The sequence below is a fragment of the Sorghum bicolor genome, chromosome 10, assembly GCF_000003195.3.
Source record: "Sorghum bicolor cultivar BTx623 chromosome 10, Sorghum_bicolor_NCBIv3, whole genome shotgun sequence".
In the NCBI taxonomy this organism is placed as follows: domain Eukaryota; kingdom Viridiplantae; phylum Streptophyta; class Magnoliopsida; order Poales; family Poaceae; genus Sorghum; species Sorghum bicolor.
In genome coordinates, this window is record NC_012879.2 from 54,417,776 (window position 1) to 54,559,191 (window position 141,416).

General features: G+C 42.6%; 11 protein-coding genes, 1 long non-coding RNA gene and 2 pseudogenes across 19 annotated transcripts in view; 4 read left to right on the forward strand and 10 right to left on the reverse strand.

Moving 5' to 3' along the window:
• LOC8083494 (PML-RARA-regulated adapter molecule 1) overlaps positions 1 to 212 on the reverse strand; it is a 1,990-nt gene extending 1,778 nt beyond the window's left edge. Inside the window, exon 1 of the mRNA XM_021449907.1 lies at positions 1 to 212. This exon is cut by the window's left edge and continues 28 nt beyond it. Coding sequence (XP_021305582.1) covers positions 1 to 212 — 212 coding nt within the window.
• Positions 24,639 to 26,102, reverse strand: LOC8083495 (transcription factor MYB44). Its single transcript, XM_002438673.2, has one exon. It carries the CDS (start codon positions 25,860 to 25,862, stop codon positions 24,921 to 24,923), a length of 942 nt encoding a protein of 313 aa, XP_002438718.1. The 5' UTR covers positions 25,863 to 26,102; the 3' UTR covers positions 24,639 to 24,920.
• LOC8083496 lies at positions 36,779 to 45,753 on the forward strand. 2 transcript variants are annotated; one of them, XM_021450105.1, is made up of 9 exons: positions 36,779 to 41,861; positions 42,426 to 42,627; positions 42,727 to 42,874; positions 43,269 to 43,365; positions 43,770 to 43,830; positions 43,923 to 44,193; positions 44,265 to 44,307; positions 44,394 to 44,497; positions 44,974 to 45,753. In XM_021450105.1, the coding sequence occupies exons 1-9, from the start codon at positions 37,109 to 37,111 to the stop codon at positions 45,385 to 45,387; spliced, it is 6,093 nt and encodes a 2,030-aa protein (XP_021305780.1). In that variant the 5' UTR covers positions 36,779 to 37,108; the 3' UTR covers positions 45,388 to 45,753. The 2 variants fall into 2 exon arrangements, with proteins under 2 accessions (XP_021305780.1, XP_021305779.1); XM_021450104.1 differs by having other exon boundaries at positions 36,984 to 41,861; positions 43,269 to 43,353.
• On the reverse strand, positions 45,855 to 48,747 carry LOC8083497 (protein TIC 21, chloroplastic). The gene is made up of 4 exons (XM_002438674.2): positions 48,326 to 48,747; positions 47,152 to 47,409; positions 46,587 to 46,790; positions 45,855 to 46,227 (listed from the first exon to the last, which is right to left on the reverse strand). The coding sequence occupies exons 1-4, from the start codon at positions 48,653 to 48,655 to the stop codon at positions 46,060 to 46,062; spliced, it is 960 nt and encodes a 319-aa protein (XP_002438719.1). The 5' UTR covers positions 48,656 to 48,747; the 3' UTR covers positions 45,855 to 46,059.
• On the forward strand, positions 50,807 to 54,716 carry LOC8067691 (UPF0047 protein YjbQ). Of its 2 annotated transcripts, XR_002448368.1 has the most exons (8): positions 50,807 to 51,175; positions 51,283 to 51,343; positions 52,192 to 52,286; positions 52,367 to 52,400; positions 52,711 to 52,765; positions 52,845 to 52,887; positions 53,378 to 53,687; positions 53,786 to 54,716. XR_002448368.1 is itself a non-coding variant. In XM_002437284.2 (7 exons), exons 1-7 carry the CDS (start codon positions 50,918 to 50,920, stop codon positions 53,447 to 53,449), a joined length of 618 nt encoding a protein of 205 aa, XP_002437329.1. In that variant the 5' UTR covers positions 50,807 to 50,917; the 3' UTR covers positions 53,450 to 53,764. The 2 variants fall into 2 exon arrangements, 1 of the variants encoding a protein (XP_002437329.1); XM_002437284.2 differs by lacking the exon at positions 53,786 to 54,716 and having other exon boundaries at positions 53,378 to 53,764.
• On the forward strand, positions 58,963 to 60,520 carry LOC8066534 (transcription termination factor MTERF15, mitochondrial). The gene has a single exon (XM_002437285.2). The coding sequence runs from the start codon at positions 59,008 to 59,010 to the stop codon at positions 60,193 to 60,195; it is 1,188 nt and encodes a 395-aa protein (XP_002437330.1). The 5' UTR covers positions 58,963 to 59,007; the 3' UTR covers positions 60,196 to 60,520.
• On the forward strand, positions 60,650 to 69,078 carry LOC8058389 (glycerophosphodiester phosphodiesterase GDPDL7). 3 transcript variants are annotated; one of them, XR_002448366.1, is made up of 10 exons: positions 60,650 to 63,339; positions 63,463 to 63,759; positions 63,981 to 64,090; positions 64,214 to 64,715; positions 64,946 to 64,990; positions 65,073 to 65,360; positions 65,462 to 65,601; positions 65,751 to 66,228; positions 66,312 to 66,711; positions 68,754 to 69,078. XR_002448366.1 is itself a non-coding variant. In XM_021449178.1 (9 exons), exons 1-9 carry the CDS (start codon positions 63,216 to 63,218, stop codon positions 66,611 to 66,613), a joined length of 2,286 nt encoding a protein of 761 aa, XP_021304853.1. In that variant the 5' UTR covers positions 60,650 to 63,215; the 3' UTR covers positions 66,614 to 66,852. The 3 variants fall into 3 exon arrangements, 1 of the variants encoding a protein (XP_021304853.1); XR_002448367.1 differs by lacking the exon at positions 68,754 to 69,078 and adding an exon at positions 68,103 to 68,740; XM_021449178.1 differs by lacking the exon at positions 68,754 to 69,078 and having other exon boundaries at positions 66,312 to 66,852.
• Positions 71,851 to 75,827, reverse strand: LOC8058390 (probable LRR receptor-like serine/threonine-protein kinase At4g37250). The gene is made up of 2 exons (XM_002438675.2): positions 73,424 to 75,827; positions 71,851 to 72,852 (listed from the first exon to the last, which is right to left on the reverse strand). Exons 1-2 carry the CDS (start codon positions 75,288 to 75,290, stop codon positions 72,116 to 72,118), a joined length of 2,604 nt encoding a protein of 867 aa, XP_002438720.1. The 5' UTR covers positions 75,291 to 75,827; the 3' UTR covers positions 71,851 to 72,115.
• On the reverse strand, positions 84,565 to 85,642 carry LOC110431405. 3 transcript variants are annotated; one of them, XR_002448903.1, is made up of 3 exons: positions 85,488 to 85,642; positions 85,210 to 85,330; positions 84,565 to 85,113 (listed from the first exon to the last, which is right to left on the reverse strand). It is a non-coding gene; the product is annotated as an uncharacterized LOC110431405 (long non-coding RNA). The 3 variants fall into 3 exon arrangements; XR_002448904.1 differs by having other exon boundaries at positions 85,210 to 85,362; XR_002448902.1 differs by having other exon boundaries at positions 85,210 to 85,642.
• On the reverse strand, positions 99,269 to 101,321 carry LOC8067692 (GDSL esterase/lipase At5g45910). Its single transcript, XM_002438676.2, has 5 exons — positions 100,923 to 101,321; positions 100,624 to 100,851; positions 100,249 to 100,397; positions 99,880 to 100,156; positions 99,269 to 99,725 (listed from the first exon to the last, which is right to left on the reverse strand). The coding sequence occupies exons 1-5, from the start codon at positions 101,197 to 101,199 to the stop codon at positions 99,454 to 99,456; spliced, it is 1,203 nt and encodes a 400-aa protein (XP_002438721.2). The 5' UTR covers positions 101,200 to 101,321; the 3' UTR covers positions 99,269 to 99,453.
• Positions 103,935 to 109,734, reverse strand: LOC8067693 (annotated as a pseudogene).
• Positions 111,638 to 115,209, reverse strand: LOC8067694 (leucine-rich repeat extensin-like protein 3). Of its 2 annotated transcripts, none has more exons than XM_021448538.1 (7): positions 115,005 to 115,209; positions 114,815 to 114,919; positions 113,013 to 113,139; positions 112,857 to 112,928; positions 112,741 to 112,789; positions 112,258 to 112,666; positions 111,638 to 112,158 (listed from the first exon to the last, which is right to left on the reverse strand). In XM_021448538.1, exons 1-7 carry the CDS (start codon positions 115,192 to 115,194, stop codon positions 112,121 to 112,123), a joined length of 990 nt encoding a protein of 329 aa, XP_021304213.1. In that variant the 5' UTR covers positions 115,195 to 115,209; the 3' UTR covers positions 111,638 to 112,120. The 2 variants fall into 2 exon arrangements, with proteins under 2 accessions (XP_021304213.1, XP_002438723.2); XM_002438678.2 differs by having other exon boundaries at positions 112,258 to 112,669.
• Positions 126,102 to 132,234, reverse strand: LOC8067695 (probable E3 ubiquitin ligase SUD1). The gene is made up of 9 exons (XM_002438679.2): positions 131,753 to 132,234; positions 130,418 to 131,095; positions 128,943 to 129,710; positions 128,632 to 128,843; positions 128,171 to 128,542; positions 127,687 to 127,844; positions 127,419 to 127,582; positions 127,128 to 127,274; positions 126,102 to 126,980 (listed from the first exon to the last, which is right to left on the reverse strand). The coding sequence occupies exons 1-9, from the start codon at positions 131,990 to 131,992 to the stop codon at positions 126,459 to 126,461; spliced, it is 3,261 nt and encodes a 1,086-aa protein (XP_002438724.2). The 5' UTR covers positions 131,993 to 132,234; the 3' UTR covers positions 126,102 to 126,458.
• LOC8067696 lies at positions 134,816 to 137,708 on the reverse strand (annotated as a pseudogene).

Sequence of the window (141,416 nt, forward strand, 5' to 3'; positions counted from 1 at the left end):
GGCCCAGTAAGCCAGCTGCCTGCTGCCAGCGCTGGGAGTGGCGGCGGCGCGCCGCGCGCACGACTGCCGCCGCCGCACCTCGCGGCACGGCGGCTCGCGGCGCGGCACGGCACGACACGGCGGTTCGCGGCACGGCGGCTCGCGGCGCTGCTCACCTCGCCGGCGGCGCGGAGCGCGGCGTCCTCGCTCCGGTGGCGGTCGGGCGGCGGCATCCTCGCTCCGGTCGCGGCAGGGCGCGACGGAGTGGGCACGGAGGCGGCGGTGGCGCGCGGCGGCGCGGCTCGCGGTGGAGGCGGCGTGGGCGCGGAGGCAGCGGCGGAATTCGGTGTTGATATTTGGGAACGCAATAAGGAATTAATCCGCAAGCGCACGGATATCGGTGAGCACTTCACCCGGGAAATTATCCAGAGTATCGTATTTATTTTTTTACCACTAGGAGAAAGAGTGCATCTGACTAACCGGTCTATTACTACTAACCCTTTAGGCACAAAGAATGTCTTTCGATGTGAGTGATAAATAGAGAAGACTGCAACCGTAGTCTCCTTCTAACCTTGGTAAGGATGATCTACTGTTCTATTGGGGAGGCTAACGGAATCTAGACACCACAAAGGATGTTCAACCCGCACCTATAAACCCTATCCTTCCTGCTAACGAGATATGGTCTGCAAAGGTAACTCGGAATTGTCACGTTCCTCACTACTACCACGGTCCAGCTAGTCAGGGAATATCTATGAGTACCCCAGCCTAAACACCACGTTTACGCCAGCAATGATTACTCTAAACTCTACGTGAAGAGATTAAAGTAAACTCATAAACCAGAAGAACAATAAAACAAGAACTTACTAGAATTTAGAAGTCGAAATACTGAAGAATCCTAGGAGCAAGCTTCGGGTTAGGAGAACTTGATCCCGCAGGTACAAGCTTGGAGTAGACACCAACAGGCCGGGCTTCCACCAATCTACACCTCCACTCTATCTCTCTCCATCTAGTAGAAACTAGAAGATCTATTTCTACTTTACATTGGTTGCTAAGCCTAAAAAGAAATATTAATTAGAGAAGAGGTTTTTCTTCGAGGGCACCCCTCAATCTCTATGATAATTTTTTCATGTCTTCTCCAGGGGCCAGGGGGTCTCCTTATATAGTCCTCCTCCTCTATGCGTTTTTGGGTCGGTAGGCGAGGTGGTACTATGTTTTCCTTGATCCAATAGGTCGGTGGAACATCCCATGCGAAGAGAGTCCTGAACTGGATCCAGCAGGGGGCGGGCGCCCAGGCCACCAGAGCGGGCGCCCTAGGCCTGGCCCCTTTCGGCCTCTGTTTTCTTCCCGTGGCTTCTGGAGTCTTCTAGATGGTAGAAAATCATGCGGTGCGTTGATATCTCTATGTAATCCCGACATGTGGGCCTTTCTTCCTTATTTCCTGATAACCCCCTGCAGAAACAGATAAACAACAAAACTCGCGGAATTCTGTCAGATCAAACCCTAATTCTAGGTGTTGTTTGCATATTGGTCCTTTCTCTTGTTTATTTGATAATTAAAATTGATACTTAAGAACCGTCAACAAATACCCCCATACTTAGGCTTTTACTCCTCCTCGAGAAAAGGATGGTTAAGAACAATATCTGGGGTAAAATATTTAAAAGCATTCTTTATATTTGCAGGGTGTTAAAAAAATCCATTGTGTACCATAGTCAGGAAAGTTTATGGTTAAGAGTAAAGATCATTTCTTCTCAATCCTGTCACTTGGAGTTTTTGTATATTTTTGAAAGAAAGTTAGCATACCTTTTTATCCTCATAGGTTCTTCTCAGATCACTCATTATCTTTTATATATCTCACTGAGGTTGTTTTATTTTGGAAAAATTCTCAAGCATACTTACTTTGCAATTATTGCCTGATCAAAACGGGATCCGAGGAGGGGAATGTCATACTCTTAGATCAAAGACTTTAGAAATTAAAATCTTTGTCAACTCTTGCTGGCATATTGCTTATTAGAGGGACCATGGGCTATCATTTTTCTTCTTCTCTTTTTTTAAGTGGGTACCGAGGTACCCCTAATTCTACTGCCGGACACTTGTCCATTTTTCTGCGATGTTGTCGAGCACTTGCTCCTTTTTATTTCCTCGAAATATCTTTATTTTTGCATAGCCCATGCCTCTAATGCAATAATACTTCGGAAGAGTGAATCTTTCTGAATAAATGTCTTGATCTTAGGAGCATGATAAATCTCTCAACAAGGGTCTAACTCATTTTGAACAAATTCAATATAGAGTAGATAGCTTTTATAATCATAATTAATATTTTCACTTTTATCAGGCATATAAAACACTGAGGATGGTAGCTAGAGTTTTGAATATTTTTGAAATAAATTCTCCAAGCAACAATGATATCAAGAATAAGAAACTCATACTCTACCATCATATATTCCATATTGACTTAAGTAACACAGGGTTTTAAAATGATTTTTAATAATTGCAAGTTTCAGGAAATATCATAGAGTAAGATTAATCATGATTAGAAATATTTTAATCTTTATCATGTCGGAAACAATATTCTGCATAATCCAAGATATGTGTATGTGTAAAGTAAAGTGTGCAGAGTGTGTACCTGAATCGTGGAGTGGTGTAGTCAGAGTGTGTTTGGCATGTTGAGGGATCTCCCCCATACTTGTTTTCTGCTTTCTTGCACAAAAATAAAGTAGAGACACACAAGACATAATAATAATAATACTCTTTATTAATCTTGAGGCATTTATTACAAAAGACTAGTAGCAAACTGATAATAATAGTAAACCTAAACCGAATTTAAAGATAAATGACTAAGATGCATTGCCTCAAGGTCTAATCTAGATAACTTAGTGGCGCTCTAATTCCCTAATCTTCTTGTTGGCACTGGAAAGATCCTGCCTAAGGCCTAGTATAATGGTGTTGTGGTTAGAGAGCTGCCTAGTGAAGGAATTAATCGAGGACTGGAGGTCTATGATAATTCTGTCTAGTCTGCGAACGTCCTCATCAATATCCATTATAGTCTTGCGACGCTTGGGAGGTGTCTCAAAAGCATTGAGAGCGTGCTTCGGGGCTGCCTTTGGAGGGATGAAATGGACTTTGGCTGCTCTAATCCCTTCAAAGTAAGGCCTTTCCTCCTCCGTAGTGTAGCGAATACTGCTGATCTCGCCGCTCCGGTTGGTCTTGACTCCAACGACCCTCTCATTGGGTCTAGGTGGAAGGATCCTTGTGCCGATTGGCACCTTGATGGTGGTCTTCGTCTTGGATGATGATCCCGTGAGGAGTAGGAGTTGTGGCGGTGCGGTGAGAACTGGTTGAGCATGGTAGGATTGGGCGGAGCTGTGCTGGCGTAATGGCATGGCTTCTAGCTGTCGCTCTGTGTTGGCCGGGACGAGAGCACGGGCATCGGGGTCTTCCACAGGCTCCATGTTGAGGTTGAAGGGGACGACTTCCCAATCATCGTGGTACTTCTCGACCATTGGAGCAGCAAGGAACTAATCAAGCTCTAATTGAAGAAGAAGAGAAGACTTGATGGTTTGGTGTTTGAAAACTGAGGTCAGGGGTCTGTTTATATAGGGGTCAAAAAGTGCCTCTATGGGTTGTTCGGGTTGCTCCCGTCGATGTGCGTGCGAAACTTTCCATCTGAGGGATTATTCGGATTACCATAAGTGCATTTTCCATAACAGAGAAAATCGGGACCGAGGGGGAACAGGAGCTGGGCGCCCGCCCTCTCTCTGGCCCCTCTGTGGGCCCACTTTCTCGAGCGCGTTATTGGATGCAAAACTATTTAGAAAAATATATATATGACCCGAAAACATCAGACTAAAAAGGTCGGGCTCTAATTCTCCATGGGAAGGTAAAAATAGACTACGTCTATTTCTTCTAATTCTTTATTAGGCTCTAAAAATAATTTAAGACGTTGTCCATTTACCTTGAATAACGTACCTTCGTCATTTTGAAGTGTGATAGCTCCGTGGGATGATGAATTAATTACCTTGAATGGTCCTTCCCATTTGCTCCGGAGTTTTCCATGCCCAAAAAGCTTCACCCTGGAATTAAAAAGTAATACCTTATCTCCGGGTGTGAACTCCTTCTTCTTGGTTCTCTTGTCATGCCACCTTTTGACTCTTTCTTTGTAGATCTTTGAATTGTGATATGCCTTCTCTCGCCATTCTTACAATTCTGATAGTTGCATTCTTCTATAATCTCCAGCAACATCTAGGTCCATGTTCCATCTCTTTATGGCCCAGTGTGCTTTGAACTCTAGTTCAATTGGTATGGAGACATTCCAATTGGGGTCTTGTATGCTGTCCGGTATGCCCAGAGTGCATCGGGTAACTTGTCTTTCCACGCCGTTCCCATTTCATTTACTGTCTTCTGAAGAATATTCTTGATTTGTTTGTTGGAAGTCTCTGCTTGGCCACTTGTCTGAGGATGATAAGGGGTAGCGACGTTGTGACGGATTCCATGTTTTGCTAGATATTGCTTGAAGCGTTTGTCGATGAAGTGTGCTCCTCCATCACTTATCACTACTCTGGGGACTCCAAATCTTGGAAATATAATTTCTTCAAACATTCTCTTTGAACTAATGTTGTCGGCATGCTTGCAAGGTAATGCCTCCACCCACTTGGAGACATAGTCAACTGCCACCAAGATGTATTCACACTTCTTTGATGGAGGAAATGGACCCATGTAGTCTATTCCCCAGACATCAAAGAGCTCAATCTGAAGGTTGTTGGTGAGTGGCATTGCATCCCTTGTATTTATGTTTCCGTGTCTTTGACATGGCCCACATCTTCTGATATATTGCTTCATGTCTTCATACATTGTAGGCCAGTAGAATCCACACTGCCAGATCTTTGAATGTGTACGGAATGCTCCATAGTGACCTCCATATGGTGATGAATGACATATGTCGATGATCTTCCATCCTTCCTCAGTGGTCACACATCTCCTGAGTAAGCCATCAGAGCATACTCGGAAGAGGTATGGCTCATCCATATATGTGAACGACTTTCTTGAATAAGCTTCTTCTTGTTTGCTCCTGGTGGTACATACCCTGAAACCATAAAATTAACAATATCTGCATACCAGGGGTCAGACCTGTTAATCCCGTAGAGCATGTCGTCCCGGAGTGAATCATTGATGGGGGTTTCCTGTGGACTCTTAAAATACATTCTAGACAAGTGATCAGCAACAGAATTTTCTACTCCCTTTTTATCTTTTATTTCTAAGTCAAATTCTTGGAGTAATAAGATCCATCTAATCAGGCGAGGTTTAGCATCTTTTTTAGTGAGCAAATATTTTAGTGCAGCATGATCAGTGTAAACAATTATTTTAGCTCCAACTAAATAAGATCTAAATTTATCAATGGCAAAGACAACAGCCAGAAGCTCTTTTTCAGTGGTTGCATAATTAAGTTGAGCTCCTATCAAAGTTTTACTGGCATAAGCAATTGCATGATGCTTCTTATTTTTAGTTTGTCCCAATACTGCCCCCACAGCATAATCACTAGCATCACACATAATTTCAAAAGGCAACGACCAATCAGGAGGTTGAATGATTGGTGCAGAGATGACTGCTTTCTTTAATAAATTGAAAGATGTTAGACATGCATCATCAAATTCGAAAGGAGCATCCTTGGCTAGCAAAAGAGTAAGTGGTCTAGTAATAAATGAAAAATCTTTTATGAATCTACGATAAAAACCAGCATGGCCAAGAAAGCTTCGAATTCCTTTTATATTCACAGGTGGAGGTAGTTGTTCAATTACTTCAATTTTAGCTTTATCTACCTCAATACCTCTTTCAGACACTAGGTGTCCCAGCACTATTCCTTCTCTAACCATAAAATGACATTTTTCCCAATTAAGGACTAAGTGCTTTTCTTCACATCTTTGCAAAACCTTGTCTAAGTTTTCAAGACAACTATCAAAAGTTTTTCCATAAACAGAGAAATCATCCATGAAAACTTCCATAATTTCTTCGATCATATCAGAAAATATAGACATCATGCATCTTTGAAAAGAAGCTGGTGCATTACATAACCCAAAAGACATTCTACGGTAAGCATAAGTTCCATATGGGCATGTAAAAGTGGTTTTGCTTTGATCATCGGGATGGATCGGGATTTGGTGATATCCTGAATATCCATCTAAGAAACAGAAGAACGAATGGTTCGCTAATCGCTCTAGCATCTCATCTATGAAAGGTAAAGGAAAGTGATCCTTTCTCGTGGCTTTGTTTAGTTTTCTATAGTCTATGCACATCCGTCATCCTGTGACGGTGCGTTGCGGAATTAGCTCGTTCTTTTCATTCATAATAACAGTCATGCCTCCCTTTTTAGGCACAACTTGTACTGGGCTTACCCACTCACTGTGCGGCACAGGATATATAATCCCTGCATGCAGCAACTTTATAACTTCTTTTTTAACTACCTCTCTCATAGTGTTATTAAGTCTACGTTGGGGTTCTCGAGAGGGTGAAATAGAAGGATCTGTTGGAATACGATGGGTACAAATCATAGGACTGATTTCTGTAAGATCTTGTAGTGAGTAGCCGAAAACTGAGTGATGTTTCTCAAGAATGGTCATTAATCGCAGAGTTTGATCCTGAGTGAGTTTATCGCTAATGATCACAGGGAACTCTGGATTATTGTTTAGGAAAGCATAGGTAAGACCGGGTGGTAAAGTTTTAAGCTCTATGGGGGGTCTAGGTGTTTCTGCAAACTCATCTAAGGGTTCAGGTTCAGAAGGTTCGGCTTCTTCTTCTGTGAAGAAAGGAATTTCGTCTTCTAAGTCTGGTTCATCTAAAAGCTCAAGAGATGCAGCCTTTACTTCCTCCATAGGATCAGGCAAAAGATATGATTCGGCCTTATTGTTTAAGGAGTGTGAAATTGTTATTGGGAATTTAAAGGTTTTTCCAAAAGAAATGTGTAGTTTTCCAGTATGACCTTCATAAAGGAGTCCTCTAAAAGGTTGTCCTATCAACAGGTCGAAGTCCCATGTATCAAAGATATAGAAGTTTAAATGAACCATGGAGCCTTCTACCGTAAGAGGTAGGACATTGATAATTCCAAGACTGGGGACTAATCGTCCCGAAGATTCTTTTATGACCTTTGTTATGGGGGTTAAGACAAGATTTTTAAATAGTTTAAGTGCAAAAGATTCAGACATGATGTTGATCCCCACAACAGGATTATAGAGAGCATTAAATCGATCAGAATTATAAGCACAGCGTATAGTTATAGAGGGTGTGTCCAAACGGATCACATCAGAGGTAAGCTCTGATTCCTCCAACCATTCGCTACTCATGACTGAGATAAGCTCTCTCAATTGATATTCACTTGGCAAATAAATGCTAAACTGGCCGTTTTGGGGTTTGTCAATAGAATGGTAGTTTGAAATGTTTCCAAAATCGGCAAAAAGATCAGATTCTATATCCAGCATGAAGTCCGGTGGTGGAATTTCTTCCTCTTGTGGCTCAAAACTTGGGATAGCTAAAGTAGATGAAGAATTTGGCAGAGTGTCTACTTCGGCTTCGTAGGTTTCTTCATGAAGGGTATTATCCATCTCAGCTTCTAGGATTCTATCTAGGATCACTCTAGCTTCATTAGTAGGGATGCGAAAGAAAGAACCTCTAGACATTGTGTGTAGCATTTGTTTGTGATTTTTCTGAAGACCTCGAAAAAAGTGAAATAAAAGAACAGGGTCTTCAAGATTAAGGTTTGGACCAGATTCTAAAAGATCAGAAAAACATTTCCAGGATTTTCCCAAAGTTTCATTATCTTTTTGTTTAAAAGATAGGACTTCGAGTCTAAGGTCGGCTATACGGTCAAGGGAATAGAAATCTAGACAAAAGTTGGCTCGTAAAACTCCCCATTCACCTTGTTGTAGACTTACCTTCTGACTGTACCATTGTCTAGCTTCTCCCCTTAAGGAAAAAGGAAAAAGCTTCCAACGTAAAGTTTTATCAGAAATGCCTTCAATACGAAGACAATCACATGTTTGCTCAAAATATCTAATATGAAGGTAAGGGTTTTTGTCTTCCTTTCTCAAAAAAGATAGGTTTTGAATCATGGCAATCAACCTAGAACTTAACTTATACTGGGATGTTTGGATAGGCTGTGATGATTCCCATGGTAAAAGGTCAGTTACTGAAGGGATTGCAGACTCATGGATCGATTTAGAATTTTGGTTTTCCATAAGGTAAGAGTAAAGAAAATAAATAAAGAATATAAAAGATAAGAAAAGATAAAAGTATAGATACAAGCTAGTAGTAAGACTCAGGTTATCTCAGCAACCGTCTTTCTCCCCGGCAACGGTGCCAGAAATGCTTGTTGATATTTGGGAACGCAATAAGGAATTAATCCGCAAGCGCACAGATATCAGGAAATTATACACAGTATCGTATTTATTTTTTTACCACTAGGAGAAAGAGTGCATCTGACTAACCGGTCTATTACTACTAACCCTTTAGGCACAAAGAATGTCTTTCGATGTGAGTGATAAATAGAGAAGACTGCAACCGTAGTCTCCTTCTAACCTTGGTAAGGATGATCTACTGTTCTATTGGGGAGGCTAACGGAATCTAGACACCACAAAGGATGTTCAACCCGCACCTATAAACCCTATCCTTCCTGCTAACGAGATATGGTCTGCAAAGGTAACTCGGAATTGTCACGTTCCTCACTACTACCACGGTCCAGCTAGTCAGGGAATATCTATGAGTACCCCAGCCTAAACACCACGTTTACGCCAGCAATGATTACTCTAAACTCTACGCGAAGAGATTAAAGTAAACTCATAAACCAGAAGAACAATAAAACAAGAACTTACTAGAATTTAGAAGTCGAAATACTGAAGAATCCTAGGAGCAAGCTTTGGGTTAGGAGAACTTGATCCCGCAGGTACAAGCTTGGAGTAGACACCGACAGGCCGGGCTTCCTCCAATCTACACCTCCACTCTATCTCTCTCAGTCTAGTAGAAACTAGAAGATCTATTTCTACTTTACATTGGTTGCTAAGCCTAAAAAGAAATATTAATTAGAGAAGAGGTTTTCCTTCGAGGGCACCCCTCAATCTCTATGATAATTTTTTCATGTCTTCTCCAGGGGCCAGGGGGTCTCCTTATATAGTCCTCCTCCTCTATGCGTTTTTGGGTCGGTAGGCGAGGTGGTACTATGTTTTCCTTGATCCAATAGGTCGGTGGAACATCCCATGCGAAGAGAGTCCTGAACTGGATCCAGCAGGGGGCGGGCGCCCAGGCCACCAGGGCGGGCGCCCTGGGCCTGGCCCCTTTCGGCCTCTGTTTTCTTCCCGTTGCTTTTGGAGTCTTCTAGATGGTAGAAAATCGCGCGGTGCGTTGATATCTCTATGTAATCCCGACATGTGGGCCTTTCTTCCTTATTTCCTGATAACCCCCTACAGAAACATATAAACAACAAAACTCGTGGAATTCTGTCAGATCAAACCCTAATTCTAGGTGTTGTTTGCATATCGCTCTTTTCTCTTGTTTATTTGATAATTAAAATTGATACTTAAGAACCGTCAACATTCGGCAGCCTGACGACGTCGTTTTCGTCAAATCGCGCCACCAGACTTAGAAATTTTCGCGTCCCGCGCTTAGGGTTTTTATAGTGGGCGATTAGTACAGGCGGCCCTCAATGACAGCCGCCTGTACTAAAGGTTTACACAGGCGGTTCTCAATGAGCGCCGCCTGTAAAAATGTATTAGTACAGGCGGCTCTCCCTCAGGTCCGTCTGTACTAATACATTTGTACAGGCAGCTTTAATTGAGGGCCGCCGGTACTAATATATCCTGTCTTTTGTTTTTTTAATTAATTATTAATTATTTGTACAATTGTTTACAAATTATTTGTTAATTATTTATTTATTTATTAATTGTTGATTAGTTAATTATTTGTTAGTTATTTATTTGTTATTTGTTAATTAGGGTTAGTTTGTTAGTTATTTATTTCTTAGTTAATTATTTGTTAGTTTGTTAATTATGTTGTTTCAAAAATTAAATAATCTGTAAACAATTGTACAAATATTATAAAATAGAAAAGGAGTGCTTTGTTAATTAATTTACTTAGTGATTAATGGTATGTTAATTATGTATGTTTCAAAAATTAAATAATCTGTAATAAATTTTACAAATATTATAAAATAGCATAAGGTATAAAACAAATGGAAAATGTAAACATGTTGCTTAATAAGAAATAGTAGCATAAGGTACAAATGATAAGTGATACATGAGTTACATGAGTAACGACAACTTATAGAATCTAGCGTGCTACAGTCCTTCCTTGTCCATCGTGGCGCACCCATGGCAATGAGGATTGTGGGATACTTTTCTCAACATTTTTTATGTTTTCTTGAAAGTTTGTAAAAAGAGACATCTGAAAGCCCTAGTTTGGTTTTGGATAATTGATGAAACCCTAGTACTAACCTCTATACTAAGTGTGTGTAGACTTAATGAGGTTAGTACATGCCAAGTGATGGAGCAAGTGATGATCATGGTGATGATGGTGATGACCACAAGATGATCAAGTGCTCAACTTGGAAAAGAAGAAAGGGAAAAACAAAACCGTATGGAGATCAAGGCAAAGGTATTGCTTAGGGTTTTGGTTTTGGTGATCAAGACACCATAGAGGGTGTGATCACATTTAGGATAGATAGCCGTACTATAAAGAGGGGAATTCTTTGGCTAAGCGGTTATCAAGTGCCACTAGGTGTCTTTGTTCATGTGTATGTATTTAGAACCTAGTGAGCTAACTTAACTCCTTCAAAGAAAATGTTTGTGAAAATGCTAACACACGTGCACTTGTTGGTATACACGTTGTAGTGTTGGCACACTTTGAGAAGGAGGTGGAGTTTGAAGGAAAGAGAGAGGATGGGTTCCTCTCTCCCTCCCGCCGAGTTTGCGAGGCGGAATTCGACGCTTTTTGAGAAAATGAAATGCATATTTTCTATTGCGCCGGTGGGAAATTTGGAGAAGTCGCGGGAGTGTTCCTCGTAGAGAAACACTCACCGGACGCTGGCCATTGAGGCACCGGACGCAGAGGCTGTGCGTCCGGTGTGGTGTGGTGCTAGGGTTAAGCACCGGACGGTGAACACCGGACGCTGGGGAGCTCCTGTTCATGCGTCCGGTGCTATCTGACTTCGGTCGAAGTGTTTAACTGGAAGCACCGGATGCTCAGGGAGCGTCCGGTGGTTAGCGTCCAGTGTACGGGCAGTTTTGCGACCTTCTCTGCGCATGAGTCCGGTGAGCACCGGACGCTACCGGTGCTTAGCGTCCGGTGACCCGCAGGTTTGCGGAACTCTCTACGCATGAGTCCGGTGTGCACCGGACGCGTCCGGTGCCAACTTGCTCAGCGTCTGGTGCACTGCAGGTGACCATTAGATTCTGACACGAGAGTTTCAAATTGCGACACGTGGCTGACATTGGAGCACCGGACGCTCAGGGGACAGGGTAATAGATCTAAGAAATTACTCCATCGAACGTACTCCCCCCTGGATCCGGGAATAGCAACATGAACTAAATGTCCTGTCCAAGCCAAAGAACTTACTCCGAAAAGTCCTGACAAATGATGATTCAGACGAGATTCGGCATTTTTGAACCACGAAAGGCTTGGCTTCCATTTGGGTTGTAGATGTAACCAACCCCCTATTAAGGATAGCGTAGAAAGAAATAATAGAAAAAGAGCTCCAGTATAAAGATCTTCATTGGTGCGCAATCCAATTGTATACCACCACTGATAAACCCCAGAATAAGCGATATTCACTGGACCGGCAGCACCTCCTCGAGTAAAGGCTTCCACGGCGGGTTGCCCAAAATGAGGATCCCAAATGGCATGAGCAATAGGTCTTACGTGTAAAGGATCCTGTATCCATGATTCAAAATTTCCTTGCCAAGCTACATGAAACAGATTTCCGGACGTCCATAGAAAGATTATCCCTCTTCGTGGAAAGTAGTTACTACTTGAGCCACGGAGGATGCTCTTTGACCAATAGCTACATAAACACATATTACATCTTGCCCTTTTTGATTGATAGATTCATGGAGATATAGAACAGCATATAAGTTATCATGCTTGCATTGTATTATTTGGTCTACGTACCGGAATTGATAACATTCGAGATTATGCAGGATTATACACGAAAGATCCTTTTTTGGCTCTCTCTTTAGCCCTATGTCTCTTATCCCTAGGAGGCCTTCCTCCACTAGCAGGTTTCTTCGGAAAACTCTATCTATTCTGGTGTGGATGGCAAGCAGGCCTATATTTCTTGGTTTCAATAGGACTCCTTACGAGCGTTCTTTCTATCTACTATTATCTAAAAATAATCAAGTTATTAATGACTGGACGAAACCAAGAAATAACCCCTTATGTGCGAAATTATAGAAGATCCCCTTTAAGATCAAACAATTCCATCGAATTGAGTATGACTGTATGTGTGATAGCATCTACTATACCAGGAATATCAATGAACCCCATTCTTGCAATTGCTCAGGATACCCTCTTTTAGCTGCTAGGTCTATTTCTTAGTTCAAGATCCCTCTTACTAACTGGAATAAAAGAATTAGTAGATCTGTTCCGCCCAAAATGGGAATGGGTGCTAGGGTTATGAACTTATAATCATGGAATCGACTCGATCATCAGATTATAAGTTCATTCCATACCGGACCAGATCGTGCACATTCTTATTACGAGAAGGGGTCATTCGAGCCTATGGAAATAGGATACTCTGTTTACATAGAAATCCCTACGTCCTTACATTCTATTTAGGATTAGGAATAGGTGTAATCAGACCTGCTTTTGACATATCTATCCTATCCTTATTTGTTGGGTACCATATGCACCTCTTTGGGCTTCTATTGAATCGAGAAATTGGATTGTACATCTTTTTGATTTTGATATCGATTTTGATACATATAAGGTGTCCTACGGATAATGCAAATCGAAGCTATTTGATGTCTGACTCAGGCCTATATGTATATGAGCGATCGATCGAAATACTCCAAGACTCCACCTTTGTCATATATTCCATATATCACATTCGATAGATATCATATTCATGGAATACGATTCACTTTCAAGATGCCATGATGGTGAAATGGTAGACACGCGAGACTCAAAATCTCGTGCTAAAGAGCGTGGAGGTTCGAGTCCTCTTCAAGAATATTTATTTCATTCCATTAAAAATAACAAGCCAATTCTGTTTGTAAGAAGAAAGAGAAGCAGATCTATTCTATACTCGATAAGTGCCAATATGCAATGGGTAGCTTGGGCTATTTGGTTGCTCAGCGTCTGGTGCACTGCAGGTGACCATTAGATTCTGACACGAGAGTTTCAAATTGCGACACGTGGCTGACATTGGAGCACCGGACACTGAGTCTGAGCGTCCGGTGCCCCTTTAAGAGCGTCCGGTGACCCCGCAGTTTGCCCAGTGAAAAGAGCCAACGGCTCTATTTGCTTGAGAGACTTATAAATACGTGTTTGGCCGGCTTGGGGCTCACTCTCTTAGCATTCTAACATACTTGACATCCTTGTGAGCCTAAGCATACACCTCCCACTCATCTCCTTCATAGATTAAACATCTTTGTGAGATTGGGAGTGATTCCAAGTGCATTTGCTTGAGTGATTGCATCTAGTGGCACTTGGGGATCGATTTGGCTGCGGTTTTCTTGTTACTCTTGGTGGTTTCCACCACCTAGACGGCTTGGAGCAGCGGAGGAGCTTTGGCACGAGTTGGTGATTGTTCGTGGCCATCTCCCGGTGATTGTGAGGGGTTTGTGCCTACCTCGGCGGAGAGCCAAAGGCAACATTAGTGGATTGCTCGTGTCATTGAGCTACCTCACTTGTGGGTAGGTTCTTGTGGTGTCCTATTGAGGACGAGGTTCGTGCTACACCTCTTAGCCACCGAACCACCAAGTGTTGGTCGACACAACAAGGACGTAGCGTGCCGGCAAGCACGTGAACCTCGGGAGAAAAAATGTTTGTCTCCATTGTGTTTGTTCATTGGATTTCTCCCGGTGATTGGACTTCATATTATTGATTGGTTCATCCCCTCTACGCGGTAGTATAAAGATCAAACCATCTCTCTTACATTCCCGCAAACTAGAGTAGCTTACATACTTGTATAGAAACTTTAGGTAGCTCTCTAGTGTAAGTAGAGACATAGCTCTTGTGTGCCTAGTATCTCATCAACTAGAATTATTGGATAGCTGGCTTGCAAACACCCCTTTTAGAGCTAGAGCAAAAAACTTTGCTTTGTTATTTACTAACCCCTTGCTCTAGTGATTTTGTAAAATTTTTAAATAGGCTATTCACCCCCCCTCTAGCCATATTAGGACCTTTCAACATCTCGCTAAATTGGTTAACATCCTCCGAATCCATTACACCATCAACTCCTATAATTTGTTGCTTTCCAGGAATAGTTATATGCTTTGGCTTGTGGCTATTTTTCTTTTTATCCTTAGAAAGGATTTGTTCTACATAGAAGACTTGTGCGGCACGGTTAGCAAGGATCCACGGATCATCTTTATAACCTACTTTACTTAGGTCAAGAACTCTCTGGCCATAGTTATCCACAGTGACATGTTTATCTTGAACCCATCGACATCGGAACACTGGAATCTGCAGGAGTGGACCATATTCTACCTCCCATATGTCATCAATGAACCCAAAGTATGTAGTTGTTTCACCAGTTGCATCATCTATAGCCTCGCATCGAACGCCACTATTCTGTGCCATGCTCTTGGTGTCCCTATAGCTGGTGGAAAATAAAAAACCACTAATGTCATAGCTCTGCCATGATGTGACCTGGCTTGATGGTCTAGATGCTAACATCTTAATGGTTTCTGATTCCTCTGTCATGTCCAAATCCTTTAACCATGTGGTGAACTGACACTTGTGTTCCTTGTGCACCCAATCATTTGTGTATCCTGGATTCTTCTCACGAAGCTCTTTCATGTGCTGCTCAATGAATGGGTCCATTATTATGAGTTGTTGTAGTATGCTATAATGTGCCTCTAGGACTATGTTGTAATCTGGTGGGATGAATGATTTCCGTCCCATTCTCCCGCGTCCATCAAGCCTTCCCTCATGTCGCAATGGAGGCAAACCAATTGATACCTGGTCTTTTAGGAGATTATTACATAATGGTCCTCCAGACTCAATGGCCTCTTCTGTAGTGTACGCCTCTATCATGGAACCCTCCGGATGAGCACGATTTGACATATAGCCATTCAATATTGACATGAAACGCTCATACGTCCACATTTCATGGAAATACATGGGACCTAATGCCTCTATTTGAGGTACCAAATGAACAACAAGGTGTACCATTATATCAAAGAACGATGGGGGAAAGCACATCTCCAACTGGCTCAATGTCTCTGCAGCAAATTTTTGTAGGGACTCTAACTCATCATGGACAATTACCTTCTCAGATATCTTGTTAAAGAAGTAGCACAACCGTGTGATTGCCATCTTTAAGAACACTGGATTTATAGCCCTGATGGCGATAGGAAGAAAAGTGGTCAGCATGACATGACAATCATGTGAGTTGTAGTTGGTGAATGTAAGGTCTTTCATTGACACAAGACTCCTTATGTTGGAGCAGAAACCAGATGGAACTTTTAAATTCTTCAACCACACACACATTGCATGTTTCTCCTCTCTGTTCAGGTTGTAGCTTGCTGTCGGTAGGTGGTACTTCCCATTCTCTAGGAGTACAGGGTGAAGTTCTTTTCTGATCTTTAAATGTTGCATGTCCAAACGTGAATTGAGACCTTCCTTTGTCTTGCTCTTTATGTCTAACAAGGTTCCAATTACACTTTCAAACACATTCTTCTGAACATGCATACCATCGATCGCATGTCGTACGTCCAAGTCTTTCTAGTACGATAAGTACTTGAAGAAAATGGACTTCTTCTTGAATGTGTCCCCTTCATTTGCCTTGACAACCTTTCTTGGTTTCCCATCTTTGGTTTTCTTTCCAAAAACAAACTTCACATTCTCAACTATCTTGTACACTCTATGCCCTTTACTACAACCTGATGGAGCAGTAGATTTTGATTCATCAATATTGTCGAAGTACTTATTCATCTTTTGTAAGCGGTACTTATGGCCTGCCGGTAGCCATCTTCTGTGCCTCATGTACACTATCTTGTTAGATGCAGGAAGAGACACGTGCCATGTTCCATCTATGCACTCTACACAACCAACCTTTCCCTTGAACTGGTCTGATAATGAGAAGAGAGCAGGGTAATCATTAATTGTGACAATAATAATTGCTCTTAGTGTGAATGTCTCTTTGCGGAACGCATCGATCATGTCCACACCTACTTCCCATAGTGTTTGCATGTCTTGCATTAAGGGCTCTAGAAATACATCCATATCAACTCCAGGTTGTGTAGGTCCAGAAATAAGAATGGTTAGCAAAAGATATTTTCTCTTTTGACACAACCATGAAGGAAGGTTGTATATTGTCAGGATCACCGGCCATGTGCTGTGTGTGCTGCTCCTTTCGCCAAATGGATTCATTCCATCAGTACTCAGTGCAAACCTTACATTCCGTGGATCGTCAGCAAAGTCTGGATATTTCTTATCGAAATCTTTCCATTGCTTTGCATCAGCTGGATGTTGTAACTTTCCATCATCTTTCCTTTCATCCGAAGCATGCCAGGTCATAAGTTCAGCGTCTTCAGGGTTTGCAAACAAACACCTCAAACGATCAACCACGGGGAGATACCATATCACTAAAGCAGGAATTCTTCTCAATGCATAATAGTCCACTTCTTCATTGCTACTAGGCTTTGAGCGTTTGTCTTGTTGAGTCTTTGTTTGGGTCTTCTTTCGCTTCCTCCCTGTAGAAACAGAGGCTAGATTCTCTTCCTCCCGATAATCTTTGTTTGTCTTGTATCTACTGACACCACAGTTTGGACAACTAACTAAGTCTTTAAATTGATCACCCCGATATAGAATACAATGATTTCTACATGCGTGGATCTTCTCAACACCTATCGTAAGTGGACTGACTAGCTTCTTTGCATAGTATGTGTTAGCAGACACTTTGTTCTCCTTAGGAAGAAGGTCTCCAAGTACACGCAAGAAATCATTGAAGCTAGCATCGGACCAACCATGTCTAGTCTTCATCGTCAAAAACTGAAGAACAGCACGTAATGTCGACCACTCTTTGGTACAACCATTCGACTCGTCGTACAAAGTGTCCTCTACTGCCTTCTTCAATGCTTCCATTTCCTTCATGAAGAATATTGATGGATCTGCACAACGGTTCATTATTGCCTCTAAGAAATCTGCATCTTCAACAGCATCTGTGTTAGCATGCTGAGTTTCATTGATATCAGACGTATGAGTTTCATTGACATCTGGCATAGCATGAAATTCATTGAGAGGTGGCATTTGACCCTCCACATTGATGTTAGTTGCAGTGTTGTCAGTTGTCCACATATAAGGTGCAGAACTACCCTCACCATGTTTTGTCCAAATCAAGTAGTCCTCCATAAATCCTCTGCAAACCAGATGGGAAGTAATTGCTTCTACATTGTCAAATACCACAATATTTTTGCATTCTGCGCATGGACAACATATGTGCTTCGCCTTTGTTCTGCGAGCATGTATCTTTGCGACATCAATAAATTTTTGGACCTCCACTACATATGATGGGTCCAATCTTGATAAGTTGTACATCCATAATGACATCTCCATATTTAGCTATAATTATTTAAGAACAATTAATGTAGGTCAACCTAAAAACAAAACTAATATAACTCCCGAAAATAGATTTAACTAAGATACTAACCTTCTTCTACTAAACAGAGATGAAAACCTACCCCTTACAGAGTTTACAATTTATGGAATTTAAATAATTGTTTAAACTCATTTTCATAATTATAAGAAACAATTGTATAAAATTTAGGAATAATTCAAGGATTGCTATGAAGTATTTATGCACAAAGATTTGAAAATATATTTATTTGCCATTTTATGATTTTCAACATTTAAATGTTTGAGTTTATAAGTCTAATTCATCTGAAAAAAGAAAAGCTAAAACTGAATCAAAATGATAAACTTCAAAATGTCCTCATCATTACTCTATTGTATAGATCTACTCACAAGAATTCTAAAAAGTATTTATTTTCTAATTTTTTTAATTTCTACAATTTACTTTGAATTTACATAAAAATTTAGCTAAAACTCTCTCTCTTGCCCTATGAACCCTAACCCTAAGCAAGAATGCTTCATGAACTCTAGATCTAGAACACCTCCAATACAAGAATTGAACCAAAGAATCACTAAAAAAATAGCATCAAGGGCTCCAACTAACCTTTTGGAAGTTTCTCACCAAAGAAATGAGGATCAAAACCTCCCCCCTTGGAAACTGGAATCGTCTGGTCCGCCTGGTCCGTGAGTTCACGGGAGTAACTGTTCTTGTCTGGAGGTGGACGAAAAGTATTTATAGCAGACTTAGCACAGGCGGCTCATAAAGAGGGCCGCCTGTGTAAATACATTAGCACAGGCGGTCCTCTATACAAACTGCCTGTGTAAAAAGATACATTTACACAAGCGGTTGTCGTAATTCGGCCGCCTGTGTTAATGGTATTTACACAGGCGGTTTGTATTGTAAGCCGCCTGTGTAAATGTGAAGTTTACACAGGCGTTGTAATTAAGAAGACCGCCTGTGTAAACGTGTTTACACAGGCGGTTTTCTTGTTGGGCCCTCTAAAATTTTTCTACTAGCGCCATGATATTGTGAACCGCCAGTAAAAAAACAACATGCCAACAAAAATGATTTTTGTACTAGTGGTTTTAAGGTGAAAGTAAACAAGGCCTTATCCACATTTGATATGAAAATTGTGTGATTCCGTCGCTGGCGCAGCCTCACGTGCTGGTCTTCGCGCCGCCGAACGGCTCCTGGACAGCGTGCCCGACGTCACGTACCTCCCGCTGTCTGGCGGCGGCGGTCCGTCGTGGCGCAGCGATGGAGCGCTTCGTCGTCATGTCTGAGCTGAGGCCACGCGTTCCTGTGAGGGTGGATAGGGTAGTGACTAATCTGCAGGGCAAGACCACTTCCCCAATCTGGGGCTACCTTTTGCCGGCGACGGCCATTGCTGCTCTGTTGCTTCGTAATTCATCTGCTCCGCATTGGTACGCAAGCTCTTATATCTTAATTTTTTTATTTACACTAGATAAACAAATGTATTTTCTACTTCTTTTTAGGTAGAATTAGGTGTATAACCCTGGAAAAAACTTGTCTTAGATATATGGTCTTCTTTTTTAAATTTAGCTCTGTTGCCTCAAAACAAAATTTATTTGGCTTTATGGCCTTCTGTCAGTTTTGGGTAGCTAACGATGTTACCTCTGGTGAAAAAAAAATAATAGAGTTTTGTTTGTTTATTGTATATTTTAAGTATATATATAATAGTACATAACCACATATATATTCACATAAAAAACAAAGTTTTTTATTTTTTTTTCATGGATAAAACGGTCTTTTTACCTCTGACTTAATATTGTTAGCTGCACAAAACTGACAGAAGACCATAGAGCCAAATAAATTTTGTTTTGAGGCCATAGAGCCAAATTCAAAAAAAAAAGACCATATACTTAAGACAATTTTTTTCTAGAGCCTAATTCTCCCTTCTTTTTACCTTTACACTCATGAAGCTCCCATCTGTCCACCTCAATTTATTTTGTTATACTAATGAGCATATGCAGCTTCCATTTGCTTCAATGTGTATTAGATAGTAGTATACTCTTTCTATATAGGATTTAGAAGTCATTTAGGATAGCGACACGGTCTCCTACACACAACTTTGACCTCTTATTTTTATAAAAATATTTAGAAAAAATGATATATGATATTTTCAAGAAAGTTTTTTCAAGATAAATCTATTCATATAATTTTTAAATTTGCAAACTCAACAAATTTAAAAGTTATTGATGATTTTATATTCCCAATGTTTGACTGAAATATTGTCTAAAATGACTTTTAAATCCTATATAGAGGGAGTATCTTAATATATAGGAATGTGCTCCACTCGATTCTTCCATGCAATGTCTTTTGCTCAAATAGATTGGCAACTCCTTCTTCCTTTTAAGACAATATCCGTTTGTATGATATGAAAAGATGTATTGAGGCTTTGTTTAGTTCACCCCCAAAACTAAAAATTTTTCAAGATTCTCCGTCACATCGAATCTTACAACATATGCATAGAGTATTAAATATAGATGAAAATAAAACTAAATGTACAGTTTGTCTGTAAATCACAAGACGAATCTTTTAAGCCTAGTTACTCTATAATTAAACAATATTTGTCAAATAAAAACGAAAGTGCTACAGTGTTAAAATCTAAAAAAATTAGATCTAAACAAGTCTTGACTTATGTTCCATTTCTTAAAGGTAGAGTGACTCCAAGTTTGACTTTCTAAGAGCAACTCCAACAACTTGATTATTCTTTTTGTGAAGGCTATTTTAGAATTTTCAAAATAAAAAGAAGGCCCCAACAGATGTGCTATCTGATTTTGTAAAATAGAAAGTTGGCTATCCCTTAATTTTCGGTGTCTATATATAGCCAACCACTGACACTGGCTATCTGATTTTGTAAAATAGCAAGGTTCTTGTGAACTTCTTCTTTTTTAAGCAGTTTTCTATTTTACAAAATGGCTAAACAATAAAATTTGGCTATTAAGTTTAGCCAAGTTCTTGGAGTTGCTCTAATAATACTATTTTTCAGCACAATCATGAAGCCACGTATGCATGTCCCACGAACTGCACTGGCAAAGCCCTTACGTACAGTAAACCATTTAAAGTAACTATGTGTAGAGTGACCAATATTATCTGTATTTGTTACCGCCAATAAATGCAATCCAAATACTCGCATTTGGTGATTTGGATAAGTTGGTAGGAGTACCGCTGAATAGCAATTAACAGAGACGAGGAAACTTAGAATACTCTTAGGCTTTGTTTAGTTCCACTTCAAAACCCAAAATTTTTCAAGATTTTCTGTCACATCGAATCTTTAAACGTATGCATAAAGTATTAAATATAGACAAAATAAAAATTAATTGTACAGTTTGGTCGAAATTTACGAGACGAATCTTTTGAGCCTGGTTAGTACATGGTTAGACAATAATTACCACAAACAAACAAAAGTGCTACAGTGTTGCGAAATTTTTTTTCCTCCCAAATTAAACACGGCCTTAAGTTGCGCACAATAACCAATTTTTGGCTCTATGAGATATCCGCAGCAACGCAGGAAATCATCTAGTATCTAAAACGCAATCAGTATTTTTTTTCTCGTGATAAAAAGAAAGGTTTTTTCGGAGGAAGAGGCAAACGTCAGGTGAAATGTGATACACTTGGGCTTCTGAAGTACTGTCAGCCCATGGGTTGGCCCATTCCATAATGCTCAGCCCAGTTTACCAACTTTGCGCGCATGGTATATTGGCCCAGCCCTTGTCGTTTCCCATCCAGCGGCAGATCCAGGAAAAAAGGTCCACCTTAGGGCGAATTTCTTAGTACTAACTTGTGTAATAAAAAACAACTATATAGAAACAATATATATATATATATAACAGTGTGGCAAAATAACAATATATAACTAGCCCTAAGGATGTCCGATATCATAAATATGACGTTTCAATTATAATAAACAATATACGATGATAATTAAAAATAGATGAAATCAATCTGTGCCTGTAAATGAATGCGCCGATTTGATGATTTATTGGCTATTTCTGTCGATTTTCACGATGTTTTCAAGTTTTGACATTGCCACTGTCAGGGTGCGCTGCCGAAGAAGATGTCGAGACATGTTTTTCCTACTATATATATAGTTCTTTCCATCATTCTTTGATATATTTTTTTTTCGCTTGTTCTGCTTCGCACACATCAACAGCACCACAGGACACATACGTACATGTTGGATTTCTGTTGATTTGATCACCTTGAAAGGTACTGTGGCCACCCAATGGATATGACAATACCAGTTCAAAAGGGAAACAAAACGCTTTAATTAAACGAATTTGAGTTTTGTAAACTGTTTTCCTCTTGGCATCAATGGCGAAGCCGGACAAGAAGTCAGAGGAGTTGCACCAGAAGTTCGTTCCTGGAGAAGACATGGACCTGGCGACCTTTGCGCGAAAGTTGAAGAAGCCAGTGGCGGAGGGAGGGGGGGGGGGGCTGCCTGGCACCCCCCAACCTTCCCATAAATCCCTTAATACACCCCGTAATTAGATGCTTAATTGTCTAATTAGTTAGTTAAGGATATTATATGTACTAACATTTTATTCTTATTTCACATTAGTCTCTAATAGTTTCTTATACATATAAAATCTAGATCTTTCTAATATTTTTCTTCATATCTTTTATTTTTTATTATTGTCTATCAAACATTAGTTTGTCCCCTACCACACACTCTAATTAGCTAGTCAATTGAAAATCAGTGTTTACCTTGTTTAATCCTTCTGAATTGATCTCCAACAATGGGATCTATATTATTTAGCATTAGTCTTTCTATTATCTCTCTTATCTCCTATGTTTCTATCATTATTCATCTAAAGTCTAAATGGCCATTTTAGCCCATGTATTCAACTTTTAAACACTAACAATGGAATGGTGTTTCTGTTTAACCTTCTATTTAAATGATCATTTTACCCATTTAAGTGATCGTCTTGTCTGAGGCTAAACAATATGTAACTGATTGTTTGCCATTTGATGTTAGGATCTAGTGCTAATTAATTTTGCCCCACTTAATTAGTTGTTTTTATTGTGGTTCTTTTCCTGGCCAAAGAAATAGATTGATCGGGTGAAGGTTAGAGGCTTGAGACTAATTAAATTTCTCTTTATTTTTCTAGTTTTTCTGTTTTTTTACTGCAGCGCAAACGTTTATTTTGGTGCTATGTACATCTTTGTCATGTAATATTTTTACACACATGATTGTTCTTAGTTTGCACTCCGCCCCTGGAAGAAGCTCCGCATGTCTTAAACAGGCGCTGCTCCATCTCGCCGTCAGACATCACTCTGCTGATATCCGGCCAGACCTTTGTTTGTTGTATATACCTGCTCTCTTATTCTTGTTCTACAATCTGCTTGGCCCTGTGTCTCTGAATGCAGCTTCTTGTGGTTGTATAAGGGGCTTGCCTAAGGTCGATCAACCAACCTGGCAATGGTTTGGGTTAAAACCGGATTTTTTGGTTTGGTTTTGCTTTTGGGTTGTATTGGTTTGGATTGAAACAAGTTGAAAAGGCTGTTGGGCCAGTTTGGTTTGGGCCCTATTAAAGTGGGCTGAATTGGTTTGGCTGTAAATAATAAAGTTTACAATGATTTTTTATTCTATCTATTTATTTTTGCTTTTGTTTATGGCTAAATATAAACAATAGCATGAGGTGCCGGTAAAATGGTGGGTTAGAAATGTATTCTATCTATGGTAGTTGAGAAACGAGGGAGAGCTACTACGGCAGGTTCATCAACATGCCCTCTATTTTTTAGGATAGTTGTGGCTAGGACCAAAAAAAAAACAAATATTGGTGGTCACTACTAAAAATGATGGAAATGGAGATCTCTGTCGGAGCAAGAGAGAAAACATCATCGAACTCTCTGAATGCGAGTTTCTTGAGAAAATAACAGAGGAGCTGCTAAACCTGAGAACATGGTTTGCCACTGCCAGTTAAGAATAGCAAAGTTTATTAGCACAAACTGGCTGCTTGAGCAGCCTGCGCTCAAAAAAAAAAAGCGAAAATCGTGGAGGCATCAGGTGAGAAGACACGAAGAACCAGAAAGAATATCAGCCCGAGCACGTTGCTTAAGCTAACGGTAGGCCTAACTCCCTTGTCCATTTCTGACCTGCCTGCCGACAAGCAAAGCGAAGCGAAACCCCAGCAGCTCAACCCGACGCTTTTCTTTCGGCTTCGCCCCACGCGACCTTTTTCCGCGCACGACACTCGAGTCGACAGAACCCAGAGGCGTCTCGTCCTCGTCGTCACCCGCTCATTTGCCGGTGACGGTGAGCGGTCGCCGACGAATCCATCCACCACACCATCGACCGACCCCGACGACGTCTCCTATCATCGCCAGCGTAGAGCACCTGTTAAATCGAGACCAGCCGGAAGATGCCGCCGCATGAAAGTACGATTGTCCTGGCGCCGGATTTGCACGACGAGAGGATTTTTTTTTTTTTTTTTTTTTTGGGACGACGAGGTGGAGGAGGGGTTCCCGTGCAAGCGGTGCGAGTGGCCTGTCATCTCCAGTCCAGTCCGTCCCGTTCTGCTGCCAAGATCAATGTGTCACACTCACGCCCACGCGACAGCAGCGACTCCACGCCAAAATGCGTTGGTGCTGCTTGGTAAAAGCTGCCCGAGACACCCATGTGTGTGTTCGATCGCATTATGGCATGGGTGGACGGACGGACATGCGTCGATCCAGATCGTCAACTTGCGAGATCTGGTGGATTCGTTGCCGTTGGCGTAGGTGCCAGATTTGCACTGACCGCCTGCATTATTTCATACCCAACCGTGTGTGTGCTCTCCCCCCATCAACACGTTCAAACGGGCAACAACGTTTCCTTTCCAACGATTCGGCAAATGTTCTATTTTTTTTTGCAGAAATGGCGAGAGTTCAGATTGTAGGGCCGATCTTTTCATTTCGTTTCGTTTCGTTTCTTTCCTGTACAGAGAGGCAGCGCCTTATACATTCAGGCTTTCAGCCCAGCCTTACATTTTCTACCCTCTCATTCTACAGTTGCTAGACTCTTCACTGCTGTTTCGGTTCCACAGCGGTTCGTCGAGGAAATAAAATAAAATTTTAATTAAAAAGAAGGAAAGAAACTTGCTACTATTAAGAACAGGTTGCGTTCGTCCTCTAGATTCTGTGATGGATGATTTGGGAAAGCATCCTACTGCATCCGGCCGACTCGCTCGGCGGCGGCGCGCATGACGCCCTCGACAAGCTGCGGCATGCAGAGGTCGGCGGCACCGCCCGTGGCGCCGCACCCGGCGCGCACGCCCACGCTCGCCATGTACCGCTGCACCTCCGTGCGGATCAGCTCCTGCATCGCCGCCATGAAGTCCGGGCTGAACGGGTACGCCGAGGGTGGTGCCGCCGCCGGAGAAGGCGGGGAGGGTGAGGGCGGCGACGCCGGGAGCTCCTGGAACTGGCTGTGGGCGCGGTCGTGGTGGAACCGCTGGTGGTCCGTGCCCGGGAGCGACAGGCTGAGGGAGGTCAGCGGGTCGTCGTCCTCCTGCGGACGGCTCATCGCGCAGTCTGCTGGCTCGAACCCACCGGACCGCGCCACCGGGCGGTAAATCTGGCCGGAGCCGGAGCCGGAGCCGTGGCTGAGGTCGCTACGGTCGGACCTAGACCCGGACCCCGACCCGGAACCCGACGGGCTGTCGGGCGAGAGGCTGACGCGCTTGATCGGGCGCGTCGCCTCGATCTCGGCGGCGGCGTCAGCGGAGACCACTCCCGAACCGGACACGGCGGCGGCGGTGGTGGCGACGGCGAGCTTGCGCTTGAGGGAGCAGTTCCAGTGGTTCTTGACGGCGTTGTCGGTGCGCCCTGGGAGGAGGCGCGCGATGGCGGCCCAGCGGTTGCCGAGCCGCGCGTGGGCGCGGACGATGGCGGCGTCCTCCTCGGGCGTGAAGGGCCGGCGCTCCACCTGCGGCGACAGCTGGTTGCACCACCGCAGGCGGCACGACTTGCCCGACCGGCCAGGGATCTCGCGCCCGATCGCCGTCCAGTTGCGCGCGCCGTGCCGCTCCACCAGCCGCCGCAGCGCGTCGTCCTCCTCGGGGCTCCACGGCCCCCTGATCCTGTCGCACTCCGCCTCCGCGCCCATCTCCGATCCGATCCCTCGACGGACGGACGGATGGTTGGATGGATGAAAGAACGAAGAAGACAAAAAACACGACGGCTTGTCGCGGACGAGTGGGTGGTTGGTTAGCGGCGGAGCGGAAAGGCGTTTGGTTCCTTGCGGTTTCTGTCTCGCGAGCAGCGGTGGTGGTGGTAGACTGGTAGTGGAGAAGACGAGACGAGACGAGACGAGACGGAAGGGGAGCGGCTGTAGATGTTTGGTTGGAGCAATAGTGACGGGAGGAGGAGCGGCGGGTATTTATAGCGGCGCGGCGGCCGGTGACCTGACCGGCAATACAGCTGGCACCCAACGCACGCGTCGCGAGCCCCGGAGCCACCTCACGCGGCCGTACCCGCCCGCGCTTGTCGTTTTCTCCAGCTGCCTGGCATGTGGGGGCTGAGTGTCCGTGGGCCCGCGGATCAGTGAGGGGGTTGGGCGGTTTGGCTTTGGCCCCTGGGAGTGGTGGGGGCGGTTCGTTCGCCTCGGTGGATTCGAAATTTGAACCGTGTCGCCTGCTCTCTCTCTCGCTCTCGTACGTGGGGGAGTGGGAAACGGCTGGCTGTGGCTGGTGGTGCCGTTGCGACTTGCGGGGGTCGTGATGGGTAACGGCCAACGGACGACGGATTATTGGGAGGTGAAACGGAACAGCGAGCAGAGCCCCGCTGATTCCGGTCATCTAACGCCGTCTGCCTCCTCGACTGGTGGATCGCTTTCCAATTGCTCACTCAACTCGCGCACAGTAATCTACCGATGCGTGGACGGAGCCAGCTGTTTCTCTTCTCGGACCATAAAATTTTCGTGGAGTCTCGAATTGATCAAGCTTTGCCGTTTCGTCGTTTTGTGGCACACCGCGACAAGGCGTGGAAGTCGTCGTGGCGGTACGTGCTGCGTGCCCAACCAGAACCGACACTGGACGCACCATGATGGGGTGGAGGAGGGGGCAAGCACACGCAGCGGCGGGTGACGCGACGCGACGCGAAGCGACCCGCGCCCACCCCGCCCGCCGGTCGATGCGTTGCGCGCTGCCTGCCTGTGCTTATCCATCCGCCCGTCCACGGTCCAGGGATCCATCCACCACCCAGCCGCACACACACGCACAGCCCCACGCCCGCACGGAACGGCCCATCATCATCCATCCATCCATCGTCCATCCCCCCTGCGGGGGGGGGGGGGGGGGGGGGGGGGCCGATGCGCGGCAGGTCCACGCATCGCCAGTTCATCGCGACCACCACCCCACGTGGGACCCTCCCGCCCCGCCCTGTACCGGCGCACCGTACAGGCGTGTACCGCCCGGTACGTACTACTCTACCCGACCTGGGGCCCTGTCCGTTTCCTTGCCGCTGCTTATGACCGGTGGTCCCGGGGCTGGCGCATCCGGCCAAGGCGGCAGTTTGGGCGCTGGTTCTGCATGGGCAGGCGATCGATAGATAGAGATAGGGACGGTCCACGGCCAGGCTGGCGCGCAGATTTGAATTTTTTTTTTATGTAGTATACTAGTATTTTCATTTTCAAAAGCGGCGCGGATTCGTGGGAGGCAGTTATGAGTTTGTGGTCGTGTGGGCGTGCCCCCGCTGCGCCACGTACGTACTCCAGTAGTACGTGCGCCGATCTGCCCGGCGACCGGGACGCCTCCGTTTCCGTCCGTCGCCGCCGGGCCACCAGAGCACCGCCGCTGTTTGGCCGTGGACTCATGGACCGTGACACCACGGTTGCTCACAGTATAACTGAAAGCAACGGCGCTGTGGACTGGACACAACCGGAAGACCCCTAGGTAGGAGAGGAGGCCGGGTCCTCGACTCTCGGTTTCAGCTGCGGGATGAGCCGGAGGATTCACACTGGGTACCCGTGGCTGACGTGTGGGCCAGGGAGAGGAAAAAAACTGATGAGGGTCCGTACGAGTGGTGGGGGAGGGATGATGAGTCACCAAAGGGTGGGGGGCGGTCAGAGACCAGACGTGGATGCGCGGCACCCGAGGCGCGGCCAGGCTGGCGGGGCATTGAACGGCCCCCCACCCCACCGACAGGAGCCGGTACCCCGTAGTACTACTACTACTCCACCAGTCCACCCGCGAGGCGAGAGTTGCGGCTGCAGCTGCCAACCCGCCAACTACCACTAGCACCACCACCACCCCCCCGGAGGCCCCGACCCCGACCCCTCGGTTGCGCACTCCCGTCCGTCCGGCCAGCAAGCCAGCCAGGACACGGGACACCTCACCACACCACCCCACCGCCGCGACGCGCGCCCCGGCGCAGAGAGGCGGTTGGCGCACGCGGCGGGCAGCTTCGTCGCAGCTTCCTGGGACGGGACTGGGGATTTTGTTTAATAAATAACGCCTGACGAGGCCCGCGGACGAGATCTTTGCGTCGCCCGCGACCGCGCGCGCATGTGAGATGTGCTGCCCGGCCTGTTTGGGACTCGTTTAGTTCATCATGAAAAGTAAAAAATTTTCAAGATTTTTCGTCACGTTAAATTTTTTAGCATATACATGAAGCATTAAATATAAACGAAAATAAAAACTAATTACAAAGTTTTCCTGTAAATCGCGAAACGAATCTTTTAATCCTAGTTAGTTCATAATTGGACAATATTTGCCACAAACAAACAAAAATGCTACAGTAGCGAAATCCAAAATCTTTTGGCATCTAAACAAGACCTTGGTTTTAGTACTACTAGTAACTGGTTTCATGTGCTTTGGTGATTTGATTAATCCACAAGGAAAGCAAAGGAAGGGTTCCCCTGCACCTGCCTGCTGACACAGCCCTAATCGCGCTGTCATGCGGGGATGATGATCGCACCGCACCCCCCACCCGTGCAGTGCTGCCTGCCTGCCTGCCCTGCGCATTAGGATATTTGTCCCGCACGGGGCACGAGGCGGGAGGTGACGTCAGTGGGCCATGTGGGGGCGGATCCGTGGAGCGGTTGCCATGGAGTGGTAGTGGCGTAGACTACAGTACTGCTTGTGCGCCTGTGTGCGTTGTGCCCGGTGGCGATTACAGCCCGTTCGCTTGAAGTTATGGTCTCGCTTAGTTCCAGCTAAAACTCAAAAACTTTTCAAAATTTTCTATGATATCAAATTTTACAACAATGCTACAATTTTTCTGTAAATCACGAAACAAAAGCCAGAAAAACGGAACAAAATTGCTACAATAACTTAGCTCTACTATGATTCGTCACAATAAGGATTAAAATTGTTAACCCAATAAAAAATAAATATTTTTTAATCTCTTAGCCCCTCCTACTTAGGTCTAGTTCTGTTCCCAATTTTTTTTTTTTTTTGTAGCACTTTCGTATTAATTTGGTGAATATTATTCAATTATAGACTAACTAAGATCAAAAGATTCATCTCGCGATTTAAAGACAACATGTGCAATTAATTTTTATTTTTATCTATATTTAATACTTCATGCATGTGCCATAAGATTCAATGTGATGAAGAATTTTGAAAAAGTTTTTAGTTTTTAAGGTGAACTAAACAAGGCCTTAGTACATATGTGCATGAAATTTTAAGGGGGGCTCGAGCCCCCAACCCTACCGTTGTCTTCGTCGCTATCTCCAAGACTCTTTGCAAATCTTACTCTCTAAATCATGATTGAAAAAACTATTTTCATAAAAATAATTTTCTATATTTCCTTACTCTTGAACAACTTTTCTATCTCTCATGCGCACTTTAGAGAGTTATTCTCGTCTTTTGTAGCTAGCGAAAAATCTGAAATAGAAGATGACTATATTTACATAATCATTAGACAAGGTGTTGGAGGATAATTTTACACAAAAAACTCTATTCCTGGCATTTAGGAAGGATTTAGAGAATCTTTTACTTTTTGCTCTAATTAGTCTATGATTAGACATTAATTATTAAATACAAATGAAAATGTTACAATAACCAAATCTAAAAAGATTTTTGAATCTAAACAAGGCTATATGTTAGTCTTTTAAGTAATGTTTTTTCTCTAGTAAAAAACTAGCGTCATATTTTATCAACTAAGCGTAGAAAAACGTGGAATTGGTTCGTGGACGAATCAGTACTGTACTCCAGTTCTCTTTGTTTGTCGTAGGAGTATATTATATTTTTAAAATAACATGTATTCACGGGTCTCGCAGCTGTGTGTGTTCGTACAATGGTTTGTTAGATCTGAAGGTTAGGTAAGTAAGCGCCGAGCCTACTCGCGATTCGTGCGTGGGGTTAGCCGTTCCTCTGGCCGAAAAATAAACAACTTGCAAAGGCAGGCGAGTTCGCTTTTGGAAAAGAGAGGAAAAAAGCCGGTGAGGGGAACGACAGGCAGTTGGTCAAGATGAGGATCGAGCAGGCCACGTAGCCGCGTGCGGACGAGCTCCGTCCAGACCACCGGAATCCAGATTGCGCTGCGGTCTGCTGCACGGGGCACGGGGGCACCGCCTGCCAGCTCACTCCAGACGCCTTTTTTTTTTTTTGTGCGTGTGGCCGTTGGCACCGTTGTTTTTTTTTTTCGAGGGATCCGTTGGCACCGTTCTTGTAGTACGGACATGGGCCCCTGTTTCGTTTGGGCGAAGCATTTTGTGTGGCCGACTGGCCGTTAGTCCGTACAGAGACGAGAGGAGTTTTTCGACGTCTGCGTGGGGGGTGTTGGGCCTCGTATTGGGCCTTGAGTAGCGATGCAAATGCTTTGCTAGCGGCGTCCGAATGTACGATCCGGATGAGTAGCCCTAGACCCCGGCCTTCCGGCTAATTGTGGAGTTCTCTTCTTAGAGCATCTCCAACCATTATGCATTTGAAGTTATGCATTTTAAGCAAATTGCAAACCCCTAAATGAGAATGGCAAGGCTAAAATCGGGTGATCTCCAACCGTTATGCAAAATGCCAAGTCGATCCCGCGCCAAACTTCCCGCGGCACTGCATCCCGCGCGGCACTCCTTCCACGCGCGGCCAAACAGCCCGCCGCCGGCGCACGTTCAGCTCGCCGCCGGTCTCCACGTTCAGCTCGCCGCCGTCGCCCTAAACCCTAAACGACCTAGGAGCCGCGGCCATGCTCCGATCCACGCTCAGCTACTCTATATATGATGAATATGCATGATTACCTGGCCGGCGTTGATGAGAAAGGCTTCGTCGCGAGCGAAGCTGTCGAAGAGGACGCGCGAAGCTTCTGTATCGCGCGAAGTTTGTGGCGGCGCGAAGCCAAACCGCGCGAAGGGAGGGGTTTTGCATAGCCGGACTCCTTTGGCATATATGCCAAGTTTCCCCCTCCAAATGCATAGCTATGTAAAATGCAAAGTCCAAATGCATAACGATTGGAGGGGTTTTTTTTGAAGTTTTATGCATTTTGGTAAATGCCAAGTCCATTTGCATAATGGTTGGAGTTGCTCTTAGGCCGCAAGTACATGGGCTTCTCTCTTAAGATACGAGTACAAGCCCAACTGCACTGAGCGTTTTGTTGTTCTGCCGGAGTGCTGAGTTGTGTTTGGATAGAATCAGGCCTTGTGTTTAGTTCCTCCCAAAAGCCAAACTGATGGTCAGGAGGTTTTGTGTGCACTGGACTCGTCGACATATGATGATTTAGTCCTTGGTCACTTGATTGAGGAGACAAAATTTCAGGCTAGCTCGAATTTTGAAAGTTTTGAGTGTGTTCATGTTAGTAGATTTTGTAACGAAGCAGCTCATGAGCTGGCTTATTTGGGTTATCTATGTACTGGAGGGGAAGGAATCATTACTGATTTTGTACCTGAGGACATAACTGTAATTGTCGCAACGATTCAGTTAGCCAATGAGTTATAAAGAGCCCAGTTTTACAAAAAAAAACTTATCAAGATTCCTCGTTACATCAAATCTTGTGGCCCATGCATAGAGCATTAAATATAGATAAAAAAATAACCAATTACACAGTTTGCTTGTAATTTGTGAGACGAATCTCTTGAGCCTAGTAAGTCCATAATTGGACAATAATTGCCACATACAAATGAAAGTACTACGGTAACCCGAAAAGTTTTCGCAAGGCAACTAAACCAGGCCTCATACTCCCCTCCGTACTTAAAAAATAAAGTCATTTACAAAGTACAACTTTGACTTTTTTATCAAACTATTTATTAAAAAGTTATACAAGTATATTTTTTATGAAAATAATTTTTAAGACAAATCTATTGATATGTTTTTCACATTTCTAAACTCAACAACTTAAAAGTTATTCATGATTTATATTACCATGTTTAACCCAAGCCTTGTCCAACATGATTTTATTTTTAAGTATGAAGGAAGTAGAAGTTAGTATTTGGTTAGGGAGATGTAGGACAGAATCCCTAAAAAGAAATATTCTTCCAAGATACTATTCTCAAGAGTCCTTCCAACTTGAGGTGCGAGCGTCCTTCCAAATTGAGGTGCGAGTTTATCTCCTCCTGATGACATTCTTTTCTATTATCGCGTGCTTCACCCCCTTCCGACGACCACCCTGCGCCTGGACCCAATGAGAAGGCAACATCAGAGAGGGTGAGCTAGCTCTTTTTAGTGTTTGGACGGTGTTGACAACATAAATGTCTTAAATATTTTGCATTGCAGGCAATTTTGCATGTAAATATTAAAACTACATGCATCAAACCACGATGTTAACGACCAACATGGTGGCAATGGGTTGGAGAAATTGTAGAGTAGATAAAATGTGGAGACATTGAGAGGTTGGGTGAAAAAACAATTTTATCACCTTCCTTCTTCACTATTCTCCAACCCAATGCTCATGTCGAGTCACCGACTTCCAAAAGTTGGCTTCCTATTACCAAGATAGTCGTATAAACCCTTGATTAGATGTTTAAGTATGTTAAAATCATGTTGAAATGGTGTGTTAGTTAGTTATTGCTGCAACAGTTTAAACATGTTAACTTAGAGGACCAATTATAGACCATAGTTGTGGAAAACGAGTCTGTTGGGATTTGTGTTATGATGATTTGATAAACATAATTTAGTAAGATGCAAGCTATAGTAGAAAAAAACATTGACTAGCATAGAGAAAAGTGGTTTAAAAACATTTAAATTGTTGGACACTAACAAAAAAACTTCATAAAATCCACATTTATTGTGTTGATTGTATGCCTCAACAAGCTATCCTTAAGTCAAGTTGCTCCAACACCATCAACAAAATGATACTGCTAGGAGATCTACCTCTATCTTTATCATCATCATCTTATAAGCTCTAAAACTAGCGAGAAAACTCTTAAAGGATAGAGAGAGAGAGAGAGAGAGAGAGCATGATTTAAGCGCCCATGAGCTCCCCCATCTAGCAAACTATCATGTCATAAATGCATTGATGCATGGTAGTGCAAAGCAAGATTAGATGTTGTCCTCAAAGAGCTTTCTGTCTTTTTACCTACGCTTGATGTTTTTTTTCCAGAAGACAACCTAAGGCATCACATACCTTGTTTATACATTAGAGAAAGCAAGAACAAGTTCAGAAAAAAAGTAATGCCAAAAAAGAAATCCATAATCAAACTTGGTAAGGTCTTCTTCTTAGCCACATCCATTGCAACCATGACCACACATTGTATTGTTCTGCTTCACTGCTAATCCTGTCGCCGATGAATATAAATAGATAGTACTTACAATGTAGTCTTGTGTTACTCCCTTAATTAGTTATCCTTCTCCCTGCTTCTCAAACAAGAAAGGCCACATGGGTCTAAGCCTCTTAGGTCAATACAATGACCTAGATAATGTCGTTGTCTTATGCACCTAGTATAGAAAATGAGGAGTTTTGTTCTAACCATTGAACAACAAAAATGGAATACTCCTATGCCCCAATGTAGTTGGACTTAAAAAGTGGACTAGATTTTAATGTATCCAAAATTTTGAAAAACATATGGAATATAAGGGTCAGTTTGGATACACATGAATTATTTTATATCTATATTTATATCTAATAATAAAGAGGCAAAATTTTAGGCCTACGAATCTACGCACATAACGATTAGGCTCATCGTGTTGCTTGTGACCAATGTTTGCACAAAGCTCACCGCTACATCAAAGGACGGGCTCACTGGCTGCCAAACTCATATTGATCAACTTGAGGAAGAGCCTGCAGGTGACTCCTCAGGCCAAATCCATTGCTTGCTCCACGTCTCTATCATTATTATGGGTATCAAGTTTTATTTTCACTTTAAAGTTAGATCAAACTCAATTAATAAATCTACTAAGAAAGCTATTTCATTCTCATAGCGTGAGCACCATCTATAACAAATTGTACTCTCCGTTCCAACGTACGGGCATATTTACTAGTACAATCTAAATTATGCATGTCATTATTATAATTAAGATTATGGATTATAATAAAATAGAGTGATTAAATCTTGGAATAATATGCAGATTTTAGGTTGTTAAAGTTAAAAATTCGTATCTTGCCTTTTAGTTTGGCACCACTTTTTGACTTGATGTTGCCGCCAACCGCCATGTGCATATTTTTGTTCATTTGGTTTGCTTCTTTGCTACTCCTATCCACATAAGAATGTAACTATGTGTATTTACATATGTTAAAGTTGTCTAAGTTTGACTAAGTTACAACAAATAATATTTACATTCATGTCTCTAAATCGGTTTATTATGAAAATATATTTTATAGACTCTAATGGTACTTATTTTGTATCATAAATATTAGTATTTTAAAAAATAAATTTGTTAAATTTGGAGGCTTCTCAAAATGCACGATAATTGGATGGACGGAGGGTATAGATAAATGTAGAGATAGTGGCCTCGGATAGGAACTGCACCGAGAGTCCATTCATTAGCACTCTTCTTTCACATGAAGTCCATGTCCATGCATGGGGGATTGCTAAGAAAATAGAAGATGACGTGAAAAACAAAGGAGGATAAAAGATGACAGAAAGTATATTGCTTGCGTGGCTTTATGAAATTAAAGAGGGGTATACTAAATCCTTGATGTAGTCAAATTCTCATTAATCCATATGTGTTGAGCTGAATTAGAGTAAAAGTTGAACTTAATTCTACTCCAATTCACCCAATACTTGTGGACTAAGGTAAATCTGACAACATCCAAACAATGTCAAGTAAAGGATCTATTTAGATATCGTAGATTATATAGTTTTAAAGACTAGAAAATCATTGTAGGAATGCACTTTAAAGCATTTGGACAAATCATTTTTTTTTAGATGGAAAGACGGAATATCTTAAACCCAGCACAATATTCTTAAATTACATATGAAAAAATTAGAATAAAAATATATAATATTCTATCAAGATTCTTCTATCTTGATGCAGTCAACGCTCCAACAAAACATCATGGAACACCCAAACCAGTGCAGTGCTTATAAGAAACCAACAATCAAAACATTAGACATGTCGTAAGACCCAATATACCAGAACCAGTCCAAAACACATGAAATCGGTGAAAGAACATCAATAGTTGTATCGATGGGTACAACATAGGTTGTACATTAATCACATTTAATCTTTGATTTTCTCTTCGCAATCATCAACAATGAAATCGATGACCTGGAGTAACTGGCCTCGTTAGAAGTGCCCAACAACACCTTTTCTCTAGCATATAACGACTCCAGATAGATTGCTTGCAGCGATGACCACGTCGTGGCAGCTACTGAAGTCATAGTAAGGCCTTGTTTAGATCCAAAAACTTTTTGGATTTTGACACTGTAGCACTTTCGTTTTTATTTGACAAACATTATTCAATCATAGAGCAACTAGGCTTAAAAGATTCGTCTCGTGATTTACAGGTAACTGTGCAATTTGTTATTTTTTTATCTATATTTAATGTTTCATGCATGTGCCGCAAGATTCGATGTGATGGGGAATCTTGTAAAGTTTTGGGTTTTTAGGTGTATCTAAACAAGGCTTAAGTAACAAGACTCCAATAAAAATGAGTTGTCTCTTCTTGTCATCGACAAACTCAAAGGGAAAGAAAAGAGAGAGCCCCTAGACAGCGACATGGAGCAAAGGACACAACGGTTGTCTCTTGGTAGAGTGACATTGTGACAACTGTTTTACCTACGTAAACTTTGATAAGGACCAAATTTTTTATAAAGCCGCATTGTTTATCTAAGACATCCAAACAGACCTAAACCTCTACTACTAGTAAATTAGCAGGGCCTTGCTAATGTCTCGATGGTAATCTTTATCGAGCATAGCTAAACGTAAACATTAAATAATTTATAGACATTCAAATAGACAATACTTCCTCCGTCCCTAAATACTGCTATTTCTAGGAGAAAATTTTGTCCACAAATACTGCTATTTCTACTAGCATACTCAGTCCACCAGTCCATTTAATTATCCTCGGAACTTGCGTGGTTCACCAACTCATTTAATTTTTTCTAGGGAGTAGTACTTTGGCGCATGGTAATTGGTTGAGTCTATTCAGTTGACATTAAATGCAGCTCGTTGGAACCAGAGAATCATGGCTTAACGTGCATGATTAAATGGTGGAACCTAAATTAATTAAGGGTAGAATGGTCTTTTGTTTGTCACACTAATCTGTTTGAAATCTGCTAGAAATAGCAGTATTTGAGGACGGAGGGAGTAACTAACTACATATATGTTGAGTCGTTTGTGAGTAAAAAGCGTATAGATGACTTACCGTTCGTGAAATTGTATAAGCCTCTAGGAGATAATATCCAATAAACTACTCTTTAAATCCAACTCTTTCGTGGTTGAATTTGAAAGTTTCGATCATGCTGATGTCCGCAGCTTCAAAATTTTGACGAACCGACGGAAAGGCCGACAAAGATCGGTTGCCCTACTCGGGCCACGTTGTCCTCCACTCGTGCCCGTGCCCGTGCCCGTGCCCGTGCCCGTGCCTCCTGGGCCTAACCCAAACGTCAGATCGCATCGTGCCCTCTGCTTTCCCGATCAGACCGCACCGAAAAGCGGCACGTCATTGCTGGCGAGAGAATTCGCAGCCGAGACGGCAAAATCCAGGCCGCCCTGCCACACAGATCCCCTTCCCCATCCAGGCTTTTCTCCATCAGCCCCGGGTTCTCCGCAGGCCGCAGCCGGCAGACCCGATCAAGCACGCTGCCGTTGCCGGCTGGGCAAGGCAAGGCAAGCGAAGCGAAGCGAAGCAAAGCAGCAGCCGCGCGCCGCCCCCAGCCCCCCACGCAGCACGCGATTCGCGCCGCCCCCCCCCCCCCCCCCCTCCTCTAATCTAGAGAACCCTAGAGCGCCCCGCCCGCCGCCGAATTGCAATCGCAATTCACCACCTAGTCCCGAGCCAAATCCGCGCGACGCTTCCTCTCCCCGGCGCGCAGTCGCCATGGATCCGCACCACCAACCCTTCGGCAACCCGCACCACCGCCGCGCCGCGCACCCCGGCAACCACTACCTAGACCAGCAGCACCCCGGCGGCCACCACCACCACCACCACCACCACTTGGCCGGCGGCGGCGGCGCCGCTGCCCCCGCGCGGTCCAGGTATGACTACGAGTACGACTCCCGTCCGATCCAGTACCCCCCTCCCGACCACCACCACCACCACCACCACCACCCCCTCCCGCGCGTCCACCAACAGCAACCGCCGCCCCCGCCGCCGTCCCAGCCGCTGCCCCCGCCGCCACCTCCCCAGCCGCACCACCGCCACGACGTCCCCCACTACGCCCCTCTCCCGCTCCGCCCCACGCCGGAAACCTACTCCCCGCCGCCGTACCACAACCCCCCTCCTCCTCAACAGCCGTACCACCAGCAGCGCCACGGCGACTTCCGCCCCGCCGACGAGATCCGCCGCATCCCCAGCCACCACCCGCACCACCAGCAGCAACCGCACCACCACCACCACCACCACCAGCAGCCGCAGCACCTTCACCAGCAGCCGCAACTCTCATGGCAGGAGGCTGATGAGGGGCGCCGCTACGCCGCCCACCAGCTGAAGCCACAGCTCCAGTGGGAGGAGGCTGAGGAGGAGCGCCGCTACGCTGCCCGTCAGCTCCGGGTGTCGCTGTCTCCGCCCGGTGCACGGAAGAGGTACCGCTGCGCCATGCATGACTCGGGTGACCGGGAGAGCACATCCAGCTCTGGCCCGCCACCCCGCCGCCAGAGGCAACAGCTGCACCCTAGCTATTCTCCCCCTCCAGATGACAGTTTTGTAGATAGGGCAACTAGTTATTCTTGTTATGGCAGCCACGAGGGCTTTGTGGCGCACGGCGACAGTAATGGAAACAGGAAGATGCCGATGTCCATGTCAACTATGCTGCCTGGCTCGCCTAGGCGAGCCCCACAGAAGATGGCTCCTACAAGATTGTCTGTGTGGCATCGTATTGAGGAGAATCCCTCACTGTATACGCCACCTTCTCCACGCAAGGTGCCAAAGGAGGTGCATATTTCGCCGAGCAAGACAAAAAATTCTGGGTCTGCTTCAAAGGAATTGTCCAGCGTAATTTCTTTGGATTGCAAGGCAAAGAGTTCTGATTGTAAGGGTAGTGATGATAGTGCAGGAATGAAGAAGAATGTAGCAAAGAAAACTGAGAAGGTGCTGTCCTCAGTTATTGTGAAGCCTTCACCAGAAGACAAGGAAAAAGAAAGAGCTGTTAATAAGGTTACCAAGAAGCCTGACAAGGTTGGTAATAGTATACCAGGTTTCACGAGTGCAGGTGTGAGATCAGCAGCCTTTCCTGGGTCTGGTGTGAAGAAAGTGAAAAAGATAGTCATCAAGAAGATTGTTAGGAAGATCGGTGCCAAAGATAAACAAACTAGTAGTTCGATCGTCTCAGAAAAAGACAGCATTGATGCTAATGTAAATGCCTCTGAGAAAGAAGAAGCTGATGCAAATGCTTCTGAAAAAGAAGAAGGTGAGATCACAACATCATCTTTAGAAAAGGATGCTATTTCTGCACACAATTTGGTCAGTACTAGTGATACAGCTGGAGTTGCTAACAGCCTGGAGGTCCAGAAGGAACAAGATAGTGATTTGGTGAATCTGAAGAAGAACAATGCTGCTTCAACCATTGCATCTACTGATACCGTTGACACAGCAAATGCTAGCAGGAGAAAGCATCCTGAAAAAGAAGATTATAAGAGCTTCGTAAAGTCAATTGATGGTAATGCATCTCCAGCTATTGAATCTATTAAAACATTTAATGCAAGTGGTGTTGAACATCCTGGAAAAGAAGATGATGGGTGTTTCACCAATTCAAGTGTTAAAAATGGTACCCTTAATTGTGAGAACAATAATTCTCAACAGGAAGAAGAGGGTGAAATTCTGGCTGTTTCAGGTCCAGTGAATGTTGCAAATAATTGCCCAAGGATTCTTGATGCAGTGGAACCACATGATTGTGAAGTGGAGAACATGGAAGACAACAAAGTTCCTGAGGTCCTCAGTGGAAATAGTGCTGTTTATGTGAATGGAGCTAAGGATTGTACAACAGAAGTTAGTGGAAGTGAAAATGACAGAAGGGAAGAAGGCCTTTTTCTTCTAAATGATCCCATTAGAAGTCCTAGTACAGATGAAGTTAGCATGACTCCGAGCAAGGATAACCATGAAAAAGAGGGTATGAATCTGATTGGTGCAAGTGAAGTGTGTGCTGCTTCTGTAGGCCAACCTGAGGGAAATCCCAAGATAGCAGAAGCCACTGTTGCTCATGGTGCACATAAGGAAGAAGGCAATCTTCTGAACAGTCCAAGAGAAAAGGATGCAGCATCTTTTGGATCTTGGGGAACCCTTGATACCACGGAAGTAAGTGCTAATGAGATTACCCAGGAGAAAGAGTGGAGAACGCCCATTGAACCAAATGAAGCTACTACTTCCGCACACCATGTGAAGGCCTTGAGTACATTAGAAATTAATGTTAGTGAGAATATCCAGAAGGAGAGCCAAATGCCGATGGATTCAAGTGCTTTTCAAACAGTAGAATGTGCCGAAGCTCCTAACATAGTAGAAGTTGTTAGTAGTAAGTTTGCTCAGAATGTAGCGTGCAAGAGCCCCATGGCTTTAAATGGGACGAATGTAGGAACTTCAGATAACTCCTTGTACACTGAGGATAGCAACATGCAAGTTGATTTCCACGATGTGAAAGCTGCTTTAAGTAAGTCAGATCTTCCCCTGGATGTAGTGGATACAGATACCTATGCTCTGCAGTCATCCAGAAATACAGAGAGCATAATTATGCCATCATTGGATGATGATCCTATGAAGATTTCCTCTGGTGCTGTTATTCTGAATAATGGTGTAGGGAAGAGCACTTCATCTCAAGTAGCAGGACTGACACATCTTCATAGACCCCACCCACCTCCTGACAACAATCCATCCTCCTTACATTCCCATGATTCGCCATCTGTATCTGGTAACAGTGAGCATTCTGTTCGTACAGCTTTGACCCTTGGTAATAATATGTATTTCAGTAGTGCAGAGAGCGAGGGACAGCTTGGGGAAAAGCACAACCTAGTGGATGTAAACCAAGGATTTGATGTGACAATGACAGAATTTGGTAATGTTAGCAAAAGAAAAAGTGAATCTGGCAATGGCTTTATGAATGCAGGCAGTCAGAATTGGTTGACTTTACCACTTACTGTCAGCTGCTTGGATAATGATGCTGCTGGTAGTAATGAGAGGTTAGGTTTAGAGCAGATTGTGGATGAAGGTGCCTCTGTCTGTCAGGATCATGATAGTATGCCAGATATTGACCAGCGTGGCAGTATTGATATTTTCTCTTGCCAGGATCACAGCCTCAAACTATGTGATATCAGTATGCCTCAAGCAGACCTTTTGGCAACTGAAGAGGGAAATAAGGATGTTGAGGATGAGATTGTTCTCCCAGGTTCTTCTGTTAATTCTGTAAATGTATTAGATCCATATAGTTTTCGCACAGTGGATAAACCTATAGATAACCTTAATAAACGGATTCTCTTATCTTCACAATCTGCTGATGCTCCAGGTCGAGAGTTAGCTTCTTCTCAGGTATCTGTTGATTCTGATCACACCTATCATGGAAGTAGTGAGGACCCTGTGGGCGTGTCAAGTACAACACCTGATTCGATATCCTCCTGGATTGAAGCCATTGTATCAGAAGCTAAAAAGGAACATCAATCATGCAAATCCTCTCTACTTCCTATTAGTTCTCCAGACAAGGTATCAGCACCAAAGGAGGATAGCAAGAAGGCATTGTCAGATTCAGTAGTCAACTCTGTAGTAAAATCTCCTCCTCGAGTTAATATTGCAAGCTCCACAGTATCGAAGGTACCTACTAAACAGGTGGCTTTGCCTGGTTCATTGCGAGCGCCCCCTCGCTTAAACCAGAATGCAAGGAACAGGACATGGCGTCGTGACAATGCGTCATCTTCTAATTCATTATTGCATGTTTCACAGACTTCAGGATTACCCCCTAAACTCCCAGTAAAAAAGAACAGCAAAAGTCAAAACTCTTATATCCGCAAGGGTAATGCCCTAATTAGAAACCCAGCCACTGGAAATCTTCATTCTTCTAGTCTAGATTCTCAAAATAAGAGTAAGCCTGTTATGAGGAGAAGCATGAACTTTGTCAGGAAAGTCGATTCAAAAGATGTAGGACATTCTCATATTTCAGTTGAAAGACCCAAGACCCCACCTTTGCCACTTCACACCAAGTCCATCAGTTGTGATGTGAATATTTTGGAGCCATTGTCTCAAAATTTGCAGCAACAGGTCATTGAAACTGAAAAGGAAGATTCCAGTGGGCAGGTTAACTCAGGTGCTGACATTCCAAGCATTATTAGTTCGCACAAGTCTGAAGCCCTTGATGCTGGTAAAGCAATTTATGTTAGACCAAAGTTAAATCAAGTAGTTGTTGCACAGGGGCAACATCTTTGTGAGTCGAGTAACCTTCCCTTGGATAAGGTTACGTTGCTGCAACCATCCACAACATCTGATCTCTACTTCAAGAAAAGGAAAAATCAGATTATTCTGGGTCCCTCTACTTCTGATGCTCCAAGTTCAAAAGATACATCTCAGGCTGAGAATATAAAGTCAGGTGAGAGTAAAGTTCTAATGTCTGCATCTTCCAACAACAATATCACTGTGGCAAAGGACAGGCCGCACAAAGGTAACATGCTATATAAAAGTACTTGTTTGTCTGTTCCTTGTACCTTTAACAAAGTTATTTAATTAACATGTCAGCATTCTCTAGTATGCTGGAACTTGTTTGGAAATTACAGATAATAAATAATGTATTTCACGTCTATCGAGCAAGTAGTTTTACATGTCTGTCTTTTTTATTTGAGTTATGTTCTTTAGTGTAAGGAACATTAGCTAAATTTAAAAATTGAGAACCATAACTAAATATGAATGATATTATTGCCAAACTATGCATACATGGTTATAGTCTTATAGATGACCTTTCCTCTTGGTAAGCCACTCTTTCACCTTCTCCTGCCTTTTCTATGAGTTTTGATGGCTTCACACTGTTTTAGTGTTTTTCCTACAATATTTGGTCACTGCTTGTCTTCAACCTTTGTGTAGACAGCATCTTTGAAACTACATTGCTGCCGCGTGCCAACCTTTTCTTTCTTTTCCCTCTTGACCTATGCTTTCTGAGGGCATGGTACTTGGACAATGAAGCAATGTAATTCATTTTGAAATATCGTTTGTGTAAATTTTCTAAATGCAGCTCTTCAGACAACAAATACTGTCAGAAGTTCCTCTCATGTCTGGACGCTTAGTGGACAAAATCCTCGAAAGAAATCTTTTGTGGGAGCTATTCACATGAAGGTCTTCCCTCGTATACTTCCATGGAAAAGAAAAATATTCTGCCAGAACTTCAGAGGCAGTTACTCTTCATTGTTGAATACAAGCTCTATAGGGATAATGAGGTAACCAATACCAGAATGGCCTAAATTTTCCCCTATTCTGTATTGATTCAGTCCATTCAATTTGTTAATAGTGAGTCATGATCCTGTTTCATTTGTCAGAAAATTATTGCAAACAAGGAAGAGAAGTACAATTTACACTGTCTCTACTGATGGATTCTCTCTTCGGAAATCTGGAGTGTTAAGTATAGGCGGGTCAAGTTTGAAATGGTCAAGGTCCCTTGAGAAACATTCTCAAAAGGTTAATGAGGTATTGAATTCAGAGATGCATAATCTCCCTGATCATTCATATTGAGTAATCCATGTGAATTTAGTTTAGTGTTCTAATCACCACTGCATTATATTCAGATGCGGAACTGAAATTTGTTGGCTGATCTCAAATATAAATATTATTCTTAATTCTGAATGAATCCCTGTTTGAGAGTTAACATTTATTAGACTGTTAGTAGGGTTATCAGAACATAGACTAGACTATCTTGTCTCCTTGTTTCATTTGTTAAATTAAATGTTATTTCAGAATCAGTAACTTGCATAGTTTCTATGTTTTCAACACCAAGAACATTATTTTTGTTTAGTTTATAGAGCTGCTGCCTTGCACAATTTTTGCTTGATCAAACATAAGGAATCTCAAATCTGGATTGCAGGAAGCTACACAGGCAGTTGCTGAAGTTGAAAGAAAGAAAAGAGAAAAGAGAAAACGACAGTCTCTCCGTAACAAAGGAAGGAATGGTAATGCATTAGGTATCTTTCGATAAACTAAAATATCATATGCATGAGATACGTAACTGTATAATTCCATGCAATGCAACAATGCAATTGTTCTGTTTTTCATATGACTTTCAATCTTTCATGCTTCTTCACCTTAAAATTTAATGAGTTACTGATGTGCCAAATTGATTTTCAATTTGTGTTGTCTAAGTCTAACATGTGAGACATGTACTTTTTGTAGCCCAGTTTAAGATCCATGGTTGAAAATTAGTAATTATTCAAGATTATGTACCTTCCCATGTTGGAACACTTTGGTTTGGCTACCTTTTTTTGAGCTATCAGTACCTAGTCTCCTAATTATCATATCTGATCTTTCCATTTCTCACTAGATTTGTGTTGTTTTCACTTGCGGTTCATGATTCCCATTTTGTTTTCAGATCGATATTCTGCATCAGTTGCTGCCAATCAATTAACAAATAGCAGCAGAGCATCTTCAGAGTATGTTTCATACCATGTTGCATTGTATCTTGTATTAGGAATAACAGACAGAATCATGACATCTCTTTCTCTACCTGTCTTTCTATAAGCAGATATGTGCGTGTCAACAAAGGTAACCAACTGGTCAGAAATCCAAAGAAAGTAATCCGCATGCTAGCAAGTGAGAAAGTTCGATGGAGTTTGCACACTGTTAGAAGACGGTTGGCAAAGAAACAGCAATATTGTCAATTCTTCACTCGCTTTGGCGAGTGTAAAAAATCTGGTGGCAAGTGCCCCTATATTCATGACCGAGCTAAAGTGGCTATCTGTACTAAATTTCTTAATGGCTTGTGTTCTAGTACTAGTTGCAAACTAACTCACAAGGTAAGATTTCTTCTTGATTCTACTGGTGATCATGGCTTCATTCTTTTCCATCATGAGTATCTGTCCTGCAGGTCCTGCCAGAAAGAATGCCAGATTGTTCTTACTTTCTGCAAGGTGATTCATTTCAGTGTCATTGTACCGTTGTTTACTGTCTTTGCAATTGATTGCCTTCTTACATGTATGTTTGCCATTGCTAGCAGGGCTCTGTACCAACACAGCCTGTCCCTATAGGCATGTGAAAGTGAACTCGAACGCCCCTGTTTGTGAAGATTTTTTGAAGGGATATTGTGCTGATGGTGATGAGGTATTTATGATATCACTAGATTTATATTGATCTTAAATTTTTGTTCCGCACCTTGCATTGGAGGGTAGGTAGGCACATGATTTCTTATGGAGGTAGCATAAAGCTTGCTTCCACTGGCTTGTTTTTTATCAGAATTAATATATGTAGGTTGGTGTCCTTCCTTTTTATATTGGTTCTAACATGAAATGTTTTATAGGACATAGAGTGTTAAAATATCCACCTTTTAGTTCCTTTAGGATAATCTAATTCAGTGGAGTGTTGATTCTTCATAGATAAATAGATCAGAAAGGTTGCCTCCTTTTGGGGGAAACCTATGCTGGAAAAGCATGCTGTCTCTGCTTTGTAAAAACACGTCTCTGCTTTAAAACAGAGCTTTTTCATCTTTTAAACTTCTGGGGCCTTTGATGAACCTTTATGGTTCTGAATCAAGATCACTAATCTTTTCATGGACTTGAAACAATCTCTGTTACGAGCAGTGTCGTAAAAAGCACAGCTATGTATGCCCCGTCTTTGAGGCGACAGGAGAGTGCCCACAAGAATCAAGATGCAAGCTTCATCACCCCAAGAAGAAAAACAAATCCAAGAGAAGCAAAGTAGATACCGTCCAAAACAACAGTTGGGGTCGGTATTTTGAGACAAGCATTGGCCATGGCAGTGGAGCAAGGATAGTTTCTTTGGAGGAAGAAGAGAGACAAAAACCAGAGCAAGTCTCTGGTGAGGACTTTGCTGACTTCATTGAACTTGGTTCCGATATTGAAGTCCCTGAAGATGCGGATGCTTCGGATGACATACAGCCGATGGAATTGGACTCAGGGAATCTCGACATGCAGGCTGACAATCTTGAAGCGATAATCAAGCCACTTCGGATCATGAGGACTGCAAGAGTTTGACGAGTTCTTTTGTTGGATATAGCTGCAGTGTTACTGGGTCAGGGGGGTATGTTATGCTATGCATGACGAGGCATAGGCGCTGACTGGAGTTTCTAATTCTTGAAGACTGGTTCTGACAGGGCGTCAGTTTTTGCTTGGTTGAAGGTTTGATTTTGTTCATCTTGTACATCTCTTAGGAAATATACAGGGTCCGTCCATATGGCAGTGGTAGAGGCCATGAGGGTTACTGGCTGTTAACCTGTGTTTTTTGAACATTACCCAGAGTTGAATGTAACAAACAGTGCTTTACAATAGCATGGGAAATGAAGGTTTTGTTTTGTGTATATTATGCTGCACATCTTTTGGTTATATAAATAAATTTGTTAATTTCTGCCTTTAGACACATCTTGATGATGTGCAAGCAAAGAAACTTGCTCCCTGCAGTAAAAAAAAAAAACCATAATCTGGAGCTGGAACCGGGTTTCTCCTGACAGCAATGCGGTAGTTCGTGAGGCAGCTTTCGTATGTTTGGAAGCTGTCATTCAAACTTAGATCGATTTAAGATCATATGGTTCAAAACGAGCGGAGATCCATGGTCCGCGTTGGACTATACAATATAAAAGACAACCAAAAAAACTGGTGATATACTCTTAAGGTCAGGACTCAGGACTCAGGAGGACTTTGCAGCCACGCTCATGCTGGTTTTGGCACTGGGGCAGCTTCTGTTTGAGACAATGTTACAGAGCGCAATGCCGGTTTTGGCACTGGGGCAGCTTCTGTTTGGGACAATGTTACAGACCGAAGTAGCTCCAGTGAGCTGGATATCCCAAGGAAATGTGAAAGGATTGTGTTGGCTGAAGCCTGTAGATGGCAAGAAAACGATTAGTGCTCTTGTATCAGCAATAACGTAGCGAAAATACTAGTTATTGAAATAAACAATAGAAATGGACTGCCACAATGTCAAGCAAATATAGTAATACCAATTGGACCAACATGAGTTGGACTTTAAAAATTAATGGAGGTCTAGAGCTTTAGTTATGATGAAAATTAATATTGATTTTCAGTTGTGGACCCATGTTCCAATATTTGTGTGAAGATAATCTATGCCAGACTACACAAAACAAACTTTCCCATTAGAAAGAAAGCATGGAACACCGACATAAGTTATTCTTACTTTTAAACTAAACAAACATGAATACAAAAAATAAGTAGTGGCATACCTGAACAAGAAAGATATCTAAAGCAAGAACGGGACTCTGTCCAGGGGCTATTCCCTGGTAGTAGGGCACTGCTGACGTAGTGAGTGCTTTGCCTACCAAAGTACCTACAGTTGCCTGCAGGCCAAGAACTGCAGCAGCCATTCCAACAACATTAAGCACGATACTGTTTCTCAGATTCTTAACCACATCTGCACGTGCAGGAGCCTGAAAAAGGAGAAAAACAGTTTTAGTTTTGGCTCGGAGGCATGTCTAGAGCATTTTAGCAAGAGCACCACACAAAAGTAAAAAACAGAATTGTGCGAAGGAGTTTGGTTCCTATTTTTTAGCTTGAATCAGAAATATATCCCAGCCACTTTACTTCCAGCAGATTTAGCGATATAAGTCTAATAGGTACAAATAATGTGCTGATGGGTGTATGATTCAGAAGAGGACATGAAGCAGCTCTCGACAGGTGGAAGGTGGTGCAAATATCATAGGCTAAGTGGTGTACAGCAGAAATACTTTGTTCCACGGAGAAAAAGAAAATAATGCTGCAGCTTTACAACCATTTTAGCGATGGAAGTACCTTAGAAGGTTCATTTGCTGTTCTTTTAAGCCTTTCAGAAAGGCGGATGTAACCATATGACTGGAAGACTGAGATGAAGGCCATGACGATGCCAACTGCAGTTGCACAGAATGTGAAGGGAGCTGTTACATTCCCTGTAGCAACAGCAGAGAATGACAGAATCCCAGCAGAAACAAATGTACACACTAACTGAGACCAAAACCCCAGGGTACCCAAATTCTTAAAATGCCGTGCTGTTTTCTCTAGTTTTTTGCTAACCTGCAAAAGAAAGGTAAATACTGATTTGCTAATACTTGAGAATCATAGTATGCATAATAAATGTATGTTGGGAGCATGAGTGTTGGAATCATAGTACGCATAGTAATGTATGTTGGGAGCATGAGTGTTGGTAGATCCCACTATCCCAGTAACTAGATGATGGAGGAAAATAGCTTAGGTGCCCGACAATCTAGAAAGACCACCATGTTAAAGTTTATTCAGGAAACTACTCTCTTATAAAGTTTGACAATTTAACCAAGTTACTCTATGTTAACAGTCGAGTAACAGAAGATATCACCTCATAGCTAACACATGAGTGCTGGTAGATCCCAGTAACTATGTGATGGAGAAAAATAGCTGGGGTGCCTGACAATCTAGAAAGGTCACCATGTTCTAGTTCATTTAGGAACTCATACATGGATATGGAAAATATTACAGTAACACAACTTCAGGAATCATGAACAAAAGATACAACAGTTTACATGAGATTTTGGTAGAGCTAAATGTTATTTCTGAATATGGTAAAACCAAACTATATCACACCTCTTCCGATGATGGAATCCTAAGGTAATGTATCAACAAAGTCGGGGACAGCCCGCAGAAGGCTTCTTTTTTTTTTTTTTTTGCTTCCTCTAAAGACCAAAGCAGAGCAGTAGCAGAAGAAGAAACTGCCACGGCATTGCTTACATTTTCTTTCCCTGTGCATTCGCTGATGTGCTCTACTAGCACTCTCAAATAGTCAAAATTTTAGAACCTCTCATTGCTCAATTGCTGCAGCAACAAGAAACAACGAGCACGTGGCTGCAAGAACCCCAATCTCCAGGACACTTGACTACAACTCATCCGGACACTAGAAATCCTGGTGGTACGGCTACTGGAACTCAACACATCAACGGAGTGGGCGGGTGAAAGGCACCTGAGCCAGCTTGGCGAGTTCGGCCACGGCCTCCGCGGAGAGAGGGCTGGGGTCAGACTCGGCCTCCGCGGCGAGAGGGCTAGGGTCAGAAGGACTGGACGCCGCCGCCCCAGCCCCTGCTGCAGCCGCGGCGGTGAGGTCGCGCGGCGGCAAGGAGATTCCGGCGGCGGCATAGAATGAGGTACCACCGACAGCAGCCGCAAGACTGGGAGCGGAGAAGAAGTGTGGCTTCGGCGCCGGCGCCGAAGCCACGGCAGAGGACACCGGCTGCCGCCTCAGCGTCGGGAGGGGCGGCCTTGGCGGCGCCGGGGAGAGGTGGAGCGACTGCATTTGTGATTTGTGATTTGTGTTGTGTGGCGTTCGAGCCGTTGCCGGTCACGGGGGTTTGGGTTTCCCACACATTCTTTCTCTTTGCTTGGGGAGTGGCCGAGGCCGAGTGGGGTTAAAAAAGCTTATCGACGTTTATGGACATTTTTCATCTGATTTTTTTCCTGAAACAGTGGAATTTAATTCAGCATTTGGAGAGGAAAAAAGCCAGCACTGAAACATGTGAGATTGAATTTAATTTAGCATTGAAACAGTGGAATTTAATTTAGCATTGCAAGAAGAAATGTACAGAATGAAAAAAAATGTGGTGAGCTTGGCTATCAAACTGAATCAGAAGGGTGAGCTTCTGTTCATTTATAATGTGTTTTTCAAAAGGGAAATGAGAAAATAGTTCTTCCAGTCTACTTCCTCCGTCCCTTTAAAAGTGTCGCTGAAGGTTTCGACATAGACACCAAGGATGAGCCAAAAAGACCTCTGTACCCCTATCTTATAATCATTGCTCTCTCTATCACATTTCTCTCATCTGCATCTTCTTCGATCGGCTTCGGCTCTCCCCACTGCGAAACTAGATCATCGGCCTCGTGTGGCTGCACATGGAGGCTTGGGTGAGCGCTCCGGCGCGTAGGGCACACTCACCCTCACATGGCCTCCACCACGCGGGTTTGGGGACGAAGGAGGGGAGGGGGCCGACGGTGTAGGAGAAGAAAGAGGAGGGGGCACCAGATGCAAGGGCTGGTTGTTCCGCGTCGGCGTCTCCATCTTCGCATGGGGTCGGTTGCTCCGCCTCGCCAGTGCATGAGAAGACTCGCCTCATCGGCACAAGAGAAGAGGAAGGATGGTGCGGGCGAGAGGGACGGAGAGGACGAGGTGGGAGGAAGGGAGCGATAAATGGGCTATGGCGTAGGGAGCAGGTGCTAGTGGGCGGCGCAGTTGATGATGGGCCATAGCCTAGAACGACACTTTCTATGGGACACCGTTCAACTCCTACAACGACACTTTTAATGGGACAAAGGGAGTAAGCATTAGAAGTTTTAATAAATGACTTTATAACAACTGGATTGGGAAAATAGATTATGCAATCTAAATTATAAGACGTTTTAAATCATAAGATAGGAACGAAGGGAGTATATGATTGAGAAAATAGTTTTTTCTTGTTTCTTTATTGTCACCATTGAGTTTAACTATTGATTCTGTCCAACAATGTTCTTTTCGTAAGTGTATAATCTTGTAACATGAAACTGGTATAATAAACGGTTTACTGACATACGTTTCGAGCTGCTTTACTATTTGACTACAAACAAGTTGTCAAAGTGTCTGGACTTACTCAGTTTAACATCGAGCACCTTACGGTAAGAAATACACCACTAATGATGACATAAGCTTCACTACCAACAAAATGATGTATTCATGCGGTAAAGATGTCCGAGTGCATAATACCATGCACATTTAGTGAGTGTCATATAATTTTGCTAATGTGACATCAAGTTTAACAAGAGAGAAGAAAAAACTTGGCAGCAAAGATCAACTTTTTAAATCCGGAATCATATTTTGCGTCTACCATAGACACATCTCATGCACCCAATTAATTAACTTTTAAATTCTTAGAAATAAATTTATAAGTGTATGTGTGGTAGCATTTCTTTTTCTATGACATGACACCTATGAATAGCGCGAGGTTTCGATAATTAGGCAGTGTCTGCAAATATCAATCAAATGAATTCATGCCATCTTTAAGCCCTTTTAGAATGATGCTCTTTTAGTTATATTTTTCCTGTGAAATCAAACTGACTCGAGTAAAAGTGGGTATGTGTGAGTCGAAAAAAAAGAGAGAGTAAAAGTGGGTATGCTCAAGATTTGGAAATTGGTTTGTGAATTGGCATAAAAAGGCTTCATGTCTGATGATATTTTGTTCATACGGAGCACTAAATGCATGCTAAAGTAGAGGAGTATGTTGGAAGAACTTGTAGTATTGTTTCTGTTTTGTTTTAAGTTCTTTTGTATATAATTTTGAGACTAAGAAAAAATATAGAGTATTGTTTTCATTATACCAAATGGAATGAAATTCATCATTTCTTGAACATAGGAAACGAAACATTCTCAAAAAAGAACATAAAAAAACGAAACAAAACATGACACCCACATAAAAAAAAAAAGGTGAGAACTAGAAACAACCGCCGTGTCACACCACAAATTCGTGCTCTCGCCGTCCGCGGTGCTCACCGAAATTCCCGAATCTCCTAGCCACCGCCGCCGTGCAGTCAAGCCATGCAGGCGGTGGCGTTCGCGTCGGCTCCGGCCATATTCGCCTCCGCCTCCGTGCGGCCCTGCCGCAGCGCGGCTCCGGACATCGTCTCCTCCGACTCCGGGCGGCCCCGCCGCCGCGGCGCGCGTGGTGGCGCCGTCCGGTGCGAGGTCGCCTCCTCCTCGGCGCCGTCGGCGGCTGGACCCCAGGCCGCCCGATGGGCCCAGAGGACCGTAGTCGTCCCGCCGCAGCGCCGCGGCTGCCACCTCATCACCAACAAGGTGCCCTTTCTCCCCCGCCATGCTCCCCCCTCGCCCCCTGTCGTTCCTAGTAGACGTACATAGCTTCAGTCGGGTGAGGTGATGGTGTTGTTTATCGTCTGTCGCAGATCGTAAACGAGATAAGGAATGACCTGGCCGAGTTCAAGTGTGGCATGGCGCATCTGTTCTGTATGTATTTATTCACAATGGATGCGTTTCCTGCAATTTTTTTTGGTGCATAGTTGGTTTTGCGTATCGATTTTTCTTTCAGTGATGTAAGTTACGTGATTATTTAGTGTCGATGGTATAATACTAGTGACCATAAGATGTACTGGAGTTGGTCTGCGTTCCCAGTGCTTTTCATGTCAAAGCTAGTATGGAAAATTGGAAATAAGTACATTGAGAAGATTTGAAGTTGTGATCACTGACTAATGATGCATCATTTGTGAGCGCTGAGCGGATATGCTTGGGAGAGAATTCAAGTGGAAATCTTTAGAACAACCATAATTTGGAATTCCAAGAGGTGCTTACTTTTTTTATTTAGTCTCATGGAGATGCTAGTTCTGAGTGGATTCTAGCAGTTGGCTCTTACATCTTTGTACTATCGGTGTTGGCAAATTCTGTAGGTCTTGTTTTTGTTGTAAGCGATGTCAATATTTCTTATTCTCATGCCCACCATTTGAGATTTTGAGCACTTGTGCGATACATAGATTTTTCCCTTTTGGCATTTATGCAAAAAAGGAAGAAAGAAAAAGAATTTGCTGTTACTTGACTTTGTTGCTCGATCAGGTGTATAGGAAGAAAAAGAAACAATATTCATGTAGACTAGCACTTGCTGCTAAGAAATATTGGGTATAATGAAAATATATTAAATTCATGTATTTTCATGTTGATTCTAATTAGAAGAGAGAAAAACAGAAACTTCAGACAGAAGATGTACCCATGAAACCTCATGTTATATTAGATTGAATTTTTTATGTAGACTTTCTGTATGCAGTCTCTGTTTTTAACACTAGTAAAATGGTCATGCTCTACAGTGCAGCACACAAGCGCTTCATTGACTATTAATGAGAACTATGACTCTGATGTCCAGGCTGACACTGAAACATTTCTTAGTCGCATTGTTCCAGAGGTGATATATCTTTTTTGTTTCTGTTCATGGAGAGAAAATACTTGTACCTTAATTCATGTTTTTGTTTTTATTATGATCAGGGTCCATCTGCTCCATGGAGGCACACTATGGAAGGTTAGTTCTTTGACAACTGATGTGGTTGGTCTTCAGCGTTCCTTGTTACCATTATTTGTTTCCAATTATTTTGAGAGACAGTCAAACAACTACAATTTGAATATTAGTATTTTTAGGAATCTTTTTCATCCTGCTATTATAGCGTTGGAGTAAACTCTAGTGTAGCAAATATCGGAGCTACTGTTCTTTCATACATTGGATGTGTCTTATTCGTGTCATTGTTACTGTGGTTTCTACTTTTTTAGGCAGAGACCATGCATTATGCATGCATGATTTGGATCACTCACAAATTGTCAAGTTCTGTTTGCAGGACCTGATGACATGCCAGCACATATTAAATCATCAATGTTTGGTTGTTCCCTGATGTATGTAGACCCCTTCACCCTTCCCAATAACTTTTGATGTGTCAAAATTGTATTTATAACTCTCGGTGTATTGCATCAGGATTCCTATCACCAATGGGCGTCTCAACATGGGAACTTGGCAGGCACGGAAATTCTAACTTGGCTTGTACCATACCATATAATAGAGTACACTTATTTGCCTCTAGTATCAGTGTTTAAGGTTCTGTTTTCAAGTTGGCTGTTGAGAATAAATGAGGCTTTCAGTTAAAGAACTGAGTGAAGTTATAGAAGCACAAGTTCAATTAGTGTATTATTAAGTCTGCAGCAAGTTGCTTTGGGATTATTACCTGCAACATCATGTCAATGTTCGAAGCAGCTAAAACTCATTGTTGTTTATCCCCAAGGTTCCCACCTGTACCAGTTTGATACACACCAGTGCAGTGTTATGTTGGACTGCACACTGGGGACCTAGGGTTGCTAGTGTGTGTAGCAGGATCTATACGCATGTGGTGAGGTTGAGTGTGGTCTGTGAGTTATGTGCATCCGCACTGTTGAGTATATCACAAAAAAAAACTCATCATTGATCAACTTAGCTATATCTGGGACCTAATGTTGAGCATTCTGATTTTGTAGGGTATTTGGCTCTGTGAACATCGAGACCATGCTACTCCTCGACAGATTGTGATCACGCTCAATGGGATCTAATCTAAAGTGATCTATGTTATAGTTGGAAATGCAAATGCTGCAATTTCAACATGTTTAAATCAGATGCACCGAAATAGAAACTTTGTCCCAATTGTGATATGAGCTCCAATGGAGAATGTTACTTGTAATATGATGCTAGTCTGACGGGAACAGAATCTCTTCACGAGCTTCTTCTCATGTTGAGCTTGTGTAGTTTGATGGTTTAAAGAAATGCTTTACAAGTTGTATAAACACTGAGGTTGGTATTGTTTAGTTCCCTAAGATGGCTAAGAAATGTTTTGTAAGTAGTTTCAATGAGAAGCTCCATTGACTTTACTCCCCTCCTGCTGTCAACAGTTTTTCACTCATGGGCTCCTAGGAAGTGCCAATTCACTCAATGGCTGTCGGACAGCTGATCGCTTGGCTCAAGGGAGGGTTGATCAAGTTGACGAAAGTTGAACACAGTTTGACGTGACAATAGTCTTCCTTGGATGATAAATATCAAGTGGCGCAACATTGATCTGGAGTTCTGGACACAAGGTGCCCGGTGTGTATGTGGTTTGACAAGGATGGAGGACATTGCTTTTTGAATGTAAGTTTGTGGACTTACAGATGGAGGAGGTCCGCATTAAGCTTTTGGAAGAAAACTCATCTAGGGACCATTATAAACCTCGAAGGTGAGCTGATGCAACTGAGCCAGGAGATTACATGGGTGGTGATTATGATGGTCGAAGAGGGACACAAGGAAAGCATGAGGCACGTTGGGGCTGCAATCATTCATCAGCAAGCCTGGAGACCGCCCGAGCAGGGATGGTTGAAGATCAACTTGGATGGTGCTTTTCTGAGCGCGCAATCCTTTGGGGGCGTGGGGGTTCATCATCAGGGATGATACTGGAGATCCAGTCATGGTCGGAGCAAGCAATGCAGGGCTGGTGGAAGACGATTTGATGGCAGAAGCACGGATTTGTTTGAAGGCGCTGGAGCAGCCAGAGCAGTATGGCAGTGTGTTCAACTGGAGACAGATTCATGTGATTCAATTCAGTCTTCTACCTGGGATCTGGGTACAAGCGATGTCCTGTCTGAGAACATCCGTGGTCTTTTGCACGAACATTTTTATTTGCTTAAACTTTATGATTTATGATGTTTTTAGAACTTGTAACTCGTCTGCGCACGAGCTAGTTAAACCAGGCCTGAGCTGAGAGTCAGGTGTGTCACACACATACAGGGGCAGAGGCCCCCGGGGCTGGCCCTCTTAAGGTTGCATACTAATAATACTCCTCATTAGTTACACTAATTCTAGAAATTATAGATAAATAGCCTTCTCAATTAAGTAACGAAATTTCATTTGGAAATAAAATGCATCTTTTCATTGTGGTTTTTCTCAAGTTATATCTCCGAATTGTATATTTTATGTGGCTGATAAAATAAAGATGATGTGAGCCGTTAGTTTCGTGAACAATGTCTATTTTTATCTTTAAATTAAACTATTAGCACTTGTACGAGATAAAGAAAAGAAAGAGATTTAAGACGTCAACATCAAGGCCACTATTTTTTTACGCTAATATCATATCTCGTATTTATATCCTAATATTTTTCTGTCATTAGATGGAGTCTTGGGCTTGTTAGGTTTTGCTCCACAAAACTTTGCTCCACAAACTTGATCATTGAGCAGCTCTATAAAAAACTTAATTTTTTGGAGCATCTCTTTAGATGCTCTAATAAATTCACGCTTTCTCTTGAAGTAGAGTTTGTAAAGTTGTACCCTCTTATTGGAAAAACGTAAAGTAAAGCTAAAAAAATAGAAGCCAAAAATATCTAAATCCTAGTTTTGCCCCTACACACACGGACAACCTCACTTCCTGATTGTGGGAAGAGTTAAATGCAGTAGTGACTCTCAAACTTGTAAAGGGTGTGTCACTTAGATCTGAATTTTAAAATTTCGTTTCAGTCTTTAAACTTGTTAAGTGGTAAGTCACTAGTCCATGTCAGCCATGTATATATTTCTTGCTGATGTGGCATACTAGCGTGACCATTTTTCTACATTTGAACGCTTCTCCTTTTCTCTTCTCTCATAAAAAGACCCCTTTTTGTCTTTGCATCCCTCTTCTCACAACGACCTCAACACGTGGACATCAAGGGTCCCCTCGCCTCGCTGTTAGGTCATTTCAGTGGGCATTTTATGACCTAGCTAGCTTCTAATACATCGAGTTTTGAAAACAGTATAGAAGAGTTTCACCTCATAAAACTCTCTCTACTTTTATGAAACTCTTATCACCTCTCTCTCTTCATTAATACGGTGTCACATTAGCATATCTAATGTTCATAAAACTATGATGAACAGAGCATAACATGCTACTCACCCCTTGGGGAAGCTAGCTGCTGCTTTATCCATTAAGGCCTTGTTTAGTTCACCTCTAAAACTAAAAACTTTTCAAGATTTCTCGTCACATCAAATCTTGCAGCACATGCATGAATCATTAAACATAGACAAAAATAAAAACTAATTATACAGTCTACTTGTAAATTACGAGATGAATTTTTTGAGCCTAGTTGGTCCACGGTTAGACAATAATTATCAAATAAAAACGAAAGTGCTACAGTACCAAAAACCAAAAAAATTCGGAACTGAACAAGGCCTAACACCCATAGAAGTAATTACTATGATAATAGTTGTCATAGCATCTTTTATTTTTTAATAAGCCATGACAGAAAGTACTATTGAATAATTTATTATAAGATAAAAACACTGCTGAATGATCCACTGACAGATTCGGTCGATAAGTTTAAGTGAACAAGACTACCTTGACTGGTTCACATGTGCATGTTGCCATGCGTGCATGTTGTTGTAGGAGACACTGCATCCTATGGCATGGTAAAAGGATGGAGCAGCACTCTGGTGCATGCGTGGCGAGTCACTCTTCTTTGACCACCGATCTGTTGTCGCCCCTAACGGTGGTGACAACTGACAAGCTCTCGTGCTATAGGGATGATGAGGTGCTGACCAGTGGTTGAGTGGAACGGCGGCGCACAAACAAGCAACAACGAGGTGAGGACAACCGCCACATATGATAGGATAGGGTCGAATGTAAGAGCGAGAGGAGGGAAATAAGGATTCATTCATGTGAGAGGAGAAAAAGAAAAGTTTTAAATATAAAAAACTATGTTATGTTGGCATTGCCACATCAACAAAAAAAAACCATATATATAATATAGCTATTATGGACCTGCAGTGCACGACTTGACAAAATTTAAAGACTTAGAATTGTGCACAACCGTGACATATGATAGGATACGGTTGATGTAAGAGAAAAGGGAAATAAAAATTCATTCATGTGAGATGAGAAAAGGAAATATTTTAAATATAAAAAACTATATTATGTTGGCATTGCCAGCAGCAAAAAAGCCATATATATAGCTATTATGGATTTGCGGTGCACGACTTGACAAAATTTAAAGACTTAGAATTGTGCTTTTAAAGTGGATGAATCAAAGTGGCACATATATAGACTTAGAATTGTTTAACTAACCTGAATTCGCAATACAATGCCATAGAGCCGAGATTGAAACTAAAAAAAAAGATCAATTGTTTGTTTGTGTTCGATTTTTTTTGAGGGCCTATGCTCATGCTCTAGGTTGTGCTTGACTTTCAATAATTTGTTCAATAGCACACGACATCCTATTCTGTTGCTCAAAGAATTACTTGGGTCAGTATTATTGTAATTTTGCAAGTTTTCGAAACTATCATTACTATTCACCTATTTTAAGATTTGCCAATATAATTTGGTTGGTACATAAAAATTTCTTATTTTTTACGTCTTTCGTAACCTTAGGCTTAGCTGCATAGCTACACAATACCCACGATTCTCTTTCTCTCTTCTTCTTCTTCTTCTTCTTCCGGCCACCACTCTCCATGCTCGTCATGGTCGATCTCCTCTCCACCTCTCACCTCCATGGACGTCATGGCATTGGTGCCTGTGCTTGCGGCCCTTGGCTTAGAGCATCTCCAACCATTATGCATTTGAAGTTATGCATTTTAGACAAATTGCAAACCCCCAAATAAAAATGGCAAGACTAAAATCGGGTGATCTCCAACCGTTATGCAAAATGCCAAGTCCATCATCTTTTTTTTTTCCTGGAAATTTTGTTTCGCGGCACTCCTTCCCGCGCGGCCAATCGATCCCGCGCCAAACAGCCCGCCGTCGTCTCCCGTTCACCAATTCCCGCGCCAAACAGCCGCGTAGTACCGATAGTGAGCTGCGCTGTTCGTCGTACCGATCTCCCGTTCAGTCGTTCACCGTACCAGTTCGTCGTTTGTTGGTCATCAGTTCGTCGTCGTATAGGTTCGCCCCTTGGCTCCAGTAACGATCTCCATCAGGTCCAGAAACGCACGCGTGAAGCTGGCGAAGGAGGACGCGCGATGCTTCTCCTATCGCGTGAAGTGGTGGCGGCGTGAAGGGAAACCGCGCGAAGGGAAGAAAAAAGCCCGCGAGGTGGAACCGAGAATCCCGTGATCTCTATTTGCATAGCGGGACTCCTTTGGCATATATGCCAAGTTTCCCCCTCCAAATTCATAGCTATGTAAAATGCATAGTCCAAATGCATAACGATTGGAGGGGGTTTTTTTGGAGTTTTATGCATTTTGGTAAATGCCAAGTCCATTTGCATAATGGTTGGAGTTGCTCTTAGCAGTAGCAGGATTGATGTGCGGGTGTAGCCGTGTAGTGCGTTTGACCTACATCCAATAGGACGTTGTCGCCGAAGTAGAAGAACTTCGCTCCTGCCTAAATATTCAATTAATTTTTTTAGCATTTTAACGATTTTAAATAGAAAAACTCAAAACTAGAAAGTCGTAGATCTCGTCGATATCTACAATATTTATATAAAAAATATTTTTATTTAATTTTATATAAAAAAATATTTTTTAAGACATATTAATCATATCAAATCATATATTTTTTTTTATAGAATTCAATGAAAATAATTTTTATACAAAACCTACAGATATTATCGAGATCTACAACTTTGTAGTTCTATATTTTTTTTCATTTGAGGCCATTAAAATGCTCAAAAAATTAATTACATATTCAACCTTGAGTGTATTTTTGACTTTTCATACTTACGATTTGACACTGTTAAAGTCAAATCTGACGGAAATGATATGAAGGACAAAAAAAAAGTTTAGAGCAGTGAGAGCATCTCCAAGAGATTAGCTAAATCATTTTCTAAAAGTAAATTTAGCTATTATTGAAGGAAAAACGTTTCCAACAGACTCTATAAACGACTCTTCAAATTTAGTAGCTCTCCATCCCACCTTATTTGCTCTCTACTTTTGGATAGCCTACCTCACTAGCCATCCTTTTACAGAGTCTGTCTAATATTTTATGTCAAATCTATTTTAGAGAGTAGCTAAATCAGTAAATTTGGCTAATGTTTTTGGCTAATCTCTTGGAGATGCTCTCATATATGAAAGCTCAACTTTTGTAATAGTTTATAAGTAATTATCAACTTTTATAATGGTATATACATGTAAAAGACTTAAAAAAAAACAGTCCTCCAGTCCAGGCAAGGCCACGCCAGGCATGATCGCTTCTATCTGCCGGCGGCAGCTCCTCCGCCTTCGCCAAATCCCCTCCGCCGCCGGCATAAACCCCAGCCGGCCCAACCCCAGCGATGCCCTCCTCTCCCACGCCTGCTCCTCAGCTGCCCTCGTGGGTGTCCCCGTCTCCAAGCCCTGCCCAACCACCATCTCCTACCTCATCTCCTGCGGGCTCCCCCCCGCCGCCGCGTCCGCCTGCAAGCGCCGCATCCGCTCCACCGCCAAGGCCGACGCCGTCCGCGCTCTCTTCCGCACCTACGGCTTCACTGATGCGGACATCACCGAGGTGGTCCGCAGAAAGGCATGGATCCTCACCCTCGACCCTGACCGGATCCTCCGGCCCAAGCTCGATCTTTTCGCTTCCCTCCGCATCAAGCCGCGGAGGCTCGCCACCGCGCCGAACCTCCTCGATCGCAGCCTCGACAAGCACCTCCTGCCCCGCATCCAGTTCCTCCGCGGCATAATCGGCAGCGACGGCGACGTCGGTTCCGCGATCTACCGCGCCCCACGCGCCCTCCAGGTCGACCTGGACAAGAGGATGCGCCCGGTCGTGGACGCCCTCCGCCGACTCGGCCTCCCCGACAAGTCCATCTCGAAGCTCCTCACCATCGAGATGAGCGTGCTCACACTTTCAGTCGACCGCATAACCCAGATCTTTGATGACGTCAAGGTGCTTGGCCTGGGCGTAACAGACACGGGCTTTGTCTACGGCATCAGGCTGTTCTGCAACCTCAGTAGGGAAACGTGGCTGCGAAAGGTGGCCCTGTACCGGAGCTTCGGTGTCTCTGAGGGCGACCTCCAAAAGGCGATCAAGAGGCAACCCACGATACTGCATCTCTCTGATGAGAACATAAAGAAGAAGCTCCGGTTCTTCCTGGATGACTTGAAGTTTGAACTAAGCGAAGTAATGGAGCGACCTGTGCTTATAGATTATAGCTTGGAGAAGACCATCATACCAAGGTGTGCCGTGATAAGCGTTTTGATGAGGGAGAGAAAGATTGACCCCAACATCAAGTTACCTTCAGCATTGCTTGGTAGTGCCAAGGGTTTCTCCAAAAGGTATGTCTTGAGGCATGCTCAGGATGTGCCAGATGTTGTTAAGGCATATGAGGGTAAAATTGCATTTGAAGGATTTAGGGATGGAGATGTTTTAGTTCCACTGAAGCCATGAGGCTTGTCTAGCAGGGTTAGATCATAAGGTTAGGCAATAAGTGGCATGTTTCCAATGCCATTGAGGTGAAGGCATGCAATGACTCTAATGCTGTTTCATTGTGTGATGTTATTTCTGGCTTTTCACTGAAGCATCTGCTAGCTTTTCCATTTTGTAACCTGTGGCCTAACAAGTCTTGAAATGTGGATCTTGTGATGATGTCGTGGTATCTGGTATGCTCAACTGGTTCATTCAGTTTTTTTTTCATTATTATTTTGATGAAGGCTCTTCCAATAATGTTGGGATATTGAAATATGTCACTGGAATGACTTAAGTGCTTCTTTTACTTCCGGAATGAAGATTCTTTTGTCCTTTCTAATTGATAACTTTTTCATTTATTAACAACTAAGGAAGATCCCCATTTTTTTGATCCTCATGAAATGTGTTCATCCACTGAGTTTCACATACAGAACAGTTAGGTGTCTAAATGTGAAAGCTTCTATGCCCTGGTGATTCTGGGTTTGATGATTTCTTTGTCCCTGTTGTATTTGTCAAGTTTGTGCATAAAATTCCTATTCTAGATGGGGCTCTTGCCATGGTGAGTTACAGTGCTGCCAACTTAATCGTAAGCTGGATAGATCACCGTAGTGGAGATAAAGCTGATAAATTTCTTATTCTTGCGTGCCTATGTTACATCAAGTCATCAATAATAATGAAAAAGAACAATTTCATTGGGAAATACAGTGTGGTAATAAGTGCTGTTGACATAAATTCATCTCTTGTATAACCTTGGTTCCACCAGGTGAGTGGAGGGCTTCCATAATTCTCAGCGTTGAGACATTACTAGGATACTGATAAATGTTACCTTAATATGTGAGTGAACACAATATTTGATTAACTTCAGTCAATAATGAGCTCCGTGCCACTGTCTCCATTGGAAAAAAGAAGTGCTTGAGGATTAACACTCTGTTACTCCACTGTCCACTATTTTCTCTCCAAACTTGCACCACTGAACAGCGCCTACTAGAATATGCATCTAAGGTGTAGTTTGTGGTTTATCATTTGCTAATATGCAATGTATGACCTCAAAGGATGCTCCTGACCTTTGCAATTGATGGCATATGATTGATGTTTTTTTTATAGCTGGTTTGTCCAGTTCTTTGTGTTGTAGTGTTTTGTTCAAAATTTGACAAATATACTTCTTAATAACGCTTAGCTGAAGTTTCATCAAGGTGTCTTTTTTTGGTTGAGAACTGAGAACTTGATTTGTCAGTGTTTCCAACCATTCTAACACTTGTAGGCTTTCAGATCTCCAGGCTGCTTGTTATATTATTTCCAAGGTGATTCTTGGATATGCTATTAATTTAAGTTCTCTCAGTAAAATTATGAATCTGCAAGGTCCAGAAAAATAGCAGATCCCATATTACCATCATATGAAAACTCCATGCTTGACACAGTATTTTTTTTTTTTTTGTATTTTAAAGTTCTTGATTCTTGAAAAAGATAATTGTTTCCTATGGAATACAATAGTATCAAGATGCTAGTCATGATACAATTTGTTGATAATTTTCTTTCCAAGTCTGGACACACATTTTTATATGTAGCAGCGTTCAGTTTCTGGTCGTAATTCATCGTACCAGTTCTGTATTCGATCTGTTTTCTCTCCACCTGCCTGTATTCTTGTTCTGTTGCATAAGTTCCTTTTACAACCTTGTACCTTCGCACAGACAAGCAACAGACCTTGTTCCCCTCCACAAAACATGCCGATGTGGGTTTAGGTGATAGGGTGGTAATGCTGTAAAAGTTAGCAAAATTCATCTGGGCATTCCCTCCCAGTTTTTAGCAACAATGACTCGTCATCCTGATTATGTGGACATATATGGCCACCGACTTGTTGCTAAAACTGGGAGGTAGTGACAAGGACAATGGCAGTTGAGACATCCAGGACATTGCAATGGGGATGTCATTACCAAGGCAGGTAACATACTAACAGCAGGGTGACAGTTCACTCTGTTGCGGGAAGAGCGTGGCATTGGCAGCCATCCTGACAGTTACGGAAGCCACACGGCTGGTGGCTGAGGTGGAATATAGAGATCACTGAGGGTGCTAAAGAATCAGTTATGAGGAATATATTGCGGTAAGCTTAATTCAATTCTTGCTTTTTTGAGGAATTTACTAGGAGGAAAGTTTCTATATGAAGGTTTGAAACATTCATTAATTCATAAATGGTCCTGGAACATTTAATTCAGCAAGTGAGCATTTAAGACATATACTAGAAACTGTGTAACAACTGACATCATGAATAATCACAGAGGAACCACCCATAAGTATTTTATTATAGAGTTGTTGATCTATCTCTTCAGTGCTCTGCAGGAGAAGAAGATACTGAATAATTTACTTTTCTGTGCAAGTAGTTTTCTAGGCTAACGCTCGCAACCAGTGGCTGTCGTTTTAAGAGAACTTTATTTATAGCACTGTTTTGTTTGGTCTTGGCTGAATCTACTCTTTTGCCTCTTCTCCACAATCTAGAATTGAGAGTTTAGACCCTTCATGCCTCTTCTCCACAATCTAGCAGGAGAGTTTACAACCCTTCTTCTGTAGTTTTGGTGGATATTTGTCAAGAAGTCAAAGTCTCATGTGTGGTAGGAATTTTTTCTTTCCTTAGCTTGTTTATTTAGAGATTTCAACTTTCTGAGGTTGTTTTCCATTTTTCTTCCAATTTTATAATTCTCTTATTTCCAGAAAAATCTTTAAAGGCATAATGCTCATACCTTGCTGTTTGTATGCTCAAGTGTTGGGTGGGTTTATGTTGCCCCCTTAGGTAGCATGATCATTTGGGTTTATGTGCTTTTCCATCGATCAGGGATGCTTCTTTCCTTGCTTTACTAATTTTTCACTGTATCAATAAATGTTGGGTTAATGTTATGAAAAATGTTTCAGTTTTCATCTGATGCAGGTGCAGTGTTTTAATGTCTGTGCATAATGCTTTTCTCTTCTCAATTGCAGCTCTTCCATATGTGCATCTCACAGAACTATTTTAAATGCAGCATGCTCCTCGCAACCAAATGGGAGTAATATATCCTCTTATGTTTCTTTTCCTGCTATTGCTTCATGGAACTAGTGCTGCTTTGAAGGATCCAGTACAGAAATGGCAGACTCTAAGTGGTAAATATGCTAACAGCTAACGTGTTATATTTCTGTACAAAGTTATTTGATTGAACATATCCTATGTACTCGATGCATTGCACCGCATGATATTGCATTATTGCTGACCCTCTTACTCTGTAGGTGCCCCTCCATTAGTCATAGCTCGTGGTGGGTACTCTGGGCTGTTCCCTGATTCAAGCCAATTCGGGTACCAGTTTGCCCTGTCGAATAGTCTGCCTGAAGTTGTTCTTTTCTGTGATTTACAACTTTCAAGTGACAACGTTGGATTCTGCAAGACTGGCTTGGCACTTGATGACTCAACGCTAATAGCTAAGGTCTTCCCTAAGAATGACAAGACATACAAAGTGAATGGAGACGGCCTGCACGGATGGTTTTCAGTCGACTTCACTTCAAATCAGCTAATGGACAATGTCACATGTAAGTAAAAAATGACTTGAGTAACTTCTCAAGAAGCTTGTGATGTTCTTTTTTTTTGTATGCTTGAAGATTTTCATGAAAAAATAAGAAAGGGATTGTTTCAGTTTCCTTCCCTTATGGATCATCCTGTAGTGATTATTAATAGGTTTTTAACTGTGAAACTTCTCTTCTAATCTCCAAACAGTATTGACTTAGTACGTCACACTCTGACCATCCTGTAGTGATCCAGAATGTTCTGTCCCGCCCAAGCATATTTGATGGCACCATGGGAATTAGCCTTATTGATGATGTCGTAGAACTCCACCCTCCTCAACTTTGGATTAATATACAGGTAAACATGATTTCACTGCTAGCTATATAGTTCTTCCCCTGAATTTGGAATGTTGGTTTCACACTCTTTCCTCCCACTGAACTATACTCCTGCTAATAGCTGTTCTTACCTTCCTGTTTGTAGTATGGACAGTTCTTCCTAGATCACAAATTAAATATCGAAGAGTACATATCATCTAAAGCAAAAGAATTTGGTGTCAATTATGTCTCCTCACCTGAAGTTGGATTCTTGAAAAGCCTTAGTGGGAAGCTTGGGAAAAGCAATGTGAAGCTTGTTTTTCGGTTTCTCGATCAACAACTCATTGAGCCTTCCACAAAACAACCTTATGGAACCATTCTGAAGGACTTAAAATCTGTCAAGGCTTTTGCCTCAGGAATTCTCGTCCCCAAGACTTACATTTGGCCTGTGAACAAGGATCAGTACTTGCAGCCAGCTACTACTTTGGTGAAAGATGCTCATGGCCTAGACTTGGAGGTTTATGCATTTAAGTTTGGCAATGATTTCATTTCAAGTTACAACTACAGCTATGATCCTAGTGCTGAGTACTTGCAGTTTATTGATAGTTCTGACTTCTCTGTTGATGGTGTCCTCACTGACTTCCCATCCACAGCTTCAGCAGCCATTGGTAAGGACGACTGCATGTTGAAAAAGCTAAACTGTTGTTCAAAAGTAGTTCGGTGTAGACTATTACATGGCTGAAGAGTAAATTATGCCATAAGAGTAGGAAGTATGATTTTTGATCACTTCATGCTCGAGAAGTTGCAATGATTCTTATGATTTGACGTGATCATTGATTCTATCATGCACTCTCTAACCTCTGCAGATTCTTTTGTTTTTCTTATTCTTATATTGTAGCTTGCTTAGCACATACTAAGGACAGCTCTCTTCCTCCTCCTGGAAGTAAGAAATCTGTCTTTTAACCTCTAGCCCTAATTGAGATATTCTGCAATATTGCACTGCACTAATATCTGAACTTGGCTAGATGATACCAGACCACTGATCATCACCCACAATGGTGCGTGTGGCTTATTCCCTGGCTGCACCGACCTTGCATACCAGCAAGCAGTGGAAGACGGTGCAGATATAATTGACTGTTCAGTACAGATGTCAAAGGATGCAGTGCCCTTTTGCTTGGACTCCCCGGATCTTACAAAAGGGACGACAGCAGCAACAGTGTTCTCGACAAAAGCTGCTACTGTAAATGAAATACAGAATGGGTCTGGCATCTTCGCATTTGATCTTCTATCGAGTGAGATCCAAACTCTAAAGCGTAAGTATCATTCCATTTGGTTTGCAACAAGTTCTTGCTTCTCGGTTCAAACTGTTAGCATGTTCCACGCTAACACCTCCATTTTGGTTTTGTCCCGTAAGCTGATCTTGTTGGCCCATACAATCAAGAAGGACTGAAAAGAAATCCAGCAGCAAAGAACAGTGGGAAACTTATGACTTTAGTTGATTTCCTGGCCTTCTCAAAGAGCAACAACATCTCTGGTGTACTAGTCGATGTTCGTGTAAGTAAGCTTTCTTGAATCCATTCTTACTCCCATTGTAATTGGCAGATTAGACTTGCACTGAACCTAAATATGAGTCTTAACTAACCTGATCAGTAGGGCTACAGAAATCATGGACGCTTTTACATTTCAAGTCTCATACTTTGCAGAATGCCCCATACCTTGCAACCAGAGGCATTGACATTGTGGATGCTGTCTCCAGCGCACTTATCAATGCCAGCTATGACAAAGAGACCAGGCAGCAGGTGCTCATCGCATCGGACGATTCCGCCGTGCTCAGAGCATTCAAGAAGTTCCCAGCATTCAAGCGCGTCCTCCAGATCGGCAACGCAATCAGCGATGTGTCCAAGGCATCCGTGGAGGAGATGGCCAAGTTCGCGAGCGCTGTGTCCATCACTCGGGGCTCAGTTGTCCAGGCGCAGGGATCATTCCTCTTGCGGTTCACTGATGTGATCGACAAGATGCATGCCGCAAACCTATCGGTGTATGTCGGGCTGCTCAGGAACGAGTTCATGAACCTTGGGTTCGACTTCTGGGCTAACCCAATGGTTGAGATCGTGACGTACTCATCTCTGATGGCTGATGGGATTGTGACCGAATTCCCTGCAACGGCAGCAGAGTACTTCAGTGAGTATATGCCAGCGTAACATTCTGAACTCCTGAGCGTCCATATTTTTACCAGCATGGTTCTGCTTTTAAATGCAATGTAGGGAGCCCATGCAGTGACTTCAGTAAGAACCTGACCTACACGATCATGCCTGCAAAGCCTGGGTCTTTGCTCAAACTGACAGACCCCAGTGCACTGCCTCCGGCGCAGGGGCCAGCGCCAGTGCTGAAACCTGCCGATGTTGTGGACCCACCGCTGCCACCAGTGACCATCAGTACCCCTGGAGCTTCAGCATCTTCGAATGGTTCCAGCACTACCAGTGGTGCAAGGGTGTCCACTGCAAGCTCTGGTCTTTGCTTGTTGGCAATCGGACTTTCTGTGTTATTGGTAACGAGCTCTAAGTAATCTGAAGCCTGGGTGCTGGAACTGCATGCGGTTTGTTCAGCATTTTGACCCTTCCCATCAGGGCTGATTTATACAGCAAGAAAATGTACTTTAAGCAGGTAACACTATAATCTACAATTGCATATATACATAGACACACAGATTAGGATTTTTTTAAAATTTCGATGCTAGACTTGTACGAGTAACATACTATATATATAGCAGAGCTGCAGTTTGCACAACAAATTCGTTTCCAGGAATTATTGCAAATTTAGAAATGCTAGTGACTTGCATAAAGACAGGATGCTTGCCATCAGTTTCATTTTAAATGCATTACTAAAATGAAAGAGGCATATCGGCAAATTTTGGTTTTGCTTGAAGGATAGCTTGTTTCCTGCCACTCCCATGACAGATTTATGTGTGTTAAGTCCTAAAAGGGGTGTGAATTGGGATCTCAGAGCAACTCCAAGAGCCTTTGCCAACTTGAATTCTATAATTCTATTTGGGTCACATCGCTTTTGCTATCTATACTTATTCCATTCTGAAATATAATAGATTTTGAGTTATCCTAAGCTGAACAATCTTATAATATTAACATTTTTACAATATATCTCTTTGATATCGAAAATGATATTAGTTTTCCTCATAAATTTAGTTAAAGAGAGTTTGATTAGAATAAATTTGGATCAATGTATTTCATGAGAAGTTGTATGACGCCGCCAGCTACTCCTCTCTGGGGATGGCTGGCCGCCTCCCCGCCGCTGTCCCACAAGTATTCCTCCTATTCGCCCTCGTGCTCTATTGCGTACTTCTTCCAGAACATCCACGGGCCACTTTTGCACTGACGACCCTGACCGCATCTACTGTGTACTGTGTTTATGGGATTTGCTGTGTTACATATAGTTGTAAAATGGTTGATTATCTGTGTCATCCTTAACTTTTCGAGGAATCCTTCATCAGTGGTTGTGAATGACTGACTTTTTCAATCCTTTCGACCTTGGTGATCTTTGCCTATTAGGCAAGAGGATAGCAAGTTCGTTGTTGTTTCTTGCGTGCAGCAAGTGATGTGCCGTGTAGGAGTGCTCTAAGCCTCTAATACATGAAAACTAATGCGAAACATCTGTACATAAATTTAGAAATGATCTGCCATTGGATCGTTTGAATTTGGAAAGGAATATATCAAGTTATAGAATTTAGAACAGGAGAAGATTTGAGCAGCTTGACGAACAAGCTAAACAGTCCTATAACATCAATGCTGCCCACTGCTTCCGTCTTATAGTTCTGTTATGTGAATTCGGGGATTCATGGGATGTGAATTCATTGGCTATCATAGGCAATCAATTAATTCATGCATCTCATTGTTGAACTAAAGTTAAAGTGCTTTTGGATTGTGAAAATGTGCTATCACTATGAGATAGGATATGATTTTCAGATCTGTGCAGTGCTGATGAATTTATGCACAGAGTGCCATTTGGTTTCTATATTGTGATTTTTCATGTTCCTGTTCCAGGGTGAATTAACAGTAGCGGTGCAACTTGCCTGTATGTTCTGGTCCTAGGATGTAATGTGTGGCGCCAGGGGGTGCCTTCTGTACATAAACTTCTTTACCATTACTTAATTGAGCAGCAGAGCTCCTACCTTTTATTTCAAAAAAAAAAGTTCCCATTTCACCCCGTTGTTTGTCATCCGTTATTTACAGTAGTGTCTTTGGGCACTTCTAGACTATGATTTCTTTTAAATTTTAGGGCACTTGGCTGCAACATGAAGTAATTTGACAGGCATGTCATTTGAGAATATGACAATTATAGTTCAGCATTATGCTATCCTTACTGAAGCAGTACACTTGGAGCTGACCATTTCTGTCGCATTACGTGTGACATGTTCGTGTGAGAGCACTTGAAAGGCGGACTTTCTTTGTGAAAAACTTATCAAAGGCCAATCTGTAATGTTGGCTACATCCTGCACAAGGATGTTGCTCTTCGGCAATTATTGCAGCCATTGGCTCTTCCTGCAGGAGGAAATGGCATTGCTAACATATTGAGATGATACTTTCTGCTTGCACTTCTTGCATATTGTTAACAAATTTACTATTCTTCATATGGCTATAACAGTATTCTATAAACTACTGAAGTACTTTTTCTTACTTTTTGAATGGAGACAGGACGGTCCTTGGTTTTAGGGGCCTGGCCACTGCAATTCGTTTAGCACAAATTTGGGAGAATGATACAGGTAGTTTAGCAGAAGCAATTTTGTCAGACCTAGTTCTGTATATGTCCTGATGGTTCCCAAGTTAATAGCGCTTGTATATCTGATTCAATCCACTATTAGTTGTCATTGTCTTATTTTCTAATCATATAACCACGATTTCAGTTATTTTGTCAGACTATTTTTTAAAGTTATTTTGTCAGACCATTATGACATCCTTGACTGGAGGAGGTTTACAACTGTACTGAAGTGGAGTGATGTTTACCAGCTAAGGCCCTGTTTAGATTGGAGATGAAAATTTTTTCGGTGTCACATCGGATGTGTCGGAAAGATGTCGGGAGGGGTTTTTAGAAACTAATAAAAAAACAAATTATATAGCTCGTCAGGAAACTGTAAGACAAATCTATTAAGCATAATTAATCTATCATTAGCACATGTGAGTTACTGTAGCACTTAAGGCTAATCATGGAGTAACTAGGCTTAAAAGATTCGTCTCGCGATTTTCAACCAAACTGTGTAATTAGTTTATTTTTTATGTACATTTAATGTTCCATACATATGTCCAAAGATTCGATGAGATGGATGAAAAAAATTTGGATGGGGAACTAAACAGGGCCTAAGAGTATTTTTTAAGTTTAGAACTAAGGAGTTCATTGCTTTCACACACGTCTCTGGTTAACGTATGCTTATCTTTAGCAACAGAGTGACACATGAGTTTAGTCCCTTCTGGCAAATCAGTAGCACACTAGCGTCACAACTATCACTAGGGAGTAACTAATGTTCTTTCGTTGTATTCTATCTGATTCCAGTTGTTCTCTTGACTACCTTTTATTTGGTTGGCATTTTGTTAACATAGATCCTGATGTTTCGATGTAGAACTATAAGAGGCCACCATTCTTTTCTTCTTCTTTTTTGTTAAGACGGGAAGCCATCAAATTTGGTAATCACCTGTAATTGCTAGTCCAGAAGGATGTCGAGTAGCATTCACCTGCCATCCCACATGATGGCCTTTCACATGATCATGTATGAACTGTGGCTGCAGGAACCATGTGATCAAGTACTAAGGCCTTGTTTAGATACACCCAAAAACCCAAAACTTTACAAGATTCTCCGTCACATCGAATCTTGCGGCACATGCATGGAGTATTAAATATAGATAAAAAGAATAACTAATTGCACAGTTTACCTGTAAATCACGAGACGAATCTTTTAAGCCTAGTTACTCCATAATTAGACAATGTTTGTCAAATAAAAACGAAAATGCTACAGTGTCAAAATCCAAAAACTTTTTGCACCTAAACAAGGCCTAAATCCAAGATCACCCCAGGATGATTCCAACAGAGCCCCAGATCAGCTGACAAAGGCAACGTCATGTTTGACCACCTGGTAGCGTAGGCAGAAGATGCCTGTAGGGTTTAACATGGAGCACTGGATCTAGCAACGCCAGACAGCTGCCTGATCTGATGAGTTATGGTGAATGTCTGCATCAAGGTAATGCTTCTGTACGGCCCCTTATGTACTCCCTTCCTACCGAAGTCGTTTAGGACAGCGACACTATTTCCAAAACACAACTTTGATATTTTATTTTTATAAAGATATTTAGAAAAAATAATATATGTATACTTTAATGAAGTATTTTTCAATTTATATAATTCACATTTGCAAATCTATTTATATAATTCACATTTGCAAATTCAACAATTTAAAAGTTATTGATGATTTATATTTCCAATGTTTGATCCAAACTTAAAATGACTTCTAATCCGATACTAAGGGAGTAATTGTTGAGGCTGCACCCTGAGTTGTGCCCTGTAGATTTGTATGCAGGAGTTCTTGGTTTTCTTTATTCTGTTTTCTCCAGGTTTGCTCACCCTGAGTGGCAGCAAGGTTACACATGCTGCTAGATCTGCTTTAAGCTTCAATCGCTCGTAATGCTGTACTACTTCTTGTAAACTAATGCAAGATAATGCTGATATTGATAGTATAGATCTGTATGCTGGATTTCTGACAGAGGCTACGATAATCCATTATCTTATCTTGTAATTTACCCTCTTCGCTTATAGTACAATTGTACCACGAAACTGGATGGATTGTTTGTCAAGGCTGCTGTTCCAGTACACATGCAGATGCAGCATGTCACACTTGCACTCTTCTTGTGATTCTCTTCGAGCCTTGACCATTAATTAACGCACGCTGACCTGCTTTACGAACCAAGCTTGTTTCACAAGCGTTTCCTTGACTGACTGCATACTGATACCACTCCATTTTTCTACTGCAGCATGTGAGCTGTGACAGTAAACATGTCATTGGGGACGCATGCCGTTGCATGAACCTTTTATCTCATATACAGAGTAATGTTCAGCTTATTTCCGGGGCATATGGATGCAGTGCAGTGAACTGGATGTTAACCTGTCACTAGCTGGGTCTGGGTTAGGACTTAGGACTAAGCAACCCGTGCTTACTGGCTAAGCTCTGGCAATCACGTGCCACGAGGCGAGGGCGGCGGTAGGGACGAGCAGTGCAGCAGGACGTGGCCGCGGCCGGCAGAAAAAACCCCGGCCGACACGGCCGCCTGTTACATGCTCGAAGCACTAAACGCCGCTGCTTCCCTAACCCCCAGAGGAAGTTTATACTCTCTGCTTTGCTCGCTCACGCCCGTGGTCCGTCTCCGTCTCCGTCTCGAGGAAGGCGACGCCATGATGGGCCATGGCGACGGCACGGTGAAAAGTAGCAAAGGAATACGAGGAAGACCACTGCATTCCCTGCTCGCTGCTCGCTGCTGCTGCGGACCGCCGGAGCAGACATGGCGGGACACCACGGTTTCGTCGCGTCCGCGCGCCGGCCGGCCGGACCACGGAGACACATGCCGGTGGCTGCTAGCGCGCCTCCAGCTCCGGCTCCGGTGCACTGAACCGGCTCATGGCAGGTTCAAGAACCATCACGATTTGGTCGATCAGAACCGTTGATGGTGTGATCACCAGACAGTAGTGTCACTGTCACAGTAAGGACAGGTCACGAGATCCATCCATGGAGACGCAAACGCAAAGATCACAAAAAGGAATTAATATGCATATCAGCATATGCATGGCTTTCAAATTCACGATCACAAACGCAAACACAAAACACAGAGGATTAGTAGGTTAATTAATTCTCGCAGTCGCAGTACCTCCAAAATTAGTGACAGATCTACGTACACGCCCTAACAAACAAGCTCGCCGCCGGTGATCACCGCCACCGTCCTTGCACTTGCAGTAAGATTATTGTGATCAGTAACGACTACAAGCACTCACTACAAGGTCAGTTTTTTTTTCGTTCCCCTCAGGGAACGGCGGCGGCACTGCCGCTCGCGGCGGCGCCGGCCGTGGTTCGCTCGAGCACCATCACGGCGTCCCTCATGGAGGGCCGCTTGCCGGGCGCCATGGCGCAGCACGCGAAGGCGATCCTGAAGCACGCCAGCAGCGCGTCCTCCCTGCCGTCGGCCTCGCCGCGGAGCGTGGGGTCGGCCATCCGGAGCACGCGGCCGTGCTCCTCGGCGGCCACCAGCCCCGCGTGCCACTGGCACAGCTCCACCTCCGAGTAGACCCGCCCGGAGAGCAGCTCCAGGAGCACCATGCCGAAGGCGTACACGTCCCACTTGGCGGTGGGCCGCAGGTTCTTCAGGCACTCGGGCGCCTGGTACGGCGCCGGGGCCGACGACGACGACGCCGCCGCAGCCGCAGCCGCGGATGCCGACCCGCAGGGGCTCGCGCCCGGCCCGGGCATCTGGGACAGGTCCGGCAGGCTGCTCGTCGAGTGCATCGACCGCTTGCTCCCGAACAGCCGCGCCGACGCGCCCGCGCGGTAGTGCGACGCCGCCTCGCCCGACAGCAGCCGGTCCAGGCCGAGGTCCCCGATCCAGGGCTCCATGTCCGCGCCCAGCAGGATGTTGCTCGGCTTCAGGTTGCCGTGCACGCCCTTCTTCTCGTGGATGTACGCCAGCCCGCGCGCCACGCCGCGCGCGATCCGCAGCCGCGCCTCTAGGCTCAGGTGCAGCGGCGACGACGACCCGAACCGCCCTGCAGAACAGATGCAGCAAAATCATCCGGTCATTGCGTTGTGGAGTAATTTTGCAACTACTCAAGCAACCAAGGACAGTTCTTTCAGTAATTTGCTTGATCTGTAATTTTGCAACTACTCAAAGCAACCAAGGACAGTTCTTTCAGTATTTTGCTTGATCTGTAATTTTGCAACTACTCAAGCAACCAAGGACAGTTCTTCAAGACTTCACGCAAAATTGCAATGATTTGTGTGAGCAATGACATGTTTTTTTATTTTTTGCACTATCAGTACCTACGACCAGTAGGATTAAGCTCTAGACAATAGATGGATCATTACTACTATGCGCATTTAAGCTGCAGCACGTACAATCAGTAAAGTGCCATCTTTTCATAGGACTGAAGCCGTTGCAGCCAAAGACTCCAACTTCGCAAATGATTATAGGTTATGAACTGTACAGGTGAGAGTGTATCACGAGTTCTGTTAAGATGTCGGTGTCAAATCAAGCACCTTTCCGATGCGATTTTTTAGTATCTGAATGAAAGTTAGTGCTGAATGTGGCAACGCAAAATAGACGACGGAGGAACTTACTGCTGAATGCGATGTTGGCAAGGCTGCCATTGGGGGCGTAGTCGTGGATGAGGAGCTTCTCGTCGGCGCCCCAGTAGAAGCCGCGCAGCCGGAGGATGTTGGGATGCCGGAGCCGGGCGACGGCGCGCACCTGCGCCTCGAAGTCCTTGAGCTTCTCGGCGCCGCCGCTCTCGCCGATGCGGCGGACGGCCAGCGCGGTGCCGTCGGCGAGCACGGCCTTGTACACGATGCTCGAGCCCGTGGCGCCGAGGATGTAGGCCGACGCCTTGAGCAGCGTTTCCATCTCGAGCTCGCCGTCGCCGTCGACCGTCACCAGCGTCGCAGGCGCGGGGGCTGCCTGCTGCTGCTGGGGCAGACTGTGCTTCTTGCTGCCGCCATGCTCCTGCGGGGTGCTCCGGCCGATGAAGCTCCCTCTCTTTTTGAGGTCCTCCTCGTCGTCGGACTCGCCGTCCGATGACGCAGAGTACTCGGAGCTGTCCGAGCCGTCGTTCCTGCGGCCAATGCAGCACCCCGTCGACGTCGACGCTTTCTCCTCTTTGCCTCCGGCGATGTCAAGCGTCTTGACCCCGCCGTCGAATCCTCTCGCGCTCTTCAGCTGCATCGGCGGCGTTGGATCCTCCTGCTCCCGACGCTGCCGCCTCTTCTTCCTGACGTGGTACGCGTACATGAACAGCATGAAGAGGAGCCCGACGCCAGCAATGTCCCCGACGACGATGGCCACAATGGCCGCGGGACGAAGCTTATCCTGCTCGCTCGGCGGCTGACCCGGGGTTCCCGGCGGGGCACGAGCGGGGTTCTTGGGGATGGCCGCGAACGCCGGCGGCGAGTCGGTGGCGTTGGGAGGGTTGGACAGCGACGACGGGATGGAGCACGCCTGCTTGAGCGGCGGCCCGCACAGGTTCGGGTTGCCCTCGTACGCCGCCGCCGGCTGCGCGGCGAACGGGCCGGCCTGTGGGATCGCGCCGGTGAAGTTGTTCCGCGACAGGTCCACCGTCGCGTTCGCGGGGACGAGCGCGGCCAGCTCGGTCGGCACCGCGCCAGCGAGCTTATTCGACGAGACATTGAGCAGGCGCAGCCGTGCCCCGCCGAAGTCCGACGGGAGCGAGCCGTTGAAGCCGTTGCCGCTGAGGTCAACGAGCTGCAACGTCCCGAGGCCCCCGATGGGGAGCTCGCCGCCGAGGCGGTTGCCTGCGAGCCCCAGCACGACGAGGCTCGGCAGCCTACACAGCGCGGCGGGGAGGCGGCCCGCGAGCGCGTTGCCCGAGAGGTTGAGCTCCTGGAGGCCGCGCGCGTAGGCCGCGGCGTCCGGGAGCTCGCCCGAGATGGCGTTGCCCGCGAGCGAGAGCACGCGGAGCTCCGTGGCGTTGAGCAGCGTGGCCGGCAGGCCGCCGCCGAGGCTGTTCCCGGACAGGTCGAGGTGGCGCAGGTGGTCGACGCGGCCGAGGTCCGGCGGCAGCGTGCCCGAGAGCTGCGCGTTGGGGAGGACCAGGCTGATGACCCGCGACACCGTGGCCGCCGCCAGCGACGCGCCGAGCCCGCCACCCGCGTTGGGCGCGGGCGCGGGAGCGGAGTTGCCGTCGACGGAGGCCGAGGTCACGTTGACCGCCGCCGGCGAGGCGTCGGGCTGCGGGAAGCCGTTGCAGACGACGCCGTTCCACGCGCACGGCGCGGCGTCGCTGTAGCTCCAGCCGGCCAGCGCGCCCAGCGGGTCCGCGGTGACCGCGTTCTTGAAGGCCATGAGGAGCACCCCGTCGGCATTGAGCCCACTGGAGCGGGCGCACAGCGAGGCGAGAAGCAGCAGCAGCAGCAGCAGCCTTCCCACCGCTCCCGCCGCAGGTCCGCCGCCGCCCCTCCTCCGCCCATCCATTGCCGCTGCGGCGAGCGAGCTTCCTAGACGGCCAGCGCCGGCGCTAGCATGTCCGTCCTCGACCCTCCTAGCTCCTCCTTGGCCCCTAGCTTCCTCGGCTGGACAGCAAGCGTTGACCGACCCGCCCTCGGCCTCGGCTTCCGTGGTAGCTCAGCGCCCTCCCCTCGCGGTCAGGGCTCCGGAGGAGCAGCAGCAGGTGGAGAGGGAGAGGCCTCGGTGCGAGCAGGGAGGAGAGGTTGGCAATGGCATGTGATGCTGGCGGGGAGCGGAATAAAGAAGCCAGGCGCCGGGTGGGTGGCCGCGTGGGGCGTGGGAACGGGAAGCCGAGGCCGTGAAATCTCCCCCGGTTTTGAGCTGCCGTGGCCGGCCGCTATAGAATTTCGAGTTCTGGCTCGGGCCCGGACGGCAGCCGGCATGCAGTACACACGTCGTTGTCGCCTCTGACCTCGCTCCGCTTCCCTATACTACTACCGAGGTGAGACAGACTGCTCCGGTCCGTCTCCATGGATGGATGGATGCAGTAGCAGGCAAGTAGTAGGAGCAGGCAGCTGTGCAGCTCTAGGGGGGCCGTCGTGTGGTGTGGTGGCGTGGATCATGGCATCGTAAAGCGTGACGCTGAGCCTCGACCTGCCGACTGCCGTGCGTGCCCTCCTCCGGTCGGTCGGCTCGGCCGCTCGGGTCACCATCGCCGGCCCGCCGACCGGCCGGGCGCGCGATGCTTTTGATTAGTTTCGCGGATATTACGACGTGGTCTTTGTCTTTAATCATGTGTGGTGTTGTTGTGGGTGCTGATGCAGGGGAAAAACAAATGAAAGTGACGGGTGTACACGTCGACGGCTTCTTCTTTTTTTCAGTTAGATCAGCGCCTTGAGTTTGGTACTGTACCGGACGAGTGCCTGGTCGTCTCTCGTCTCGTTTCTTTTTTTTTTTTAAAAAAAAAACCGAATCTTTTGGACAGGAAACGGACACTTCTTTCATACTTCAACGCTGCATGCTAATGCTACGTCCGGGCAGCTGCCTGCCGCTTTCATGCACAGTTACACTTGCCGCTCCCCTCCTCCGCCTACCGGGCATTATATAACAGGCATGTAACTTAAATAATAAAATTATATAACAGTAATATAACAGGCTATATAAGGCCTTGTTTAGATGCAAAAAAATTTTAAATTTTGATACTGTAGCATTTTTGTTTTTATTTGACAAACATTGTCTAATTATGGAGTAATTAGGTTTAAAAGATTCGTCTCGTGATTTATAGGAAACTGTGTAATTAGTTATTCTTTTTATTTATATTTAATACTTTATGTATGTGCCTTAAAATTCGATGTGACGGAGAATCTTGTAAAATTTTAGATTTTTAAACAAGGCCTAACCTGGCCGGCAGACGATCGATGACAAGACAACCTTACCAATTTGCCATCATCACGAACACACTGGGGGCCTTGTTTATTTCCATCCTAAAATCTAAAATTTTTCAATATTTCTTATTACATCAAATCTTTAGACATATGTATGAAGTATTAAATATAGATGAAAATAAAAACTAATTGTACAGCTTAGTCGAAATTTACGAGATGAATCCTTTGAATCTAATTAGTTTATGATTGAATAATAATTACCATAAATAAACGATGCCGAGAAATTTTTTGGTTCCGGAACTAAACACGGCCGTTAGCCCTATTCGCATTGGGGGTCCTCTGGAATAAATGCATGGACGGGATGATCGTCCTGCAATGAATGCGAGACGATTTCTCCATAAACCCTTACTACAGTGCCATCAGTGCAGGGGGTCCCTGGGAAGAGGAAAACTCGGTTGTCACGTTACTGCACAAAATGCCCTAGTGTGAAAAGGAGTTGGAGGACGAGAGGGAGAGGCCCAGGAGATCGAATCTTGATGCATGCATGCATCAGCATACGTGCGCCCATGCCAACCAAACCAAAATGTGTAATGGTGGCCACCCACGCATGCATGTGCCCATGCACGCACCGCGCAGCTTTGTGCATTGCTACCGTTTTGCTAGCTCCTGTTCCCGTGTCTCAGCCTTGTTAGTTCACCCAAAAATCAAATAAAATTAAGATTTTCCATCGTATCAAATTTTGTTGTACATATATAAAACATTAAGTATAAATAAAAAATAACTAATTATACAGTTCACCTGTAAACCACGAGATGAATTTTTTGAACATAGTTAGTTTTTAATTAGACACTAATTATTAAATACAAACAAAAATAAAAATGATATAGTAACTAAATCCAAAAAAATTTTAGACGTAAAGTCCTCAGTTAGGTGTTGGTCAGACGACGACGACAGTGAAGTGAGCGCCGCTGCCCTGTCGTGTCGTAGCATGTACACGTCTGTCGTCCCATGGCCACGAACTACGCACGCACACATGTTCCTTGTCACATGGCGTGTACGCTTGTTGGGTGGTCGTGCTCATATGCATGCATGCTAGCTAGCTTTTGCTCGGTCCATCGTCTTCGGAATGCATGGATGCGTTTGAATTGGCCATCACATTTATATATACACATGCATGACATCTTAGCAGCAAGAATAATCAATAAGTCGATGGGTGCAGTCGCTTTCACGATCGAGGAAATGATTATGCTTTTGTTTTCCAGCTCGAGTTTGTTGCTTGTTCAACGTCATGAATGCATGGAGCCAACAGTTTTGGACAAAAACATATTATTATACTATACGTACGCATTATTGGAGGAGAATCCGTGGTCGTTCATATGCATGCAACAAGATGATGCTACGTATGACAGTTAGGTCATAATTTCAGAATCATGCTGCATGCATGGTGTAATGGGATTATTGTTTGTAACTGGTCAACATCATAGGCACTGTGCCACTGCAGTGGCGTATATATCTCTGAAGGACGTACGACGAAGTTGTAGCGCAAAAATAAAACATGCATGTGTGTACTCGGTGAGCCAGTATGTATATATGTCTACGTACACGTACGTGCGTACAGCTAGCGGTACAGGGAGAGATGACGAAGAAGTACAAGCTGACACAATACATGCATGAGCGAGAGACATGCTCTGTTGTCCATGCACAAGATTTTCTGTCATGCATGAAAAACAAGGCACGTGTGTTTTCTGAGAAAATTAATGGTATGGTATATAATAATATGATCACTTCCAGACTCCATGGAGTATATATTATTTTTAATTAAAGTCGTTGTCAATGAAACATGAGTTGTTTTGGTAGATTTCTTTTGGTCAATATATAAAAGGAAAAGTTTCGGGTTTTCTGCTTCATATATTATTATTATTTCAGGATTTAACACGTTACACATTCATTCTTCATTTGAGATGTTGAATCTGTTTGTTATTTAACCGTGTTTTTCTCCCATTACAAATCAGCGAACAATATTTGACACATCAAACTAGAAATCCGATGTGAAATGAGCCAACAAGCAAAAGTCATTTGTACGCCTTGTTTAGTTCCCAAAAAATTTTGCAAAATTTTTCAGATTCTCCATCACATCGAATCTTTAGACACATGCATTGAGTATTAAATATAGACGAAAATAAAAACTAATTACACAGTTTGGTCGAAATTGACGAGACAAATCTTTTGACCCTAGTTAGTTCATAATTAGACAATATTTATCAAATACAAACGAAAGTGTCACTATTTATATTTTAAAAAAAAAATTGGAAGTAAACAAGTTTGGAGTACATACTACCGCCACCGTCAGAGAAAGAAAAAAAAAATCTAACTGCAGTTCTGAACATTTGATCAAGTATATTGAAAACATTAGCAATATTTACGGCACTAAAAAGAAATGCTACATAAAAGACAACTTAATGATATACTTATGTAATATTAAAAAATAATTTTTTATGTAAAGTTTCTTTTAGGACTACAGTTGATCAAAGATAAGTTAAGATGATTTAATTAGGCACGCGGGGCGGAATAGTATAGGATAGCAACAAAACTATGAACTTGTTTAGATCCAATTGTTTTTAGATTTTGACAACACTTTGTTTGTATTTGACAAATATTATTCAATTATGGACTATGTTTAAAAAATTTGTCTCGTAATTTATAAATAAATTATGTAATTAATATTTTTTATTTATATTTAATGCTTTATATATATATATATATATATATATATATATATATATGCTACAAGATTGGATGTGATAAAAAAATTTATAAATTTTTTGGATTTTCGAGTGCAGTGCGTTGCACGTGATGACTGCACGACGGGCCACATGGGACGGGAGATACTTATGTCACCATGATGCGAGCGTGATATGAGATTGGTACTCGATCGCAAGGTTTTCCTGGGCCGGTAAAAAAAAAAAGTGGCCCGTCCTCGTCTCATCTGGGATTCATGTAATGTACTGCGGCTGATGCGTGCTGTCCTTTTGTGTTCGAGTGCATATGTTTTCTTTTTGAAACTCCCCAAAATCTTTATAGACTCGCCGGGAACGTCGTCCTAGGGCTTCATCATTGGTTCTGTGGCCTGGGCATGTTGGTTGCTTAATGCTAATGGAATCTGGATTACAGTTAATTAATGTGTGGGCCGGTTGCAGCTAAGAGGTAGGAGCACTCTAAACAAGCATCATGGTAAAAAGATAGTTCTACTGCTGTATCCAAAAGTCCATCTTCTTTGCTGGACCTGCACGGGGTTAAAAGGGACTTTAACCGAACAAAACTTCATCAGTTGAAAGGCAGTGCTGTATTGTTCTTTTTTTTTTTACCATGGTGGAAGGAAAGAATGCTCATCTACCTATACTTCATTACTTTAGATCACTTGGCATTAACTTTGGATATAACCAGTACGAATTGAACTCCGTTTCCGATAGCAATGACCTTGCATCACACATTAACGGCGAGGCCGCCGTACAAATAAAGCTATCACCAACACTTGTACTCCTGGTTATTACATTCAGACAGAGAAATAAAACAGAGGCGCCAGCAGCAAATCAAACCTAGAGAGAGAGAGAGAGAGAGACAAATACAACCATGCCAAGCGGTAAAGTGTGATGCAAGATACAGACTGATCTATGCGTACGTGGCTGGTACGTACAGTGGAAAAAATTGGCTCTGGGCATGTTGGTTGCTTAATGCTAGCGGAATCTAGGTTAACTAAGGCCTTGTTTACTTCTCAAAAATTTTCAAGATTCTCCGTCACATCAAATCTTTGGTCGCATGCATGGAGCATTAAATATAGACCAAAATAAAAACTAATTGTACAGTTTATCTGTAATTTGTGAGATGAATCTTTTAAACCTAGTTACTCCGTGATTAGACAATATTTGTCAAATAAAAACGAAAGTACTACAGTAGCCAAAAACCAAATTTTTTGCGAACTAAACAAGGCCTAATGTGTGCGTTGACACTAAGAGGTACTCTATTTAGTTTTCTAAAGAATGTCGTTTTTATGTTGTCTTAAGTCAAATATTTTAAATTTTAGCTACACAAAAATTCTTTGAGTTGAATTTGAAAATACGAAAGTGATGTAAGTAGTTCATCTCGAAATGTAGTTTCATAAAAGTATATTTTGACTATGTTTTATAGCAAAAAGTAATGGTCAAAATTGTTTTTTGGAAATCGTATCGCTGTTCAAAATGATATTCTTTAAGAAACCGGAGGGAGTACTACTGTATACATACACTAAACAAGCATCAGGGTAAAAAGCTAAGATATTTTTTTTACTAATGTATATTCCTACTCTATCCAAATGATGGACCTGCAAGGGTTAAAATGGGTCTTTAACCGAGCACATTCTATCCTTAAATTCAAATGCTTGCTGTGTTATGTTTTAGACCATGTTTGGATCCGGTGTAGTAATAGTAATAGCTATCGACAAAAAACTAACAGCGTTAGATCCAAACATGCAAGTGATATAGATAGTAACTACTCCCTCTATCCCAAATTATAAGTCATTCTAAAAATATTGGAGAGCCAAAGCATCTTAACTTTGACCAAAATTATAGATAAAATTACAAAGATCTATAACATCAAATATGTAGACTATGAAAATAGAATTAATAAAAAAATGTAATGATACTAAGTTGACACTATAAATATTAATATCTTACCATATAAATTTGGTCTCCAAGATTTTTAGAATAACTTATAATTTGGGATGGAAGGAATACATACTAGCAAAAGTAAGCAGGGTAAAAGTTGCTAATGAATTGGTAAGACCTAATTAAGTAAGCTAGTTTTAGTGGAGTATGTATCCAAAAAGGTCCTGGTCCCCTGGTATAACTTTGCTTCAGTAGTTACCTGTACCAGTATCAAAAGTTAAAGCACGCTGGTCTTGAAGTTTTTACTGTTACCATAGTGGAAACAAAGTTTACTTGACTACGAGCTCTATCTATCTATCTATCTATCTATCTATCTATCTATCTATCTATCTATCTATCTATCTATCTATCTATCTATCTATCTATCTATCTATCTATCTATCTATCTATCTATCTATCTAATCCATACGAGAGCATTGCCCCCATCACATTAACGATAACACACACCCCCGGACCGTACAAAGTCACCACCAAACACTCGGTACTAGTATAGCTGCTAGCTGCAAAGCAAACCCTGGTGGAGATATCGACAAGCATATAAACGACAGTGCCAAGTAAAGTGTGTGATGCACCGATTACGGCACGTCCCATCTCCGTCACGCGGTCACATGTTTTCCCGGCCGCTGCTCTCGCTTGGCCGCGACCGCGACCGACAGGCAGAGGCCAACGCCAACGCCATGCCACGCCGCGCCTAGCCGAGCCAGGGGAATCGACAAGGCCACCGCGCACCCGTGGGCCGTGGCGCTTGTTGGCGCCCCTGTGAGCAGTGGCAGGAATATCCACGTCTCAAATTTGTCATTCAATAATTTTTTTTTTCTTTAACAAATCACCTGACAATATTATCAATATCTCGACGTCTGTGACGAGACCGTTCTTGCTCTCGCGCCGCCGGCTGTCCGGACCAGGAATTCACCGCGGACGCCGTACCGGGCCGGCCGTAACCTTGCCGCGATCTACCAGTACTACCACCCCGGTTGGTGGGTGTGTAAATAAGTGTGCATTGACCACCACAGCAACATCTATTGGCACAGGGTTCGGGCAGGGGGCGCCGTGCCAGCTGCTGCTGCCGCTCCCCTTATAGCTTCTGGATCGATCTCCTGCGGGAAATTTAAATCTCCCTGCACTACTGCTCAGTGCTCGATCAGTCATCAGTGGTCCTCCTCCGATCCATGCCCTCTGCCGCTGCCGGTAAGTAAGACATGCGGTCTCCCCGTCGGCTAGCCATTTCTCCCTCCGGAGCTAGCGCACGGCAATGCATGGTCCACCCCGTCCGCGTCCGGCCGTTCGTCCTCGTCCCCCCCGGCGGCCCCGTGGCCGTCGTCGATCGTCTGGCGACAGGACAGGGCCGGGCTACCGTCGCCGCCTGCAGCCACTAGTGTGCATGCGTGCGTTGCTGGCTTGGCTAGCTAGTGCCTTCCAGCTAGCTTTGCTTGCAGCTAACTGCTCCTGGCTTCACCTGCACGTACAACAGGCAGGCATCCACCCACCCTTTCCAAAAACAATAAACCCTAGCCATGAATGGCATCCACCTGCTCTCTCTTCAGACCTCCAGTGACGGATCGGAGGCCATGGCGAGCGGCGTGCCCATGCATCCTGGTGGCCTCCTTCCTGGGCATCGCCGTGTGGCGCATGCAGCCGCGCGCGTAGATGTGCATGCATGCCGCACGGCACACTCGTCCGTCAACGCCACCACCTTTTTTTTTCCCCTCTCCTGTGGACAGCAAGAAATACTAGGCCCTGAGAGCGAGACTGATTGTGTGTTTAGTTGCATACTTGCATGCAGGGTTACTTTGTAAAATAACCCCCACCGTCCTTGTTTCACCTACTACGTCTACCTGTATGGCACTATGGATCTATATGGCCTATCTGGTGGTCATCTCTGGCCAGTAACATGCATGCAGTGCCAAAAACCATCAGCCATGGCCGGCCATGGGCCTGACGGAAGCTTCATGCCAACAACCATGAAACGCTAAAGGCAAAGTTCAGTGCAAGTGACAGTAGTAAGCCAAAAGGCCATTGTTAGGAATGAACACACACGACACTGGATATGGATGGATGGATGGTGCGCCGATCATCGATCGAGTCAATCGATCGTCGGTCGAACAACACATGCATGCGTGGTCTCCTTTACCTTTCGCTAATAGGGTCGCCTGCACACAGCAGCATCTGATGAGCCTTGCAAACGGCACCAGCGAGCATCCAAGCGCAATGGACAAGGGGCACAGCGGAAAAGGCCCCGCCTTTTGCTCCCAACCGCGTCCCGAGTCCGCCCCCCCGGCTTTGCTTGCTTGTGTGCTTTGCTGTGCAACCTGCCTCCAAAGCTAGCTAGCTAGCTGCATGCATGGTTAGTGTCAACTGACATATGCATTATCAAAGTCCCGGTTGATGTGGCCTCTTGCCAAGTGGATGGCCAAAGATTCCCCAACTTGGTGTGATTAGTTAGAATTTGGATCACACAAAAGTCAGTCTAGTTCACACATACGTAATGCTGAGTTCCTAGGACCTGGTTGTTCCTGATCTAATGATCTACATTCCATCACATGTGTTTGGTTGCTAAGGTATACTTAGGCCGTGTTTAGTTCCCGATGAGAAATATTTCGCGACACTGTAGCACTTTCGTTTGTTTATGGTAATTATTGTCCAACTATGAACTAACTAAGCTCAAAAGATTTGTCTTGTCAATTTCGATCAAACTGTGTAATTAGTTTTTATTTTCGTCTATATTTAATACTCCATGCATATGTCTAAAGATTCGATGTGACGAGAAATCTTGAAAATTTTTGGGTTTTTGGGTGGAAGTAAACAAGGCCTTACTAGAGTTAGTTGAGTAGTACCCAGTACCCAACCGTGCATGTTCAAACAGTAATGCAGAGGTCATGGATTTGTGTGTGGTTCAGTAACACAGTAAAAAACTGAACCAGCAGCGGGTGAAACTGAAACCTTGCAAGGAATTAATGAATTGATGGGTACAAGTTCATCCATCTACAGATCTACGTTTATATCCTATTTACCATTTGAGAACCAGCCAGTACTGCTCCGGTTTGACAAATGCAGCCGTATGGTTTTCAAAGAGATCAGAATAGGACTGATAGCCAGGAATCAGATTAGCTTACTACTATTTCCTTGCCTAAAATGATTGGAACCATACAGTGATGCAGTAGCACTATTTCTTCATAATCTATTACCCTAAAAAAAGATAGGAAGGACAAAGACACAAAGTACATAGCCTGATGGCCAGGCAGGTTCGGACAATCAGGTTAGACCAATATATTTGTCATATATAACAACTCAGCACCACCTAAAAGAAACACAAGATTTCCTACACCCTGTCAGGAATCACACCTAGCCACTTTGTAATCAGAACACAAGAAACAGTGTGTAAACACCCAAGCAATTGCATGCATCAACTCTCATCATTAACCAATCCAGGCTTCAATTACTTCAACAAACGGCCCCAGCTAGTGATGTTATTGGAATCATTTTCTCACCTGCTCAAAGGCTAGCCTCAGTCTACAAGCTTCAGCATCAGTTCATCTGGGTAAGGACAGTGGCTGCAAACATGCCATATGCCATTATGCCAAGTCTGTCTTGGCATTGTAACAGCCACAGCTTTGTTTCATTTGCTGTGTGCAGCTCCGAATGCAGTGCAGTCTGTCTTTGTCCTCCGGTGCGACTTGCGAGCGAGTGACGTGACTGACAGAGCACGCGTGCAAGTGCAATACTGCAATGGCTGCGGGCACTCACCCAGAGACTAGAAAAGCAGCCCTGCAACGAAAGGTCAAAGGTGCATGTTTGCTTTGAGAAAGGCTGACCTGTAATGATTGACGGATCAGCCAGTATGAACAATTACATTCGTAAAACCTGAACTGTTGAGAGGGTCCTCCTTTTAACTCTGTAGATGTGTGTGTGCGCAACTGGACCTTGAGATGCTAGCGCTACTACATTGTGTCTCCCACTTCTAAAAGACATGGATGCAGCCGAGCTATAAAATTCAGCAAATCACTTGAGTAGGCACTGCGTATTTCAAAAACAGGTGAACATAGGTGAAGAAAGTGGAACGTAGTTTGATGCAGCACAACATAATTTAGGGAGGAATATTGAGTGATAGATAAGGCGTTTACCAGCTTTAGAAAAAATACCATTAAATAGATTGGTACATCAGCCTAAACTGTTCACATCCTGAGAGGATTAAATGCCTGAAAGAAATTTATATTGCAGTTGCAGAGTTCTCCATGCATCAAAAGACTCAGTAACCTGTTCGCAAAAAGAAAAAAAAAGGACTCAACCAGTATATGCAATGCAAACAGAATAGTATACCTATGAACAGAGTACAACCATGTCTTCAAGATAATTTAATTACAACCATGTCTTCAAGATAAACAAGACCTGACTTCAAGATAAACAGAGTGCAAACAGAGTACGACTTCAAGATAAATTTACAAAGATGTGGATACAGTATACCTATGAACATCAGGTCCTATTGCAATTGCAATGCTACGGACTTGGGGTTAATCCTGGAACTCTGGAAAATAATATGAACATTTAGCTGACTTAATAGTCATCTAGAGGGGAAAAAGGCTGTCATTTGATAAGGATGCACCTGGCTGGAAAGTCCTCAGCTCCAAACCAACCTTACAAGGGAAGCAATTCAACATCTAGCAGCCTTGCTCAAGACCATCCAGTTTTAGAGCTTTGACAACAATATATTCCTGAAAAAAAAGGAAAACAGCCCAATCAACCAGAACATAAAAAGCATATTTTACCATCTTGCAAAGTAGTCTACTTCCAAGATCTATATCACCGACACAAATAATGTAATGTTCTTCCCAGGTCCACAAGATAAAAGTTAACTACCAAAAGGGCAGACTAATTAAAGTATGCAGATTCATTACCGCTAAGCTTGTCAGCAACATTATCAGTATAATATTTCTAGTCTAAAAAGCTCAAAGTGTCTCTCGCACTAACCAAAGGCGTGTTTCCTGTTCTTGAAAAACAAAGAAATTTATTCAATTCATCAACCAATCAGCATTGCAATGATTAACTGCTGATTTGCTTTGTCCATGTAAAACCTCCACAATCTGGGCTGGGTACCTTTTCATTGATATCAAGATGAGTAGTATTCAAGACAGTGTGAAGCCTTGAAACTCAAATAGCAGAAATCACATCTAAATAACACCTTTCGTCAACTGGTTAGTCAGAAAGAAGAAATTTGCAATACAGAGAGATCAAAATAGTTGAAGTTCACGCCCTCCCAATCCAACTAAAATTTTAAGGTGCTAAGAAAGATGGGCAACCTTGCCACATTGTGGCAACCTTCCCTTCAAAAGTTACATCTAGGTACCAACCCCTGGACTTCATACAACCTGAGGCTGTGACCTCTGGTCTCAGCTCAGTACCTTTTAACTAGTACAGCATTCTATGATGTTTCCAAAGAAATGTAGCAGGAGCTATCTTATTCCATAGAGAGTTTGAAATAGGTAGTGGCACAAAAGGTAAACCACTTGTCGGTTCAAGAGTAATTATTGACAACTTGTTGCAAATATGACAAATGGCCTGCCACTACCGGATAGTACACAAGAGCCATTTGATTGATGTGCTCGAAAATCAGAAATAGTAATTGATTTGCATATGCCGAGTGATGTTTGAACAACTTTTGCAAGGGCTTCTCTTCTGATATTTTTAAGTGTCAGTCAAAACTTCTTGCTGCCACAAATCCTAATGATTTCTGAAATCTGCAGCTGCGATCTGCAGCTGACACATGTTGATAGAAACCATTCTCTTTAGCTGGTAGACATATCATTCTTTCGATACCCATAGCATGTTGAATTTTGTGAGTTGGCAGTTCACCTAATAGCTTAAAATTTTAGGGAAATTTTAATAAAGCAACAGAGTATAATAACCATGGTTTAGGCACTTACAAAAATGAGAAAAACAGACAATTGCTTCTGAAGGGTTCTTTTAGAGCTAACAATTTCAGCAAAGCAATGCTTGATACTGAACTTTTCTGCAGTTCACGGTTATTAACTCGAACAACGAGAAAAAATAAGAGAATTTCGTGCCGTGCAGAAAGATTTTTTATATAGAGTTAATAGAGAAGGTCAATAAGGTCGACGATTACAAAAGAGACTCCAGAGTCTAGTCTATACTACCTTTTTTTTAAAAGAGTGCAGTTAACAGGTAGATAATAATATAATCCTCCCATACAGATGACAGGGGTGTTTGGCACTGCTCCACGAACTCTGCTCCACAAACTCCACTATGGAGCAGCTCCACAAAAAACTAGAGTTCGTAGAGTACCTCTTTAGGTGCTTTCACAATTCCACCCTTTTTTCTCGAACTGAGTGCGTGGAGCTGAAACCGTTTGACTAAAAAACGTGAAGCGGAGCTGAAAAACGTAGAGCAGAGCAATCCCAAACACCCTCTAAAGATCATGTGCTCAAACATATAGTGTAATGTTTTTACAGGAACCACACAACCACTAGAAAAAGTTAGCACTACGATTCTACGAAAATGAAAGAGAAAAGTACAAAGAAGCATGTCTAAGTTCGCATCACATCATTATTTTATTTGTTCACTCTCTCTCTCTCTCTCAATATAGAAGAATTGCGGCTTCATTACATTAGGATATAGTGTTAACAACAAAATGCCGAAGCACACACACCTTTTTTCTTTTAATCCGAAGCACGCACTTGACGAGACATTTGGTCAAGCAATCTCGTTGCTGTTAGAACTGAATGGGCCGGCTACCTGTGAGCTTGTAGGCCCTTTGGTGAATCATAAATATTTTTTTTTTTGCATCTAATAAAGAATCAAAATACCGGCCAAGCCAATCGCATCCCTTTACGTGCTGCTGTACTAGGCCCTGTTTCAGGCCACCAAGAAGTCCAAGCTAATTCTGCTTCCTTCTCCATCGTCCAGACCAGCAGCACACACGAGGACGGAAGTTGAGACAATGGGCCTTGTTGGGCCGACGAAGATGGAAGGAAGAGCACCTAATAGTGGCTATTGTTTTGGCCTTAATTTGTGAAGACCATGTTATTTTGTATACTATTTTGTTCTAATATACATGTATGCATATACATTCTGTACCATGTTATTTTATTCTATTTTTTAATACACATATATGTACATACTCTTTTTTTTAAGGAAAAGAGAAGAGCTCTGCCGCTCAATTAAGTAGGAAAAAATAGGTTTATGTACAACAACACCCCGGGTGCTAATTTGGCAGCACAGAATTCATAGCCGGTAGTCTTTGCACTATGTTCTCTTTGGTCCAGAAGGCGACCTGCTGCGCCAGCTTGACTGTGTCTTCGAAGATTTTCCTATTTCTTTCCTTCCACAGATTCCGTTGAAGCGCATCTAAGAGGACAACACAAAAAGGCTAATGATACAACTGAATTATACAAATATTAAAGCACGAAAATACCTGGCAAATTCAAATAAAAGTAACATCGCAAACTCAGATTCAAGTATTTGATGCCAATGAGCAGCATAGGTGTTTGCATGTGGGAAGCAGAAGAGCTAAAAAGTTTAGCAACCAGATCAATTATGTCCTGTTGTATATTAAGCCTCAATTGATGATGATGATGATGTGTGCATCTATCATGGAGCCAACTAAGTGCTACAAGTTGCTCCAGTGATAGCTTGAAAGGACAAATAGGATGGGCCATTATAACCCACCATAAGCTAAATTGCAACTTAGAAAGTAATGTGCATACATCTCCAAATTTGTTCCTCACAAAATTTGTGAAGTCTTTGATAATATGATTATCTATGTATAATTCAACGTCGCCTTCACCAATAAATGTATGTGTAGCCAATTGGAATGATTCAGTGTTTGCATTTGGCAAATGGCACATACCTCCTAAACTCTAAACATACCACACTGCTTCCCCAGGTGCCATTTTTGGCTCTAGATGCACACGAAGCTTTTCTACAACAATCATTAGGATCAATGACTTGGAATCATTGACTTTAACACGAGAGAAGATTCCTCTTCATCTATTTATAGTACCCATCTAGATAGATTCAAAATACAGAATCTGCAAAAAGAAAAGATCTAAAAGCACAAAAAAGTCACATCTTTCAGAGTACCATTTATTTTAGTGAGCTAAAAATATACGATTCCAAAAATAGTAACATTAGTTGTTTACTGGATAATAATGCCAAAAAATATGGCATTGTGCCTCACCTTGCCAACTAGGTCAAAGAGGATATCTAGGAGCACCATGTGTCAATACTACATCCTCTCCTCCAGCACCAGCAACCACATCAGCAATAATATTTTTGCCCTATGCAAAAATCATAATCAAAGAGTTGGTATTAGCGCTAAAGGATCTGAAAGATGCCAGATTTATGTACACAGTAAAAACTACTTCTCTTGACAACTTTAACATTTCTTGTTCACATAATTATAGTAGATGCTAATTGTACTAGTAGTAGTACTAAAAACATGAGATGTGACCAGCAAGTAGTTAATCTGCATATTCAGTTCCAGTTTTTGTGTAAGTTGCCTTTACATTTTTAGCAACTTATCATCGACAAAATGCGTCCATGCATTTAACACACTCACCTATGAGATTTGCAAAAGGCGTACAAAATTTAAAGCAACCACACAAGGATGCTATTGAAGCTATGGGATTTGTGGGGCTGCTTCATATGCCAAAGACTAGACCTTGCAAACACATACCAAGTCAGCAACCAAAGTTTCAATATATGTGATCAAAATATTACTATTCATCAAGAGGATGTCTGCAATATAATGGGACTACTGATTGAAGGCTATGATATAGACAAATATGTAAAGAAAACAATGCAGAGCAAAGAGAAAATTGTGGACACAGAATTGTATAAGAGGTTTGCCGATGCAAGACACAAGCTCGAGCTAGGCAGGCTGGAACAAATTATTTCTACATCAAAAACTTCGGATGATGATTTCAAAGAGCGTTTGTCTTGTTCACAATTGGTGTCATTCTAGCACCAACTATATAGACCCATGTCTGTTGGAGTTATATACTAGTTGTTCGAGAAGTATCAGTCATTCCGAAATTGAATTGGGGCCAATTCACTCTGACCCATTTATTAGACTCATGTCATAATTACACGACATGTCAACAAGCCACCCTATAGGTCAATTTAGCTCTACTAGTTCTACATGATACAACCAATACCTATAAACAATGTCTATTTTTGGTCTTACGTATTTTCTTTATAGTTTTGGTACTAGGAGCGCGTCATTGCAACCAGCAAATACAGGGTCAAGAACGCAAGACAATCCAAGCACCACCGATGGTGTTCTAGAATGAAACCAAGCTATTGCTCAAACGAATGCTTTTCTAAGTTTCCAAACAAAGCATCAATATGGTGTTGTCCTTACACCACAGATTGTACGTGTAAGAACAACACCATATTGATGCTATGTTTGGAAACTTACAGTTCCTCCATTTATCCTCTCCTTCAGAAAAGCATTTGTTCGTGCAATAGCATTGGTTTCATTATAGAACACCATCAGTGGTGGTTGGATTATCTTGTCATACTGATCCCGTATTTGCTAGTCACAATGACACACTCCCATTACCAAAACTATAAACAAAATGAGGAAAATATGTAGGACCAAAAATGAACACTATTTATAGGTGTTTGTTGTACCATATAAAACTAACTTGTAGCAGAACCAAATTGCCTTGTAGGGTCATTTGTTTACGTGTCTTGTTATTATAGCTTAAGTCTAATAAATGGGTTAGAGTGAATTGACTCTAATTCTATTTCAGAATAATTTTTACTTCTTGAACAACTTGTATATAACTCCAATGGACATGAATTTGTGTAATTGTTGTTAGAACGACACCAATTATGAACAAGACAAAGGCTCTTTTCAAGTCATCATCTAGAGTTTTTGATGTAGATATCATTTTTTTCCAGCCTGCTTAGCTCGAGCTTGTGTTTGCATTGGCATACCTCTTATACAATTCAATGTCCACAATTTTCTCTTCACTCTGCATTGTTTCCTTTACATATTTGTCTACATCATAGCCTTCAATCACTAGTCCCATTATATTACTGACATCCTCTAGATTAATAGTAATATATTGATCACATATATTGAAACTTTGGTTGCTGACTTGGTTTGTGTTTGCAAGCTCCAATATCATGTTTCTCCTGAGACACGTCTCTGGCATATGAAGCAGCCCCCCAAATCTCATAGCCTCAATATAGCATCCTTGTGTGGTTGATTTAATCTTGTACGACTTTTGCAAATCTTACATGTGAGTGTGTTAAATGCATAGACACATTCTGTAGGTACTAGTTGGTCGATGATAAGTTGATAAAAATGTAGAGGCAACCTACACAAAAAACTAGAACTATATATGGAGATTACTTGCTTGCTGGTCCCATGTCGTATTTGTTAGTACTATCACTAGTATCATTGGTATGTCCACCAAATTATGTGAATAAGAAATATTAAAGTTGCTGAGAGAAGTAGTTTTTATTATGCTAAAACATGGAATGGTGGCGGGCATGCTTGACAGCCTACCTTTCACGATTTTCCCTTCTAAGGCAGACGGATTTGGAGAAGAGAGGGAGAAGCCGAAGAGAAAGGACAAGTGAGCAAGCAGAAATGAGTGTTCAGAAAACATTTTCTTGCATTAAATATGTTGTAGAACATTGCCAAGCGCCACCACCACCAGTCACCCTACCGTGGCGCGGTATGGTGTGGACGAAGCTCATCCGCCACTACCGTGGCCGCCAGAGCTCCATCCACACCCTACTGTGCCCACGATGGCCGCCATCCCCCTACCCCACCATGAGGACAGATCAACAGAACCTCGAAAATCCCATCCTAACCACATCAAAGAATACCAACAGAATGCACTACCGTTACTTCGGAAAATAGATCAATCGAAGGTGATCCATCAGGAACACGTTCCTTGGTGGGATCCATCTCGCATTATGTTGTAGGAACTCGAAATTGTCAACCATGTGAGCTCCATGAACAAGAGGCGCTGGAGAGGAGAAAGTCTCGCAGGAAGAAGAGGCGTGCATAAATGAGGATGACGCCGAACTTTTTCTATACCTAAATGGCCCGACCAGCTGATCGGATAGGGACAAAAACTATTAACTCTCTAGCAACACTACCAACTAACATTATGGGTCCCGCAGGATAGCCCTTGCGGCTACATACACAAGCGACGACGCTTTCTCCCAGGCTCCTTTGTGTCTCCCACTTCTAAAAGACATGGATGCAACCAAACTATAAAATTCAGCAAATAACTTCATTAGGCACTGCGTATTTCAAAAACAGGGGAAAATAGGTGCAAAAAGTAGAACGTAGTTTTATGCAGCACAACATAACTAAGGGGGGGGGGATATTGAGTGACACGAAATATAATTAATTATAAAAAAGTACCATAAAATAGATTAGCGCATCAACTTAAACGGTTCATAGAGTAGTCATTTATAGGGAAAAAGACTGTCATCTAATAAGGATGCACCTGGTTGGAAAACCCTTGAGCTCCAAACCAACCTTATAGGTAAGCAATGCAACATCAAGCAGCCTTCTTCAAGACCATCCAGTTTCCGAGCTTTGACAACAATAATTTCCTAAAAAAAAAGAAAAAACAACCTAATCAATTAGAGCATAAAAGAATATTTTACCATCTTGCAACGTAGTATACTTCTAAGATCTATATCACCTCACCGACACAAATAATGTAATGTTCTTTTCAGGTCCATAAGATAAAAGTTAACTACCAAAAGAGCAGACTAAACTAAGCAGAATCATTATTGCTAAGCTTGTCAGTAACATTATCAGTATAATATTTCTAGTCTAAAAAAAGCTCAAAGTGTCTCTCACAATGAAAGGCGTGTTTCCTATTCTTGAAAAACAAAAACAAATTTATTTAAAACAAATTCATCAACCAATCAGCATTGCAATGATTAAATGCTGATTCGCTTTGTCTATGTAAAACCTCCATAATCTGGGTACCTTTTCATTGATATCAATAGTAGTATTCAAGACAGTGTTAAGTCTTGAAACTCAAATAGCAGAAATCACATCTAAATAACAGCTTTTGTCAACTAGTTAGTCAGAAAAGAAGCTATTAGCAATACAGAGAGATAGAAATAGTTGAAAATCATGCGCACCCAATCCAACAAAAAATTTAAGGTGTAAATTAAGAAAGATGAGCAACTTTGCCACATTGTGTCAACCTTCCCTTCAAAAGTTACATCAACCAGCCCTAGACTTGATACAACTTGTGGCTGTAATTTCCGGTCTCATCTCAATACCTTTTATCTACTACAAGATTCAGTGATGTTTCCAAAGAAATGTAGCAGGAGCTATCTTATTCCATAGAGAGTTTAAAATAGGTAGTGGCACAGAAGGAAAACCACTTGTCGGTTGAAGGGTACTAATATTACCAACTTGTTGCAAATATGACAAATGGCGTGCCACTACCGGATACACAAGGGACATTTGATTGGTGTGCTCGTAAATGAGAAACAATGATTGATTTTCATATGCCCAATGCAAGTGATGTTTGAACAACTTTTGCAAGGGCTTCTCTTGTGACTCTTTTAATCAAACATAAAATGTCAGTTAAAACTTGTTGCTGCCACAAATCCTAATGATTTCTGAAATCTGCAGGTGTGATCAGCAGGCTGACACATATGTTGATGAAACCAGATCTTTAGCTGGTAGACATGTCATTCTTTCAAGACTCATAACATGTTGAATTTTATAAGGCTTTGTTTAGTTTCCACCCAAAAACTTTTTGTCCCTGTCACATCGAATGTTTGGACATATATTGTTATGACCGGCATCTCATATAGGAGGAGATCTGCCCAGGGCTAGGCTGACATTGGGAGGGGGGCTGCAAGCCCAGTTATCTTTATATCTGTTATTAGGAATATTATTATTATTTAGGGGGTGATTTATAAATTATTAGGAGAAGGCTATATATATATTTGTAAGACTCTATGAGATAATTAAGCAGAAACATATTATTGTTTCCGGCTTCCTGAAGGGAGCTGGGAGTTCTCTACCCTAATTGCCTCTCTGCGCCTCCGCTCTCTCTCTCCCTCGACCACGGCGCCGGAGCGCCGCCGTCGAGCGTTCCGTCCAGCGCCACCACCCTCTCACCCATACAACCTGCGCAGTGTGTCTGGTAGGAACCGTAATCCTATCATATATATATATATATATATATATATATATATATATATGAAGTATTAAATATAGATAAAAAACTAATTACACAGTTTGCATATAATTTACGAGATGAATCTTTTAAGTCTAATTAGTCCATGATTGAACACTAATTGTTATAGTTACAAATGTGCTATAATACAAAAAAAAACTTTTCTTTTTGTGAACTAAACAAGTGTCCAGTTCACATAATAGCTTAAAATTTTTGGGAAATTTTGATGAAGTAACAGAGTAACCATGGTTTATGCCCAATACAAAAATGAGAAAAACAAAACAACTGCTTCTGAAGGGTTCTTTTAGAGCTAACATTTTCATAGTAATTGAACAAAGCAATGCTTGTTAATGAACTTTTCTGCAGTTCACAGTTATTAACTACAGTAGAACAATTAACAGAATTTCTTACTGCACACAAGTTTTTTTTATATAGAGTAAATAGAGAAAGTCAATAAGGTTGACGATTACAAAAGAATGACCACATGTGCAGGCAGTGGTAGATATGATAATCCACCCGTACAGAGACAGCCAATATAACATGTGCACATCAATCAAACTAACACATAAACCAAACAAAAACACTTGCACCAAAATTACGCAGGATGGCATGCGCTGAGATTACTTACAAATCGAAGTCCTGACATTGGTGCTATTAACCAGCACCAGCAGTTTTGCACAATCATCCGACAAATACAACAAAATATTAGAATGATAAATACTTTGATCAGATCAATCTCCTAGGGATTAATTATACCTCCCAAGACGATTGGCATCATATCTGACTCTCTGAAAGGGGACGAGCGGCCGCCATGGCCCATGGCCATGGTTGACTGTGTGGGCGAGGTGAATCGCGCCGGCTTTGCGCTTCTGGGATCTGGCTGAAACGAAACATGGGGGCTGGGGATGGTGGCGGCGGGGTGGAGAGAGACGATCTGGGCGAGTATTTATGTTTTTTTAATGAAGCGATTAATAGTCCCACCCAAATTAGGGGGTCGTTTTGAAAATATTAGGATACGGTTAGCAAATGACCTAAAATAGTGTTCTACTATAAAATATCTTGACCGCAATAAATAATCACGATCCGAATCAGGAGCAAATTTTGAAAATACATGCAACATGGCTGAAGACCATGTCTGGTTCCATTCAGAAATTTGGCAATTACAGTTTCAAGGATAAAAAAAAGGAGTGAATGAGGCAGCGCATACTATTTTTTTTTCTATACTAGCAAACATGCACGTGCGGCACGCACGTGTTTATCAAAATATTTTTACACAATAAATATTATGCTAGAGATTAATTAGGATTAAAATACATGTATGTATACATGAGCAAAGAACCTAGCCTATTAGCAATATTATAAAGATTGGATAAGAATAGAAATAAAATACCTAACCTTCACCAAGTTGTGCTTTTTTTCGCGTTTTATTAATTTGATGATTGATGAAGAGATCGATCGAGAGGCCACATAGATATGATTGTAGCCTTCGGTCGAGAGGCCACATAGACACAAGCAGCTATGATTGTAGCCTTGTCATAGTCTTTGAGTTCAACATTGTACGTGTGCCTTGTCATAGGCTTTGAGTTCATCATTGTACGTGTTTTACGTAGTATGTTTCATTATTAGTGGTGGACCTACTTCCTCCGTCTCTAAATATCTGTCATTTTTGTTTTCCGAGAAACAACTTTAACAAAATTTTATTAAAAAAATATTAATATTTATAATATAAAATTAGTATCATTGGATAGATATTTAAATCTAGTTTTTTTAATAAATTTATTTGGAGATAGAAATGTTATACGTGTTTTCTATAAATCGAGTCTAAGTTGTTGTCACGTAAAATGTGACAACCAACATTTAGGGACAAGAAGTAGGATTTTACTTAAGGATGTTTTTGCACTCTCGTTTGCACATTAAATAATCTGATACATCTTAATCTAAAATTAAGTTTGAAACTTCCATATATATAACAACTTGAACAAATTCACGAATAATAGAAGTTAGAATGTACTTCTAGATGATATATGATTGACTTCCTACATATCTAAAGGTGATTCAGGGGGACGGAGGGAATAAGGGCCGGGAACACCTAAGGCTTCCGCTGTGTACATGTGTTTGCTTAATAAGTTGCTGTTGCCATATGCGTCGGCCATTGTTGCCGCCGTAGAGATTTAGACAAGGTCTCTACCTTACTGGATGTTGTCCATTGAATGAAGACTGCAAGGCTAGCCCAACACCAACACTGAGACACAGCGGCGATCAACGAGCCGCGGGGACATGTCGTGTGGTTGGATTTCTGCACATACACGCATGCACATGTTGCATTTAGAAGAAAAGCCATGCATAATGGCTGGTAGCGTATCCATGTTGGACACGAGCTAGGAGGTAGTTGCGCCATGATTGGAGGAGTTCAGGTGGTGTGCTAGCGTGGTTATGTGACACACGAGATCGAGTCCTACACAGGATGACGTGATATTAAATCTTAGGTTGAGAGGAGTCTTACAGTTTTAGGTTGAGAGGAGTCTTACATCTTATATGTAAGATCTTGAATAATGAAGGGCTAATATAACACGTCGCTTAGATCGAACAGTTATTATGGAGGGAGAGCCCCCTTCAAAAAACTCGCTATTTTATAGTGTGATGTGATGATGATGACTAGCAAATGTGTCCCATGCGTTGCAACGAATTTCAATATATGTCAAAATAAGATATCATATTATTGTTGGACGTGAGTCATGAGTTCTAGTCAAAAATTAAATTAACTTAGTGGTAAATATCTTTGTTTCTTAAGGAGTGAAAAATTAAATGTGGTCCCTTATTTTTTTACTCTTATTAAATTTATTAGAACGAAAAAATAGGAGGAGAAAACCACGAAATAAATTGGAATAGGCGAGCTAGTGTCCAAAAACAACCATCATAAGAAAAATCTGAACATACTCCAAGCCGAGTAGAAAACGGTCATGACAAAAATAGGAATGTACTTCACAAATAGCCATGGAAAAAAAACAAAACATATTTGGAGCCAAGTGAAAATCGTCCAAATGAGAACATAAAGCAAAACATACTCGGAGCAAGTAAAAACGGGCAAACCAGAAAAATACTGAAAAAAGAACAGAAAAGTAACAAACAAGGCAACACTTCTTTCCTCTTTATTAGATTTATATATTCTATATTTTTCTACTTAAATTAAGATCCCTATTCAAGTTACTCGGAATCGGAGAGATCTAATCCGTCCATATTCTTATATTTCTCTATTTTGATTAAGATTCCTATTCAGGCTACCTGAAATTAGAGAAATCTAATTGGATTATGATACGCACTTCCTCTCCCAAATTATAAAAAGTTTGACTTTTTTAACCCCAAGTTTGACCACATGTTTTATTCAAAAAAAAATTATGCAAACATAATCAAACTTAAGTCATTTGTGAAGAATTTTATTAATATACCAAGCCACACTAAGAAGTGATATTTTGCACAAATTTATAAATAAGACAAGTAGTCAAACTTGGTGATAAAAAAGTTAAATGTCTTATAATTTAGGATGAATTGAGTAGCTATCTAGATTACCTTAAGTAGACTTGCACTGTTATATAAAGTGAAGGGCTATAGGTAGTTTCCACATTCACAGAGTCAGTTAAAGGAGGACCGGACAAAAAAATGAGTGGAGAGAAATTTTGCTTCTTTAAAATAGGAGGTATATGCTTTACGTTTTGTATCATCCACACAAATAGATAGCGTAATGTTTTTACAGGAACCACAACCACTAGAAAAAAAGTTATAATCTACAACAATCGGTTTGAAGTCCTATGCCTCAAACAGCACTTTGTTGCCAAATTTATCAACCGGTTAATTAATTAGAAAGCTATAAAAATAAGCAAAAGGGAACAACCGTCGGATCATTAAGATTGAGTTTAGTTGAATGCATTGTTTATTGATTCCACTTTATACCAACATCAGCTAATAATAACGTGACTTTTGCTTTTTTTTAAAAGGCAATGCCGGACCAGTACGCAGCAATCAGTAATCACAACATAAAAAATAATAACCAAATAGGCAGCTGCCATTTGTAACTGGAATTGGCAATTCACAAGCATTTTTCCCTTAGTGCAATGAAAAACAATACCATAGGATGCCACAAATTTTCATAAGCATGACGGGTACTCTTTTTTTTTTCCTTGAAAACGTAGAAAAGAACTACGATCACTAATTTAAGCGCTTTTTTTCTTTAAGATATAGTCATATGTTCTTTTCTCTCTGCAAATCAAAGTCCCTATCTTTCCTTACACTAAATAGCTTTAGGGATTTGTAAACTCGTTAAGGGCCCATTCGGTTAGACATTCTCGGCCTAAAACGATTCGGAATATTTTTGACTCATTACAGAATATCGAATAATTTCAGACCCAAAACACTTTCAGGGTATTCCAGCCCAGAAACAATCGGCCCTAACTCTTCTTTGGTTAGTGGCTAGGGGGGCTAGTTTCGTCTCAATGAGAGGTTGTACCCTACCATTGAAAGACTGAGACTAAACCATCTTGTTATCGACGAGCACAATATCTATCATGGGAAGAACAACGTTGTTGAATTCTAGAATAAATCTAAAAACTTATGATGAGTTGCGTTAAGTCATGAACTTAAATAAGAGTGAACAGGTTCTACCATAATGAATCCAACCAAAATAAGATACGCATGAATTTGATGAAAGTGACAACCAAGCGATTATAAATTTTAAAGAGTAGCATTCAAGGGAAATTACCAATTTCAGGATCCCCGAGCGTGCGTGTCAAATTGCTTTCAAAGAAGTGGCACACTCCTCACACCGTTTTATCAGTGAGGAGGTAAACATTTGATCTTTAACCATACTTCTTTTATATTATATAAGAATACAATGTAGTCTAAAAATTACGTCTCAAAGGGACTTGTCTTCAAAAGATATTCTAGTCTCACTTAGTTGTATGCATGAACTGGCGGTGGTAGCAATCGGTGGCTGTGTACGAGAGCCTCGTAGAAGGCTCATCGCAATCGCCTTGTATACAGTTTCTGAAGGATGCATGCCATCCCATGATCCATGCATCTCTGGGTTTTCACATAATTTGTATTCTCCACGTCCACATCTTACACCTGAGGACACACCATAGCGTCCTCCTCCACCACAGCAAGCCATCAAGGGATATTCGATTCCTGAACCTCAGTCATTGCAATGTTAAAACCACAATGTAATAGATTATGTGTATCTGTAAAGACGGTCAAAATTGATTTTTGAGGCCAAACACCATGAGTATCTGTACTATGTTTTTTTTTTGTCAAATCAAGTAAAAGAGATATTTGAACTCACCGTATTGTTGCGGCGAAGCAAAAACCTCTGTAGCGGCTCCATAGTAATCAGCATAGATGATGGTCACACGAGGATGCAGCTTTCGCAACTTCTCCAATTCCTGAATGAGAAGCTTGTTATGATACCGTGCAAACTCGTTCAGCCATTTAATGCAACCTGTCCCTGGCTCGTAATCTTCATTCTCGTCACTCTGGAATGCCAACAGATACATTGGGATGCATCCAATCGGGAGATTCCCTGGAACCACCAGAGTCTTGGCTCCTAGCCTGATCAACTCCTGCAAAAATCGGATGCATTTGCAATTGCAGTGCTATCTGTACAATGTTATTAGTGATACATAATTTGTGATGCAGAAAAACAAATACTCACTGTGATAGATGAAGAGACTTTGGCGATAACAGCTGGAGCGAAAGTGACAACATCCTCAAATGCAACTCTTTCCAGAAGGGGTAGGTTGTAGTCATTGCCTCCAATTTCTCCAACTATGAAAAGGGATTGGTTCATCACGTCCGAGCAACCTGTGCAGTATCAACATGGTTCTGTTTTCTGAATTAGCACCAAACAGGAACTATGATCGGTCCATGGTGAGGTTACTGAGATTTTCTTAAGCATAGGTCACATACATCTATACCAGTTGAAGAATCAACAACTAATAATTGCACCTCACATGCGTAAGAAGAGTTCATCACACGCTACTAAAATATCTGCAGCTGATGCTCACGGCAATAAGAAACAGTGACACACCTGAGAGTGAGAGGCCATCGGCGGGGCAGAGGAGGCCGAGCATGTCCCGGAACCACTCCAGCTCCATGTCGAGGTGCACCACGTCGCCGATGTCAAAACCCCTGTCCCGGAAGAAGTCCGGGGCGAGCGCCGTGGCGCGACCCACCGCGAAGTTGGCACCGTGCAAGAAGTCCTCGGCGCGGCGCCCGCTCAGGTAGGGCGGCACGAACGGAAGCCCCAGAGCATCAGCTGCAGATTAATTAAAATCAGGAACCACTAGTCCAAAACTGAAAATTGGGCCCTGGCTGTGGCTGGCGTACCGATGAAGTCGAGGACGATGCGGCCGTCGGTGAAGCGGCCGGAGGCGCGGTGGAAGAAGGTCTCGCCGTAGGGGAGCCGGAGCACGGGGTCGGAGTCGTCGTCGCTGTAGACGAAGTGGTAGTTGCCCGTGTCCGCCAACGAGTCGCCGAAGCTGAACACGCGCGTGTAGCACGCTGACGCCGGCGACGGCGCTGCCCCAACTAGCGCAGCCACCGCCGCCGCCATCGGGAACAGCAAAAGCCGTCTTCCTCCTCCCCCGTAAAGATAGGAAGTCATGGTTTCTTGTTGGCTTCGTCGATCAGCGGCGCTGGAGACGGGCGCGGAAGGATGACACTGAACAAGAGCGTTAGTGGTGCTCCTGTGGTAGCTGGTACCTGCTAGGTAAACCGTCAACGTTAGGAGGACCAGCCAACTGCAACTGAAGCTGAAAGGCCACGGCCACGAATGGAGTTCCAGTCAATGTAGTCACTGCAAAAGGTAGAATTTTAAGTTAGTGGTTAAACACATTTAACTTTAGTAGATTAATCATGGTTTCATAGCTTGGGCCGTGGGTTCATTGACGGTTAGGTTAATTTGTCTGAAATCTTTTTACAATTTTTTTAATAATCTTTTGGTTAAGGCCTTGTTTAGTTCACCGCAAAAACCCAAATTTTTTCAAGATTCTCTGTCACATCGAATCTTGCGGCACATGCATGAAACATTAAATATAGTCAAAAACAAAAACTAATTACGCAGTTTGTCTGTAAATCGCGAGATGAATCTTTTGAGCCTAATTAGTCTATAATTGGACACACAAATAAACGAAAATGCTACAGTGCCCCGAACCAAAAACTTTTGCAAACTAAACAAGGCCTAACTCTCTTTTATAATCTTTTTTATTCGGCTTCTTCTATCCTAAATTATAAGTTGACATTTTTAGATTTATAGTTTTTACTATGTATCTAAATATAATATATTTAGATATATACTAAAAGCTATGAGTTTAGAAAAGTCAAAATGTCGAAACGGTTGTTGTTGAAGGTATTGTCCGCACGTACAGTCCTCTGCAGTAACAAGATCACGGAAAACAAATCTTAACCAATATATTTAGTGATACTTCTATTCGCTAGTCTGAAAAGTAATAACTAAAAATATACTGTTTGATGATTTATTGTAAGAGAAAAATATTGTTGACTGATAGAAAAAGTACGACTTATAAAACAAGCGAACGAGAACGAGGGTGCTAACAGACTCTTTTTTTTTTGTGTATGTGACTAAGGCCAGTCTTAATGTATTGGAAAGTGGGTGATGAAACCTCAACTGAGGATGGGGGACGAGGAAATACATTTATGGAGGATGTTGAGATAGTAGGCTTTGCTGGGCTGACAAAGATACTTGTTCGTTTGGCTGTCAGAAGTGTTGGCTGATTTGTTGTGGAGAAAAAACACTGCTGAATGGTTGGCAAATTTTGCTGTCAAGCAAACAGTCATCTATACCATATTGTTTTATATCTATTTTTTCTAATACACATGGATTTATATACATTCTCTATGTATAATTCTTTGATGAAAATAATGGATATTTAATTGAATTTCTTTTCTTCACCTATGTTAACGTGCACAGTTGGCCACACGCGCCGTCCCGCCGCTCTCGGTTCCTTCGATTTGTCATCTGGAAAAGCAGTTCGGTGCTTTATTTCGATTTTCGGTCCATGAAGGAACAACGGCACAGGGCGCAAGGCTATTTTTTTTTCTCCGTTCTAAAAATGAATACATATCTCGCATTTTGAAAAATTAGCTGATCGCAGATGATCAAGTATATACTAACTTTTTTAATGCTTATAATACTAAATAGATATTATTAAATTAATCACTAACATATATTTTTATAGTACATCTATTTAGAGATACATAAATATCTATTTCATTTCTATAAAGCTAGTTAAAATGGAAATTAAGTGACTTTTAGAAGTACAAGATGTGTGTATTTTTTAGGATAGAGAGTAAGATGACGGTGGTTGTGAGCCTAGCTGTTATACGAGGAGGGGGCAATTCTAGCGCTCAAAACACACAAAAACATCTCCAGTCTACGTCGCCTAGCCCCTGCTCCCTCCGTACTGCAGCTGTCCCAGAGGCATTAGCCTTCTGCCTTCAGTCCTGCCGGCCAAACTCAGGCCTTGTTTAGTTCACTCTGAAAACCAAAAAATCTTCAAGATTCTCCGTCACATCGAATCTTGCGTCACATGCATGAAACATTAAATATAAACGAAAACAAAAACTAATTACACAATTTAGGTGTAAATCACGAGACAAATCTTTTGGTCCTCTATGATTGGATAATATTTGTCACAAACAAACGAAAGTGCTACAGTACCGAAAACTTTTCACTTTTCGGAACTAAACAAGGCCTCAGCCAAGAATAAAAAAGCAAAAACCTCCATCGCCACCTGTTGTTGCATGTACTAGTACTGTACTTTTTAGTTGCATACTGGAGTACACAGCTATGTCCTTGATACATGTGTCATCCTCCCAAACGACATAATTTATGGGACAGAGGGAGTATATCTCTATTTATATATGGCTTATTATACAGTTAGTGGGATTTTTTTAATCTCTTCATGTATGTATCTCCATACGTGTACACAAACTCATTTGATGTACGCACAAACACTATCCCTATGAGCATTTCAAAAGATAATATGTTGACACATATATATTCATATGTGCACTCGTCTCTATGAATGTAAGCACATGCACCCTACCACAGAAAGAAGACTATGTCGCCTTATTATCGATGAGCACATCACCTACCACTAAAAGAATAATATCATTAAATTCTAGAATAATTTAGAAAAAATACATGTACCCTTGTATGTCAAGTCAAAAGACTTGAACCAGAATGAACATTGTTCTACCGCAATTAACTCAGCCAATTGAGCTATGCATGAATTTGACGAAAGTGACAACCAAAGGATTATAGAATTCGGAGAGTGGCCAATTCCTTTGAGAGAAGTTCCACACTCCTTATCGGTGGGAAGATAAACATTTCATCTTTATTAGCCATAATTCTTTAATTGTATAAGAAAATACAATTAAGGAAATGTAGTTGTGCAATTACATCTCAAAAAGGACTTGTATTCGATAGATGTTCCTGTCTCACTAAGCTGTGTGTGCACGAACTGGCGGCGGTGGCGATTGGTGGCTGTGTACGAGAGCCACGTAGAAGGCTCGTCGCAATCGCCCTGTATACACTTTCTGACGGATGCAGGCCATCCCATGATCCATGCGTCTCTGGGTTTTCACATAATTTGTATTCTCCACGTCCACATCTTACACCCGGGGACACACCATAGCGTCCTTCTCCACCACAGCAAGCCATCAAGGGATATTCAATTCCTGAACCTCAGTCATTGCAATATTAATGACCGTGTAAGCAAGAAAGTAATTTTTTTAGGCAACAGGTGTAGTTATCTTAATTTCTAATTAAGGTTCTAAACAGCATCCATTGAAACCGACTAATTTGTTAGCCTGGAGCTTAATGCAGGTGGCATGATGCTAATACTACAGATATCATGTATATACTGAACTGCATCAGAGATATAAGATGAAACTTTTCAGACCATTGTATCTTATATCCTGAATGCAATTGTTACTATGAAAGGTTGTGAGGTGAAAAATCTTTAAAGACGATCAAAAAACGATTTTAGAGGTAAAAAACTGTGTGTATGATAAGTATCTGTATCAAGTTCTTTAAAAGTCAAAGATATATGTTTGAACTCACCATATCGTTGTGGGTGAACAAAAACCTCCATAGCGGCTCCATAGTAATCAGCATAGATGATGGTCACGCCGGGATGGAGCTTACGCAACTTCTCCAATTCCTTGATGAGAAGCTTGTTGTGGTACCATGCAAACTCGTTCAACCGTCTAATGCAGCCTGTCCCTAGATCGTAATCTTCTTTACTCTGGAATATCAACAGATACATTGGGAGGCATCCAATCGGGAGATTTCCTGGAACCACCAGAGCCTTGGCTCCTAGCCTGATCAACTCCTGCAAGAATTGGATGCATTTGCATTGGTTTCTGTACAATGTTAGTGATAAATGATGGATACAGAAAAACAAATACTCACTGTGATAGTTGAAGAGATTTTGGCGATAACAGCTGGAGCGAAAGTGATAACATTCTTGAAGGGAATCCTTCTGATAAGAGGTAGATTATAGTCATTGCCTCCAATTTCTCCAACTATGAAAAGGGATTGGTTCATCATGTCCGAACAACCTGTGCAATATTAGCATTTCTTTTTAGAAAATGGAAGAGAACTTCTCGCCTCTACGTGTCCACAAATAGCGTATACAATATTACATGATTTGCTGATGAATCAAGAGAGCAAGAAATTATGCATGCATGGTACGGTGCAATATCAACATGGGCTCTGCTTTCTGAATTAGCACCAAGAGGAACTACTACGATCGCTTGATGGTGAGGTTACTGAGATTTTCTTAAGAATAAGTCACATCTATACAGTTGAATCAACAACTAGTTGTACCTCCACGAACATATTATATACCACATCAATTTTATGTTCAAATGGTCACAACAAGAAAAGTACGTAGCTCTACCATGTGACTTTGATCATCCTACTAAAATAAGAGTTTATACATACAAACCTAGCGACCTCGAATCAAATCCACAGTGGTTTCTTCTCATGAAGAGAAGTAAAAATATTTCTTTTCCAAAATATTTTTTCACCTAAAAATATTTTTTCTTAGTGGGACCGGGGCCATGCCTTACTACTATTATGCAATACATCAAATAAAATAAGTAATTAAGAGTGGACCACATTTCTAATTTTATACATTTTTCACCTAATAAAAATATAATATTTGATTGGTTTACTTCCAAACATAGACGTAGTTAGTAAGGCATCATCAATCATGTTTGATCAAAAGAAAGGAGGCCAACAAATTAAAAAAAAAGTTGTTTTGATTCTGATTCTACCAACTCGTTTTCAACTTCCAGTGATAACCCTTGTTCTCTGTATTATTCAAACAGAAAAGCTATCGTTTGTATGAGTGATTTGTGCCCCCATTTTTTGTTTCTGAGAAATATGAGTGAGGCCTTGTTTGGATGTAGTCGGATTCACATCAATCCACATGTATTGAGGTGGATTGGAGTGGAATTTAAACTAAATTCCACTCCAGTCCACACTAACACATATGGATTGAAGTGAATACGACAACATCCAAACAAGGCCTGAGTGATCTGTGCCTATGTCGCTCACACGATTTGTGGGTTGTCCGTCCGATTTGTTTTAGGCTTCCATCTACACCGTGCTTCTCTCCTCTCTATCATGGATCATGCTCACGTAGACGCAGGAAGTCCACCTCGGCCTTGTTTAGTTTCCAGAAAATTTTGCAAAATTTTTCAGATTTCCTGTCGCATGCATGAAGTATTAAATATAGACAAAAATAAAAACTAATTGCACAGTTTAGTCGGAATTGACGAGACGAATCTTTTGAGTCTAGTTAGTACATGTTTAGATAATATTTGTCAAATACAAACGAAAGTGATACTATTCCTATTTTGTAAAAATTTTTGGAACTAAACAAGGCCCTCGTCAATGTGGAGAACAGGCCAAAGAACAGTGCACTGGCCAAGCACACGCCGATAACCACATGAAGGACCGATATGGTTGTATCTATACTATACTCCTATAGCTGGAGATAGCGCCTCCTCTCACAGATCACTATTTATGAACACTTCTCTCTCACAAAACACTGTTCTGGTAACAGTAAACCCGTTAAAGAACAGTAAAAGTCTGTTAAGGAACTGTGAACCCGTTAACAGAACAGTGCAAATCCATTAAGGAACAGTACAACCCGTTAAGGAATAGTACTACCTGATAAAAAACAATAAACCCCGTCTAGAAACAGTTACACCTGTTACTAAATATTTACGGGTTCCGAACATAACGTGTTAAAAAAAACCCGTTTACGGCTCCGTGCGAAAGCACGGGGGCACCTGCTAGTTAAAGATAGCGCCTCCTATCACAGATCACTGTTTATGAACAGTTCTCTCTCACAAAACACTGTTCTGGTAACAGTAAACCCGTTAAAGAACAGTAAAAGTCCGTTAAGTCCGTTAAGGAACAGTGAACCCGTTAACAGAACAGTACAAATCCATTAAGGAACAGTACAACCCGTTAAGGAATAGTACTACCCGATAAAAAACAATAAACCCCGTCTAGAAACAGTTACACCTGTTACTAAATATTTACAGGTTCCGAACATAACGGATTAAAAAAACCCGTTTACTGCTCCGTGCGAAAGCACGGGGGCACCTGCTAGTTAAAGTAATTCAAATTCATGGCTGAAAGTACATCGCTGATTTATTGTGAGAAAAAAGTACTGTTGCATGACTGATAGATTCGACAGATAAACTCAAGCGAACAGAGTAGAATTGTCGTAACTGAAAATCTTTTGTTTTTTTTCAAGAATTTGTTTTATTAAATATGTTATATGTTTGTTTAAATTTTGCTTTTTCATCTGTTGTTGTATCTGTTACGAAAGAAACAGAATACATTCTTTAATATTCTTAGTCCTTGTCTTGTTTGTAAGATTATGTCTAACTTTCTTGACCAAAAAGTAAGAATGGAACTTTAAAGGAACTTAAAAGGAAAGGATAATTGAAGTAGAGTTTTAAAAAATTAATAAAATAAATAAATAAAAGTAAATTTAAGAAATAGTTCCCTTTTTGAAGGGGCCTCTCAGGGGTCGTGGGATGCTTTTCTTCTCCTCTTGTTCCATAATATGAAATACAATGAATTAAAATTAGAAGGTATATTAGTTTCCAAAAAAACAAGAAGGTATATTTGTTTAAAATCGGCTTGTATTATAATTCGTGTCATGGGTATGGTTGCATAAATTTATGACATTAAAAAAATCTGATCAAAGCCCATATATCACCAAGTTTTGTATAGATAGATTTTTAAAATACCTAGTCAAAGTTAAAATTTGAGAGCCGCTGTCAGACTCCCCACAGAAGCCACCGCCACCGCTAGAGGCGAAGCTAGAGCAAATAAGAGGGTGGTGCATTTCTCTTATAGAATAGATACATAAAATCGGGCTATAATCATGGCGAAAAATTGATTTAATCAGTGGTGTTTAATTTTTTAGTGGGTGCATGTGCACCCACTGTCTTGTATATAACTTTGCCACTGGCCACCGCAACTCTCCCTTCCGCCGCCCCTGCGGTTCCAAGGGCCTCTCTCCTTCTTGCTCTCAGATGCGTCTACCTCACAAAAAGGAGATGGGTCCCATATCATTTTTTTTCTGCAGTTTTTTTATCTATTGCTTAGGGTTTAGTCCAATAAATCTTTCAACCAAATCAGATGATTTTTGGTCGGAATTGTGTTTCTTACGATGATTATAGAGATCATCTTGTAGGTGTCGATTTCATTGGCAGATGACCAATTTATGGCATTTATACAAGGGGAGGTGTGCTTCTGGGAGCTCCTACGAGAACAGCGACTTCAGGTCATGGATCTCATCGTCAAAGATCGTGGAGAGAATTTTAAGGTCTCGAGGTAATGAATCTGCAGCCTATGCATATCCAATGATGCAACTATCGATATTTCTTTCAATGATTTAGATGTGTTTTGGACAGGTTCTAAAACATTAGATTTTACGGCATGTTTAATGTTTTGATATTGGTCGTTGGATTCAACATAAAGACTACACTCTGGCTCCGGCGTTCGGGAAGCCTTTGGAGAACAAGATGATGGATCTAGATAGAATATTGTGTATTTTTCATTCCTGTTTTTTTCATGTGTAATTTAAGGATGCATTGTTACAAGATTTAATACAAGTCTCCCCTTCCAAAACAAAAGTTAAAATTTGAGAAGGAAAATAAAGTGAACTGTAATGTAATTAAAATATTATTTTTCTTATTGATCGTTGTCCGATAAATCCCTTGGCGGCTGTGTTTAGAAAGAAAACATAGAAATGTGTAAAGAACACACATGTCAAGTTAAGAAGCGGCGAAGTAGCACATAGTATATAGAAATTAGAAACAGTGACATACGTGAGAGGTTGCCGGGGCAGAAGAGGTTGAGCATGTCCCGGAACCACTTCATCTCCATGTCGAGGTGCACTACGTCGCCGACGTCAAAACCCCTGTCCCGGAAGAAGTCCGGGCCGAGCGCCGTGGCGCCGCCCACCGCGAAGTTGGCCCCGTGCAAGAAATCCTCGGCGCGCCGCCGCCGCCCGCTCAGGTACGGCGGCACGAACGGAAGCCCCAGCGCATCAGCTGCAGATTAATTTTGAACGAACCACAATGGTCAGTGGATGTGGATGGATAGCAGGAGCAGTGGCATTGTGGCTGGCTGCCGGCGTACCGATGAAGTCGAGGACGATGCGGCCGTCGGTGAAGCGGCCGGTGGCGCGGTGGAAGAAGGTCTCGCCGTAGGGGAGCCGGAGCACGGGATCGGAGCCGTTGGTGTAGAAGAAGCGGTAGTTGCCCGTGTCCGCCAACGAGTCGCCGAAGCTGAACACGCGCGTGTAGCACGCTGACGCCGGCGCCGCCACAGCTAGCACAGCCGCCGCTGCCGCCGCCATGATCGGGAATAGCAGCCATCTTCCTCCTCCTCTCCCGGAAAGAGAGGAAGCCATGGTTTCTTGTTGGTTTCGGCGGCGCTGGAGATCGACGGGCGCGGAAGAATGAAACTGAACAAGCGCGATCGATGGCGGTTCTCTTGTTGTAGATAAACGTCAGGAGGACCAGCCAAGTGCATGCAAACTGAAACCGAAAGGCAAGGAATGGAATTTCGATAAAGCGCAACACTACTCGTCCACTTGGAATTGGGCTTCGGGCGTCAGCGACACGGCGGCAACAACTTGGAAGAAGCTAGCTATAATACAACCCCCGTCCGTGAATAAACGAATTCATAGAATTATACTCCCTCCGTACCTGTAAAACTCTCCAAAGCCTAACTTTGACTCTTTATTTTTATAAAGATATTTTATCAAAAATGATATATGTATATTTTTATGAAAAATGTTTTTAAGACAAATATATATATTCATAAAGTTTTCATATTTCTAAACTCAACAACTTAAAAGTTATTTATGATATTCCTAATATTTGACTCAAACCATGTCCAAATCGACTTCACAGATACAGAGGTAGTATGAGTCAAACATTTTTTATATTTGACCAAATGTATATAGAGGAGCACAAATGTTTATGACAATGAATGAGCGTACTATAAAATATATTTTATGTTGTACTATATCTAATTATACTAATTTGATTTCATAAATCTTTTTGTTCTTTTTGTTCTATATATGTATTTTATGGTGTATACCGTATCTAATTATTCTAATTTGATTTTGTAAATCTTTTTATTCTTTTCTATAGGCTCACTGATAATTTTAGGACTTGATTTATTTAGGGACCGATAGAATAGTTAATTGTTATAGCTAGGTGGTAAGTAAGATATTATGACTTGTTTAGATTTTATATAATAATAGTTGTTTCCTCCATTTTAAATTGCAATAGTAGAGTTTGCTACACACTTAGATATACAATATGTCTACATACATAATAAAATCTATGAATTAAAATAACTAAAATAAATTACAATTTGGAATGGAGAAAATATCTACTAAAACAATTTGAGATCTTGTTTGATCCTCAAGGGAGCTAATATCTTAGATACCACCTAGCTAATTGCTATTAGCTTATTTTCTCTCAATTACACAGCTAAGAGTTAGCTGGCTGGTTCCAAATAGCGTCTTACTCACTTCTTATTTGTATTGTTATAACTATACAAATTTTTTTCTGAAAAAAAAATCCTGCAATTTCCTGTGGTTGACGGTTGTACTTCGTGCCTTCATTCTCAAGGACTTTTTAATTGACCGGATATGTAGATATTCAAAGTAGGCCTTTATTTGATTCATTAATGATTTATTAGGGATTTTATTATATTACAGTATAGCATTTGCACTAGACGCTACATTCTTATGCATGAATGGGCAATAGATTGTGTCAGGTCACTTGCATGTTAGAGTGTGCTTAGGGCTTAGTTTCACATCTAAAAAGACATCAGTGTATTCTTTTCTAAGGACTAGTATGATGGTCCTAAGGACTTGATGCTAGTATGAGTCTTTTTAATCCTTAGGCAAGAACCGCAAGTGGGGTGTCAAAAATTTACGTAGACTTAACATTTGTGCTCAATTAATTTTTACAATCCCAAATCAACCTGCTCTTAGGTCATTCGATCGTCACTTGCGGCGTAGTGGGTGCCTGCTCGCCTTGTTCCAGGGCTTATTTGGTAGAGCTCCATCAACTCTAGATTCACCAAGAACAGATCATTTTTTCTTGCCAAACACTTATTGATGCACCCACTCCACCATGGATCTAACCCACTAAAATGGTGGATCTGTCCTTAAATTTACCAAATTAGCGTAGCAGCTCAAATGGTGCTCCACCAATCCAAGTTTGATGGAGTTGGAAAAAATTACCCTCCGTGCTATAGGGATAGGGATCTAATGACAAGTGACGTGCCATACTATGCACAGATCTAAAGCATTAAGCATGTATCGATGGTGAAGTAGGCATAACATACATGCTATGCACAACGTACTTGTGAATCTTTAAAAGGCCATAAAACGTAGTACAATGCTACCACCACCACCACCACCACAGCAAGGTTCAGCATCGATAAATCCATGTGGCAGAGAAAAGAAAAGACATGGAAAATGCCACTTCTCAAACCACCACACGTGAACAACTTTCATCACCGAAACAAATTTATTGACTGTTACATTACAAATACATTCAAAGTTTCAGCAAGAAGGTGTCCTTCACTGAAGGCAAATTTATTGCCGTTTGGAAAAGCAGACTTCACAGGTTACCATTGCTATGTACAATTGTGTGGTTACAGAACAGTCAGACGTGCTTCCAAGACAGACGGAAGCTGGGTCTGGTCCCTAAGCCAAACCCACTGCAAAGCAATATAGGATGGTCTGAACTTTAACTGATTTGTGATAGATGTGCAACAACTCAGTGACGGTTGGTAGCATTTGTTAGGAACATAACCAAATAAATGACTAGAAGAGTAAAGAATCCACACTGAGGTGCATATCACATAGCATCAATGCTGTTATCTGATGCTTTTGATGCCTCTACCAGAGATCGTTACTGACGCTGCTATATCAATAGGGTCTTGGTGGATAAGTACCAGGGTAAGGAGCTGCAGAAGATCAAACAAGGCAGAGGGAGTTGATCCAGTTAGAGCATTGACTAATATCATGAAAAAGGATGAATTCATCTCTGCTCAATTGCATCTCACCAGGTGGATACGGGGACTGTGCTGCCGGCGGGGGCGGGTATGGTTGTTGCCCATATGGTTGCGGTGGGTAAGATTGCTCATATGGTTGCGGTGGATAGGATGGAGGGTATCCAGCAGGTGGGGGCTGGTATGGTTGCTGTGGAGGTGGTGGATATTCTGCAGTGGTATATGGTGCATGGCTAGGAGTTGGGTAAGCAGGGTATGCGGTTGCAGCAGGATATGGTGAAACGGGTGGGTATGAAGGTGTGACTCCTGTGTATGGAATCGCTGATGCTAGTGCTGGTGCTGGTGCTGGAGCAGGAGCAGGAGCAGGAGCAGGAGCTGGGGCTGGGGCTGGGGTTGGGACTCGCATTGAAAGTGCAGGAACAGGATGTGCACTTGATGCGGCAACACTTTTACCCATCTTGTTCTTCTGTCAGACATAACAAAATCAGGCACATGACAGGGCTAAGAAACCAACAAAGGAAGTAATCAGTCTCTCACCATTGCTGAGACATCAACATGCATAATGAGCTTCACCTCCCCAGCAGATCTGAAAATTTCCCACTGTCAGGAAGTTCACGAGCCAAGTGCACACAGGTTATATGAGATAGGAATACCTCATGTGGCGTGTTTGAAGTGACCATGAGGAGTCATCATAGCCATTTGTGAGCACCTTGTGCAGATACACTCTACACAAAAGCACAACTGATGGTTACTCACTAAAAAGTAGAAGCCATTTACCATATCGATGATGGATGATAAGGGTCACAAACCTGCCATTGCCGATGAAGTCATCATGGGTTAATGTGTTACTGTTCCATACAGTAACATTCAACTCGCGGAGCCCTTCAATGAGGGGTATATGGAACTTCTCATCGAAAGTTGGGTTTCTTCCCCCATCTGGCATCAATATCACATTTTAGGTTGAAAGAAAAGCGAGATAGACTAAGAGATAACAAAGGGAAAATATCATAAATTTAACCTTATATAATTAGCATATTTCTATAGAAACCTGATTGTACAGAAAACTCTTAGTTTCTGGAGGTAATAATTGGCAAAATGAGTGTATCATCAATGTTCTGTGGAAACTTCCTTGCTTAGAGTTCGAGAAGCGTTTAATCTCGTCTATTAGCAGATAAGAAGTAAGAACCTTATTGGATGCTGGAACCATATTAAACAATTATGTCTCAGTGTTCAGAAAAGTTCAGTGCCATGGCAGATACTTGGTAAAATACTTGGTAATACCCAAGACTGTATTAGGAGGCTTTTATAACAATACTTGGTAAATCAGTGAGGTTTTGATTGAATAATCCTGGTTGCAACAAGGCTGGTGAAAGTTAAAACAGCTCTAGGTCCACTCCTATTGATGACCATCCTCTGCCCCAGCACTCAGCTTTTATTCACCTAGAGTTTTAGGAGCTATCTTATCACGAAGAAATAACTGAAATCAAGTTTGTGCTAATTGCTCTCATAAATTTGTACAGCCCAAGATGAATTTGCAATGACCAGACAGAGAACGGTGGTCCATTCAACTCCCAAAGCAAATCAAAAGCACAATCTACATAAACTTCTCTACTCTCTTCATTACTTTTCAGTGCGCAAATGCAATTAGTTTTTCAAAACCGTGCAATTGCAACCTAGTCATATAGCTAGATTCCAGATAGTAGACACAAGAAAAAAAAACAAGCACTTTAGTACCCAAAGTAAGTGTTTTTTGGTGCAGCAGGGTATGTTCATGCTGTCACGGTAGTTGTCAGCCATTAAAGATTCAAAAAGATTAACACAAACAAAATGGCATGAGTGGTACTTGTTCCAACATAATTTAGTCCTAAACGAACAGAAGTCAAGCATAAATATGCTGATTGGGAGGTACCAAGATTCCACTAGGGGCATCTAGAGTATCGACCGCATAAATAAATTAGGCATAAAGGCATTATGCAAAGTTAGAAAGAATCATCCCAGCTGGTTGGCTGGCAGTGTCCGTGTCTAAGCTGGTATTCATTCGTTCATTGGTCATTACCTACAGGCCAAAGCACATTAGCTGTGAATTCTCCCATTCCCTCATTAGTTGTTGTTGTCCTTTCCCGTGTCTTCTGTGGCGGCTGTCTTTGTAGCTAGTAATGGTTTGTCTACCGCCTTTGTTCCCTGATTTCTTTCCCTTTTTCTTACCCAGTCCTACAGAGTGAGCAAACCCAACATCGAGATGAACGAGAAGCTGCGGCAGCTGGGCCATTCACCTACCCACCTAGTAGTCGTTAATACCGAGACTTTCCCCAATGCCTGAAGCCATATAATATAAACCTAGTGAACCTTGAACGAGTATGTCCTAAACGCTCAATCAACATCGTAGGCTGGCGACGAATTCCCTCCCCTCCCTGTGCACGGTGTGAATTGGGATGGGTTTGGTGGGTATGCAAAATTGTCTGACGCCGGTTCGACTTCGACGTCGACATAACGAAAGGAAAACAAATGAAGCAGTGCACGCCAACCAAACTGGCACCATTTTATTTTTCAGTGCAGCGAAGACCGGGCGCGGCCGAAGAGGAAGGAAGAGTAGAGGGGGGCGGTTACGGACCGGTGCAGGTGCGGGTGCGGAGCTTGGTGGTGGCGTACTCGAGGACGACGTAGGGGTCCTGGCGGGTGAAGAACTCCGTGTCCCGCAGCTTCCGGCACCCGGTGACTGCAGGCAGGGTTACGGGAGGAGAAATCAGCTACCAGTAGGGTTACAGGGGGGAGAAGGATCAGGGAGGAGGGAGGCAAGGCACCTCTGACTTCGAGTATCAGCCCATGGATTGACATGCGGAGGTGGCCGGAGTGGGGTGGGGGTCGGAGCGGGAGGAGAAGAGGGATCTCGTCTAGGAAGGAGGAGACCGTGGAGCGGGGATCTGATGTTGATGCGGTGGGTGCACGACGAGTCAGAAAGACGACGGCTCGGCCCTGCTCCGGTGCCGTCATTTTATAACGAGAACGAGACCCGCGGCGCGGCTGACCTGGACAAGTCCTTTGCGTGACAGCGTCCTACTAATCATGTCTTTGGATAACTTCGAACGGGTGTTCAGAGCAAGATCAATGATAAAATTAAGTTTTGGCTATAAATCAAGTTATATATAAGACAGGTTATGCAATAGTTGTCTTGTATTTGACTATTTTTTGTCTGTTATTATTATGTGTTATCATATCTTATATTCTCTATCGTATTTCTTGTAACATACACTTCTATCTGGATCTACCAATGTCTATGTTTTTGTGACCAGCTTGTTGTTTATATGAGAGTCTAAATCTTCCCCCTTTCTCCTCCTCTTCTTTTCTCCACATATCAAAAATACTGATTAGTTTACCTACAAGACCTTTATTATACTTGCTCTTATAACCCGAAAGACACCAGAGATATACTTACGGTTTGTTTGATACACATTCATAGTTATTACTTGGGACTAAAAATTAGTCCAAACCAGTTGTGGTTGAATAACTTGTTGCCTAACAACTAGTTAAAGGCTTGCAAAAAAATTAGTCTACCTATCTAGCCTTCCTATTTGGATACGCTAAAACTAATTGCGACTGTGCTCCACATCTTGTCGTGTCATGAACTACGAATACATCATGAAGTTTCCCACAACTTAGGCCTTGTTTCGACACACCCAAAATTCCAAAACTTTACAAGATTCCCCATCACATCGAATCTTTAGACGTATGCATGAAGCATTAAATATAGATAAAAAAGACTAACTAATTACACAATTTATCTGTAAATTACAAGACGAATCTTTTGAGCCTAGTTAGTCCATAGTTGGACAATATTTGTCAAATAAAAAACGAAAATGATACAGTGTCAAACTTCAAATTTTTTTGCATCTAAACAAGGCCTTAGAGACAAAGGTTGTGCGTGATTATGGTGCAGATCTTTCCTGGCTTAGTAATGAGCAAGAACCGGAGGAACAGTTTCCCCTTGCAGAACCTTTTTTTTTCTTCCACTTCCACTTCTCCTTCAATTCGTGAAGTATTGTCACACTATTTAGCTTAGTCACAAAATATATTTAACACCATTAATCCTCATTGTGGCAGATATTCGCTCCTTAGTCTAAAGGACTATGATCTATATGTTCTTTACTTGATAAGTGGTGTAATAAATTATTGACCAAGTATTGAGTTGCTGATCATTGAATATTAAACGAATATGAACGTTGATCGAAGCAGTGAGTATGTTGTTTGATAAATAACAAATGTTAAGTAATTGACGTAGAGGCATTTCTTAAACTTTAGTTATATGTTTACAAACATAGACAATTAAGGATTTACATGTTTTTTTTTTGAAAACCGCTAGATAAATTAGTTTCCTCTATATCGTACTATAATTTTTTATGAGGCCGATGACATTCTTTTTTCTTCATTCGCTGAACAACTAAATATATAGCAAAAGAGAAAAAGATCTTTCGTTCTCGTCTAATAAAAATCACGACAAAACTCTTGTCATCTTTTTAACAAATACTTGATAAAAAGGGGGAAAATGTTTTAGTATAAGGACAAAAAAATTCAAAGGTACGAGGACCAGTAATAATGTACTCAATCCATCCTAAATTATAAGACGTTCAACTTTTTTGACACTAAATTTGACCATTCGTCTTATTCAAAAATTTGTATAAAATTTTACTTTTTTGTCGTGGCTTAGTTTATTAATAAAAGTTCTACAAAAATGACTTGAATTTGATCCTGTTTGCATAAATTTTTTGAATAAGATGAGTGGTCAAACTTGAGATAAAAAAATTAAATGCCTTATAATTTAAGATAAAGATAGTAATATCCTTGTAAATTGCCTACCATGTTCGATCATGCCCCGACCGTTGCTCGTTCTTCACGTAATATATATAATAATAATGACGCACGTGATGCTTTACGTGCTCCAATAACGTAGGGGTTCCGCACGGAAGCATGTGAAGACGCGTGGTGTGCCTCGAGCCAACTCACGCGTGTATCAGTCTCACCTCACGGCATGGGGTTTCTCAGAACTCAGAAAATGAGAAACGGAGGCGAACTGAAAGGAAATCTGTCGTGGTAGGCCCTGTTTAGTTCCCCACCCAAAATTTTTTCATCCATCCCATCGAATCTTTGGACACATACATGGGACATTAAATGTAGATAAAAAAATAAACTAATTACACAGTTTAGTTAAGAATCGCGAGACGAATCTTTTAAACCTAGTTACTCTATGATTAGCCTTAAGTGCTACAGTAACCCACATATGCTAATGACAGATTAATTATGCTTAATAAATTTGTCTTGCAGTTTCCTGACGAGCTATGTAATTTGTTTTTTTATTAGTTTCTAAAAACCCCTCCCGACATCCTTCCGACACATCTGATGTGACACCCAAAAAATTTTCGTTCCCAATCTAAACAGGCCCTTAGCAAGCCGCGATTGAAAATTGAAACCGCGGGGAAAAACGCGGCAGAACTGACCGTTGCCGATAGCTATTTTCAAATTTTATTTAATTTAGATCGGATAAAAAAAGAGGGGGGTGTTTTCAAGAGACCCACAACGACCACACGCCCAAACCACAAGGTAAAAGACGTCTCCAATGGTGATAGCTATGTAGCTAGCTTGGTGAGAGACAAGAGAAAAGATTATTTTATATATATTTATTTTCTTTATATACTATTAGACCTACATATCATTCTCTCAGATTCTTAGACTATGTAAAATAGCTAACCATTTGCTCGTCGCTTTTGATTACTCTCTCACTTTTTGTCTGTTTATGTCATAGCAGCTAGCCAAATAGTTAGGAGTGGCTCTACTTAGCGTAGGTCAAGCCGCATGGCACGTGCAACAAAACGTTGGTAATTGTGCTCCATGGCGTCGAAATTCTATCTGCTACCAGGGCGTCGAAATTCTGTCTGCTTGGTTCCCCGACCAGGCCCTAAGGGGCTGTTTGGTTGCCCGCATGTGGTCGAACGAGCATCCCGGGATGCAGCCTGCTCGTGTTTGGTTGCCTGAAGCTGTCCCCGAGCCTAGCTGAGCACATGCAAAAGGTCTCTCCGGGCCTGGCTGAGGAGAAACGACCAAATCGGCCGTTCTTTTTGGGTCTGGCTGGCTCGGACAGCTGTTTAGGCTGCTAATGATGGTATTAGTGTATAATTAGTAAATATTAAGTGATATTAATATGTTTTTGTAACACTCTGGTGTTAAGCAAACTAAAACATGACATGTCATCATGAGCATTTCATAGTTTATTTGTTAAGTAAACCCTAATGCATTAACTTAAAATAAGTTTAATTTGGATGAATGTGTTTAGGAATTTAAAGTGTGCTTATTTTGTGTATGGATGCTTGTGTTGGAGTTTAAAAACCTTGGGTGAAAGTTTTCCGAGAGCTTAGGGGGGAAAACCCTAATTTTAAAAACCCTAGATTTGCCCCTTTTTGTGCAATTCAAAAAATAAGCAAAATTTGAAGTTGAGTTCAAAAGCAAAGTTGTAGATCTTGTCAAGATGTACAACTTTGGTGTTTTGAGTTTTTGAAGCTTCAGTACAAAATTCAAAGTAATTTTGAAAATACAGATTTCCGAAAAGTGTCCCCTTTTTCCAATTTCAATCTCCAATTCAAAATCTATTTGAAATTTTGAAAAGTGATCAACATGAAAGTTGTAGAGCTCAAAAAGTTGAACAACTTTCATGTTGGGAGTTTTTCAAGTTGTTTTGGAAAATCAAAAGTAATTTTGGAATTTCTAATCTGCCCCAATTCAAAATTTGAAATTTTTCCCAATTTGAGATTTGGGTTTCAAACTATTTGGCTCAAATTAATCCCTTTCCATTTGAAATCAGCCTTGGACCTTTAAAGATGTTTTGTAGCATTCAAAATTCTGAACAAGTTTTATTTTAACAGAAATTTGACTTCTATTCAAATTTTGGTCAATTTTCGCAAAAAGACAGAAAGGGGTAAATGGGGAAGAGGGGGGATAAGTTCTAGCCCTGTTCATGGCGGTGGACAGCCGAGCGTTGATCGGCGTTTGCCAGCGTGTGAGTCACTGTTTAACCTCATCCAAGCACGTGCTCGCGTCCGTGGCAAGGTGAAGCAGCTGCTGGCGAGGTGGAGCGCGGCGTGTCCCTTCCTCTTGCGCTCACCGACGTCGTTTTGCCACGGAGCACCGACGGATAGCGTTCCACTCAAATCCAAAAATCACCGCAACGGTTGATCCATATCCAAATTCACCGTGAGCATATCTTTGTTACCTCCTTGCGCATCTCCAGAGCCCACCCTTCTATTCCCTCTCGCACCAGAGCACCAGAATTCATCGTTTCCATCCTCGCCGGAGTAAACCGCCGCCGAGCTCGAGTATCCCGTGGTTGGCCCATCCGGGCAACTCTCTGCTCTCTCTTTCTCTCGTCTTTGCTTCGTCATGACCCCGTGATGCTCATCGGCTCGCTCTTTTCCCCGTTGCTTCACAGCTGTCGCCGGAACATCGTCTTCTTCGTCGGAGCTCGCCGCCGGAGTCACTGGTCGCGTGGACGAGTATCACCCGGTTGTTCTCCGCTCCTTCTCTCTGCGTCAGCACACCCAGGGTGAGATGCCGATGCTTCCTGACCTCTTCTTCCTATCTCTACCGGTCCAGGGTCACCGGCGTAAGCACCGCCGCGGCCATGTCCGCCGCCGCTCGTGGCCAGAGCTCGCTGGAGCAATAGAGTTCAGGTTTTCTAGCTCGTTCGGTTGCGGGTTGCTTGCTGATGCTCGTGCTCGCCTCAGTTTGGTTCGGGGTGGCCGGAGTTGCCCGGCGTAACCCACGCCACCGCGTTCTGCCGCGCTCTGGTTAGCCGGGGCGTCGGGGACCTCGTAGTTGTAAAGATGAGAAAGGGGAGGGGGTTGGTTGCGAAGCCGTAGACTCATGTGAATAGTTGGCTGGGCTGCGGGTTGGTTTCTAAGAAAGCCGAGGGCTTTTGTGCAAAACCATCAGCACGCGCGGGGGAAGGCCGACTGGGCCAAATTTCGCGCGAGCTTGGGCCGAGCTCCTGGGCCTGCAGTGGCATAGTGTTGTTTTCCCTTTTTCTTTTATGCAATTTATGTTGTTTATGTTTGAATTTGTGTAATAAATTATCTACTGATCCAAAAATGATGAAAAATTTTGTGTAGGTTACATAAATTTATTAGAACACAGGAAAAATGTTAGACTCTATTTTATGGTAGTTTGCATGTATCTATAAATTGCCTCTGTTTATTAATAAATAAACCTTCCATGATTTTTTTTATAATTTATGGGTATATCCAATAATCATGAAATTTGACATGTGAACTTGTGTTACTGTTGTCTATCTCCATGAATAATTTCAGCTCCTTTTGATAAAGTATGCTCTGTTTCTTAATAAAGCTATTGAAAATAATTATAAAAGAAATAGAAATAATTAATTCCTTTAGAATTTGTGTGATGTTTTGGATTGATTGACAACCAGTGGTTACTTAGCATGATATGCTCCCTGGTTATGGTTTATTTCCTATGAATGATCTTTGTTATCTAATGACTACATAACCTTGCTTAATAAAAATGATAAAGTTTGTTTAGTAGTAATTTATGCTTTGATAGCTAGCTTAGTTTGTTTCTTTACCATGAAGGTAAGTTGTACTCGAGGTAGTTATATTTGTTGTTATCATCTAAGAACATGTAACCTGTCTTTATCATGCCATGAGTATCTCATAATCATGCATATGCACTTTTACGTATAGAATATGCTCCGGAAGAATCTGATCCTCAGTGGGTTGCTTCCGAGTTTGTGGATCCTTCGGGTTTTACTGAGTTGCCGAACTTCCCTTCCGGTCAAGGCAAGCCCCGGACATTAAACCTTATCCTTGTATTTTCATAAAGTTATTTATATCACTTGAGTTAATATGATGCATTAGGTGAATAGGAGTTGGGTGAATCCTATTTGCTGCATTATCTACCTTGATGATTTCCATATTAACCTTGATACTTGTTTTATGAAAATACTTAGTATGCTTAGCCCTGCTTATTAGATAGGTTTTCAAATGAGAAAGTTTGAAGGGTTGTTGTGGAATACTTTTATAGTCAATAATGTTTCAACTTGAGACCGGTCGGTGGACCTTTAAGAATGGAGTCTTAAAGTAGTGTCTCCAACTGTATCGATTAAGGACCGTACCGTTGTTGGCCTGTTGTGATTGAGATCTTTGAGTACAGCCCACATGCGGTGGTAAGCCTTACCTATAGCTATTCCGATACTTGAGAACGGCTAACCGCGTACTGGGAGTGGAGAGATGGCGAGAGTAGCGTGTACCCACCTTACGGATCTGAGATGACCGGGAAACATCTAGATTGGCTGTAGGATGGTGGTGTACTGTACTCTCGGGTGACGCTGGACCCGTTCTTGTATGGGAGGATCTATAGAAAAGGTTGACATATGCAAGATTAAGTTCTACATATGTCGTGTGGTACTGAATCCCCAGCTGGGTTTAATCGATTCGAATCGCCGTGTTTCCTCGGATATGGAGCCTCAATCCTCGTACCATCATCGTAGTAATAAGTGAATCTTTGGTATAAGAAAGATATGGTTTGCTTATGTAGGTTTGATAATATTTTGGTTAGTCATAAATGATAACCTTGAGTTAAAACTTGAAAGTAGGTTTAATCTTAGTAAGCTTTTATGCAAAAAGAAATGCTTTGATCTTGCTAAAGCTTTACCTTAAATCCCTATAGCCTGCATACCTGAGTCTTCACCTCTTTTATAGTCGGTTAAGTCTTGTTGAGTACTTTTGTACTCAGGGTTTATTAACCCATGTTGCAGGTGAATCTTTTGATCAACCTTTTGATGGTCGTTGTTACTTTACTCTTGTGGAGGAGAGTGATGATGATGAATCTGATGTGTGACCTTGGGCAAGTAAAGCAAGTTGTGTGACTTATGGTTTATGTAATAATAAGTTCCGAACCTTTTATGTACTAAATACTTATGGTTTGTAAACTATGAACTTAAGTTTCAATCTATGTTATGTAACCTTTCCGCTTTTACTCTGATTTATCTTATCTATGAAATGTTGTAATACTGTAATGCTTGATGAGGGAATGCCTGGAAAGAATGTTATGTGGATGATTCGGGTTTCCCGAGGACACCCGACAGACTCCTTGAGTCATTTGGAACTCATGCACGTCGATCAGAAGTCTTTGGGACAATGATGTGTGCATGTGGGCCACTTAATTCAGGAGGTTCTGCCACAGTTTTAAAGATATTTAAGGCATAATTAGATAAAAATAAGAATGTTAAGAGTATATTTGCACAAAATAAAAAGTTTTAATAATAATCTTATAATATTTTTTGTTTCATACAACATGTCTCGTACACACAATCAAACAACATCTCGTCTCAGCCGGGCTAGCTAGATACAACCAACCGAACACAACAACATGTATGCACTCAGTCTGTCCCATGTGAGTCAAGCTCTCGTATATTACTACTACGTGAACCAAACAGGCCCTTAAAGCGCTGGTCTCGCCTTGCTCCGCTCGATCGACACAAGGTCAGCTCACGCGTTTGCTAGTCCCGTGGCTTGCTTTGCGCAGCAATGGCTGGGCATTTGTTGCCTGCGCACCTTGGGCAGTTGTGCGGAATAAATTCGTGTCGTGCAAAACCGCGGGAACCAACGGACGGACCACGCGTCTTCAGCGGGTGGGCCTGGGCCGTTTGTATCCGTTCGGCGTTGGCGGATGGTGGCGAGTGGCCACCAAATCGACGGGCCCACCATAGAGCTTGAGCCTGGACACGCGCACGCCTGCCTATGGGCCCTATGGCGAGCGTCGCAGAAGCGACTGCCTTGGCGTTTCCCCGGGTCAATAAGGTCCACTGGTCGAGGTCTTTCGTTTAAAAAAAAGAAGAGAGAAAAGAAAACAAGGTCAAGGTCAAGGTCATTTGTTAACTCGAGGTCAAGCGAGCCAAGACACGGCTACCAGTCGTCATCCCTAGGGTGCAAAAGAGTGATTAGGTGCACCTCTAAACCTTTTTAGTTCAAATATTTATACTATTTTTTAAAGAAAATTTAAAAAGTAGTATAAATATTTAAACTAAAGAGGTTTGGAGGTGCTTATCCCTTTGCACCCCTAGTCATCCCAATCCCAACACAATAAAGCCTTGTTTACTTTCTTAAAAAATTATAAACTTTTTTAGATTTTGCGTCACATCCAATCTTACAGCACATACATAGAATATTAAATATAGATAAAAAATAACTAATTGCATAATTTATCTGTAATTTGTAAAATGAATCTTTTAAATCTAATTAATTTATGATTGGACAATATTTGTTAAATACAAATAAAAGTGCTACCGTGTCTATTTTGAAAAAAAAAAAAAGAACTAAACAAGGCCTAATACCATGTGGACGGCCAAGCAGTATTCGCAAAGCACCTCCAGCAGCTCTCAAACAAGTCTCAAATTTCAAAACTAAAATTATATATACGGTAGCGCTATTCTATACCCTAGGTGTAGAATATTATTCTACACCGCAAATCAAAACTGAGTAGAAAAAATACTGAGCAGTACTGGAGAGTGTTCAGTATCAACTTGTCCGACACTTAGGACCATGAAATACTGAACAATACTGAAACACGAGTACTAAGCGATACTGAATTTTGCTCAGTATAACAGTTCGGTGTAAAATAGTATTCTACACACACACACACACACACAATATATATATATATATATATATATATATATATATATATATATATATAACTTCAGCATGTACCCTATTCAAGTCGTTAAGTTAGAGAAGCTCTCAGATTCTCCTTTGACTTTCATTCTTCTGAACATTAACCGCGGACCGTATCAGATGGCTGGCCATATTCTTTCTCCCGCATCGGCACTTCCCTTCCTTTGAATAAATTTGGGGGGGCTTTGATTTGATACTTATTGTTGGAGAGAAATAAGTTGTTGGAAGATAATAGGAGCTCTCAAATGAAAAGTAGTGAGGCTTGATTTTTTTTTTGTTGGAAAAGTAGTGAGGCCTAATTTGAGGGTTTCTGTTGGAGTTATTCTAAGGCATATTTTGGTTTAGTACCCATAGATTGGGACTCTAATTAAATAAACAGGTGCATACTCGTTTGCTGATTGTCTAAAAAAAATTTCCAATCACATCAAATCTTGCGACATATATATAGAGTATTAAATATAGATAAAAAAATAACTAATTGCACAATTTACCTGTAATGTACGAGACGAATTTTTTAAGCCTAGTTAGTCCATGATTGGACAATAATTGTCAAATAAAAACGAAAGTACTACGGTAGCTAGACCCAAAAATTTCCGCGAACTAAACAAGGCATAAATCCATTCTATTCTGTCATATATTAAGAAATTCTAGGCCTTGTTTAGTTCCAAAAAATTTTGCAAAATTTTTCTGATTTCACGTCACATCGAATCTTTAAACGTATGCATGAAGTATTAAATATAGATGAAAATAAAAACTAATTACACAGTTTGGTCGGAATTGACGAGACGAATCTTTTGAGCCTAGTTAGTCTATGATTGGACAATATTTGTCAAATACAAACGAAAATGCTATAGTGTCGATTTTCCAAAAAAAATTTGAACTAAACAAGGCTCCTGGTGTTGTACTAAGGCTTGAAAATATTGTTTTCAAGGATAGAAACAAATCGCCTCAGTTGCTTGATATAGCTGTATTTATACATGGAATCTGAGATATGTTTAATCATGCCGTGGTCAGAAGTGTTCTTAGCAGTTAGCACCCCTCTTACTTCAGTTCTGACTCTTAACCTTGATTGGTTTCTTAGAAAGCACGCATCGTGGATCGTAGTTATGATCACTTGTTTGATTCATGGAGGTAAAAGGGGAGGTTGAAGAGAAAATACATCTCTCGTCTAGTGAATATTTACAGGTCATAATGAACTACGAAGGTACATTTAAAATATCCTGTTTAGTGCGAGTTTTTTTAAGTAAAAATAAGGTATGACATGTCATAACTCATAAGGTCAGTCTCATTGGAAAGTTCATTGCGTTATTTCTAAGACTATTATGTCATATGAAATAAAATGAACTTGGATGAAACACCCACTCTTAATGAAGAGTTTCATTTCATAATTTCATGGACATTTAATTTCAAGACTCATAAAGAGTTGGTAATCGTGCCAAGAAAGTTTCATCTAGATAAAACTCATTTCTTATCTCTTGTTAAATACACCGTTGTGCCATCAAAAAAGCCTATATAACAACTTATTTACTGTAAATAAAACTCACATAAAATTCGCATTAAGACTGACCAAACGAACTATAAAGATGCATTCGTATTCCACTAAAACTACAGTTCCCACACAATTACAGGTAGTTGACCCTCACCCCTTACCAGCAAAACTTCCACTGACAAAACAAACAAAATATTTTGATGAGACTCTTTAGTCCCCTATGAAATATAAAATACAAAATGCCAACTATTTTGAAATGATAAAATACAAAATGCTGAAAATTTCAAAGTTATGTTTAGTTCCATCTAAAATACAAAACTTATTGACCTTATTATGGTCTCTTAAGGCTCTTTTGGGTCTTTTTTGGCCTCTTAATGTTAAAATCCAAAATGAAAAATGACAACCGTTTTGCCAAAAAAAATTTGCGTAGAGTATTATTATACAAAATAATAGACCAAAACCTAGAATTTTTTGGATGAAAGAGGAACTAAACACCCCCTAAACTTCTAACTCAGAAATCCTTTTAATTGTCAAAAAAAAAACTCAGAAATCCTTTTCATGCTTTCAATTACTCCCAACCAATTAGTGCCCAGATCAACTTGTCCTTGTTCCGTGATGCAGCCAGCAGCCCACATCCGAGCTTAGTAAATTTCAATATTGCAGTTGCCAAGAAACAAAGATGGCACCAAAAAAAAAAGGTGAAAGTGATATAACCTAGTATCTCGTATCTACCCAACAGTTCAACTTAATTCATTAGTCATTACAAGAGGATCACAACAAACTGAGTTGGCCTGGTAATGCTCTATCAAACGATATTTACAGTCAGCCAAGACTACCACAGGAAAGGGAGTTCGCCACCAGTCTTATAGTCACCAACCACTTTATCTTTCTCCCAGGCTTCGTCGTAGAACAGTCTTTAGACTCTTCTCTATCACTAACACAAACTCACTCTACAACACCCATTACAAAGCACAAGCAGAAGCTGCAGACCAGCTTATACCATGATTATGAGCTCTTTATCCAAAACTACTTCCTGCTTATAAAGCCAGCCTGGGTTGTTGGTTTGCACGCATATTATTGCGCCTCATCCTCAACCCCACGTCCTCTTCCTGATCTCGCAGGACAAGGGCTCGGTCCTGGTCATCTGACCCTATAGTTGCTCCAGATTCACTTGGTTCGGGTGAGTGTGAGTCCTCGCCAAAGTTGTGCAGCCTCCGGCCAATCAGATAGCGGTCATCCCTGATGGAGTTGTGGAGGTTGGTGAACCAGACATGGAATCTCTTGCCACAAAAGAAGAGTGCGCTGAAGATCAGGCATCCAAGCCAGGCAAAGCGGTACACTGCTGAGTTCACTATGAGAGGGTAACCCAGCACCGGGAAGATGCCCCTTGCAAGGACGTATGGGACACAGAGAGCTGTAAGGAGCTTGGTGACAATCGGCATTATAATTTCATGGAGGACCCACAGACCCCTTAAACGGGAGAAGCCATCATCTCTAACTCTCTCAAACTTTGACCTCCAGCTTTCATCAACCAAAGGTGCCATCTGATCCAACATAACCTGGAAAGTCTCATAGTAGGTTGGTCAATCTACTCAATCCTATTCTATGCAAATATCCAAATAGGTAACTAACCTATAGAAACAAGATTGATAAGTAGCTGAGAAATGAATAATGAGGACACGAGAATCAGAGATCTATAATCTTACCAGTCTAGTCCATATTTTCAAGAATATTAACCCCAGTGCCCAATCCTGGTACAATAGGAAGACAGGGCTCTCATCAATAGGCACCCTCATTGGTACGATGACCAGCAGCTCAAAAAGGAGTCCAATCAGCACAGGAATAACAAAGATCTGAAAGAAAAGATTGACACTGCTGGTTAGATCCATAATAACAATAGTTATTACATAGAAAACAGTACAACCGCAAATCAGTGAACTCCCACAAGTTAAAAGGGGGATAGTTGAAACAGTAGAAGTTCATTCTAGAAGAATTACCCATATTGACAAGAGAAAAGAGCTCTTCAAAACAATTGAGCACCACTTGCAGATTTGTTGTACCAGAAATCCCAGCTGTCGTGATCTGATGTAATCAATCGCATATCTGGTCCCAGCTGCCGCACTCCAGAGAATATAGCACCCAATGCTAAAGGAGAACAGATCTGATAGAGTTCCAAAAGGTGTCAGCAAACGTGTTATACAACTGATCTCGTTATTCATGAATTATATAACATCAATTCAGGTAACAGAATCACATGCACATTACCATTGCACTTGATGCCATGTGTGATTGGCAGACGGGGAACAGCCTCAAAAACCAAACGGCCAAGCGAGATAGGAATAACTATCATTCCGGCATTGAATATCAGTAGTGTCACCCATGCCAGTACAAGCAAGAGCACGATCCGAAGCACAAAGCCATACCTTAAAGATGGGAAAAAGGTCAGATAACAAAACCATAGTTATTATGTTGATATACACACTAAAATACTCTCGAGTATTTGTTGTAAACATGAATCATTACTCAATTATGTTGATATATAATCTATGTGCCAAATTTGATTCAGAAAATTTGTGCAGATAATTGGACCACAGTTGTTTTCAGTTTATTTTTTCTAAACAAACTCAGTTATGTGCTTATCTTCAAATCTGTTCAGTTATTTTGATAGTGTAATCTGTGTAGTTTACAAAATACATGGAAAGATGGGCCATAGGTACTTCTTTTCCACAAATCTAGCGATTATACTTACTCAGAGTCTCCTTGATCATCTACATCAGATTCTTCAGTGGCATCATTTGCTTCATTTGCATTTCCCCTGCCATTATCTTCTGCGGCAACATGCTGTATCATGCGTTGTTCGACCTGTGGGGCAACCATTTCCCGTCCACCATGTCCCCTGTCTCTTCTTTCTGCCCTGCCATTCCAATTTTCCTGCCCACCGTTTTCTTCAGGTTTTGGCAGTAAGAAATCGGTTAAGCCAAGGGCCCAACCAACCGCAGCAAACCAATGATGTAAAAGAGATTTAATGGTTGCACGAGGCTTGAAATGCTCAATAGCAAATGGTATGCATATTTGGAACAGAAGGACATCAACTGGAATCTCAGTAAACGGGTCAAATATGCTGCAATTCCACAGGAGGCAAACAACACTTAGGATTGGAATTCCAAATGACAAAAAAAAAGCAGAATATACGTTGGTAAGCTAACTCACGTGATGTCAAGAGGAAAAATTGAAGGAGCTACTCTCATGGCCAGTTTTACAGGTAAGAAGACCAGCATCACAATCAAACTTCCATACACTGCAACTGACAAAAGAACACGCCGGGCATGCTTATGCACAGGATCGTCAATCAAATCCCTAAATGGATTGTAATTTGGATCAGCAGGGTCCCGCAGAAAATAAAGAACTCCATTGCGCAGCACCTACCACAATAAGGTAAAAAGAAAGTGAGATCAGTGGAACATAGGAGAATTAAAATGTTTGAGTGCTGTTGCTCGAAATATCAAGTGGTAGGGCAATACCCCTCGAAGAAGGCTGACAAATATGCTTATTTGAAGCATATACACAATCCCAACTAGCCAATGGATAGATGAGCTCGCCAAGGGTGACATTGTAAAGAATTCAACTCTCTGCGCAATTGTTGTGCCCAGCATCTTTAGAGTGCAAACATCAAGCCACCAACCACACATAAGAGGAAATACACCAAGCTCAATGACCAGAAGGAATGCAACTTTGACCATAGTCATAAGGTGCTTCATTCCAGCAAAGAACTGCCTGCATAGAGAAGGGATGGCCTCTAATATAGTAGCTATACCATAGAGTCTTCCAATGGTGAAACGTTCTCCCCTGGCATATCGAAGTAAGGCCAGTGATCCAATGTACAAAAATACCAGACAGAAGATGAACATGTATCCAACAGCAAGAGTTGTCAAATCTGAAAGATAAGATGAGCCAATTGTTGTTCCTTTCATCAGACTGCTCTTCCCAGTGCCTTGAATTACACTAAGACCAGTGGCATTTATCTTCAAGGATTGAGTAACAACCTCAATCACATGCCCAATAACACCTTCATTATTACTGTCGGAAGAAAAATTCTTCACAACATTAAGTGCGCTCTTCAATGTATCATTAGCTATAGAAATAGCTGTTTCTGTGAAGGGCATCATTTTTGCCAGCATAGGAGTAGAAGCCGAAGAGAAAAACCATGATAGATAGTACAGGACAATCCTTCCCAATGAGAATGGAACAAAGATCACAACAATAAGGAATATAGCATTGCTGGCCAAAACCTGGAGAAAAGATATTCCTGTCAGTGTTTTGAAATATAAGAGATGCAACTGTGATGGTTGGAAGATAACATGCAATTTACTAGCAAAAATATAATAAAAGATTTATGGTAGTAACCATATGAAAGTACATCAACTATGAATCTAATGATACAGTGTAAGAAAAATTTATCAAGCTGCTCTCGTGCCAGCACTTTCATTTCGTATTTGATATGAATTTTTTTAAAGCCAAAACTTGGGCAAATGGTCTCAAGATTATCAAAAACATGATATTAAACATAAAAGCTCCTTGAAACTCTATTTCAAAGGGCCCTACTAGTAAGACTCCTTATCACTAAATTGGACATAATAATTACTTCATCCGTTCCAAATGTTGTAGTTTTAATACTCTCTAGTCAATTTTTCCAACTTTGACGGTATTGTTACAAAAAAAATGCACCAACATATAAAAAATCAAATTACTTTCATCAGATCCAAAATGAAAAGTACTTATGGTGCATTTATTTGCGGTTGTAGATGTTAACATATCTTTCTGTAAACTTGGTTAAAGTCATAGAAGTTTGGCTTAGGACAAAACAAAAATGTCCTGTAATTTGGAACAGAGGGAGTGGAAGAGTTCTCGGTGTTTTGCAGTATCATAACACTCAAAATAGTTATGCCAACACATGTAGATCTAAAAAAAAAGTATTGTAGGAAAAAATAGTACTCACTGTTATTGCATTCTCAACCAAGTGGAAGACAGGGCCTTGCATGCCAACAAGTTCATCAAAAGGAACATCCTCTGCACCATCTGCGTCATCCAGACCATCAAGCATCTGCTCAACCTGAGCCTCAAGTCGTTCTAATCGAGCAGCAACATTTTCAGCATTTCTCCTGAGAAGTTCACCAGGACCAATTCCTTGGGCTTCTGCTAATTCATCAATATTTGCATCTCCAGGAACCCTATTATTAGGACCAGCTAGCCTCCTGACAGCCCGAGCACCATGCCTTTCACGTCCTCCATCATCCCTCTCAGCATCATGTCCACCAAGTTCACGCAAATGCCTTATGTAGTCCCGTAATGAGGTGGCTCCGAGAAATATAAGGACAATGATAGCTGAGAGAAGGAACCCATGAAGGCAATCACTAAGGATCAACTGAGCACTGATGTGACTGAGGAACAGCCTTTGCGCTTCACCAAGACTTCTCACAAATGTTAACCGCCATATCCAATAGGTAATGAAAGGGATAATCATGAGCCAAACTGAGAGAACAAAGGCAAGCCGAAGGATGAATTGAAACACATGGCATGCTTTCATTCCAACACCAACTATCAGTTCCTGGAAAGGAAGTCTTGTCGGAGCATTCTCAGCGTACACGGGTGAGAAGGAGAATGCATGTTTACAGACCTGCAGTGCACATATGCATAAATCAGAAACTATCTAGAGAGAAAATGAGGTGAAGACAGACACATCATAATCGTCGTGAGCATATTTTTCCTTTGCAATACAAGACATTACTACCCAGCCGTAGAGTTGTGCTTGGAACCCCCAACTAAAACTTGTTCATTCATTTGCCCTAGACTAACAAAATGAATTATTCAAAAGGAGGTTCATTCTAATGATTCCAATTCCTCCATTTTTTTCATTTGTTCCGAAGGGGGCCTAAGAGAGGATAAGGCAACCGAAACCGCAAATCAGTTGTCAATACCAGTCAATAGCCTCACTGCTAAGCACAAGCAGACGTTGTAGGTTAACAGAATTATTATGCCTCCGAAAATATTCTGAACCCCAACAGCAGCGGAGCATTATGAAAATACCTTTGCTAGCTGAATAATCATTGAAACCATCCAATTGTCCTGATTCACAACCCTAATCCCCTAATTTCTAGCAACTGAAAAGGCATATCCATTATGAACGCCTATTAACAAAGAAACAGCACCCATAGCGCCAGCTCAACATTCAATCGATCGATTCCACCCCGCAATCGAACTAATCAATCCCTAAAGCAACGACCCAGCGGCGTCCCCATCCGCGGGGTGAGGGCGGGGGCGGGGGCGGTTTTACCTCGCACTGGCGCGAGTTGCTATGGTCGAGCCACTGGAGGAGGCAGTCCTGGTGCACGAACTTGATGCTGCCGCTGCAGGCGCACGGGTAGCGCAGCGGGTGGTCCTCGTCGCCGCGGTTGCGGCAGATCCGGCACACGTCCCCCTCCTCCTCCTCCTCCTCGTCCTCCTCCTCCCCGTGCGGCGGCCGCGGCTCCTCCGGCAGCTCGCCCGCGACGGCCCGCTCGGCGATCTCCGCCATGGCTGCCTCGATGGGGCGGCGGCGAAGTTAGCCGCGTTCGATCGATCGCCCGGGGGAGGACGCGGATAGGGGAGGGACGAAGGCGGTGGTGGGAAGTTGCAGCGAAAAGAGGAAGAAAAAACGTGGGGTTTTTTTCGGAGCCTCGTTAATGACGCGCTGGATATGGCGGTCGGCTTAACGGGTCTCGATGGGACGCATATGGTGGGTGTGGGTCCGTTTGGAGACCCGAACTTCTCCAGAGCGTCGACGGCCGGGGCTAGACACCGCTTCTTCTTTAAAACATTAAAGGATTTTTTTTTTGGAAAATTGTATTGCTGCCCACGTTTTCAACTTTAACAGTATGTTTGCCCTTATTTTTATAAAAGTTTGTATATTTTGCCCTTGCTTCTCAACTCGGTGAGCTGGAAAATGAAGGAAGGGAAAAAGACTATATTACCCCTCCCTCATCCAAAAAAAATGCAAAGGGTTGTTTGGTTGTTGGCCACACTTTATCATGCTTTACCTTAGACAAGTTTAACTAAGTTGGTAAGTATTTGTTGCAACTAAGTTTAGGTATGATTCTTTTGGGCTCCACATGTCATAAAGTTAAAAAGTGTGGCAAGATTTTCTTAGGCGTGGCAAAGTGTGACAACCAATTTGCTACCCACACTTTTTATGGCTTGCCACACTTTCCTTAAGTTAGTTGTGGCAAACTATGACTAGCAACCAAACATGTCTATAGTCCTCTTTTCCTTTCTCCCGTTGCCTAAGGAACTAGGGCCGACTGCATGGGGTCGGTGCGGCCAGCAAAGTAGAGCAGCGACGTGGGGGCGCGTGACACTTCCTAAAGGTGCGGCGTGCCAGGTAGGCGACTCCGCAGATCGCGATGCTGGGCCTGGACGATTGATGCAGGAACCGCCTGCACGGTGGTGTGGAGCATGCAACCCTCCTAGTAGAGATGTCCAACGGGCACGGCCGGGTTGGCCCAACGTCGTGTCGTGTCGTGTCGTGCCGTGCTGCAGATCGTCGGGCCGCTACGGGCCGTGCCTAGCCTTCGGCCCAAGGCATGGCCCACATGCCAAATTTTGTGCCATGCCGGCCCGTCAAACACGTCGTGTCGTGCTGGTCCACGGCCCATCAAACCGACAATAGCTCATTTTTATCAATATTTTCACCAAATATTGAAATATTTTATCATTTTTATAAATATAATAATTAACAGCACATATATACAAGTCATAACTACACCAATAGTTTATGTTTATCGTGCTCGTGCCGTGCCGCGTGCCTGAGTGGCGACCCAGGCACAGCCTGGTCCCTTGGGTCAGTGGCCACCGTAACGTGTCATGCTCGGACCGGGTCAAATCACCTAGCCATGGGGCGGGCCATTGGCCCGCGGCCACATGGCCATGTATACCTCCTAGCAGCGCGGTGCGAGGGCCTGGGCAACCCACATGGCCCCACGTAGCGGGCCAGTGGCACGGACTATCGGCGTGTTGTGTTCTAGGCTTGCAAGGATGCCTGAAATGGACGAAGAAATTCAAGGATGACATGCAAAAATAAATAAATGTGTTGTCATTCATGTTAAGGGCATTGATGTCTTTTTAGTCTTTACTTAACACCATTAAATCTCCTTCACAAAATAGGGACAGGTGGAAGTTTGGGATTAAAAACAGAGGTTAATGTACAAAGTTGACATGGTGCCTTATGTCAATGTGTTTGGTTCTTGAATATTGGAATGGGTTTGTTGTAGTTTTTACCGCACTTTCATTGTCACATAGGAGAGATACTTCATTAAATTTGATTCCAAAGTCCAATAGTGCTGCCCTCATCCACAACAAGTGTGTACAATTACTACCTGTGGAGATGATCAAGTTTTGCTTCTTTGAGGTCCAAGATACTTGTGACCTTCCTAGCATTTGGTATGTGTCTGAAATGCTTTTCCTATGCACTTTGCAACTGACATAATGTTAGCCCGAATAGCCAACCAACACAGCAATATTGGGGGTGAACTTTAAATATCTTAAGTTGTAATCGAAAGGGTTACCACCCAGAGGTACTCCTAATTGCTAGCAAAATTAGCCCTAACTTATCTAAACATGAGGAAAATATAAGATATTTGTAGCCAAGCCTTCAAAGCTTCAACTAGTTATTAGTAATATTTAATCTCGTCCAAAAAGATCCATCCAAACGACTATAGAACTTTGATTTATTAGGGGACAAAATGAGCAGTAGCAGCAATAATTGTGGACATGGGCCACACACACACACACCATTCCATTCCTGTACTGCCGTGTCATCCACAATCCACCAGAATCATGCATGCAGCTACAGTAGAACAGCAGACTCAAAACGAGGTTATGTCAGCAAAGTCACTATTTCGGCGCAGAAAATCTTCGAGCTCCGGATGCTCAAAACCGCTCAAATCTTTCCAGCCCGGCCGCCGCCGACCCGTTCCACGTTCTTGTAGCGACGACGTAGCTGGTCCTGCCGGTGCCGGTGCCCACGCACAGTGATGACGAGGCCGCTGCGCTGCGCTCGGCCGGCGCGCCCCTCGGCCACTGCTTACCCAGAAAAGGGAAACCCCACGGCGGAGGCGAACGGCGGCACCGCCCCCCCATCAGTTGCCGGCAGTGGCCCGGCCAATGGCACAGCGCCACTGTTGCTGGCGCAGGACGACAGGGCTCAGGCTCAGGCTCAGGCTCAGCGGCTGGGCCTGCACGCCGCGCCCAGCTGCCGCAGAGGGAATCCTGATGATGCTGCGGCAGCGCGGCGCTGCATGCTGGCGTCTTCGTCGTCGTCGTTGCCGGGGCGGGCGCTGGCGCCGTACGCGTACGGCGGCGCCCAGTTAATGCCGTTGCCGCTGGGGTTGGACCAGCGCGCGCGCGGCCCCCCACCGCCGCTGCCCATCTGCTCCTGCTGCTCGTCGCCCAGGTGCTGCCGGGTCGCCCGCCAGTGTTTGCATTCACAGAAATGGAAACCGAACCAACGATCGCTGATTAGTAAGCGCTGAGCTGATGGATGCACGGAGGATCACTGGTGCATCGTCACGGATCCATCAGTGATGGTACGAGCGGCGTACCATCTGTAGTTGCATGCGCAGCTGCGTGTCGTTGTCGTCGTCCCTGCTGCCGATGCCGGGGTGGGGGTGGTGTTGGACGTGGACGTGGTCGTCAGCCGGGCGCCAGAACATGCCGGCGGCAGTCGGCGGCGGAGGCCTGGTGAGGATGCTCCTGTGAGGGTAGCTGGCGCTCGTCTCCTCCGCCGCCGGCAGATCGAGCTGGGTGTCAGTGTCCCGATCGAGGAACTTTAGTCACAGCAGTGGACGTTAGCAAAAGGCTCAGCGTCGGCTACGAATGTATACATACCGTCAGGGCCATCGTCCTCTGCTTGCTGCCCGGCGCGGAGCTGAACGACGCGTCGACGGCGACCGTGGACGGAGGATCGCTGCCGGAGCAGCTCAGACTGAGCTCGAGATCCAGCTCGCCGTCGTCCCAGGCTGCACCTCTCCACAAACATAATTTCAGTTCAGCGGCTGGAAGAGTATGGATCGATCGATCTTTCATGACAAAATCAAAGGAAAACACAGCAATCAAGACCCAAGAACAAGAACGGATCGGGGGGGCTCACACTGCAGCTGCAACTGGAGCTCGTTGTCGTAGCCCTGGGCATCAAAATTGGTCACCGCCTCCTTGCCGTAGCACTTGATGGCAGCCTTGTCATAAGCCCTGATGAATAGCAAGCATGGCACAAACCAGAAAGTGGTCACACACATGCCGTTTTGGGACACTACTAGCTCAATGACGCGCGTACGTATCAGAAATTCAGAGTAATGACGCGCGTAGCAGAAATTCAGAGTAGGGCAGCGCAGCGCAGCACTTACTGGGCAGCCTCCGTCTCAGTGTCATACAGGCCAAGGTACACGTACCTGCAGCATCAACAAGGAGATCAAACAAGCCAAAAATTTCCCAAACTAAAGTCCCAAAACAAAATTTTGTATTGTACTATTAGTACTAACTAATTGTTCAGCGTTAATTAATTACTTCTTGCCCATGAGCTGGCCGATCCTGGCCTCCCACTTGCCGCACTTGTGCTGGGTGACTCCCCGGAACCTGGAGCTCCCCCTGACGAAGCCGGCGCCCTGCCGCCGGAGCACCTGCACGAACTCCTCCTTGCTGAAGCTCTTCATCTGAGAATGCCGCCATGGCAAGAACCAGAAAAGAGCATAACCAATGGCATCAAACAACGAGAGAGAAGAGAGATGTTAATCGATGAACAGAGCAGCTGCAGTTCTTTGTTCTGTTCACTGTTTAGTTCATTCATGATGGTGGGCTTGATCTACTGTTCTTTTTTAGTTGTAAATTGTAATAAGGGATCACCTTCTTCATCTCATCCTTGTAATCGTCCAGGGCGAAGTTGATGTCTGCATTCACGCCACGGAACTTGATAGCAGCTTGGTCATAGGCCCTGCAAATAAAAGGGCCAAAGTACAGGGAGGGTTCAAACAAAAATTAGAAATTTGGTCCTCTTTTGTACGTATATACCAAGATGGAACAAATGTGAGGAAGAAATCTATGAACCTTGCAGCAGCCTGCGCTGTGTCAAATCCACCTAGAAAAAGAGCAATGCGGACACCTGATTAAATGCCATGAAATGATGAAAGTAGTACGTGATTTAAGTTTCAGTTTTTTTCAATTGGACAAGAACTCACCCAAGTACACCTGCTTCCCACAATCCCTGCCAATGAAACAAGAGAGAGGGAGAGAGAGAGAGAGATGAGCATGAAATGCAACAGGAAATGGAGATTGCTTGCATAATGCCGAGAACACCACAGCAAAAAGAACGAAGACAATTCAAAGGCGTGCACTGCAGGAGGAGATCGAGTGCAGGTGACTGACCAGATGTGGGACTCCCACCGGCCGGTGCGGCGGTAGAAGGTGACGCCGCGGTACTGCGAGCTCCGGGACCGCGGGCCGCGGCGGCTCTTCCTCGACGCCGACCGGACCCACTGCTCCGCCGCACTAAAACCGGCGGGCACGTGGCACTGCTCCTCCGTCGTCGCCTGCTGCTGCGCCGGCGCTGCGGCCGCAGTGGCCGGGAAGAACTGTTGGGTGACGGCCGCGGCCGGCCGGCCGGGCACCACGGGCATGGGAAAGCCGAAGATCATGCTGCTGCTGGCGCCTTCCTCCGGTCGGCGGCCACCGACCTGCGGCAGCAGCTCGGCCTCCCCCGGCGCGGCGCGCGCAATGCCGTCGACGCCGCAGTAGTGGAAGAAGGCTCTCCTGGTGGCCGCCATGGCCGGCCGTGTGTGCTAGCTGCCCCCACCGGTGCGTAGATAAAGATCACGCACACACGACGTGTTCTTGGCTCGAGGCTCTTCTCTATCTATGCGATGGAATGCATCATTGCAACTCTTTTTTTTCCTTTTATGCAGTTATTAGATGATATGATACCAACTGAGCTAGCTGATCTCGTCTCTCTCTCTCTCTCTAACTGTCTCACACAGATACACTGTGAGACTGTGAGCTGCGTTGAACACTTGCACTTGGTTGCTGTCTGTCAAAGAATCTGCGGGTAGTATCAAGCTAGCAGGAATGGGTAAGGAAAGGGAAAGATCTCTGAGCAGCCTATCACTTCATGTCAAGCGTCGTCTTTTTATGGGGCTGGAAGCATGGAGAACACCAGTCCAGCCACAAGCGGCAAGCGAGCGAGACGGCCCCTCCCCCAAAACACACACACCTCCTCTATCGGTACGTGCTTTTGGGCTTGTCACCAAACCATCATCCATCATATCTGTCTCTTCATGGTGCACATTTACAATTACCGAGTACACAGCACAATCGTACGTAGGTAGTTTGGACATGTATGTATGTGTACAGTATATGCCTGACATTCATGCCTCCTGTAACTGTAACAATAGGTGACCAGTACAGTATAGTATAAGGCCAGTCTCAATGCATAGGCCTTGTTTAGTTCACCCTGAAATCCAAAAAGTTTTCAAGATTCTCCGTCACATCGAATCTTGCAGCACATTCATGAAGCATTAAATATAGACGAAAACAAAAACTAATTACACAGTTTGTCTGTAAATCGCGAGACGCATTTTTGATTCTAGTTAGTTCATGATTGGACAATATTTGTCAAATAAAAACGAAAGTGCTACAGTAGCGAAATCCGAAATTTTTTCGGAACTAAACAAGGCCATAGTTTCATGACACAGTTACCAAGACTATAAACTAGGTAACCGAGCCACATAAGTTTCATGGGGATGAAACTTCTCTCTCATCTGATGAAACTCTTTTATTTAATGACCCTGCCAAGTCAGCAATTTTGTTTATGTGGCACCCTATTTAATGTGCATGACACTCTCATGAAACATGCATAGGCTATATGTTTTTCTGTTAATAAGGGCACTCACAATGCAGACTCTATCATAGAATCTAAAGTTATTTATTACCTCGAACAATGTGGACTTAGAGTCTAAATAAAACTTGGAGTCTTATTTTTTCTACCTCTTTCTTCAATAAATATGCTGCCACATCAGCAAAATATCATAAATAATATGTAATTAATTGTCTTGGACTTTGTGATAGAGTCTTGCATTGTGAGTGCTCTAAGAGCAAGTATTATAGTGGGTTGTAAGTTGGCTAAATGCTGAGGTGGAGGAGAGAAGGGAGGAGAGAGAGGAGAAGCAGGCTGTAAGCTTACAGCCAGCTTAGGCACAGGAACCAAGAAACCTTGTGAGAGAGATAAGTGGGCCATGTATTAATAGTGAATAGCTAACTATTGTATGGGCGGGCTAGGAGAAGGCTGCAAGAAACCTTACAGGCCAGCAAGTGGGCTGTATTATTAAACTTGCTCTAAGGCCAGTCTCAATGCGTATTTCAGGAGAGTGTCATGCACATTAAATAGGGTGCCACATAAGCAAAATTGCTGACTTGACATGGTCATTAAATGAAGGAGTTTCATCAGATGAGAGAGGAGTTTCATTCCCATGAAACTCATATGGCTCGGTTACCTAGTCCATAGTCTTGGTAACTATATCATGAAAGTATGCATTGACACTGGCCTAAGCAATCACATGAGCGATTTTGATGACGCAACAATGTTTTAGAGAAGAAATAAGTTTTATAGAGGAAAATTAATTAAACTCTCTTGACTCACGGTTACTAACTCAATATGAGTTATCATAAAATTAAATGTTATGGAACAACAACAAAAAAAAAATTAAACTATATATTGAGGGTGGTAGTTTCATATGGAGTATGTATCATTGCATTTTGCCAAACAATGCTACGGAAACTCTCCGCTCAGAATTGATAAAGAAGAATTACCGCTAGTATAGAAGTTTACCATCGGTTCAACTGGACATCAAAAGTCCAAGGCAGAGACAGTATTTAAGTTTCTAGCAGCAGTGCAAGTATCAAAGCTAGCATGCATATGGTACCTACGTGTCGAGACTAGTCTCGTAGGTTTCTGGCAGTGGATCAGCCAAGCAACACTAGTGCCTGGCTATTCCAATCCATGTAATGCATGCATGTAGTAAACCCTCGTCCGCATTCACTTCCCTGCGCTGCGTAAAAGGCCCCCACGTTCCTCCACCTCCACTCGCCCTTGCTTGCATTGCAATGCGCATGCGCCGGTCCGGCGAGGGCGAGGCTTGGCAGCTAGAGATCGAGCACGGTCGGCAGCGAACGCTGCGGGCATGCGTACATGTGTTTGCGCCTCTGCGTCTGCATGCCGTCTGCTATGCAATGAAGAAGAAGCAGATCGAGGCAGATCGAGATCGAGCGAGGACCAAGATCAAGAGAGAGACGAGCGAGGCAAATGTAGTAATAATCAGGCAAGGCAGAAGCAGTCCCGCACCACACATACCGGCGTCGTCGTCGTCGTCGTCTTCGATCTACCTCCGGCTCCGAGTCCCACGTTAACCAGATCGAAGACACATGCATCATAATGCGGGCATATGCATGCATGGCCGGGGGCGCGGCCGCGCGCGCCATTAACACCGTGGTCCGTGCGTGTGTCTCTGGACTTGCACGTAATTAATACGCCCCTTGTTATTATCACCCGCGCTTACAATACTGTACCCCCCTCAGCCTCCCGTAAACAAAGTCGTTTTGGACAAGATTTAGATTAAATATTACTAGAAAATATAAATTATGAATAATTTTTAAATTGTTGAGCAATAATTATATGAATAGATTTATCTTAGAAAATATTTTTATAAAAATTAATATAAATATACTATTTTTTAATAAATATTTTTATAAAAAATTAAGGGATCAAAGTTAGGCTCTGAAGATTGTGTTGTTGTCCTTAATAACTTTGTTTAGGCCTTGTTTACTTTCACCCAAAAACCCAAAATTTTTCAAGATTTCCCGTCACATCGAATGTTTAGACGGATTAAATATAAGCAAAAATAAAAACTAATTACACAGTTTGGTCGAAATTTACGAGACGAATCTTTTGAGCCTAGTTAGTCCATGGTTGGACAATATTTACCACAAACAAACGAAAGTGCTACAGTGTCGCGAAATTTTTTCACCCAGGAACTAAGGCCTTGTTTAGTTCACCCTGAAAACCAAAAAGTTTTCAAGATTCCCCGTCACATCAAATCTTGTGGCACATGCATGAAACATTAAATATAGACGAAAATAAAAACTAATTACACAGTTTAGTTGTAAATCACGAGACGAATCTTTTGATCCTAGTTAGTCCATGATTGGATAATATTTGTCACAAACAAACGAAAGTGCTACAATACCGAAAACTTTTCACTTTTCGAAACTAAACAAGGCCTAAACGCAGCCTTAGAGTACAAAGGAAGTATATAGTGTGTACCAGGGGGTATAGTATACGACTGCATGCCTACTGACCACAGTATGTAGAGGTGTTCCCTTCCTGACGAAAAACGTGCTACTGACCGTTCGGCTGTGCTGTGTACCGTACCACGACTGCTTCTCCAGCTTCTTCGGTTGGTGCGCGAGTGCATGCTTAGCTTCCCATGCTCAATGATGATTAGGTGTGCGGATGGTATGGATATTTTTCTGATTGTATCTCAGTCCGAATACGCTGGAGAAGTTTTATTACGTATGAGAGTCTCTGCTGGATATTTCAACATTCTTCATATTGTAATAATTGAATCGCATATTTATGATGTCAGTATTCATTCGTCCGGCATACGAGTAGCTGATACTATCCATATTGAAATAAAAGATCATACTACTACTAAGAGCACTATAAACTGAATAACGTCTGTCTCTGTTTTGTCGATCGTAAAAAAGGGGGTTAGTGGTTGCGATATTCCTTTTCTGGTCCAATGTTTTTCGCCGTACGTTCTGATTGAGTGATTGGGTCGTGGCTAACGGCTATTTAATTGTGTTGCCTGCAGAAAGTTTCAGCAGATGTTTGATCGTCTCATGCACGTCGTCCTTCACTCCTT

What these genes read in the sequence shown, in the direction of transcription:
- LOC8083495 (XM_002438673.2), bottom strand. Translation starts at nt 25,862, where the DNA reads ATGGGCGCGGAGGCGGAGTGCGACAGGATCAGGGGGCCGTGGAGCCCC.
- LOC8083496 (XM_021450105.1), top strand. Translation starts at nt 37,109, where the DNA reads ATGGATCCGCACCACCAACCCTTCGGCAACCCGCACCACCGCCGCGCC. An exon ending in AAGGAATGGTAATGCATTAG is followed by an intron (nt 43,366 to 43,769) that starts GTATCTTTCGAT and finishes TTTTGTTTTCAG; the next exon opens with ATCGATATTCTGCATCAGTT. An exon ending in GTTGCAAACTAACTCACAAG is followed by an intron (nt 44,194 to 44,264) that starts GTAAGATTTCTT and finishes TCTGTCCTGCAG; the next exon opens with GTCCTGCCAGAAAGAATGCC.
- LOC8083497 (XM_002438674.2), bottom strand. Translation starts at nt 48,655, where the DNA reads ATGCAGTCGCTCCACCTCTCCCCGGCGCCGCCAAGGCCGCCCCTCCCG. An exon ending in AACTCGCCAAGCTGGCTCAG is followed by an intron (nt 47,410 to 48,325) that starts GTGCCTTTCACC and finishes TTTCTTTTGCAG; the next exon opens with GTTAGCAAAAAACTAGAGAA. An exon ending in CAGCAAATGAACCTTCTAAG is followed by an intron (nt 46,791 to 47,151) that starts GTACTTCCATCG and finishes CTCCTTTTTCAG; the next exon opens with GCTCCTGCACGTGCAGATGT.
- LOC8067691 (XM_002437284.2), top strand. Translation starts at nt 50,918, where the DNA reads ATGCAGGCGGTGGCGTTCGCGTCGGCTCCGGCCATATTCGCCTCCGCC. An exon ending in GCCACCTCATCACCAACAAG is followed by an intron (nt 51,176 to 51,282) that starts GTGCCCTTTCTC and finishes CGTCTGTCGCAG; the next exon opens with ATCGTAAACGAGATAAGGAA. An exon ending in ATGGAGGCACACTATGGAAG is followed by an intron (nt 52,401 to 52,710) that starts GTTAGTTCTTTG and finishes TTCTGTTTGCAG; the next exon opens with GACCTGATGACATGCCAGCA.
- LOC8066534 (XM_002437285.2), top strand. Translation starts at nt 59,008, where the DNA reads ATGATCGCTTCTATCTGCCGGCGGCAGCTCCTCCGCCTTCGCCAAATC.
- LOC8058389 (XM_021449178.1), top strand. Translation starts at nt 63,216, where the DNA reads ATGCAGCATGCTCCTCGCAACCAAATGGGAGTAATATATCCTCTTATG. An exon ending in AACTTTGGATTAATATACAG is followed by an intron (nt 64,091 to 64,213) that starts GTAAACATGATT and finishes TCCTGTTTGTAG; the next exon opens with TATGGACAGTTCTTCCTAGA. An exon ending in AACGGCAGCAGAGTACTTCA is followed by an intron (nt 66,229 to 66,311) that starts GTGAGTATATGC and finishes AATGCAATGTAG; the next exon opens with GGAGCCCATGCAGTGACTTC.
- LOC8058390 (XM_002438675.2), bottom strand. Translation starts at nt 75,290, where the DNA reads ATGGATGGGCGGAGGAGGGGCGGCGGCGGACCTGCGGCGGGAGCGGTG. An exon ending in TGCCAACATCGCATTCAGCA is followed by an intron (nt 72,853 to 73,423) that starts GTAAGTTCCTCC and finishes TCTGTTCTGCAG; the next exon opens with GGCGGTTCGGGTCGTCGTCG.
- LOC8067692 (XM_002438676.2), bottom strand. Translation starts at nt 101,199, where the DNA reads ATGACTTCCTATCTTTACGGGGGAGGAGGAAGACGGCTTTTGCTGTTC. An exon ending in CGATGGCCTCTCACTCTCAG is followed by an intron (nt 100,398 to 100,623) that starts GTGTGTCACTGT and finishes GATACTGCACAG; the next exon opens with GTTGCTCGGACGTGATGAAC. An exon ending in AAGTCTCTTCATCTATCACA is followed by an intron (nt 100,157 to 100,248) that starts GTGAGTATTTGT and finishes CGATTTTTGCAG; the next exon opens with GAGTTGATCAGGCTAGGAGC.
- LOC8067694 (XM_002438678.2), bottom strand. Translation starts at nt 115,194, where the DNA reads ATGACGGCACCGGAGCAGGGCCGAGCCGTCGTCTTTCTGACTCGTCGT. An exon ending in CCGCACCCGCACCTGCACCG is followed by an intron (nt 113,140 to 114,814) that starts GTCCGTAACCGC and finishes TATTGATGCCAG; the next exon opens with ATGGGGGAAGAAACCCAACT. An exon ending in CTTCAAACACGCCACATGAG is followed by an intron (nt 112,790 to 112,856) that starts GTATTCCTATCT and finishes GGAAATTTTCAG; the next exon opens with ATCTGCTGGGGAGGTGAAGC.
- LOC8067695 (XM_002438679.2), bottom strand. Translation starts at nt 131,992, where the DNA reads ATGGCGGAGATCGCCGAGCGGGCCGTCGCGGGCGAGCTGCCGGAGGAG. An exon ending in ATTTTTCCTCTTGACATCAC is followed by an intron (nt 128,543 to 128,631) that starts GTGAGTTAGCTT and finishes GTGGAATTGCAG; the next exon opens with CATATTTGACCCGTTTACTG. An exon ending in GATGATCAAGGAGACTCTGA is followed by an intron (nt 127,845 to 128,170) that starts GTAAGTATAATC and finishes CCCATCTTTAAG; the next exon opens with GTATGGCTTTGTGCTTCGGA.